The sequence below is a fragment of the Oncorhynchus nerka genome, linkage group LG7, assembly GCF_034236695.1.
Source record: "Oncorhynchus nerka isolate Pitt River linkage group LG7, Oner_Uvic_2.0, whole genome shotgun sequence".
In the NCBI taxonomy this organism is placed as follows: Eukaryota; Metazoa; Chordata; class Actinopteri; order Salmoniformes; family Salmonidae; genus Oncorhynchus; species Oncorhynchus nerka.
In genome coordinates this window covers 74,017,712-74,161,890 of record NC_088402.1, presented here as the reverse complement: position 1 = coordinate 74,161,890, position 144,179 = coordinate 74,017,712, and the positions used below count along the sequence as shown (strand labels likewise).

General features: G+C 42.3%; 4 protein-coding genes across 7 annotated transcripts in view; 2 read left to right on the top strand and 2 right to left on the bottom strand.

Annotated features, from left to right (window-relative positions):
• Positions 1–6,629, top strand: part of LOC115132636 (PAN2-PAN3 deadenylation complex catalytic subunit PAN2-like) — a 19,764-nt gene extending 13,135 nt beyond the window's left edge. Inside the window, 4 exon segments of the mRNA XM_029665365.2 lie at positions 4,810–4,953; positions 5,132–5,311; positions 5,602–5,695; positions 5,839–6,629. Coding sequence (XP_029521225.2) covers positions 4,810–4,953; positions 5,132–5,311; positions 5,602–5,695; positions 5,839–6,050 — 630 coding nt within the window. The 3' untranslated portion in view covers positions 6,051–6,629.
• A 38,786-nt stretch (positions 6,630–45,415) lies between these two features.
• LOC115132385 (spermatogenesis-associated serine-rich protein 2-like) lies at positions 45,416–99,470 on the bottom strand. 3 transcript variants are annotated; one of them, XM_029664982.2, is made up of 14 exons: positions 76,081–76,187; positions 70,935–71,272; positions 69,312–69,404; positions 67,505–67,584; positions 54,911–55,019; positions 54,719–54,768; positions 52,017–52,248; positions 51,686–51,871; positions 51,333–51,468; positions 50,898–50,956; positions 49,375–49,484; positions 48,657–48,759; positions 48,305–48,453; positions 45,416–48,165 (listed from the first exon to the last, which is right to left on the bottom strand). In XM_029664982.2, exons 4-14 carry the CDS (start codon positions 67,571–67,573, stop codon positions 47,863–47,865), a joined length of 1,506 nt encoding a protein of 501 aa, XP_029520842.1. In that variant the 5' UTR covers positions 67,574–67,584; positions 69,312–69,404; positions 70,935–71,272; positions 76,081–76,187; the 3' UTR covers positions 45,416–47,862. The 3 variants fall into 3 exon arrangements, with proteins under 3 accessions (XP_029520842.1, XP_064876882.1, XP_029520841.2); XM_065020810.1 differs by lacking the exons at positions 69,312–69,404; positions 76,081–76,187 and adding an exon at positions 99,387–99,470; XM_029664981.2 differs by lacking the exon at positions 69,312–69,404.
• Positions 98,730–115,231, top strand: LOC115132384 (partner of Y14 and mago A). Of its 2 annotated transcripts, XM_065020811.1 has the most exons (4): positions 98,730–99,228; positions 101,683–101,776; positions 112,591–112,681; positions 112,938–115,231. In XM_065020811.1, exons 2-4 carry the CDS (start codon positions 101,746–101,748, stop codon positions 113,419–113,421), a joined length of 606 nt encoding a protein of 201 aa, XP_064876883.1. In that variant the 5' UTR covers positions 98,730–99,228; positions 101,683–101,745; the 3' UTR covers positions 113,422–115,231. The 2 variants fall into 2 exon arrangements, with proteins under 2 accessions (XP_064876883.1, XP_029520840.1); XM_029664980.2 differs by lacking the exons at positions 98,730–99,228; positions 112,591–112,681 and adding an exon at positions 99,622–99,709.
• A 9,198-nt stretch (positions 115,232–124,429) lies between these two features.
• LOC115132382 (transmembrane protein 198-like) lies at positions 124,430–127,027 on the bottom strand. The gene is made up of 4 exons (XM_029664975.2): positions 126,838–127,027; positions 125,308–125,883; positions 125,023–125,162; positions 124,430–124,835 (listed from the first exon to the last, which is right to left on the bottom strand). The coding sequence occupies exons 1-4, from the start codon at positions 127,025–127,027 to the stop codon at positions 124,677–124,679; spliced, it is 1,065 nt and encodes a 354-aa protein (XP_029520835.1). The 3' UTR covers positions 124,430–124,676.
• Positions 127,028–144,179: the final 17,152 nt, after the last annotated feature.

Genomic DNA, 144,179 nt, shown 5'->3' with positions numbered 1-144,179 from the left:
TTTCCCACATTTAGTTATGTTACAGCCTTATTCTAAAACAGATTAAATAGTTTTTTTTAGGGATGCACGATATATTGGTGAGCATATCGGAATCGGATGATTTTAGCTAAAAATGCCAACATCAAAGCTGATGTGCATATAATAATGTAAGTAGATGACATAACGACGCCACGAAAAATACAGCGCTACACAGAACAAAAGCAGAAAAATACTAAGCGTACACTTCCAACAACTAAACAAGTTCAAGTCCAGCAGTCATTTGAAACAGTAAGACAATTTCAGCGTGACAACTCAAAGGTGAAATCCATTAACTCCAAGATAATGGAATTTATTACCCTTGACAATCAACCATCTTCTGTTGTGGACGATGTTGGCTTTCGCCGACTGGTCGAGCCTCGGTACACACTTTTTTTCAGATGTTGCCCTACCGGAGTTACAGTATTGTTGAAACGTACATCTATGAGCTGCGTGTTATGGGTGTCACTGCTATTAGCTTCACGACTGACATTTGGACCAGCGATGTCAGCCCCATGAGCATGCTGAGTCTGACAGCACAGTGGGTTGATAAGGATTTCCTACTGAGGAAAGCCGTATTGCATGCTCATGAATGTGCTGGTTCTCATACCACTGCTGCCATTTCAATGGCATTTGAGAACATGTTTAAAACTTGGAAACATGAATACACTAGTTAGCGCCATTTGAACAACTGATTCGAGAAATAAGCTCATCAGCTGCGTCTGCAGCAGACGTGATACCCACTGTCATGGCATTGAAACGCCTGCTCAACAAAACTGCCAACACACCGTGGGGTTAAAATTTGAGGCTGTGAACAAGCGATTCGGTGGCATTCTCTCTGAGCCTCTTTACTGTGTTGCCACCATGCCCAATGCTAGGTAAAAGGACTGTTACTTCGTTGCAGACAAGAAACAGGGTTTCCTTGAAAAATTACATACACAGCTGGACAAGATGGAAACGGACACAGTGATAGTGCGTACCGAGGAAGAGGCATCATTTACATTTAAGTCATTTAGCAGACGCTCTTATCCAGAGCGACTTACAAATTGGTGCTTTCACCTTATGACATCCAGTGGAACAGCCACTTTACAATAGTGCATCTAGGTCTTTTAAGGGGGGGTGAGAAGGATTACTTTATCCTATCCTAGGTATTCCTTAAAGAGGTGGGGTTTCAGGTGTCTCCGGAAGGCGGTGATTGACTCCGCTGTCCTGGCGTCGTGAGGGAGTTTGTTCCACCATTGGGGGGCCAGAGCAGCGAACAGTTTTGACTGGGCTGAGCGGGAACTGTACTTCCTCAGTGGTAGGGAGGCGAGCAGGCCAGAGGTGGATGAACGCAGTGCCCTTGTTTGGGTGTAGGGCCTGATCAGAGCCTGGAGGTACTGAGGTGCCGTTCCCCTCACAGCTCCGTAGGCAAGCACCATGGTCTTGCATCACAGACAGACAGAGCTGAAACTTCACTGCTTGACATGTATGATGAAATCCTGGTTGAGAATGAAACAACTGAACAAATGAACAACGAAACAGCACAGCAAGTAAGTGAAAGAAATAGGTTTTGATGATGTTTTACTGGTAATGGGGACATAAGTAAATACCAACAAAATAACTTTTTGACAAAATAACTTTTCAATGTTATTGTGGTGTGTGTAACCTTTTATTTAACAAGGCAAGTCAGTTAAGAACAAATTCTTATTTACAATGACGGCCTACCCAGGCCAAACCCGGACGACGCTGGGCCAATTGTGTCACGGCCGGATGTGATACAGCCTGGATTTGAACCAGAGACTGTGGTGATGCCTTTTGCACTGAGATGCAGTGCCTTAGACCGCTGCGTCCATGTGTGTGTGTTAACTATTTAACTGTACTATAATGCTTAAAAGGATGAAAAAAATGTAAATATCAGTTATCGTTATTGTTTTTTTGGCAAGGAAAATATTAGATGTCAGTATCGGCCAAAAATGTAATATCGGTGCATCCCTCGTTTTTTTCCCCCCTCATCAATCTACACACAATACCCCATAATGACAAATCAAAAAAAGGTTTGTAGAATTTTCTGCAAATGTATTAAAAATAAAAAACTGCAACATCAAATGTACATAAGTATTCAGACCCTTTACTCAGTACTTTGTTGAAGCACCTTTGGCAGTGATTACAGACTCGAGATTTCTTGGGTATGATGCTACAAGCTTGGCACAACTGTAGTTGGGGAGTCTCTCCCATTTTTCTCTGCAGATCCTTTCAAGATCGGTCAGGTTCTGACTGAGCTCAATTGTCATGAAACGCATATACAGTGATGACTTTTTTGTCTCTTTTATACAAACTTTGAGAAATAACAAGGAGCGCCCATAATGTGTTTTGTGTGGGGAAGTGCTTAGTAATGAGTATCTGAAAACGAACAAATTAATAAAACGACACATCCTGACCAAACATCCAGGCAAAACATGACGGTAAACCCAGGGAGTTATTTCAGAACAGGGCAGAATGCTTCAGGACACAGTGCTTCGAAAGTGGAAAAGTAAGTCAACTAACAAGGCATTGTTGTCATTAACGTTAGCCCAAGCAAGCTAACTAGCTACTGATAGTGCATCCCTAAGAAACAGTACAGATGAAGATGGAAAATTTAGGCCTACTGTACATTTTACTGTAGAAATTATTGTTGAAAACAAGTTTAGGTTGGAACTGTTGCTGTTACAAGTAATAATTTTTATTCTGAACTGGAATAAACTGATTGAAGCAAGATGCTTTTTGAGACTAACACAGTTCTGGGTTGCTCATCTTCAGCAGGAAGCGGTCTCCTGCCTGACTGAGAAAGCAGTAGATGTTCAGATCCACTTTGGCACCACATACCTATGCAAGTCAGGGTTCTCAAGTACAGAAACAGTGTCAATGCTGAGCATCACCTCAGTGTTGCACTGTCAAAAACTGATCCCAGATTAGACCTGCTTGTTGAAAACCTTAACCAGCCACACACCTCTCATTAGTAGTGTGTGTGTGTGTGTGTTCTGGTCTACATCTGTGTGATGTGATCAATCAGTTTATTCCAGTTCAAAATAAAAAATATGCATTTTAACAGCAACAGTTCCAACCTAGACTTTCTATCAACAATAATTTATACAGTAAGATGTACAGTGAGATGTACAGTAGGCCTGGTTATTTTTATCTGTACTGTTACTTAGGGATGCACAAGCAAAAAGCCTGTGTGTGTTCTGTTAGACATCTGTGTGATGTGATCAATTTATTGTATTTTAACAGCAACAGTTCCAACCTAGACAGGTATGTAAGAGTGTTTTTAATGGGAAAAATAAATATTAGATTTATGGGTGTTTCATTATTATTTGTTTTTGTCTATATCCCTTTTTTTTAGGCATAAGGGCAATGAAATGTACCGATATTTACGCATAGTTGCATATTTTCCTAAGCTTGGGTCCCAGGAAAACAGAATTTCTCATTTGGGTCCCAGGCTGAAAAAGTTTAAGAACCCCTGCTCAAGGATATTCAGAGACTTGTCCTGGAGCCACTCCTGCATTGTCTTGGCTGTGTGCTTAGAGTTCTTGTCCTGTTGGAATGTGAACCTTCGACCCAGTCTGAGGTCCTAAGTGCTCTGGAGCAGGTTTTCATCAAGCATCTCTCTGTACTTTCCTCCGTTCATCTTTCCCTCGATCCTGACTAGTCTCCCATTCCCTGCAGCTGAAAAACATCCCCACAGCCTGATGCTGCCACCATCATGCTTCAGTGTAGCGATGGTGCCAGGTTTCCTCCAGACGTGACGCTTGGCATTCAGGCCAAAGAGTTCAATCTTGGTTTCATCAGACCAGAGAATCTTGTTTCTCATGGTCCTTTAGATGCCTTTTGGCAAACTCCAAGCGGGCTGTCATGTGCCTTTTACTGAGGAGGGGCTTCCATCTAGACACTCTACCATATAGGCCTGATTGGTGGGAGGGCTGCAGAGATGGTTGTTCTCTCATCTCCACAAAGGAACTCTAGAGCTCTGTCAGAATGACCATCGGGTTCTTGGTCACCTCCCTGACCAAGGCCCTTCTCCACCGATTGCTCAGTTTGGCCAGGCGGACAGCTCTAGGAAGAGTCTTGGTGGTTGCAGACTTCTTCCATTTAAGAAACTTTGAGGCCACTGTGTTCTTGGGGACCTTCAATGCTGCAGAATTTTTTTAGTACCCTTCCCCAGATCTGTGCCTCGAAAACAATCCTGTCTTGGAGCTCTACGAACAATTCCTTTGACCTCATGGCTTGGTTTTTGCTCTGCCATGCACTGTTAACTGTGGGACCTTATATAGACATGTTTTTGCCTTTCCAAATCATGTCGAATCAATTGACTGTACCACAGGTAGCAAAGGTCTGGATAATTATGAAAATAAGGTATTTCTGTAAAAAATATATATATATATTTGCAAAAATGTATAAAACCCTGTTTTCGCTTTGTCATTATGGGGTATTGTCTGTAGATACATTAGGAATTGATTTAATACGTTTTAGAATAAGGTTGTGACGTAACAATGTGGAAAATGTCAAGGGGTCTGAATATTTTCAGAATGCACTGTAAGTCAGAGTATGCTAGGTCAACAATGTATCTGGGTAGAAGGTTCCTTTAGGTACAGATCCGGGATCAGTTTTTCCTGCCCAGATCCTAACCTTAACCATTTAACAGGTGTATAATAGGGGCAGCTTCACCCTAGCAACATAGCAATGAGGATAATAATTAACTGTGATTCATCAAGGAGCTCTGCTTGGAGATCCACTGTTTAAATTCCCCCTTATGGACCGCATACTGTCTATATATAGGAGGAGGCAGAGCTAGGCAGCGACGGCACCAAGTCCACCATTAAGCCAAGTCAGATGTCTGTGGCACGGACCACCTGCGTGCGTGGTCAGGGTCCCAACGAGGGAGTACCGTTCATCGATGACTACATCTCTACTCAGGAGCAGGTAATGCAGCCCCTCTCGCCCTGGCAATAATAATGACTACTTTAACAGGATGGATGGATGTCCAGATAATTATTGCTATGCAGTAAAATCTGATGTGACAGCTTCCTAACAAAGCGACCTAGTTTTAACTAATCTTAGTTTTTAAAGTTTATTCTTCCTCGCTGTTTTGCTGGTGCAGGTGGTGGACTATCTGACCCAGTACTCAGGCATCAAACCAGGGGACCTGGATGCTAAGATTTCCTCTAAGCACTTGACCACTCTGAAGTCAACATACCTGAAGCTGCGCTTCCTCATTGACACCGGAGTATGCTTTGTAGGCCATGGTTTACAGAAGGACTTCCGGGTTATAAATTTGCTGGTAAATTTGTATACTTAATTTACCTGATTTTTAAATTGAACCAATTTTATCTGTGTTTCTATACCCCTGGCCGCAGTTTTAGTAAAGATTATGGGCTGGTTTCCCGGAGACAGATCAAGCCTAGTCCTGGACTAAAAGCATGCTCAATGGGGAATCTGCTGGCTGTTTAGCCTAGGACTAGTCTTTATATGTATCCAGGACACCAGCCCTATAGGTTAGCTAGATTAACAGTAGACAGGGTAATTTCAATGGAGGGAGTGTGGGAGCTCATTTTGATATACCTTGCTCAGGTGCTGAAGGATCAGGTAGTTGATACCGTCTACCTGTTCCATATGCCTCGTAAGAGGATGATCTCTCTGCGCTTCCTCGCCTGGTACTTTCTGGGTAAGAGCTTATACTCCTTCACCACTGTTTTGGTCATATAGAAATTACTACTTTAGTCTGCCATTTTCCAAATTCATCCATGTAACAACCAAATTGTGTGAATGGCAAACTTCTACTTCCTTCTCCGGACCTTAACATCCAAGGTGAGACCCATGACAGTATTGAGGACGCACGGACTGCCCTTGCTCTGTACAGGAAGTACCTGGAACTGAGTTGTGGAGGAGGGAACGACGAAGTCCGCAAAGTTCTGAAGGGACTCTATGAGAAAGGCCACAAGCTAGACTGGAAAGTCCCTGACTGTGACATAGGAGATGGTCAAGGTAGCCCAAAAAGTATGAAACTGGCATTGCATTAGAGGGTGTAATGTTGGTGGGATCTGGATATTATTGGGGGTAACTTTATTTTTATTAGCAGTATACGGGATCTATCAATCTTCGTTGATTGAATGTAGTCCCCTCAGTACAGTCTTCCCCTCAGTGAAGGGTCTGTGAAGAGTGCCTGAAGACATTCCTGCCAAACTGATTTAATCCTGGTGTTTAATCATTTCAATCAGCCTTTTATTTATTGTTAAAACCAGTACTCACAAGGTATTGACTCCCATAAAGTATGAAACTGGACAGGTTATCAACAAGAGCAGAATGCTGAAAGAGGTTGTGTCAGTGTCCCAACTTTCCACATAATCTTGCTTGCCTGTACAGTACTGATCTGATCTGACTCTGCCATTTACATTATTTGAAAAAGGACTGAACAGTTTTGATCTTCTCCAAAACAGAAGTCAAAACCATTTCTACTTTCATTTAGTATTTTTCTTTAGGTTTGTAAAGAGTGTTTGTCATTATGCTGTACATTATGCTGCTTACATGGGCAAATAATGTTAACATTTTGATAAACTTTTTATAGTGATGTTTTTTTTAAATAAAAGCTTAATATAGTACACTGAATTGTATATTCATATTTCTATTTTCTTCCTAATTCACATTTTATGATAAAGTGGGAGATAGACATTTAGCTTAAAAGCTAGAATCCTCAGTTGCTACATACACTTATACATTAATGATATATACGCATTGATTATTGAGGAATATAACTTTATTTATTTATTTCACCTTTATTTAACCAGGTAGGCAAGTTGAGAACAAGTTCTCATTTACAATTGCGACCTGGCCAAGATAAAGCAAAGCAGTTCGACACATACAACAACACAGGGTTACACATGGAGTAAAACAAACATACAGTCAATAATACAGTAGAAAAATAAGTCTATATACAATGTGAGCAAGTGAGGTGAGATAAGGGAGGTAAAGGCAAAAAAAGGCCATGGTGGCAAAGTAAATACAATATAGCAAGTAAAACACTGGAATGGTTGATTTGCAGTGGAAGAATGTGCAAAGTAGAGATAGAAATAATGGGGTGCAAAGGAGCAAAATAAATAAATTATGGATAGATAAGGTAGTTGTTTGGGCTAAATTATAGATGGGCTATGTACAGGTGCAGTAATCTGTGAGCTGCTCTGACAGCTGGTGCTTAAAGCTAGTGAGGGAGATATGTGTTTCCAGTTTCAGAGATTTTTGTACTTCGTTCCAGTCATTGGCAGCAGAGAACTGGAAGGAGAGGCAGCCAAAGGAAGAATTGGTTTTGGGGGTGACCAGAGAGATATACCTGCTGGAGCGCGTGCTACAGGTTGGTGCTGCTATGGTGACCAGCGAGCTGAGATAAGGGGGGACTTAGCAGGGTCTTGTAGATGACCTGGAGCCAGTGGGTTTGGCGACGAGAATGAAGCGAGGGCCAGCCAACGAGAGCGTACAGTTCGCAGTGGTGGGTAGTATATGGGGCTTTGGTGACAAAACAGATGGCACTGTGATAGACTGCATCCAATTTATTGAGTAGGGTATTGGAGGCTATTTTGTGAATGACATCGCCAAAGTCAAGGATTGGGGTATGTTTGGCAGCATGCGTGAAGGATGCTTTGTTGCGAAATAGGAAGCCAATTCTAGATTTAACTTTGGATTGGATATGTTTGATGTGAGTCTGGAAGGAGAGTTTACAGTCTAACCAAACACATAGGTATTTGTAGTTGTCCGCATATTCTAAGTCAGAGCCGTCCAGAGTAGTGATGTTGGACAGGCGGGGAGGTGCAGGCAGCGATCGGTTGAAGAGCATGCATTTAGTTTTACTTGTATTTAAGAGCTATTGGAGGCCACGGAAGGAGAGTTGTATGGCATTGAAGCTCGCCTGAAGGGTTGTTAACACAGTGTCCAAGGAAGGGCCAGAAGTATACAGAATGGTGTCGTCTGCATAGAGGTGGATCAGAGACTCACCAGCAGCAAGAGCGTCATCATTGATGTATACAGAGAAGACAGTCGGTCCAAGAATTGAACCCTGTGGCACCCCCATAGAGACTGCCAGAGGCCCGGACAACAGACCCTCCGATTTGATACACTGAACTCTATCAGAGAAGTAGTTGGTGAACCAGGCGAGGCAATCATTTGAGAAACCATTTTAAATATGCTTCATGAACTTATTTCAACTGTCATACCCCAGCAGAACCAAAAATATAAGGATGTTTTACACCAATGTTTTTAAACAATGTGAAATTTAAACCAACACTATATAGCCTCAAAACATGGTTAAAAAATGATGTTGATATCATTGATCGGCAGACTCAATAGCCTCGGTTTCTCGGATGACTGCCTTGCCTGGTTCACCAATTACTTTGCAGACAGAGTTCAGTGTGTCAAATCGGAGGGCATGCTGTCCGGTCCTCTGGCAGTCTCTATGGGGGTGCCACAGGGTTCAATTCTCGGGCCGACTCTTTTCTCTGTATATATCAATGATGTTGCTCTTGCTGCGGGCGATTCCCTGATCCACCTCTACGCAGACGACACCATTCTATATACTTTCGGCCCGTCATTGGACACTGTGCTATCTAACCTCCAAACGAGCTTCAATGCCATACAGCACTCCTTCCGTGGCCTCCAACTGCTCTTAAACGCGAGTAAAACCAAATGCATGCTTTTCAACCGATCGCTGCCTGCACCCGCATGCCCGACTAGCATCACCACCCTGGATGGTTCCGACCTTGAATATGTGGACATCTATAAGTACCTAGGTGTCTGGCTAGACTGCAAACTCTCCTTCCAGACTCACATCAAACATCTCCAATCGAAAATCAAATCTAGAGTCGGCTTTCTATTCCGCAACAAAGCCTCCTTCACTCACGCCGCCAAGCACCCTAGTAAAACTGACTATCCTACCGATCCTCGATTTCGGCGATGTCATCTACAAAATGGCTTCCAACACTCTACTCAGCAAACTGGATGCAGTCTATCATAGTGCCATCCGTTTTGTCACCAAAGCACCTTATACCACCCACCACTGCGACTTGTATGCTCTGTCGGCTGGCCCTCGCTACATATTCGTCGCCAGACCCACTGGCTCCAGGTCATCTACAAGTCCATGCTAGGTAAAGCTCCGCCTTATCTCAGTTCACTGGTCACGATGGCAACACCCATCCGTAGCACACGCTCCAGCAGGTGTATCTCACTGATCATCCCTAAAGCCAACACCTCATTTGGCCGCCTTTCGTTCCAGTACTCTGCTGCCTGTGACTGGAATGAACTGCAAAAATCGCTGAAGTTGGAGACTTTTATCTCCCTCACCAACTTCAAACATCAGCTATCCGAGCAGCTAACCGATCGCTGCAGCTGTACATAGTCTATTGGTAAATAGCCCACCCATTTTCACCTACCTCATCCCCATACTGTTTTTATACTGTTTTTTTTATTTTATTTATTTATTTACTTTTCTGCTCTTTTGCACACCAATATCTCTACCTGTACATGACCATCTGATCATTTATCACCCCAGTGTTAATCTGCAAAATTGTATTATTCGCCTACCTCCTCATGCCTTTTGCACACATTGTATATAGACTGCCCATTTTTTTTCTACTGTGTTATTGACTTGTTAATTGCTTACTCCATGTGTAACTCTGTGTTGTCTGTTCACACTGCTATGCTTTATCTTGGCCAGGTCGCAGTTGCAAATGAGAACTTGTTCTCAACTAGCCTACCTGGTTAAATAAAGGTGAAATAAAAATAAAATAAAAAAATAAATTGATGAGTCCTTGCATCCACAGCCCTGTCTGAATTTGAGAGGGGTTACATTTCTCCAGGCCTATTGTTTTTTTTACCAAAACAGAGGTGGGGTAACCCATGTTTCACTTTGAGGGCTAATTATCCCATATATTGTAGTGTAGTGCGACATTGTGTGACGGCACGAGTTTATAGCACCCCCTGCTTGACCATACTTGGAAATGATTGCTTCTGTAATTCCAGGTGAGACGGGTGTAATCATTCATCTTGAATAGGTCAACGCAGGCTACTTCCAGTCTGCTTGTCTGACCATAATAAACCATTGAAAAGTTTTCTTCAAACAGAAACTCTTTCTTGGCCTAATTTTACAATGTCCAATACGTTTTTGTTAGCTACCCTACATTTGTGCAGGAACGATGGGAGGTAGGCTATTTACTTTTGCAGCTTTTGAAAATGTTTTTCTGGAGCAAGTAAAAATTTGATTTTTATTGGTTAACGCTTCACAGAGTTGCAATTTAAATGAGTAGACACTGGGTGAACGTATTTATAAATGTTAAATGTTAAATGAATTAGACCTAAAACGTGCTATTTGGGTTATTGGACGGGATCCTGCGATGACGACCACCCAACGTTTCATTAGCCGTGCGCTAACCCGTGCTGTTACGTCATCCGTGTCTCTATTGTGATGTATGAGATTAGGTGGTTTTCAATGTCCGAAAATGGCTAATCACACGGTCATCATTTTCTACAAGACAGGTCATGAGGCAGTCGATCAGCAGAGATCTTACCAGCCAGCCACCCTACTCAGTAGACCCCTAGATCATACAGTAGACCCCGTCTCGACAATTATGATCGGACAGAAGAACAAAGTAAATCCTGTATTTCTCTACCCTAGAATATCCCATAGCCAAATATCCAGTCCATAATAATGCCAATGGACTTTTCGACTGCAATCAATTTAGTCGCCATATGCTTATTAATGTTTTAGGATACGTTTAGCAGATTATGTCCTTATTAAGCCGCATACAGACAGTCCGCGAAAACGCTGCTGCCTCTATTCGTTTTCAAGTGAAAATATATTTCTCAAGCGGCAGAGAAAAATGACCAACACGTGCGGCAGTAGTTGTGCTCGGTAGCTAGCTGCGCCTTCGATGCCGCTGGGTGGGAGGCAAATCTGCCGCTGGCTTTCCATAGAAACCAATTGAGGGGGCTACGTTTTATTTCGTTGTGTGTAGACCATTGCATGCTCAAAAAAGGTGCTAGTTAATATAGCCTACCAAATAAGGGTTATTAATTTGCATCTGTAGGAGAACACTTTGGATAACCTTTTATAAAGGTTCTATGTATAACCATCCACAACTAGATCTAACTTAATTGGAGGGTTCTATGATTCCCATACAGGGACAAATCAAAGAACCATAAGGGGTTGATATTGTTGCTGTGTGGGAACCGTTTTTGGTGCAATGTAGAACCTTTTTTTTTAGACCCATAGAGGGTTCTTTGATTTGTCCCTTTAGGCTAGTGTAGGGGAATGTTTTTTCATGCTATGTAGAACCAATTTTTGAAGAACCATAAAGGTTATTTGGGTTGTCATTGTAGGAGAACCGTTTTGCTGCTATGTAGAACTTATTTGGAACAAATTTAATTAAGGGGACTATTTGATATCTACAAGGAAACCCTTTCTGGTGCTATGTAGTGAGAACCCTCTTATGAAAAACTCTATTCTGGGTTCCAGGTAGAACCAATAACGTGTTCTATCTGGGACTGAACTAGAATTGCATTATCTGAATACTATTTACATTTAGCAGAATGGCGTATCCATAATTACACTTGAGGAGTTTAACCCTTTTGGAACCGTTTTTTCTAAACTGTAGTAGATCATTTATTTCACATATGCAATCCATTCTCTCTTCTCTTCATCTACAGCGTAATAGTCTAAGGCGTAGCAGTCGCCGTGCCATGCAGGTGAGGTTGCTGTATGCTAGCATGCTTTTTCCATGCAGTCTGTTAACATCTGTTGCAACGATGCATCATACCATTAGGCCTATATTCAGCTGAGACCCAACTATACTGATGATTCTACATAGAGGATGCTTTTAAGTCCATGGCAGGATAATCCTTTTTTTGTTATGACAATCCCAAATGGCACTCTATTCCTTATATAGTGCACTACTTTTGACCAGGACCCATAGGGGAATAGGGTGCTATTTGGGACAGTTTATTTAATTTAATAAGGGTACAGGAAATACAATTATGTCCACAGGCCACGTTGACCTACCCTGAGGTGATCGTTCAGAGTGTGGAGATGGCATCGGTCAGTCGGAGAGACATCTCCTCTTCGATCAGCAACAACACCTACAACCGATACTTGCTGGAGAAACAACAGAAGATAGGTTTGAAACACTTAGATGTTGGTAGCCCTTAAAACTCGTACCCATATATGTGTTTGAAAATGGCTGATTTGGGCACTGATAATCGCCTAAATTGGAACGCAGTGGCTATTCAGTAAAATACTATAAATTACGTCAGAGCTCAGGCTCTAAGCTTCACAGCGCAGAATGCGGACGCAACTAAGTGACCCCCATCCCTCCCGGTAATTGTGCAATGTTTGCACCTTTTTCGTTGTCTGAGTGAGGGAAATGCTGTAAATTAAGAGGGCTCAATGTATTTTGAAAGATGAGAAGTTCAGGATTATAATAAATATTGCTTTGATGTCCTATAAGCAAGTCAAACACCCGAGTCCAAATGTGCACTTGACATTTCCATATCATAAAACTGATGTCATATACAGTGTCAACGTTTATGATCACTATGTTTGATGTAGTTACAAGATGACATACCGTGGTACCCTGGGTTGTTCTGAACAGAATGAGCCTATGTTTGTCTATTGTGGAGCCAATTTCCTGTGGAACACGTATCTGAATGCATGCATGACTCCTTTCAATGCGCATCAAAATCATGATTTGTTTCTCTGAATTGCCCTGTGAAAGCCTAACACTGTAAGATTGTATTTTATAACTTAGCTAGTCATGTTGGCAATAGAACAATATTTCAAATGATGCCCACCTGACCCATGGGCTGTTTTTTTTGATTGCGTAAACAACAACAGTAATCGTATGATGGTGGGGATGCAAGGTTGTGTTCAAAACAACTACAAGTGTGTTTGCTCTAGTTCATTTGAGCGATTAAAGTGCATTGAAATTACTTAGGAACTTTGCACTTTTTGGAGAAGTGTGTGTCCACTTGGAGATACCAGTTAGTCCTCTCACTCAAACCCATTGTTTTGTCATGTTGCACCTACTCCACATTTTCCAGGAATATTCTTTCTTATTTTCAGATTTCGTAATCAAGAAACGCAGCGAAAAGTAAAGTAAATATAAAATGCACATGTAAAGTGTTGGTTTGATGAGCTGAAATGTTGCTGAAAAGTTTTCCATATGAACAAAGCTTATTTCTCTCAAATTTTGTGCACAAATTTGTTTACATCCCTGTTAGTGAGCATTTCTCCTTTGCCAAGAGAATCCATCCACCTGACAGGTGTGGTATATCAAGAAGCTGATTAAACAGCATGATAATTACACAGGTGCACCTTATACTGGGGACAATAAAAGACCACTCTAAAATGTGCCGTTTTGTCACATAGCACAATGCCACAGATGTCTCAAGTTTTGAGGAAGCGTGCAATTGGCATGCTGAATGCAGGAATGTCCACCGGAGTTGTTGCCAGAGAATTGAATGTTAATTGCTCTACCATAAGCCACCTCCAACGTTTTAGAGAGTTTGTCAGTACGTCCAACCGGCCTCACAACTGCAGACCAAGTGTAATCACCCCAGTCCAGGACCTCCACAACCTGCTTTTTCACCTGTGGGATCGTCTGAGCCCAGCCACCCAGACTGGTGAAACTGGGTTTGCACAACCAAAGAATTTCTGCACAAACTGTCAGAAACCGTTTCAGGGAAGCTCGTCGTCCTCACCAGGGTCTAGACCTGACTGCAGTTCGGCGTTGTAACCGACTTCAGTTGGCAAATGTTGACCTTCGATGGCCATTGGCAAGGGATCGGTGGCGGCTGGTGACGATGACCGCCGAGCACCACCCGAACAGGCGGGGGAGCCAACTTCGGCGGGAGTCGTAACAGCCTTTGTCAAGTACTTGTTACACTGTAAAGATTAAACATCTAATCAACTTCATTGTTGGGCTTACAGAGTTGGTTTGGTTCCAGAAGACAGGGAAGAAATCAACTCTGACTGTCGGAGCAACCAGTCCAACACCTGCTGTGTTCAATGTCACTAAGGGTCTATCTGACAAGTAAGGTATTTTTTACATATCCTTTGTGGTTCAGGGTTGGTATGATGCCGACGGATCCCCAGCAGTTGTCAATTTATGAAGTGCATATACACATTAGGCCTACAACAGAGCCATAGATTGATATGGCTCTGGCTGTATTGAAGTTGCATTGCACACATGATCAGATCTGACAACGCCTGGTTGTTTTATTGTCTCAGGATGTATCATATTGAAGTGGATCCTTAGACTTTCAAATAAAATCAAATGTTATTTGTCACACACACATGGTTAGCAGATGTTAATGCGAGTGTGGCGAAATGCTTCTGCTTCTAGTTCCAACAGTGCAGTAATATTCAACACTTCTCCAGGCGTTGTGAGATCTGATCATCTGTGCAATGCAAATGCCATATGATCAGAGCTTTATATAGGCTATGTAGAAATCTATGGCTCTGTTGTAGACCTGGAACATAGCCATTTTAATGATTTTTATTGACCAGCGATATGTGAGTAAAGACCTTTAAACAGGTCAACATTCACAAGGCCGCTGGGCCAGACGAATTACCAGTACGTGTACTCCGAGCATGTGCTGATGTAACAGTATATTAGACCGTCCCTTCGCCCATACCCGGGCGCGAACCAGGGACCCTCTGCACACATCAACAACAGTCACCCTCGAAGCATCGTTACCCATCGCTCCACAAAAGCCACGGCCCTTGCAGAGCAAGGGGAACCACTACTTCAAGATCTCAGAGCAAGTGACGTCACCGATTGAAACGCTATTTAGCGCACACCACCGCTAACTAAACTAGCCGTTTAACATCCGTTACACTGACCAACTGTCAAGTGTCTTCACTGACATTCTCAACCTCTCACTGTCTGAGTCTGTAATACCAACATGTTTCAAGCAGACCACCATAGTCCTTGTGCCCAAGAACACTAAGGTAACCTGCCTAAATGACAACCGACCCGTAGCACTCACGTCTGTAGCCATGAAATGCTTTGAAAGGCTGGTCATGGCTCACATCAACACCATTATCCCAGAAACCCTAGACCCACTCCAATTTGCATACCACAGATGATGCAATCTCTATTGCACTCCACACTGCCCTTTCCCACCTGGACAAAAGGAACACCTGTGTGAGAATGCTATTAATTGACTACAGCTCAGCGTTCAACACCATAGTGCCCTCAAGGCTCATCACTGAGCTAAGAACCCTGGGACTGAACACCTCGCTCTGCAACTGGATCCTGGACTTCCTGACGGCCCGCCCCCAGGTGGTAAGGGTAGGTAACAACACATCCGCCACGCTGATCCTCAACACGGGGGCCCCTCAGGGGTGCGTACTCAGTCCCCTCCTGTACTCCCTGTTCACTCATGACTGCACAGCCAGGCATGACTCCAACACCATCATTACATTTGCTGATGACACAACAGTGGTAGGCCTGATCACCGACAACGATGAGACAGCCTATGGGGAGGAGGTCAGAGACCTGACCATGTGGTGCAAGGACAACAACCTCTCCCTCAATGTGATCAAGACAAAGGAGATGATTGTGGACTACAGGAAAAGGAGGACCGAGCACGCCCCCATTCTCATCGACGGGGCTGTAGTGGAGCAGGTTGAGAGCTTCAAGTTCCTTGGCGTCCACATCACCAACAAACTAACATGGTCCAACCACACCAAGACAATCGTGAAGAGGGCTCAACAAAACCTATTCCCCCTCAGGAGACTGAAAAGATTTGGCATGTGTCCTCAGATCCTCAAAAGGTTTTACAGCTGTACCATCGAAAGCATCCTGACGGGTTGCATCATTGCCTGGTGTGGCAACTTCTCAGCCTCCGGACAGCAAGGCACTACAGAGGGTGGTGCATATGGCCCAGTACATCACCGGGACCAAGCTTCCTGCCATCCTGGACCTTAATACCAGGCGGTGTCAGAGAAGGCCCAAAAAATTGTCAAAGACTCCAGCCACCTTAGTCATAGACTGTCCTTTCTGCTACCGCACGGCAAGCGGTACTGGAGTGCCAAGTCTAGGTCCAAGAGGCTTCTAAACAGCTTCTACCCCCATGCCATTAGACTCCCGAACAGCTAATGAAATGGCTAACCAGACTATTTGCATTGCCCCCTCCCTCCACACACACACACTGATGCTACGCTCTGTTATTATCTATGCATAGCCACTTTAATAGCTCTACCTACATGTACATAATTACCTTGACACGGGTGCCCCCCTCATATTGACACATTGACTCTGTACCGGTACTCCTATCTCTTACTTTTTTGGGGGGATTTTCTTAAAACTGCATTGTTGGTTAAGGGCTTGTAAGTAAGCATTTCAGTGTAAGGTGTTGTTATTTTATTTGATTTATGACGTGACCAAAGGCAACCAAAGATATTGCAGAAAGATGGCGAAGCATGAGGCTGCACTCATCAGCACCCAAACACAGATACTATTAAGCATCTGCATATGTGCACAGGAATTAGCTTCTCTCTCTCTCATGCAACATTGTTTCGCACTGTCTTTGTGTCGGCAGTTGTGCCACGGCTCATGTTTACGTCATATTACTCAATCTACATTTACATCAAATTGGAACACATTTTAATTGACATTTGTTTCAGGCAGTGGCAGTCCATACAAGGGGAGATGCCAGGCAATGTAAGATTATTTTATCTTTATTCCACCAGAAGAGGCTGGTGGGAGGAACTATAGGAGGACGGGCTCATTGCAATGGCTAGAATGGAAAGATGGAACGGTATCAAATACATCAAACATATGAAAACCACGTTTGACACCGTTCCATTACTCCATTCCAGCCATTACATTGAGCCCGTCCTGCTATAGCTCCTCCCACCAGACTCCTTGTCATACCGTTTCTGTACCATACAGGGTAAACGGTATTATCACCCAAGCCTACTTCATAGAGCTCCTCCCACCAGCCTCCTGTTCATTCAACATACAGTCGAAGTTGGAAGTTTACATACACCTAGGTCATTAAAACCTGTTTTTCAACCACTCCACAAATTTCTTGTTAACAAACTATAGTTTTGGCAAGTCGGTTAGGACATCTACTTTGTGCATGACACAAGTAATTTTTCCAACAATTGTTCACAGACAGATTATTTCACTTATAATTCACTGTTTCACAATTCCAGTGGGTCAGAAGTTTACATACACTATGTTGACTGACATTGACATAATTTGAGCCAATTGGAGGTGTACCTATGGATGTATTTCAAGGCCTACCTTCAAACTCAGTGCCTCTTTGCTTAACATCATGGGAAAATCAAAAGAAATCAGCCAAGACCTCTGAAAAAAATATTGTAGACCTCCACAAGTCTGGTTCATAATTGGGAGCAATTTCCAAACGCATGAAGGTACCACGTTCATTTGTACAAACAATAGTACACGTATAAACACCATGGGACCATGCAGCCGTCATACCGCTCAGGAAGGAGATGCGTTCTGTCTCCTAGAGATGAAGGTACTTTGGTGCGAAAAGTGCAAATCAATCCCAGAACAACAGCAAAGGACCTTGTAAAGAGGAAACAAGTACAAAAGCATCTATATCCACAGTAAACCGAGTCCTATATCGACATAACCTGAAAGGCCGCTCAGCAAGGAAGAAGCCACTGCTCCAAAACCGCCATAAAAAAGCAAGACGACGGTTTGCAACTGCACATGGGGACAAGGATCATACTTTTTGGAGAAATTTGAAACAAACAGAATCAAATCAAATCAAATGTATTTATATAGCCCTTCGTACATCAGCTGATATCTCAAAGTGCTGTACAGAAACCCAGCCTAAAACCCCAAACAGCAAGCAATGCAGGGGTAGAAGCACGGTGGCTAGGAAAAACTCCCTAGAAAGGCCTAAACCTAGGAAGACACCTAGAGAGGAACCAGGCTATGTGGGGTGGCCAGTCCTCTTCTGGCAGTGCCAGATGGAGATTATAACAGAACATGGCCAAGATGTTCAAATGTTCATAAATGGCCAGCATGGTCAAATAATAATAATCACAGGCAGAACAGTTGAAACCGGAGCAGCAGCACGGCCAGGTGGACTGGGGACAGCAAGAGTCATCGTGTCAGGTAGTCCTGAGGCATGGTCCTAGGGCTCAGGTCCTCCGAGAGAGAGAAAGAAAGAGATAATTAGAGAGAGCATACTTAAATTCACACAGGACACCTGATAGGACAGGAGAAGTACTCCAGATATAACAAACTGACCCTAGCCCCCCGACACATAAACTACTGCAACATAAATACTGGAGGCTGAGACAGGAGGGGCCAGGAGACACTGTGGCCCCATCCGATGACACCCCCGGACAGGGACAAACAGGAAGGATATAACCCCACCCACTTTGCCAAAGCACAGCCCCCACACCACTAGAGGGATATCTTCAACCACCAACTTACCATCCTGAGACAAGGCTGAGTATAGCCCACAAAGACCTCCGCCACGGCACAACCCAAGGGGGGGGCGCCAACCCAACTGTTTGGCCATAATGACCATTGTTATGTTTGGAGGAAAAAAGGGGAGGCTTGCAAGCCGAAGAACACCATCCCAACCGTGAAACACGGGGGAGGCAGCATCATGTTGTGGGGGTGCTTTGCTGCATGAGGGACTGGTGCACTTCACAAAATAGATGGCATCATGAGGTAGGAAAATAATGTGGATATATTGAAGCAACTCAAGACATCCGTCAGGAAGTGAAAGCTTGGTCGCAAATGGGTATTCCAAATGGACAATGACCCCAAGCATACTTCCAAAGTTGTGGCAAAATGGCTTAAGGACTACAAAGTCAAGGTATTGGAGTGGCCATCACAAAGCCCTGACCTCAATCCTATAGAACATTTGTGGGCAGAACTAAAAAAGTGTGTGCAAGCAGGTAGGCCTACAAACCTGACTCAGTTGCACCAGCTCTGTCAGGAGGAATGGGCCAAAATTTACCCAACTTATTGTGGGAAGCTTGTGGAAGGCTACCTGAAACATTTGACCCACGTTAAACAATTTAAAGGCAATGCTCTCAAATGCTAATTGAGTATGTAAACTTCTGACCCACTGGGAATGTGATTAAAGAAATAAAAGCTGAAATAAATAATTCTCTCTACTATTATTTTACATTCTTAAAATAAAGTGGTGATCCTAACTGACCTAAAACAGAACATTTTTAGTAGGATTAAATGTCAGGAATTGTGAAAAACTGAGTTTAAATGTGGCTAAGGTGTGGCTAAGGTGTATGTAAACTTCTGACTTCAACTGTGCCCTTCCTCACCATCAAATCCCTCAATTGTTGTTACTCATATTTGTTACTCATATACTATTACAGTATATTGTAAAAATCTCTTTAAAAATCTCTTTAGTAATGTAGTTTCAGGAGTCATGTCAAAAGACAAAGTGCTAAATATCTTTGGCAGTCACATTACCTCTAATTTAAAAAAATATCTGACTTTTCTTGCCACTCTGTGTAAATAAAGATGACAAGAGAGGACTTTAATGATACCTGCAACACCATCCTATCATGGGTGAAAGAGGCCGTTGGGACTGCTGTGAAGCCTGTCCTGGACCTGACCTGGGAAATCATCACCACTAACGGATCTTCAATATTGTCCACCCCCTCCAGCTGCTCACGAACAGAGGAATGCTCAGTTGTGATCTGTCCCTTTCCATCAAGGTATTTTGAACGTAATAGTACTCTATGGTCAGTGGTAAGAACTTTGACCTGTGTTAATTATCACATGTCATACATTGACTGTACTGCTACTCTGCTGTTCTCTGAATTGTATTTATTATGGATCCCCATTAGCTGATGCCACAGATTGTAAACGGTCATGGTCAAAACATATTGATACAACATTAGCTATGATGGGGAGAAGTCTGTCCATAATAAAGGGCTCTTCTGCCTTCTTAGCAGCATTATCAACAAGGCAGGTCATACAGGCCCTAGGTTTGTCGCACCAGGACTACTGTTCAGTTGTGTGGTCAGGTTCCACAAAGAGGGACTTAGGAAAATTGCAACTGGCTCAGAACAGGGCAGCACGGCTGGCCCTTAGATGTATACAGAGAGCTAACATTAATGTACACCGAGAGCAGCTACTCTTCCTGGGATCCAGCAAAATTAAGGCAGTTATACAATTTTAAAAACAATATCATACATTCACAACAGATTTCACAATACATTAAGTGTGTGCCCTCAGGGTCTTACTCTACTACCACATATCTACAACACAAAATGAATGTGTACGTTTGTGTATTGTGCGTATGTTATCGTGTGTTTGTATGCATGTGTCTGTGCCTATGTTTGTGTTTCTTCACAGTCCCCACTATTCCATATGGTGTATTTTTTTCAAATCTAATTTGACTGCTTGCATGAGTTACTTGATGTGAAATAGAGTTCCATTTACGCATGGCTCTTTGTAGTACTGTGCGCCTCCCATAGTCTGTTCTGGACTTGTGGACTGTGAAGAGACCTCTGGTGGCATGTCTTGTGGGGTATGCATGGGTGCCAGTAGTTCAAACAGACAGCTCAGTGCATTCAACATGTGAATACATCTCACAAATACAAGTAGTGATGAAGTCAATCTCTCCTCCACTTTGTGTGGAAACAAGTCTCTCACCGTTGCCGCTTGCTATAGACCACCCTCTGCCCCCAGCTGTGCCCTGGACACCATATGTGAACTGATCGCCCCCCATCTATCTTCAGAGCTTGTGCTGCTAGATGACCTAAACGGGGACATGCTTAACACCCCGGCCATCCCTACAATCTAAGCTTGATGCCCTTAACCTCTCACAAATGATCAATGAACCTAAATATACCTCTGCTGTTTTCAACCAAGATCTCAGCGATCATTGCCTACATCCGTAACGGGTCTGCGGTCAAACGACCACCGCTCATCACTATCAAACGCTCCCTAAAACACTTCAGGGAGCAGGCCTTCCTAATCGACCTGGCCCGGGTGTCCCGGAAGGATATTGACCTCATCCCATCAGGAGAGGATGACTTGTCATTCTTTAAAGGTGCCTTCCTCACCATCTTAAATAAGATGCCCCTTTCAAAAAATTAGAACCAGGAACAGATATAGCCCTTGGTTCTCTCCAGACCTGACTGCCCTTGACCAGCACAAAAACATTCTGCATTAGCATCGAATAGCCCCCGTGATATGCAACTTTTCAGGGAAGTCAGGAACAAACATACACAGGCAGCTAGGAAAGCTTTTTCAAGCAGAAATTTGCATTCTGTAGCACAAACTCAAAAAAGTTCTGGGACACTGTAAAGTCCATGGAGAATAAGAGCACCTCCTCCCAGCTGCTCACTGCACTGAGGCTAGGAAACACTGTCACCACTGATAAATCCACTAAAATTGAGAATTTCAAGAAGCATTTTTCTACGGCTGGCCATGCTTTCTAGCTGGCTACCCCTACCCCGGTCAACAGCCCTGCACTCCCCACAGCAACTCCCCCAAGCCTCCCCCATTTCTCCTTCACCCAAATCCAGATAGCTGATGTTCTTAAAGAACTGCAAAACCTGGACCCCTACAAATCAGCCGGGCTAGACAATCTGGACCCTCTCTTTTTTAAATTATCTGCCGAAATTGTTGCAACCCCTATTACTAGCCTGTTCAATCTCTCTTTCATATCGTCTGAGATTCCCAAAGATTGGAAAGCTGCCACGGTTATCCCCCTCTTCAAAGGGGGAGACATTCTAGACCCAAATTGCTACAGACCTACAGTGGGGCAAAAAAGTATTTAGTCAGCCACCAATTGTGCAAGTTCTCCCACTTAACTATGACAGACAAAATTAGGGAAAAAAATCCAGAAAATCACATTGTAGGATTTTTAATTAATTAATTTGCAAATTATGGTGGAAAATAAGTATTTGGTCACCTACAAACAAGCAAGATTTCTGGCTCTCACAGACCTGTAACTTCTTCTTTAAGCGGCTCCTCTGTCCTCCACTCGTTACCTGTATTAATGGCACCTGTTTGAACTTGTTATCAGTATAAAAGACACCTGTCCACAATCTCAAACAGTCACACTCCAAACTCCACTATGGCCAAGCCAATTGCAATTTTCCTAAGTCCCTCTTTGTGGCACCTGACCACACGACTGAACAGGTGCGACAAAACTAGGGCTTATAGGACCTGCCTTGTTTATAGTGCTGTTAAGAAAGCAATCCAGGGTTACTCCAAGCAGTTTAGTCACCTCAACTTGCTCAATTCCACGTTATTCATTACGATTTATTTGAGGTTTAGGGTTTAGTGAATGATTTATCCCAAATACAATGCTTTTAGTTTTATAAATATTTCGGACTAACTTATGCCTTGCCACCCATTCTGAAACTAACTGCAGCTCTTTGTTAAGTGTTGCAGTCCTTTCAGTCGCTGTATTAGCTGACATGTACAGTCGTGGTCAAAAGTTTTGAGAATGACACAAATATGAATTTTCACTAAGTCTGCTGCCTCAGTGTCTTTAGATATTTTTGTCAGATGTTACTATGGAATACTGAAGTATATTTACAAGCATTTCATAAGTGTTAAAGGCTTTTATTGACGATTACATGAAGTTGATGCAAAGAGTCAATATTTGCAGTGTTGACCCTTCTTTTTCAAGACCTCTGCAATCTGCCCTGGCATGCTGTCAATTAACTTCTGGACCACATCCTGACTGATGGCAGCCCATTCTTGCATAATCAATGCTTGGAGTTTGTCAGAATCTATAGGTTTTTGTTTGTCCACCCGCCTCTTGAGGATTGTAAACAAGTTCTCAATGGGATTCATGGTCTGGGGAGTTTCCTGGCCATGGACCAAAAATATCGATGTTTTGTTCCCCGAGCCACTTAGTTATCACTTTTGCCTTATGGCAAGGTGCTCCATCATGCTGGAAAAGGCATTGTTCGTCACCAAACTGTTCCTGGATGGTTGGTAGAAGTTGCTCTCGGAGGATGTGTTTGTACCGTTCTTTATTCATGGCTGTGTTCTTGGCAAAATTGTGATTGAGCCCACTCCCTTGGCTGAGAAGCAACCCCACACATGAATGGTCTCAGGATGCTTTACTGTTGGCATGACACAGGACTGATGGTAGCGCTCACTTTCTTCTCCGGACAAGCTTTTTTCCGGATGCCCCAAACAATCGGAAAGGGGATTCATCAGAGAAAATGACTTTACTCCAGTCCTCAGCAGTCCAATCCCTGTACCTTTTGCAGAATATCAGTCTGTCCCTGATGTTTTTCCTGGAGAGAAGTGGCTTCTTTGCTGCCTTTTTTGACACCAGGCCATCCTCCAAATGTCTTTGCCTCACTGTGCGTGCAGATGCACTCACACCTGCCTGCTGCCATTCCTGAGCAAGCTCTGTACTGGTGGTGCCCCGATCCCGCAGTTGAATCAACTTTAGGAGACGGTCCTGGCGCTTGCTGGACTTTCTTGGGCGACCTGAAGCCTTCTTCACAACAATTGAACTGCTCTCCTTGAAGTTCTTGATGATCCGATAAATGGTTGATTTAGGTGCAATCTTACTGGCAGCAATATCCTTGCATGTGAAGCCCTTTTTGTGCAAAGCAATGATGACGGCACTTGTTTCCTTGCAGGTAACCATGGTTGACAGAGGAAGAACAATGATTCCAAGCACCACCCTTCTTTTGAAGTTTCCAGTCTATTATTCAAACTCAATCAGCATGACAGAGTGATTTCCAGCCTTGTCCTCGTCAACACTCACACCTGTATTAACGAGAGAATCACTGACATGATGTCAGCTAGTCCTTTTGTGGCAGGGCTGAAATGCAGTGGAAATGTTTTTGGGTGATTCAGTTCATTTGCATGGCAAAGAGGGACTTTGCAATTAATTGTAATTCATCTGATCACTCTTCATAACATTCTGGAGTATATGCAAATTGCGATCATACAAACTGAGGCAGGAGACTTCTCAAAACTTTTGGCCACGACTGTATAGTGTTGAGTCATCTGCATACATAGACACACTGGTTTTACTCAAAGCCAGTGGCATGTCGTTAATAAAGATTGAAAAAAGTAAGGGGCCTAGACAGCATTCCTGATTATACCTGGATTATGTTGGATAGGCTTCCATTAAAGAACACCCTCTGTGTTCTGTTGGACAGGTAACTCTTTATCCACAACAAAAGTCTTTAAGGCAATGGGTGGCTACTTTGAAGAATCTTCAATATAAAATATATTATGATTTAAAATAGATTTTGATTTGAACCAAACACTTTTTTGGTTACTACATGGTTCCATATGTGTCATTTCATAGTTATGATGTCTTCACTATTATTCTACAATGTAGAAAATAGTAAAAAAAAAATAGAAAAACCCTTGAATGAGTAGGTGTGTCCAAACTTTTGACTGGTACTGTATGTATTCAAAATATATAAAAATTAGAAGAAAAAAAAACAGTTTTGCACTGGGTCTTTAGTAGGATTAGAGTACCAATATAGACAGTATATTCGGAAAGTATTCAGACCCCTTGAATTTTTTTCACATTTTGTTATGTTACAGCCTTATTCTAAAACTGATTAAATAGTTATTTTCCCTCATCATACTACACACAATACCCCATAATGATGAAGCGAAAACAGTTTTTTTAGAAGAAAACCCCCCATGGAAATATCACATTTACATTATTCAGACCCTTTGCTCAGTACTTTGTTGAAGCACGTTTGGCAGCGATTACAGCGTCAAGTCTTCTTGGGTATGATGCTACAGACTTGGTATACCTGTATTTGGGGAGTTTCTCCAATTCTTCTCTGCAGATTCTCTCAAGCTCTGTCAGGTTGGATGGGGAGTGTTGCTGCATGGCTATTTTCAGGTTTCTCCAGAATTGTTAGATCTGGTTCAAGTCCGGGCTCTGCTGGGTCACCAAAGGACATTCAGAGACGTGTCCCGAATCCACTCCTGTGTTGTCTTCGCTGTGTGCTTAGGGTCATTGTCCTGTTGGAAGGTGGACCTTTGCCCCCGTCTGTGTTCCTGAGCACTCTGGAGCAGGTTTTCATCAAGCATCTCTATGTACTTTGCTCCATTAATCTTTTCCTCAATCCTGACTAGTCTCCCTGTCCCTGCTGCTGAAAAACAACCACACAGTATGATGCTGCCACTACCATTCTTCACCGTAGGAATGGTGCCAGGTTTCCTCCAGACGTGACGCTTGGCATTCAGGCCAAAGAGTTCAATCTTGGTTTCTTCAGACCAGAGAATCTTGTTTCTCATGGTCTGAGAGTCCTTTAAGTGCCTTTTGGAAAAATCCAAGCGGGCTGTCTTGCTTTTTACTGAGGAGTGGCTTCCTGTCTCAGAGCTCTACAGATAATTCTTTCAACCTCATGGCTTGGTTTTTGCTCTGACATGCACTGTCAACTGTGGAATCTTATATAGACAGGTGTGTGCTTTTCTAAATCATGTCCAATCAATTGAATTTACCACATGTGGAATCCAATCAAGTTGTAGAAACATGTCAAGGATTATTGGTCACAATAACAACACCCACCCGTAGCACACGTTCCAGCAGGTATATCTCACTGATCATTCCCAAAGCCAACACCTCACTTGGCCGCCTTTCCTTCCAGTTCTCTGCTGCCAGTGACTGGAACGAATTGCAAAAATCGCTGAAGTTGGAGACTTTTACTTCCCTCACCAACTTTAAACATCAACTATCTGAGCAGCTAACCGATCACTGCAGCTGTACATAATAGTCCATCTGTAAATAGCCCACCCAATCTACCTACCTCATCCCCATACTGTTTTTATTTCATTTACTTTTCTGCTCTTTTGCACACCAGTATCTCTACTTGCACATTATCATCTGTAATTTATCACTCCAGTGTTAATCTGCTAAATTGTAATTATTCGCTCCTATGGCCTATTTATTGCCTACCTCCTCATGCCTTTTGCACACACTGTATATAGACTTTCTTTTTTCTACTGTGTCATTGACTTGTTTGTGTTATTGGCTTGTTTACTGTTTACTCCATGTGTAACTCTGTGTTGTTGTCTGTGTCACACTGCTTTGCATTATCTTGGCCAGGTCGCAGTTGCAAATGAGAACTTGTTCTCAATTAGTCTACCTGGTTAAATAAAGGTGAAATAAAAAAATAAAAATAATCAATGGAAACAGGATGCACCTGAGCTCAGTTTCGAGTGTCATAGCATAAGGTCTGAATACTTAATTACATTTGAAAAAATATATATATAATTACAAAAATCTAAAAAGCATTTTTTGCTTTGTCATTTTGAGGTATGGCGTGTAGATTGATGAGGATTTTATTTAATAAATTTTAGAATAAGGCTGTAATGTAACAAAATGTGGAAAAAGGGAAGGGGTCTGAATACTTTCCGAATGCACTGTAGACATCTGTAGCGCAGGCACACAAAAAAATGTCAGTATCTCTGCTTTGGCAAAAAAGGTAGTTGTATAATTAAGCAATAAGGCCAGAGGGTGTGTGGTATATGGCCAATATACCACAACTAAGGGCTGTTCTTATGCACGACACAACACAGAGTGCCTGGACACAGCCCTTAGCCGTGGTATATTGGCCATATATCACAAACCCCCGAGATGCCTTATTGCTATTATAAACTGTTTACCAATGGAATTAGAGCAATAAAAATAAGTGTTTTGTCATACCCGTGGTATACGGTCTGATATACCACAGCTGTCAGGCAATCAGCATTCAGGGCTCAAACCTTTCTCTGGGATTTGTCAACAACAAAACCATGTCCTCAAAAATGTACATCAAAAAGTGCAAAGTTATGGGCAAAGACACATAACATCAAATTAAATATTTTTCTTGATCAAATAACATGGAAATCAACCACTTTGTGTGCAGTATTAATTTACCATCCTTACAAACCACTTGTACATTAGTGTATTGTACACAGGCTGGTCATCTAGGTTTGTACCTGTAGACTTTCCATCAGTATGAAGAAAAACAATGCACAATACAGTAATTGAGTACATTGAGACTTCAAGGAGTTTTTGCTGATGTGATGATGTGGCTCAGTTGGTAGAGCATGGCGCTTGCAATGCTAGGGCTGTGGGTTAAATTGCAACAATTTCAAAGATTTTACTGAGTTACAATTCATATAAGGAAATCAGTCAATTTAAATGAATTCATTAGGCTGTAATCTATGGATTTCACAACTGGGAATAGAGATATGCATCGGTTGGTCACAGATGCCATTTAAAAAAATGGGCCTCACAATGGGCCTCAGGACCTCGTCACGGTATCTCTGTGCATTCAAATTGCATCGATAAAATGCAATTGTGTTCGTTGTCCATCGCTTATGTCTGCCCATATCATAACCTCACTACCACTATGGGGCACTCTGTTCACAATGTTGACATCAGCAAACTGCTCGCCCACATGACACAATACCCGTGGTCTGTGGTTGGGAGGCAGATTGGACATACTGCCAAATTCTCTAAAATGAAGTTGGTAGAGAAATTAACATGAAATTCTCTGGAAACAGCGTTGTTGGACATTCCTGCAGTCAGCATGCCAATTGCACGCTCCCTCAAAACTTGAGACATCTGTGGCATTGTGCACATTTTAGAGTGGCCTTCCTTTTATTGTCCCCAGCACAAAGTGTAAGGATCATGCTGTTTAATCAGCTTCTTGATATGCCACACCTGTCAGGTGGATGGATTATCTTAGCAAAGAAGAAATGCTCACTAACAGATATGTAAACAAATTTGTGCAGAACATTTGAGAGAAATAAGCTTTTTGCGCATATGGAACATTTTGGGGATCATGAAACATGGGACTAACACTTTACATGCCCCCCCCCCCCCAATTTCTGCATGTTCATAAAAAATCTGTCAAAGTCAACTGAAAAGAGAATTTGAACAAAAGAGCTCGAGTTTGAACATGCCAAAGTTTCTTTAGACAACTTCTGCCCTATATGTAGATGAAAGCAAGCAACAATTCTGAACTCACTGCTATGCTAACAGAACAAACAAAGTGAGCAAGGAACATTTGTTTTGGTAAATGATCTTGTGTATGTCATAAATTATAGCATGTTTCAATGTCTATCTTGATATTTCAGTAGCAGATCCAAGAGTGCTTTGTTGGATGAGGTTGACGATGAACACGGTGAGTTGCCCTGTGGATCAAACAGGTCCAGGCCAAGTAGGAATGGAGGTAGACTGTTGGTGGAACCAGTAGTAGTTCTGTTAGGTGGGTCGCAAGAAAACGTCTATCAGTGCATTCAGTCTGAGATTGATGAGTCAGTAAGCAACATAATTCTCTCGTCAGAGATTAGAGATGACAATCTGTTGAAAGCACTGAGTTCATCTAAGACTGTGAGCTCTGATATCTTTGAGGTGGCAATAAGGGACATCAACGCTGGCCTCTCTTATGTCCTCCTGCAAGCAACATGTAGCAGAAGCAGCCAAGTTGCCAGAGAGATGCTTTGCGTTGTCTCTGTGAAGTTGCTGCCGTTGTTCCCTGAGCTGACAGGAAAGGTGTTTCCCAGTGTCCCTGTAGAATTGCAGAGGATACTGGAATCGAAGTTGCCTCATGCCACAGCACAGGTTATTGTTTCTGTCATTGATACCATGATTCATCTCTGTGGAAAGGAATGCACAAGGGATACTACAGAAGGACAGGATTCTGTTAATAGCCAACTAAGTAGATTTCTACATGCTGTGTCTGACAGAATCAAAGACATGATATTGAAGATCAAATCATTTAGCCCCCAGCCTGACAAACAACCCGGAACATCCAAATCCATGGAATCTCTCCAGGACACAATGCCATACTCAAAACCCAAACTTCTATTGTCAACCACCTCATCCATAGACCAGTCTTGCTCAAGCTTGATAAAGCTGTGCTCCTACTGTTATTCCACACCTGACTTTAACAGAGAGTTCAGTGACCTGGAACAGGAGAGACAAGTGGTTCAATCACCTCAGCCGTCAATGTCAAGAAAGGAGGTTGTTGACATTGGAGACATTCCATCTGCAATTTGGGGCCAATCCAAAAATATGGAATTCCATAAAATAGCCTCAATGGCAGTGAGCCAGATCTTGGAAAACACTGTAAATGAGATTACCACACTTTTTGATTCCAAAATCTGCACCATTTACCAAGGGGGATCACCCTCTATAAAACTCCCACACAACACCAGTGAGGCAGCATTTGGTGTGGTAGATATCATCTTGGAGGGTGTGCGGACTGTAATTGATGCCAACAAGGATTTCTTAAATACTCTCACAGACCCTATACTCTTTTGGGAGCAAGTCCAATTGGTTTCTGACATTATCCTTCAAATGGTACAGGCTAAATTGAAGGAAATGTTCACCGTACAACTGCTCCTCAACACTGAAAGTAACATCGGATTTAGTCAACACGGTGTAGTAACCAGTGCAAAAGAGATCCTGAGCCGGATCTTGGTGAACATCAAGAAGGGACTGCCAACATGCGAGTTGAAAGGGTCCAGGGAGGCACTTGCAAAGCAGTTTTTGGACTCCCTAATCCATAACCTCGAGCTACTGATCACCAGGGATGTGGATCAACAGCCAGAACAAGGTGCCTCCAGCTGCTTTGTTGAACAGAGAGTGGCTGACAATAGTACCTCATTTATTGCAGGGACTAGGTGCAGCAGTTCTCTAGAGCTCGAATGTATGGTTGCTGATGTTAGGCCTATAACAACTAATTTGTATCATGCTATTGTGGAGACAGCAAACGTCCTCTCTAAGGATTCGATTGACTTCTTGACTGAGACTGTGCTCATTGAAAAGGCCCAGCAGGTAATGCTAGATTCCAGCAGCACCAATATACTACGCCTGGCAATCAGTAATTCACAGATGGCTTTCAAGAAATCATGCCCTGAGAAGGAGGACCTTCAGAAACAACTTGTTTTGGATTTTGTGAAGACATCGGTAGGGAACCTACTCCAGAAGTGTTTGGGTTTAAATGCTTCCCAAGATGAATCTCAACCCTTTCAACACCCTGCCTCTGGCCCAAGCCAAAAGTCTATTCGCTCCATCCCCGGCTGGGTGATGTCAAAGCTGAAGGGTACTAAGACAAGCGTGGAAACTGTCTCTGCAACAGCCTTGATCACAACAACCATGGTCCAGGAAGTAATGGGCTCCGTCCAACTGACCAGAGATCTGTCAGTGGATGCAAGTGTTTGCCTCAGCAAAGGTAAGGCATTTATTCATTTTATACATTATTTTCTAAACTGAATATTATCTGAAATGTAAGGGAGATTTGAATATAAGATCTTACTTTCGCAACTTTCAATCAATTCAAATATTCATATTTTTTTACAAAATGTCCATTTTATTTTTTAAAGATCCTTCAAATATGTCTTTGCCGCTTGAGGATATTCAATGTTATGAGGAGCTAGTAACAGAATGTGACATAGGAAAAATGGCTGAGAAACCTTTGGACACTGAGGCTGACTGTCCAGAAACAGGACTGAAAACTGTAAATTGGCGCGAGAGAGTCCCCTATTTCATGGGTCTTTGTCAAAAGAAAGCACAGACAATGCCCCGTGTAAGTCTGGCTAAAAGTCTGGCTTCGGACAAAACCAATTCTCAGTTCAGTGCAGAGGTTCCCAGAGTCATTGCTTTGTCTGTGGTACCGGAAATCAGCACTGAGAAAATGCCTGAGCCATCTCTCACCATCACTAAGGCTCAAGGAAAGACAACCAAAAACAGGCGAGATAGATTATATTTCCCGAGTTGTTGTCTACAGAAGGAGCAAAAGAAAGCCAAAGTGAGTTCCGTTTCTACTTTGTCTGACAAAGCTAAGATTGTTGATGACGTGTACCAGGACCTGCTCCAAGAAAAGGGATTTGCCATAAAACTGTGCCAATCAGTTGAGCAATTGCACCTTGCGGTAGAGGAGTGCAGTGCAGGGAGATTACACCATTTATTGGGTTTTAGTAAAAAGAAACCAGAGACAATGTCCTGTGTAAGGCTGACTAAAAGTCTGGCTTCAGATGAAAATTATTCTCAGGAAGATGTACAAGAGTTTCAGGCCACTTCAGGTCAATGCACGGTTGCAAGAACCTCATCCCCAGTGGAATTGATCAGCAATGGGTCTGTGCATAGTGTAATGAATGCCCTTCTCTCGAACGTCGAACATAATTCAATTGAATCAGTGTTGGAATTGCACCAGGCAGCAGGCGGGTTCAGTGCAGAGGTTCCCAGAGCCATTGATTTGTCTGTGGTTCCGGTAATCAGCACTGACAAAATGCCTGAGCCATCTCTCACCATAACTAAGGCTCAAGGAAAGACAACCAAAAACAGGCGAGAGAGATCCTATTTCCCTAGTTGTTGTCCACAGAAGGAGCAAAAGAAAGCCAAAGTGAGTTCCGTTTCTACTTTGTCTGACAAAGCTATGTTTGTTGAGGACGTGTACCAGGACCTGCTCCAAAAAAAAGGATCTGCCATAAAATTGTGCCAATCAGTTGAGCAATTGCACCTTGCAGTAGATGAGTGCAGTGCAGAGAGATTCCCCCATTTATTGGCTCTTAGTCAAAAGAAACCAGAGACAATGTCCCGTGTAAGTTTGGCTAAAAGTCTGGATTCAGACAAAACTAATCCTCAGGAAGATTTTCAAGAATTTCAGGCCACTTCAGGTCTATCCACGGAGGCAAGAACCCCATTCCCAGTGGAATTGATCTCCAATGGGTCTGTACATAGTGTAATGAATGCCCTTCTCTCGAAAGCCAAAGAGAATTCGGTTGAATCAGTGTTGGAATTGCACCAGGCAGTAGAGGAGTTCAGTGCAGAGGTTCCCAGAGCCATTGCTTTGTCTGTGGTTCAGGCAATCAGCACTGACAAAATTCCTGAACCATCTCTCACCATCACTAAGGCTCAAGGAAAGACAACCAAAAACAGGCGAGAGAGATCCTATTTCCCTAGTTGTTGTCCACAGAAGGAGCAAAAGAAAGACAAAGTGAGTTCAGTTTCTACTTTGTCTGACAAAGCTATGTTTGTTGACAACATATGCCAGGACCTGCTCCAAGAAAATGGATCTGCCATAAAATTGTGCCAATCAGTTGAGCAATTGCACCTTGCAGTAGATGAGTGCAGTTCAGAGAGAATTCCCCATTACTTGGGTGTTAGTCAAAAGAAACCAGAGACAATGTCCCTTGTAAGTCTGGATTCAGACAAAACTAATTCTCAGGAAGATGTTCAAGAATTTCAGGCCACTTCAAGTCTATCCACGCAGGCAAGAACCCCATCCCCAGTGGAATTGATCTCCAATGGGTCTGTCCATAGTGTAATGAATGCCCTTCTCTCGAAAGTCAAAGAGAATTCGGTTGAATCAGTGGTGGAATTGCACCAGGCAGTAGAGGAGTTCAGTGCAGAGGTTCCCAGAGCCATTGCTTTGTCTGTGGTTCCGGCAATCAGCACTGTCAAAACGCCTGAGCCATCTCTCACCAGCACTATGGCTCAAGGAAAGACAACCAAAAACAGGCGAGAGAGATCCTATTTCCCTAGTTGTTGTCCACAGAAGGAGCCAAAGAAAGCCAAAGTGAGTTCCGTTTCTACTTTGTCTGACAAAGCTATGTTTGTTGATGACGTGTACCAGGACCTGCTCCAAGAAAAGGGATCTGCCATAAAATTGTGCCAATCAGTTGAGCAATTGCACCTTGCAGTAGATGAGTGCAGTGCAGAGAGATTCCCCCATTTATTGGCTCTTAGTCAAAAGAAACCAGAGACAATGTCCCGTGTAAGTTTGGCTAAAAGTCTGGATTCAGACAAAACTAATTCTCAGGAAGATGTTCAAGAATTTCAGGCCACTTCAAGTCTATCCACGCAGGCAAGAACCCCATCCCCAGTGGAATTGATCTCCAATGGGTCTGTCCATAGTGTAATGAATGCCCTTCTCTCGAAAGTCAAAGAGAATTCGGTTGAATCAGTGGTGGAATTGCACCAGGCAGTAGAGGAGTTCAGTGCAGAGGTTCCCAGAGCCATTGCTTTGTCTGTGGTTCCGGCAATCAGCACTGTCAAAACGCCTGAGCCATCTCTCACCAGCACTAAGGCTCAAGGAAAGACAACCAAAAACAGGCGAGAGAGATCTATTTCCCTAGTTGTTGTCCACAGAAGGAGCAAAGAAAGCCAAAGTGAGTTCCGTTTCTACTTTGTCTGACAAAGCTATGTTTGTTGATGACGTGTACCAGGACCTGCTCCAAAAAATGGATCTGCCATAAAATTGTGCCAATCAGTTGAGCAATTGCACCTTGCAGTAGATGAGTGCAGTGCAGAGAGATTCCCCCATTTATTGGCTCTTAGTCAAAAGAAACCAGAGACAATGTCCCTGTAAGTTTGGCTAAAAGTCTGGATTCAGACAAAACTAATCCTCAGGAAGATTTTCAAGAATTTCAGGCCACTTCAGGTCTATCCACGGAGGCAAGAACCCCATTCCCAGTGGAATTGATCTCCAATGGGTCTGTACATAGTGTAATGAATGCCCTTCTCTCGAAAGCCAAAGAGAATTCGGTTGAATCAGTGTTGGAATTGCACCAGGCAGTAGAGGAGTTCAGTGCAGAGGTTCCCAGAGCCATTGCTTTGTCTGTGGTTCAGGCAATCAGCACTGACAAAATTCCTGAACCATCTCTCACCATCACTAAGGCTCAAGGAAAGACAACCAAAAACAGGCGAGAGAGATCCTATTTCCCTAGTTGTTGTCCACAGAAGGAGCAAAAGAAAGACAAAGTGAGTTCAGTTTCTACTTTGTCTGACAAAGCTATGTTTGTTGACAACATATGCCAGGACCTGCTCCAAGAAAATGGATCTGCCATAAAATTGTGTCAATCAGTTGAGCAATTGCACCTTGCAGTAGATGAGTGCAGTTCAGAGAGAATTTCCCATTACTTGGGTGTTAGTCAAAAGAAACCAGAGACAATGTCCCGTGTAAGTTTGGCTAAAAGTCTGGATTCAGACAAAACTAATTCTCAGGAAGATGTTCAAGAATTTCAGGCCACTTCAAGTCTATCCACGCAGGCAAGAACCCCATCCCCAGTGGAATTGATCTCCAATGGGTCTGTCCATAGTGTAATGAATGCCCTTCTCTCGAAAGTCAAAGAGAATTCGGTTGAATCAGTGGTGGAATTGCACCAGGCAGTAGAGGAGTTCAGTGCAGAGGTTCCCAGAGCCATTGCTTTGTCTGTGGTTCCGGCAATCAGCACTGTCAAAACGCCTGAGCCATCTCTCACCAGCACTAAGGCTCAAGGAAAGACAACCAAAAACAGGCGAGAGAGATCTTATTTCCCTAGTTGTTGTCCACAGAAGGAGCCAAAGAAAGCCAAAGTGAGTTCCGTTTCTACTTTGTCTGACAAAGCTATGTTTGTTGATGACGTGTACCAGGACCTGCTCCAAAAAAAGGGATCTGCCATAAAATTGTGCCAATCAGTTGAGCAATTGCACCTTGCAGTAGATGAGTGCAGTGCAGAGAGATTCCCCCATTTATTGGCTCTTAGTCAAAAGAAACCAGAGACAATGTCCCGTGTAAGTTTGGCTAAAAGTCTGGATTCAGACAAAACTAATCCTCAGGAAGATTTTCAAGAATTTCAGGCCACTTCAGGTCTATCCACGGAGGCAAGAACCCCATTCCCAGTGGAATTGATCTCCAATGGGTCTGTACATAGTGTAATGAATGCCCTTCTCTCGAAAGCCAAAGAGAATTCGGTTGAATCAGTGTTGGAATTGCACCAGGCAGTAGAGGAGTTCAGTGCAGAGGTTCCCAGAGCCATTGCTTTGTCTGTGGTTCAGGCAATCAGCACTGACAAAATTCCTGAACCATCTCTCACCATCACTAAGGCTCAAGGAAAGACAACCAAAAACAGGCGAGAGAGATCCTATTTCCCTAGTTGTTGTCCACAGAAGGAGCAAAAGAAAGACAAAGTGAGTTCAGTTTCTACTTTGTCTGACAAAGCTATGTTTGTTGACAACATATGCCAGGACCTGCTCCAAGAAAATGGATCTGCCATAAAATTGTGTCAATCAGTTGAGCAATTGCACCTTGCAGTAGATGAGTGCAGTTCAGAGAGAATTTCCCATTACTTGGGTGTTAGTCAAAAGAAACCAGAGACAATGTCCCTTGTAAGTCTGGATTCAGACAAAACTAATTCTCAGGAAGATGTTCAAGAATTTCAGGCCACTTCAAGTCTATCCACGCAGGCAAGAACCCCATCCCCAGTGGAATTGATCTCCAATGGGTCTGTCCATAGTGTAATGAATGCCCTTCTCTCGAAAGTCAAAGAGAATTCGGTTGAATCAGTGGTGGAATTGCACCAGGCAGTAGAGGAGTTCAGTGCAGAGGTTCCCAGAGCCATTGCTTTGTCTGTGGTTCCGGCAATCAGCACTGTCAAAACGCCTGAGCCATCTCTCACCAGCACTAAGGCTCAAGGAAAGACAACCAAAAACAGGCGAGAGAGATCTTATTTCCTAGTTGTTGTCCACAGAAGGAGCCAAAGAAAGCCAAAGTGAGTTCCGTTTCTACTTTGTCTGACAAAGCTATGTTTGTTGATGACGTGTACCAGGACCTGCTCCAAAAAAGGGATCTGCCATAAAATTGTGCCAATCAGTTGAGCAATTGCACCTTGCAGTAGATGAGTGCAGTGCAGAGAGATTCCCCATTTATTGGCTCTTAGTCAAAAGAAACCAGAGACAATGTCCCGTGTAAGTTTGGCTAAAAGTCTGGATTCAGACAAAACTAATCCTCAGGAAGATTTTCAAGAATTTCAGGCCACTTCAGGTCTATCCACGGAGGCAAGAACCCCATTCCCAGTGGAATTGATCTCCAATGGGTCTGTACATAGTGTAATGAATGCCCTTCTCTCGAAAGCCAAAGAGAATTCGGTTGAATCAGTGTTGGAATTGCACCAGGCAGTAGAGGAGTTCAGTGCAGAGGTTCCCAGAGCCATTGCTTTGTCTGTGGTTCAGGCAATCAGCACTGACAAAATTCCTGAACCATCTCTCACCATCACTAAGGCTCAAGGAAAGACAACCAAAAACAGGCGAGAGAGATCCTATTTCCTAGTTGTTGTCCACAGAAGGAGCAAAAGAAAGACAAAGTGAGTTCAGTTTCTACTTTGTCTGACAAAGCTATGTTTGTTGACAACATATGCCAGGACCTGCTCCAAGAAAATGGATCTGCCATAAAATTGTGTCAATCAGTTGAGCAATTGCACCTTGCAGTAGATGAGTGCAGTTCAGAGAGAATTTCCCATTACTTGGGTGTTAGTCAAAAGAAACCAGAGACAATGTCCCTTGTAAGTCTGGATTCAGACAAAACTAATTCTCAGGAAGATGTTCAAGAATTTCAGGCCACTTCAAGTCTATCCACGCAGGCAAGAACCCCATCCCCAGTGGAATTGATCTCCAATGGGTCTGTCCATAGTGTAATGAATGCCCTTCTCTCGAAAGTCAAAGAGAATTCGGTTGAATCAGTGGTGGAATTGCACCAGGCAGTAGAGGAGTTCAGTGCAGAGGTTCCCAGAGCCATTGCTTTGTCTGTGGTTCCGGCAATCAGCACTGTCAAAACGCCTGAGCCATCTCTCACCAGCACTAAGGCTCAAGGAAAGACAACCAAAAACAGGCGAGAGAGATCTTATTTCCCTAGTTGTTGTCCACAGAAGGAGCCAAAGAAAGCCAAAGTGAGTTCCGTTTCTACTTTGTCTGACAAAGCTATGTTTGTTGATGACGTGTACCAGGACCTGCTCCAAAAAAAGGGATCTGCCATAAAATTGTGCCAATCAGTTGAGCAATTGCACCTTGCAGTAGATGAGTGCAGTGCAGAGAGATTCCCCATTTATTGGCTCTTAGTCAAAAGAAACCAGAGACAATGTCCCGTGTAAGTTTGGCTAAAAGTCTGGATTCAGACAAAACTAATCCTCAGGAAGATTTTCAAGAATTTCAGGCCACTTCAGGTCTATCCACGGAGGCAAGAACCCCATTCCCAGTGGAATTGATCTCCAATGGGTCTGTACATAGTGTAATGAATGCCCTTCTCTCGAAAGCCAAAGAGAATTCGATTGAATCAGTGTTGGAATTGCACCAGGCAGTAGAGGAGTTCAGTGCAGAGGTTCCCAGAGCCATTGCTTTGTCTGTGGTTCAGGCAATCAGCACTGACAAAATTCCTGAACCATCTCTCACCATCACTAAGGCTCAAGGAAAGACAACCAAAAACAGGCGAGAGAGATCCTATTTCCCTAGTTGTTGTCCACAGAAGGAGCAAAAGAAAGACAAAGTGAGTTCAGTTTCTACTTTGTCTGACAAAGCTATGTTTGTTGACAACATATGCCAGGACCTGCTCCAAGAAAATGGATCTGCCATAAAATTGTGTCAATCAGTTGAGCAATTGCACCTTGCAGTAGATGAGTGCAGTTCAGAGAGAATTCCCATTACTTGGGTGTTAGTCAAAAGAAACCAGAGACAATGTCCCTTGTAAGTCTGGATTCAGACAAAACTAATTCTCAGGAAGATGTTCAAGAATTTCAGGCCACTTCAAGTCTATCCACGCAGGCAAGAACCCCATCCCCAGTGGAATTGATCTCCAATGGGTCTGTCCATAGTGTAATGAATGCCCTTCTCTCGAAAGTCAAAGAGAATTCGGTTGAATCAGTGGTGGAATTGCACCAGGCAGTAGAGGAGTTCAGTGCAGAGGTTCCCAGAGCCATTGCTTTGTCTGTGGTTCCGGCAATCAGCACTGTCAAAACGCCTGAGCCATCTCTCACCAGCACTAAGGCTCAAGGAAAGACAACCAAAAACAGGCGAGAGAGATCTTATTTCCCTAGTTGTTGTCCACAGAAGGAGCCAAAGAAAGCCAAAGTGAGTTCCGTTTCTACTTTGTCTGACAAAGCTATGTTTGTTGATGACGTGTACCAGGACCTGCTCCAAAAAAAGGGATCTGCCATAAAATTGTGCCAATCAGTTGAGCAATTGCACCTTGCAGTAGATGAGTGCAGTGCAGAGAGATTCCCCCATTTATTGGCTCTTAGTCAAAAGAAACCAGAGACAATGTCCCGTGTAAGTTTGGCTAAAAGTCTGGATTCAGACAAAACTAATCCTCAGGAAGATTTTCAAGAATTTCAGGCCACTTCAGGTCTATCCACGGAGGCAAGAACCCCATCCCCAGTGGAATTGATCTCCAATGGGTCTGTGCATAGTGTAATGAATGCCCTTCTCTCGAAAGCCAAAGAGAATTCGATTGAATCAGTGTTGGAATTGCACCAGGCAGTAGAGGAGTTCAGTGCAGAGGTTCCCAGAGCCATTGCTTTGTCTGTGGTTCAGGCAATCAGCACTGACAAAATTCCTGAACCATCTCTCACCATCACTAAGGCTCAAGGAAAGACAACCAAAAACAGGCGAGAGAGATCCTATTTCCCTAGTTGTTGTCCACAGAAGGAGCAAAAGAAAGACAAAGTGAGTTCAGTTTCTACTTTGTCTGACAAAGCTATGTTTGTTGACAACATATGCCAGGACCTGCTCCAAGAAAATGGATCTGCCATAAAATTGTGCCAATCAGTTGAGCAATTGCACCTTGCAGTAGATGAGTGCAGTTCAGAGAGAATTCCCCATTACTTGGGTGTTAGTCAAAAGAAACCAGAGACAATGTCCCTTGTAAGTCTGGATTCAGACAAAACTAATTCTCAGGAAGATGTTCAAGAATTTCAGGCCACTTCAAGTCTATCCACGCAGGCAAGAACCCCATCCCCAGTGGAATTGATCTCCAATGGGTCTGTCCATAGTGTAATGAATGCCCTTCTCTCGAAAGTCAAAGAGAATTCGGTTGAATCAGTGGTGGAATTGCACCAGGCAGTAGAGGAGTTCAGTGCAGAGGTTCCCAGAGCCATTGCTTTGTCTGTGGTTCCGGCAATCAGCACTGTCAAAACGCCTGAGCCATCTCTCACCAGCACTATGGCTCAAGGAAAGACAACCAAAAACAGGCGAGAGAGATCCTATTTCCCTAGTTGTTGTCCACAGAAGGAGCCAAAGAAAGCCAAAGTGAGTTCCGTTTCTACTTTGTCTGACAAAGCTATGTTTGTTGATGACGTGTACCAGGACCTGCTCCAAAAAAGGGATCTGCCATAAAATTGTGCCAATCAGTTGAGCAATTGCACCTTGCAGTAGATGAGTGCAGTGCAGAGAGATTCCCCCATTTATTGGCTCTTAGTCAAAAGAAACCAGAGACAATGTCCCGTGTAAGTTTGGCTAAAAGTCTGGATTCAGACAAAACTAATCCTCAGGAAGATTTTCAAGAATTTCAGGCCACTTCAGGTCTATCCACGGAGGCAAGAACCCCATTCCCAGTGGAATTGATCTCCAATGGGTCTGTACATAGTGTAATGAATGCCCTTCTCTCGAAAGCCAAAGAGAATTCGATTGAATCAGTGTTGGAATTGCACCAGGCAGTAGAGGAGTTCAGTGCAGAGGTTCCCAGAGCCATTGCTTTGTCTGTGGTTCAGGCAATCAGCACTGACAAAATTCCTGAACCATCTCTCACCATCACTAAGGCTCAAGGAAAGACAACCAAAAACAGGCGAGAGAGATCCTATTTCCCTAGTTGTTGTCCACAGAAGGAGCAAAAGAAAGACAAAGTGAGTTCAGTTTCTACTTTGTCTGACAAAGCTATGTTTGTTGACAACATATGCCAGGACCTGCTCCAAGAAAATGGATCTGCCATAAAATTGTGTCAATCAGTTGAGCAATTGCACCTTGCAGTAGATGAGTGCAGTTCAGAGAGAATTCCCCATTACTTGGGTGTTAGTCAAAAGAAACCAGAGACAATGTCCCTTGTAAGTCTGGATTCAGACAAAACTAATTCTCAGGAAGATGTTCAAGAATTTCAGGCCACTTCAAGTCTATCCACACAGGCAAGAACCCCATCCCCAGTGGAATTGATCTCCAATGGGTCTGTCCATAGTGTAATGAATGCCCTTCCCTCGAAAGTCAAAGAGAATTCGGTTGAATCAGTGGTGGAATTGCACCAGGCAGTAGAGGAGTTCAGTGCAGAGGTTCCCAGAGCCATTGCTTTGTCTGTGGTTCCGGCAATCAGCACTGTCAAAACGCCTGAGCCATCTCTCACCAGCACTAAGGCTCAAGGAAAGACAACCAAAAACAGGCGAGAGAGATCTTATTTCCCTAGTTGTTGTCCACAGAAGGAGCCAAAGAAAGCCAAAGTGAGTTCCGTTTCTACTTTGTCTGACAAAGCTATGTTTGTTGATGACGTGTACCAGGACCTGCTCCAAAAAAGGGATCTGCCATAAAATTGTGCCAATCAGTTGAGCAATTGCACCTTGCAGTAGATGAGTGCAGTGCAGAGAGATTCCCCCATTTATTGGCTCTTAGTCAAAAGAAACCAGAGACAATGTCCTGTGTAAGTTTGGCTAAAAGTCTGGATTCAGACAAAACTAATCCTCAGGAAGATTTTCAAGAATTTCAGGCCACTTCAGGTCTATCCACGGAGGCAAGAACCCCATTCCCAGTGGAATTGATCTCCAATGGGTCTGTACATAGTGTAATGAATGCCCTTCTCTCGAAAGCCAAAGAGAATTCGGTTGAATCAGTGTTGGAATTGCACCAGGCAGTAGAGGAGTTCAGTGCAGAGGTTCCCAGAGCCATTGCTTTGTCTGTGGTTCAGGCAATCAGCACTGACAAAATTCCTGAACCATCTCTCACCATCACTAAGGCTCAAGGAAAGACAACCAAAAACAGGCGAGAGAGATCCTATTTCCCTAGTTGTTGTCCACAGAAGGAGCAAAAGAAAGACAAAGTGAGTTCAGTTTCTACTTTGTCTGACAAAGCTATGTTTGTTGACAACATATGCCAGGACCTGCTCCAAGAAAATGGATCTGCCATAAAATTGTGCCAATCAGTTGAGCAATTGCACCTTGCAGTAGATGAGTGCAGTTCAGAGAGAATTCCCCATTACTTGGGTGTTAGTCAAAAGAAACCAGAGACAATGTCCCTTGTAAGTCTGGATTCAGACAAAACTAATTCTCAGGAAGATGTTCAAGAATTTCAGGCCACTTCAAGTCTATCCACGCAGGCAAGAACCCCATCCCCAGTGGAATTGATCTCCAATGGGTCTGTCCATAGTGTAATGAATGCCCTTCTCTCGAAAGTCAAAGAGAATTCGGTTGAATCAGTGGTGGAATTGCACCAGGCAGTAGAGGAGTTCAGTGCAGAGGTTCCCAGAGCCATTGCTTTGTCTGTGGTTCCGGCAATCAGCACTGTCAAAACGCCTGAGCCATCTCTCACCAGCACTAAGGCTCAAGGAAAGACAACCAAAAACAGGCGAGAGAGATCTTATTTCCCTAGTTGTTGTCCACAGAAGGAGCCAAAGAAAGCCAAAGTGAGTTCCGTTTCTACTTTGTCTGACAAAGCTATGTTTGTTGATGACGTGTACCAGGACCTGCTCCAAAAAAAGGGATCTGCCATAAAATTGTGCCAATCAGTTGAGCAATTGCACCTTGCAGTAGATGAGTGCAGTGCAGAGAGATTCCCCCATTTATTGGCTCTTAGTCAAAAGAAACCAGAGACAATGTCCTGTGTAAGTTTGGTTAAAAGTCTGGATTCAGACAAAACTAATCCTCAGGAAGATTTTCAAGAATTTCAGGCCACTTCAGGTCTATCCACGGAGGCAAGAACCCCATCCCCAGTGGAATTGAATTCCAATGGGTCTGTGCATAGTGTAATGAATGCCCTTCTCTCGAAAGCCAAAGAGAATTCGATTGAATCAGTGTTGGAATTGCACCAGGCAGTAGAGGAGTTCAGTGCAGAGGTTCCCAGAGCCATTGCTTTGTCTGTGGTTCAGGCAATCAGCACTGACAAAATTCCTGAACCATCTCTCACCATCACTAAGGCTCAAGGAAAGACAACCAAAAACAGGCGAGAGAGATCCTATTTCCCTAGTTGTTGTCCACAGAAGGAGCAAAAGAAAGACAAAGTGAGTTCAGTTTCTACTTTGTCTGACAAAGCTATGTTTGTTGACAACATATGCCAGGACCTGCTCCAAGAAAATGGATCTGCCATAAAATTGTGCCAATCAGTTGAGCAATTGCACCTTGCAGTAGATGAGTGCAGTTCAGAGAGAATTCCCCATTACTTGGGTGTTAGTCAAAAGAAACCAGAGACAATGTCCCTTGTAAGTCTGGATTCAGACAAAACTAATTCTCAGGAAGATGTTCAAGAATTTCAGGCCACTTCAAGTCTATCCACGCAGGCAAGAACCCCATCCCCAGTGGAATTGATCTCCAATGGGTCTGTCCATAGTGTAATGAATGCCCTTCTCTCGAAAGTCAAAGAGAATTCGGTTGAATCAGTGGTGGAATTGCACCCGGCAGTAGAGGAGTTCAGTGCAGAGGTTCCCAGAGCCATTGCTTTGTCTGTGGTTCCGGCAATCAGCACTGTCAAAACGCCTGAGCCATCTCTCACCAGCACTAAGGCTCAAGGAAAGACAACCAAAAACAGGCGAGAGAGATCTTATTTCCCTAGTTGTTGTCCACAGAAGGAGCCAAAGAAAGCCAAAGTGAGTTCCGTTTCTACTTTGTCTGACAAAGCTATGTTTGTTGATGACGTGTACCAGGACCTGCTCCAAAAAAAGGGATCTGCCATAAAATTGTGCCAATCAGTTGAGCAATTGCACCTTGCAGTAGATGAGTGCAGTGCAGAGAGATTCCCCCATTTATTGGCTCTTAGTCAAAAGAAACCAGAGACAATGTCCTGTGTAAGTTTGGCTAAAAGTCTGGATTCAGACAAAACTAATCCTCAGGAAGATTTTCAAGAATTTCAGGCCACTTCAGGTCTATCCACGGAGGCAAGAACCCCATCCCCAGTGGAATTGATCTCCAATGGGTCTGTGCATAGTGTAATGAATGCCCTTCTCTCGAAAGCCAAAGAGAATTCGATTGAATCAGTGTTGGAATTGCACCAGGCAGTAGAGGAGTTCAGTGCAGAGGTTCCCAGAGCCATTGCTTTGTCTGTGGTTCAGGCAATCAGCACTGACAAAATTCCTGAACCATCTCTCACCATCACTAAGGCTCAAGGAAAGACAACCAAAAACAGGCGAGAGAGATCCTATTTCCCTAGTTGTTGTCCACAGAAGGAGCAAAAGAAAGACAAAGTGAGTTCAGTTTCTACTTTGTCTGACAAAGCTATGTTTGTTGACAACATATGCCAGGACCTGCTCCAAGAAAATGGATCTGCCATAAAATTGTGCCAATCAGTTGAGCAATTGCACCTTGCAGTAGAGGAGTGCAGTACAGAAGTCTCCAAAGCCATTGCTTCGTCTGTGGCTAGAGTGATTAGCGTAGAAAAAATGGCTGAGTCATCTCTTAACACTATTGCTCAAGGAAAGCAAACCAATAACAGGCAAGAGAGATCCTATTTCCCTAGCTTTTGTCTGCAGAAGAAGAAAAAGCTAAACAAAACCGAAAAGAGTTTTTCTACTTTGTCGTACAAAGCTAATTCCTCTGGTCCCCAAGAAGTCCTACCGAAAGTCTGCGGCAGTGCCACCCCAAGTCTATGCAATACAACAGAATCTCAGTCCACAGCTACAGGAACTCAATCTACACCCGTGGTTTCCTTCTCCAGTGGGTCTGTGCATAGCTTGGTATGTGCACTCCTCTTGAAGATCCGGAAGAATGCCGATGGATCTCCTCCTCAGTCAGAGCCAGAGCTGATTGAGAAAGCCCTGTCTGTCAGTGGATCTGTGTTGACACTGTTGGCAGAGGTCAACGGAATGTCCGTTGATGAGGAATCATCTACCCCTAGTCGGGCAGCTCCTGATGAGGTAGTTGAAGCAGTGTACAAGGACCTGCTGCAGGAAAAGGGTTCTGCAATCGAATTGCACCAGGCAGTGGAGCAGTGCAGTGCAGAGGTCCCTAGAGTCATAGCCTGGTCTCTGGTAAAGGAGATAAGCACTGCTCCCCCCAATGAATTCCTTGCTGCCCCAGCTTTCCTCCTCTCCTCTGTCCTGCTTCTCTCCGGACATCCAAGTAAGGCGATCTCATTATCTGGAAATGCCAAATCACTTGCCGCAGCAGCAAGTGATAGACTCCCTAAGGATGAGAGTCAGAAGAGGTTTGGCTTGTTGCCAAAGCTGCCTAAGACACATAAAATGCAGAAGATGCCAAAGTTGAAAGTGAAGGTATGGTTTGAAAGTCTTTGAATTAATAACACTTTATTTAGTTAAGTGTCTCTATTTTGACATTTTATGCTGTGTTTATGAACCATCAGTTTTAATTGCTTGTGAATTACAATGATTGGGAATGATCAGAATTTCTGTTTCTGACAGCTTAGTGACTTATGTTAACACTTTTCTATGACCTTCCAGAACAAAGTGGATCCACTGGCCATCTACCCCTCTTTTGATCTTCTGAGAGAGGATCCACTCGAGGACACTTGTGATCATTCATAAGGAAGCCACCTCTGATGATCATATAAACGGTAAATCGAAAAAATCCCAAACATTTTTTGTTGAATACACATAATCTTGTCCATACCATTTTGAAGTGTTACTGTTGATGGGTCTAGGCCCTGATTTTAGCTCATGCACAGAATTGATTTCTCTCATGTCAGGATATGACACTTGTTAACACCATAGATATGTCAGCAGTCTGTCACCATCTCACTACTCTGTAATATGTTGGGATGCTGAGCATGTGCAAATTAGTTTTTGAACTGTGGTGAAATGTTTTATGACTATGGGATCCTCACTAACTCTCTCTAATTAGACTTACAGTACAGCTGTCCTTTTACATCACCTTCCAACCCATTTGGAGAACTGACATTCTGGCTCTGGCACCAAAAGACAGTCTCTCTTCACTAGCATTGCCAGTGTCATCACCAAGGCCTTGACTAGAGCACTTCACCCAGTCATGACCAGATCTAGGACCATCCGTAATAATAGTTAACTTGACCACCTGATAATTCAAGAGAGGATCCACTGGATCTTGGGACCTTATGATCATCCATCTTTGTTTAGATAAATTGGATTCTGAACTAACAAGTTTATCATTCCATTGTTTTCATTCTTGAGGTTGGTAGCCACACAATTACATTTAGACTTTAGCTAGGTTTAGCTAGCTAGGTTTCCATCCAATTGGTGACAGATTTTCATGCAAATATTATATAAACTGAGATTTAGACTTGTCCCATCAAGCCTCTGCCACAACATCTTAAACCACCTTACTTGCTCCAATATGGCAAATTGAATTACATAATTCTTATATAGTTAACCATACAATGAGAAGTGATATGACCATATCGCCATTTACTTTGCTTACAGTTAAGTTGACATATGAATCTGTAAAATACAGTCACCTTGAACTGTGCCCATGAAAAGCATATGAAGACAAAGGACACCTGCTTATGTATTGCAAAGTTTAATAGTAAATGAAAAGTGTGCCTTTCCGCATATGGGGGGGTGGGGGGTGTATTAGAATGGATGGGGAGGGCAGATGTCTTTGGTCCATACTTCATGGTTGCTGTAAGGAGGGGGGTGTATGAATTGGATGGAGGCAAGAGAAGGCACTTAAGTTTACAGTTTGCACTGGAAGAATTAGACTGAACTAGATTGTTAGTTCAGTCCATATGACTGAACTATTTCAGGGGTAAACCATATGCTCAGCATTTATATAACATACAAAATGCCCCATGTGAGCGCAACAGAATTATAGCTATATATACACACAGTAAAGAATTAAAACGTAAAAGATTTTTTTTTTTACATGCTACTCAATCTAGAATAGATTATCCAATTGGAAAACAATGAAGTTATTTTTTTATAGGCAGAGAAAGAAAAAAGGAAATGTTTTTTTTTCTCTTTGGTGATCACCAGATAGTTGAGAATGTAGACAAAGCTGTGAATGTGAGTTCTTACACTTGGTAAAAGGCATAAATAATTCCCCATAGAGAATAAAATACTACATGTACATGCTTGAAGCTACCACAAGGTAACAACTAGCAATGTGTTGTGGAGAGAAAATGCAGTGCATGCATCTCCGCAATTGAAGAGTAGGCCTACTGTGCATTAGGATTACTGAAAATAGGCCTAAATTTACAGTGCAGATCTGAGATTAGGAAACATTTGCTGAAGGCAGGAAGCTCCTGGAGTTGGCTACCAAGCCTTATGTGCTCAAGCACAGTTGCTGATACATGCCAACTGATCTACCCTGCTGTATACACTTTGCACTTCCCCAGAAGACTTTGTAAACCATTGAACAAACAAGAACTACATAATCTTTATGTTGATGTGCAATATAACAAACATGAAGAAATTTTCCTCATGGTCAAATTATATTATGAAAAGAAGACTTCAGTACCTATGTTTATAACATATCTAAAACACAAAGGTATTCCTATGGATAACTTCCCACCAGTAATATTGGAGGAGATGGAGGGGGTTCTCTCAATTCTTCTACTCATCGGGTATGACCCTTTGGTACACAGAGGTAACAGCTGTATAACCTTATATACACATGCCTTGCAGTTTGACACGACACCGCTTTGCTTTCTGTAAATGGTGAACCAAGCCCCATTTCAAAAGATTATCAGGGGAAAAAAGCAAACTCCGAAAAGCAACATTATGCCTCCAGGCAGTGTACAAGTGGAAACAATCAGATAATTTGTTAAGTTATTGTATACTTTACTAAGAATCTTAAATCAGTCCCAACTCAGTAGTCATAAAACGTATTTGAACTAAGATCGAAACAGCATTCACAAATTTGATCCGATTTTTTTCCCTTCTCTAGGAAATGATCAAGAGGAAAGTTAACATTAAAAAAGGACAAAGCTCCTAAAGCTCGCTTTTTGAGATGTAAAAAAATCACAAGAACGTGCACTGATGTTCGTGATGCAGGCATCTCTGCATTTCGAGAAAGGCAAAGTTACACTGTGATACATGGCAAGCATGTCAAGAGTGTGCCGTTTATAGTCCTGTCTGAGATGCACTGAAAATAAGAGTAGACCAAATAACACCTAAATATATGTACTTCTAACAAAGGGAAGTCCAAATTCAGACTGTAGGTGTAGGGGAGTGGGGGTTCCTTTCTCATACCTGAGACTTGAGAAGTGGAATAATTCATAATTAAATATGTATGTAATAAAGAAATCGAGCCTTCTCCTTGGATTATACAATAACAATATAGAGAAGGACAGGACAACTATCCACTAAACTATTCTCATACATGTGAGGGAGGGAAAAAACAACTGCCATCAGGCAACATCCAAAGTGATTGCCTCTAGTTCTAATTATAAACTGATTCTTTGTCCAGTTCAAGGAGTACATATTATTTACAGACACAACCAGTATTTATGGAAAGCTCTAAATGAATTGGATACAAATAAACTTATGTAGTGTTGATTGTATGCCATTGATGAAAGTCTTCCATACATACTAGCAAGCATGCCATAACATATGGAACTAAAATGGTGATGGACTACAAAACAAAAATGGCAACCAAAATTAATTTGATGCTTAAGAAAAAATCAAATAAAAATGCCTTTTAGCAGTGCACAAAATGCATATAAATCACCGCAGTCTCTGTGCTGAACTCATCATCAGATAACACTGGCCTCTGAAGTAGCAAAATGCTGCTCAATCAACAGGCATGAGAAAATAGGTCTTATTAGCAGATTTTCAAGTTTGGTGGATGAATGGTTTTGCCTATGGGTGGCACTAGAGCTCATTTGACAAAAAGATGTAAACTTGTATTCTATTCTTCATCAAAAAGGAGTTAGTGGGGTAGAAGGGGCAGGGTATCAAGGGTGGAGTGCCAGGGTTAGTAGGGGGTTTTAAGCCAGGTAGTTCCGGTGTCAGGGGCAGTGTGTCCGCGGAGGCCTTTGGGGTAGACCGTTATGAGAAGGGTGGTCTTGACGGTAAGAAGAGGATGGAGTGGAGTTGGAAGGGCCTCTTGTGGAGTTGGAGGATTGTGTTACAGTGCTGGTAGGATGGCTGGGGCCGTCACCTTGGCCTTGGTTGCCCTGGTAGCCTTGGTAACCCTCGGAGCGGTAGCCTCCGCGATTGGTGTTCCTGTCGCGATAGGAGCCACCATTATACCGCTGACCACCGGAGTAGTATCCCGGGCCCGCCGTATACCGCCTGTTGCCTTGGAAAGTCTGAAAGGTGCAGATTAAAATCACACTTAAAACACAAAGCAATCATATCATGTTTAATATTTTTACTCCTAAGGAAACATGACTGAAAACAGTTAGCAACTCCTTTAGTTGCATGTTTATGATTGCTTTGTGAGCTGACCGTTTTGTTCGGATGGGTAGGGTGTCCTTCGAAGCTGGAGCCCTGGTGCTGAGACTGAGGTGGTGCTTCTAGGGACCCTGGGCCTGTGATGGACGAGGAGGTGGAACTACAGCGGGAGCGGCTGGAGTAGCCTGTCTGAGGGTGGTACACTGAAAGGAGAGGGCGTCACGAGGGCAGGCGTTACCATAGAGATACATAGTATTATTATACAAATATGTGTTCTATTTAATTCTGTGGGCGTTACTATCAAGACAATTGATTAATTACCCTCTAAATAGCAATGCAATACTGTATGATCACAGTGAGTTTCTGTAAGAGGAAAGACACCAAAGAGAAGAAAAAAGGAATGTACCTGATCCAAATCCTGTGACGCTTGTCTTCAGTGGTTCTAGCTCGAAAGTGAACTTCACAGCTTTTCCAAGGTCTTCATCATACTTACGTTCACTTACAAAGTGCTGGAAAAAGAGGAGACAAGACCTACAGTATGTGGATACCCCTTCAAATGAGTGGATTCGACTATTTCAGCCCCACTTGTTGCTGACAGGTGTATTAAATAGAGCACACAGCCATGCGATCTCCATAGACAAACATCGGCAGAGTTCACACAGAGTTCCAAACTCTGCCATTGGCCTCTGGAGCACTGGAAACACGTTCTCTGGAGTGATGGGGTTGCGTTCTCAGCCCTCTCCTGTAGTGCCAACTGTAAAGTTTGGTGGAGGAAGAATACTAGTCTAGTGCTATATTTCATGGTTCGGGCTAGGTCCCTTAGTTCCAGTGAAGTGAAATCTTAACCCTACAGTATACAATGACATTCTAGACTATTCTGTGCTTCCAACTTTGTGGCAACCATTTGGGGAATGCCCATTCCTGTTTCAGCATGACAATGCCCCTGTGCACAAAGCGAGGTCCATACAGAAATGATTTGTCGAGACCGGTGGAAGAACTTGACTGGCCTGCACAAAGGCCTGACCTCAACCCCATTGAACACCTTTGGAAAGAATTGGAATGCTGACTGCGAGCCAGGCCTAATCGCCCAACAGCAGATAGTGTTATTGCGGTTGTCAACTAACCTTTATGTCCGCTCGTAGCTCACTCAGTTGGTTCTCAGACATGGATGCTGATTGGTCAGTTAGCCTGCGGAGCTCCTCTGCTCTTTTTTGACGGCCATCCAAAATGGCCACTTAAATACAGATACACAATATCAGGCAACCGCTCGCTCACTAGACACCTTCAGTTGTACGGAGAGAAATCCACACATAAGCAATACCATACTGAAACTTGGGACTCAACATGAGACTCAACATGAGAAGGTAAGACTATTAGTTGACTAGTTTTTCCAAAATAAAATCATACAGAATACAACACTGCATCCCTAAATAACTCCACAGGCTTTTCCTGCTGCTGACCAATATCAGGACTGAGGAGGGAAAAAGAAAAACCACAAAAAACTCCCACAGAGGAACCTTACGGTTTGTTTATCAGTTGCTAAGGAGAATCAAATGACAGAAAATACTTCTCTCCTCATGAGGTTAAAAAGGGGAAGGGAAGAAAGTCTAATCCATTAACAGTAACACACACCTAAAGGAAGGGAAGAGATTAGGGCAGAAACTGGTACATTTGAAGGAATTTTGAGTTTCTGTAATGTCAAAGAACTTCTCTAGAGTTCCCTCGCTTCTTCCCTCAATTCCCCACACACCTAGACACAAAGAAAGCATTTAGTCTCCCTTGAAACCTGACACTATTCACTTTTTCCATGCTCAGGATACACAACACTGTATTTGGAGGCAGTAAAGAATAAAGGGAGAATGGCCTACTTGTGGAAATATGCAGTCTTGCTCTGTCATGTTTCACTACATTGAAGACGGGTATGCCTAAGGCCAAAAATAACCTTAAGGACATACATTCGAAGAATGCTGGTTGGTTACGTGTTAACTTATGAACTGGGAGGGAGTAGGTGACATCTATAGGTAGCCTATATGGAATGTCCTAACTGGGACAAAGGCTTTCAGGAAAATAATAGAAACATAGTAATAATAGAAAAAAAGTCTAATAAACACTGAGTGTACAAAACATTAAGAAGACCTTAATATTGATTGGCACCCCCCCCTGCCCTCAGAACATCCTCAATTCGTTGGGGCAGACTCTGCAAGGTGTCAAAAGCATTCCACAGGAATTCATGTCCCACGTTGACTACAACACTTCCCACAGTTGTGTCAAGTTGGCTGGATGTCCTTTGGGTGTGGACCATTCTTGATACACAAGGGAAACTGTTGAGCGTGAAAAATCCAGCAGCTTTGCAGTTCTTGACACAAACCGGTGCGCCTGTCACTTACTACCATACCCTGTTCAAAGGCACTTAATTCTTTTGTCTTACCAATTCATCCTCTGAATTACACAATCCATGTCTCAATTGTCTCATGGCTCAAAAATCCTTCTTTAACCTGTCTCTGAAGTGGATTTAACAAGTGCCATCAATAAGGGATCATAGCTTTCACCTGGTCAGTTTGTCATGGAAAGAGCAGGTGTTCTTAATTTTTTTGTACACCGAATGTACATTGAAGTCCAAATGCTAATTGAAAGGTGTTGTACTCACTGGCTTCTGCTTTGACTTTGTCCATCTCTGTCAACAGAGTAACCTCTCTGTCCATTAGACTAAGAGAGAGGTTGGGAGAAAGAGATATGAAATGACATGTTCTTTACTACGATAAGTTGACCATGATTATTTACATTTCTAAGATAGTCTGTACTTTGATTTTGGCAATACTCACCATTTGTCAACTATGACAACACTGGTTAGCAATGGCCTACATGTAATGCTGAAAGAGGTACTAGTGGTGGTTGCTGTAGTGCAGATGTGAGAGCAATGAACTGGTTCAGTGATCAAATCTCTTAAATTGCTTAGCTAAACATTCTGCTTAAAAATAATGGAATTTGTGGTAAGTTATATCCCACCATAACAACTTAATATTCCAAATATTAACTACAACTTTACAAACTAATGTAGTGGAGTTAATGTTGGGAGACGTACCAGCTCTGGAGCTCAGCAAACGTCTGCTTCATGGTCTTAATAGAGGAGTCCATTTCATCCTTAACCAACACTCTGTATCGAGTAAGCGACACTGTGCATCTCTGCAGGTCCTTCACAGAGCGGTCAATGTTGGGCGCTGAGTGTCAAAGAACAGGGTCAGAGGTCACTTGTCTTAAACAAAGCATTACTAGAGCTGTTGTCATTAACACTCCAGTGCACACATCCTAGTTTTATAAGATAATACACAGTTTAGGCACCTGGGACTACTAATCTACCATCGGACTGCAGGAAACCCAGGGATTTGACAATATTCTGTATCAACAATAAGGAAATAAAGCACATTTGGCACCAACCAATCTTCCTGGCTCCAGAAAATCCCTGTTGGCTTTCATCAGTGGTGAGCACAGAGGAAGTGGATGATTGCTGGGAGTTGGTTCTGGGACGGAACTTGTTGCCACGGGGAGGCTGGTGATTCTTTCCTCCTTGAGCATGATGAGGGGTGGTGCTTGGGCCACTACAAAAAGAGTCTGCTTCCACACCTTTAAGGAGAAAGACACTGTAGTGTGATATTTTCCGATGGGTAGGCGTTGGCTTCAACTACAGAAGATTATCAAAAGTGTAGTATAGTCTCAACAAACCAAAGTTTGACTGACGGATAAAATAAAGACTGCTCTATAGCAATACCTGTAATGTCTGACGTGGCAGGCTCAGATTCGAGCTCAGCTGCATCCAAGAAGGCAGAATCCAACTGCTCACTCAGAGAGTCTAATGAGTCTCCGTCCAACACAGAGCCATTGGCATGGAACCCATTCACTGCTTCTGTACTCTCAGTCTCCGAAGGCTGTGTGGTTTCGGCTGGAGCAGGCTCCTCTCCCGGAGGCTGTGGCTGGGGCTTGGGCTTCTTTTTCTTCTTGGGCTGGATGTTGTAGAATCAAAGTCAGACTAACCACTACAATAAAACCTTACATATTTTGGAGTTCATATATAACAAGCATATATGCTCTGCAAAAAAGAAACGTACTCTCAGTGTTAACTGTGTTTATTTTCAGTAAACTTATTAACGTGTAAATATTTGTATGAACACAAAATTCAACTGAGACATAAACTGAACATGTTCCACAGACATGTGAATAACAGAAATGTAATAGTGTGTCCCTGAACAAAGAGGGGGTCAAAATCAAAAGTAACAGTAAGTATCTGGTGTGGCCACCAGCTGCATTAGGTACTGCAGTGCATCTCCTCCTCATGGACTGCACCAGATTTGCCAGTTCTTGCTGTGAGATGTTACCCCACTCTTCCACCAAGGCACCTGCAAGTTCCCGGACATTTCTGGGGGGGGAAATGGCCCTAGCCCTAACCCTCCGATCCAACAGGTCCCAGATGTGCTCAATGGGATTGAGATCCGGGCTCTTCGCTGGTCATGGCAGAACACTGACATTCCTGTCTTGCAGGAAATCATGCACAGAACGAGCAGTATGGCTGGCGGCATTGTCATGCTGGAGGGTCATGTCAGGATGAGCCTGCAGGAAGGGTACCACATGAGGGAGGAGCATGTCTTCCCTGTAACGCACACCATTGAGATTGCCTGCAATGACAAGCTCAGTCCGATGCTGCTGTGACACACCCCCCAGACCATGACGGACCCTCCCACTCCAGAGTACAGGCCTCGGTATAACGCTCATTCCTTCGACGATAAACGCAAATCCGACCATCACCTCTGGTGAGAACAAACCGCGACTCGTCAGTGAAGAGCACTTTTTGCCAGTCCTGTCTGGTCCAGCGATGGTGGGTTTATGCCCATAGGCGAAGTTGTTGCCGATGATGTCTGGTGAGGACCTGCCTTACAACAGGCCTACAAGCACTCAGTCCAGCCTCTCTCAGCCTATTGCAGACAGTCTGAGCACTGATGGGGGGATTGTGTGTTCCTGGTGTAACCCAGGCAGTTGTCATCCTGTACCTGTTCCACAGGTGTGATGTTTGAATTTACCGATCCTGTGCAGGTGTTACACGTGGTCTGCTACTGCGAGGATGATCAAATGTCCGTCCTGTCTCCCTGTTGCGCTGTCTCAGGTGTCTCGCAGTACAGACAATGAAATGTATTGCCCTGGCCACATCTGCAGTCCTCATGCCTCCTTGCAGCATGCCTAAGGCACGTTCACGCAGATGAGCAGGGACCCTGGGCATCTTTCTTTTAGTGTTTAGTAGAAATGCCTCTAGTGTGGCCTCCCGGGTGGTGCAGTGGTCTAGGGCACTGCATTGCAGTGCTAGCTGTGCCACCAGATACTCTGGGTCCGGGAGGTCCATGGGGCCACGCACAATTGGCCTAGCGTCGTCCGGGTTAGGCCGGTAGGGATATCCTTGTCTCATCGCGCACCAGCGACTCCTGTGGTGGGCCGGGCGCAGTGGACGCTAACCAGGTCGCCAGGTGCACGGTGTTTCCTCCAACACATTGGTGCGGCTGGCTTCCGGGTTGGATGCGCGCTGTGTTAAGAAGCAGTGCGGCTTGGTTGGGTTGTGTTTCGGAGGACACGTGACTTTTGACCTTCGTCTCTCCCGAGCACGTACGAGCCCATAATGTTGTAGCGATGAGACAAAATGAGACAAGATAGTAACTACTAACAATTACATACCACGAAATTGGGGAGACAATTCAAAAAAGAAAAAGAAATACCTCTAGTGTCCTGTTTTTATAACTGTGTGACCTTAATTACCTACCATCTGTAAGCTGTTAGTGTCTTAACGACCGTTCCACAGGTGCATGTTCATTACTTGTTTATGGTTCATTGAACAAGCATGGGAAACCGTGTTTAAACTTTACAATGAAGATCTGTGAAGTTATTTGGATTTTTACTAATTATCTTTGAAAGACAGGATCCTGAAAAAGGGATTTTTTTGTTGTTGTTGCTTAGTTTAGCTATGGTTGAGCAGAATGTAGGTCCTCATGACAGACAATAGATATGTTCAGCTTGAGCTGCTGACTTCAAAGCAAAATGGGAGATAGGTGACAACAAAACAGATTATCTGGGACTGATGTTGAAAATTTGTGTGAGCTAGAAACTCTATAGTGAAATGCAGCCGATGATTATTTGTTCAATGTATTTTTACTCATCTCTATCCAAATAAACTAAACATACATTTCCTATGACTAGCATTTACAGTTCAAAGTTAAGTGGATTTAAAGTAAGTGTTTTGTTGCTCAAAGTCTGGATTGGTCTGTCACTGGAAGTATATCCTTTGAACTTGTTTTTAAAAAGTGTTGTCTCATAATCCTGTGAGGGCCAGGCCATACTTAAAATGTCATGACACATAATACATTTCATTCATACTCATGTGGCCCTTTCATAGAGAATGCAATACCCTGAAGTAAAGGACAAAGTTAAGGTTACCTTCTTTTTACCAGTTACATTCCACTCCTTCAAGATATCAATGGCACTACCTGAAGGGAAAATGAAGTAATTGTGAGTTAATAAGAATGCTCTCTTTCCATAACAGCCTGTATTGACATGCAGACAATGTTGCAGATTATCAAGTTTTAAATACTCATAAAAAAAAAAAAGATCACTATGGCATTCCCATACCTTCTAGGAAAGCCTGGACGGCCTTATCAACGCAGTTCTCAAAGTGCTGCAACACCAGAACTATCTCATTGTTGCTTTTGTTGGGAACAACGGCCCTGACGGCACTAATCTGTGAAGAGAACGAATAAGAGAGAATGATCTGGCAAATTAAGGAAAATATTTAGCATAGTGATACATATCCCAAGGCCCTGGGGCCTCATTTCTAAATGTTGCGTTTTTACAACATACCATACAACATGTGTGCGCCAGTTTACATAGAAGTTGGCATTTATAAAATCTGAACTTGTCGTGATAATGTGCTTAATTTTGTGCAAACTTTAGACGATACGTACACACTATAACTAGTGGTTGTATTCCAAGTAAAATAATTAGACTTAAGAATGTATTTCCTATTTTATAGGAAGAATAAATTCCTTACCTTTTCTGTCCGTGATGGGTTCATATTTTCGAAGTAGCCATAGGCCTATATCAAATTACCATACACATCTCTTGTTTAATTGGGCCTAGTAAATAGATCTACCCTCATAGATATCCTAACCAACCTGCCCTCCAAATACACCTCTGCTGTCTTCAACCAGGATCTCGGCGATCACTGCCTGCGTCCGTAATGGGTCTGAGGTCAAACGACCACCCCTCATCACTGTCAAACGCTCCTAAAACACTTCAGCGAGCAGGCCTTTCTAATCGACCTGGCCCGGGTATCCTGGAAGGATATTGACCTCATGCAATATGCAACTTTTCAGGGAAGTTAGGAACCAATATACACAGGCAGTTTGGAAAGCAAAGACTAGCTTTTTCAAACAGAAAATTGCATCCTGTAGCACAAACTTCAAAAAGTTCTGGGACTAAAGTCCATTGAGAATAAGAACACCTCCTCCCAGCTGCCAAATGCATTGAGGCTAGGAAACACTGCCACCACCAATAAATCCACAATCATTTAGAACTTCAATAAGCATCTCTACAGCTGGGCCATGCTTTCCACCTGCTACCCCTACCCTGGTCAACAGCCCTGCACTCCCTACAGCAACTTGCGCAAGCCTCCCCATTTCTCTTTCACCCAAATCCAGATAGCTGATGTTCTGAAAGAGCTGCAAAATCTGGACCACTACAAATCAGCCGAGCTAGACAATGTGGACCCTCTTTTTCTTAAATTATCTGCGAAATTGTTGCAACCCCTATTACTAGCCTGTTCAACCTCTCTTTCATATCGTCTGAGATCCCCAAAGATTGGAAAGCTGCCGCGATCATCCCCCTCTTCAAAGGGGGAGACACTTTAGACCCAAACTGCTACAGACCTATGTCTATCCTACCCTGCCTTTCTAAAGTCTTCATAAGCCAGGTTAACAAACAGATCACCGACCATTTCGAATCCCACCGTACCTTCTCCACTATGCAATCTGGTTTCCGAGCTGGTAATGGGTGCACTTCAGCCACGCTCAAGGTCCTAAACGATATCATAACCGCTATCGATAAGGGACAATACTGCGCAGCTGTATTCATCGACCTGGCCAAGGCTTTCAACTCTGTCAATCACCACAATCTTGTCGGCAGACTCAACAGCCTTGATTTCTCAAATGACTGCCTCGCCTGGTTCACCAACTACTTCTCAGATAGAGTTCAGTGTGTCAAATCGGAGGGCCTGTTGTCCGGACTTCTAGCAGTCTCTATAGGGGTGCCACAGGGTTCAATTGTCAGGCCAACTCTTTTCTCTGTATACATCAATTATCTCGCTCTTGCTGCTGGTGATTCTCTGATCCACCTCTATGCAGACGACACCATCCTGTATACTTCTGGCCCTTCTTTGGACACGGAGTTAACTAACCTCCAGACAAGCTTCAATGCCATTACAACTCTCCTTCTGTGGCCTCCAACTGCTCTTAAATGCAAGTAAAACTAAATGCATGCTCTTCAACCGATCGCTGCCCACCCCTGCCTGCCCGGCCAGCATCACTACTCTGGACGGTTCTGACTTAGAATATGTGGACAACTACAAATACCTAGGTGTCTGGTTAAACTGTAAACTCTCCTTCCAGACTCGCATTAAGCATCTACAATCCAAAATGAAATTTATAATCTGCTTCCTATTTCGCAACAAAGCATCCTTCACTCATGCTGCCAAACATACCCTCGTAAAACTGACTATCCTATCGATCCTTGACTTCAGCGATGTCAGCTACAAAATAGCCTCCAACACTCTACTCAGCAAATTGGATACAATCTATCACAGTGCCATCCGTTTTGTCACCAAAGCCCCATATACTACCCACCACTGGGACCTGTATGTTCTCATTGGCTGGCCCTCGCTTCATATTCGTCGCCAAACCCACTGGCTCCAGTTCATCTATAAGTCTTTGCTAGGTAAAGTCCCGCCTTAGCTCACTGGTCACCATAACAGCACCCACCCGTAGGACGCGCTCCAGCAGGTATATTTCACTGGTCACCCCCAAAGCAAATTCCTCCTTTGGCCACCTTTCCTTCCAGTTCTCTGCTGCCAATGACTGGACCGAACTGCAAAAGTCACTGAAGCTGGAGACTCATATCTCCCTCAATAACTTTAAGCACCAGCTGTCAGAGCAGCTTATGGGCTATTTACAGATGGAATATTTACAGATTGGCTATCTGTAAATAGCCCATCCAACTACCCCAGCACCATACTGTATTTATTTTGCTCCTTTGCACCCCTCTACTTGCACACTCATCTTCTGCACATCTCTCACTCCAATGTTTAATTGCTATATTGTAATTATTTTGCCACTATGGCCTATTTTTTTGCCTACCTACCTCATTTGCACACACTGTATATAGACTTTTCTATTGTATTATTGACTGTTTTTCTTTATTCCATGTGTAACTCTGTGTTGTTGTTTGTGTCGCACTGCTTTGCTTTATCTTGGCCAGGTCGCAGTTGTAAATGAGAACTTGTTCTCACCTAGCCTACCTGGTTAAATAAAGGTGAAAAAAAATATTAAAAATAGGCTACATGCATTTAAAAAAATTCTGTATGCGAGCCCATAGGCAGTGTGGTTTATATAGGCTACACTGTCTAATTAAACAGACAGATTATATTTTATATTGAAGTATGTACTGCAATTCACAGGCAATACCACATATTTTAGGTTGGGGGGAAAAGTTGATGCAAAACATGTTCAAACATTCTGCTGACAGGTGGACAACAATTAGTTTCTGAAAGAAAAAAACAATGTCCATCACATTCCTTCGCCAAATAAAGCATAAGTTACTGCAAACAATTACACTGGTAACGTATGTAAAATATTTGACAATATGGGTAGACTATAATATTGCTGTTCGATAGGAGCACAGAGTGCTTAAGTATCTATACCAAGGCAGGAGATTGTGTTTCTATCTATTGATAAAATATTCAACAACAATTCATCTTTTGCATAGATGTGTCCGCTGCAGTCATTTAACTGTGGCACTGCCACAACGGAAATAAAAATATCAAACAATATTTCTGTCGAGACTAACTTTGAAGATGCTATAACAGTCGACATGTACTTTTCCTCTGCAAACAAAACAAGTAATGAATAGAAAAAACAACCCCATAGTAGAACAGTATTTATAGTGAGCTAAAATATAAATGCAACAATTTTACTGAGTTACAGTTCATATAAGGAAATCAGTCAATTGAAATGAATTCATTTAGGCCCTAATCTATGGATTTCACATGACTGAGCAGGGGGTGGGCATAGGCCCAGCCAATCAGAATGAGGTTTCCCCCACAAAAAGGTCTTTATTACAGACAGAAATACTACTCGGTTTCATCAGCTGTCTGGATGGCTGGTCTCAGATCCCACAGGTAAAGAAGCCAGGTGTGGAGGTCCGTACATACTGCCAAATTCTCTAAAACGATGTTGGAAGCGGCTTATGGTAGAGAAATCAACATTCAATTCTCTGGCAACAGCTCTGGTGAACATTCCTGCAGTCAGAGCCGGTCCTGACCTCCCTGGGGCCCTAAGCAAAACCTGTGAGCCATGTAAACCATTTTCCATGCTGTTCCCACATGCTTCAAGAGGGCCACTATTATTGTTCCTGTTCTCAAGAAAGCTAAGGTAACTGAGCTAAATGACTATCGCCCCGTAGCACTCACTTCCGTCATCATGAAGTGCTTTGAGAGACTAGTCAAGGATCATATCACCTCCACCCTACCGGACACCCTAGAACCACTCCAATTTGCTTACCGCCCCAATAGGTCCACAGACAACGCAATCACACCGCCCTAACCCATCTGGACAAGAGGAATACCTATGAAATAATGCTGTTTATCAACTACAGCTCAGCATTTAACACCATAGTACCCTCCAAACTCGTCATTAAGCTCGAGACACTGGGTCTCGACCCCGCCCTGTGCAACTGGGTCCTGGACATTCTTACGGGCCACCCCCAGGTGGTGAGGGCAGAAAACATCTCCACCCTGCTGATCCTCAACACTGGGGCCCCACAAGCGTGCGTTCTCAGCCCTCTCCTGTACTCCCCTGTACTCACCCATGACTGCGTGGCCATGCACACCTCCATCTCATCAAGTTTGCAGATGACACTACAATGGTAGGCTTGATTACCAACAACGACGACGACGTGACGGCCTACAGGGAGGAGGTGAGGGCCCTCGGAGTGTGGTGTCAGGAAAATAACCTCACATTCAACGTCAACAAAACAAAATAGATGAGCGTGGACTTCAGGAAACAGCAGAGGGAGCACCCCCCTATCCACATCGACGGGACAGTAGTAGAGAAGGTGGAAAGTTTTAAGTTCCTCGGCGTACACATCACGGACAAACTGAAATGGTTCACCCACACAGACAGAATGGTAGAAGGCGCAACAGCGCCTCTTCAACCCCAGGAGGCTGAAGAAATTTGGCTTGTCACCAAAAACACTCAAACTTTTAGATGCACAATCGAGAGCATCCTGTTGGGCTGTATCACCGCCTGGTACGGCAACTGTCCCGCTCACAACCGCAAGGCTCTCCAGAGGGTAGTGAAGTCTGCACATTGCATCACCGGGGCAAACTACCTGCCCTCCAGAACACCTACACCACCCGATGTCACAGGAAGGCCAAAAAGATCATCAAGGACAACAACCACCCGAGCCACTGCTTGTTCACCATAATCCAGAAGACGAGGTTAGTACAGGTGCAAAGCTGGGACCGAGAGAATGAAAAGAGCTTCTATCTCAAGGCCATCACTGTTAATGATGGCTGTTTGAGTGGCTGCTGCCAACATACTGACTCAAATCTCTAGCCACTTTAATAATTAAAAATTGGATGTAATAAACATAATGTACATATTCTTATTCATTCCTTTACACTTGTGTGTATAAGATAGTTGTGAAATTGTTAGATTACTTATTAGATATTACTGCTGTTACACACGCCTCTATGAAGAGGGGACGCAACACCCTGCTACTCAACTCTCCGTGAAGTGAAAGGGGTAAGGACTGTAGGTGCGAGTAAGGATGACAAAAGGCAGAGAATTGTACCGTTTACAAGGAATTTATTCCGTCACACAGTAATTTTGGGGAAAAGGGGCTGGACGGCACCAAAGCAAAGAAAGTAAATATTAAAGCCTCCTCTCCTACCATACCTGCCTACCCACTACTTACCTAACAAAACACCACCTGGTGCCCTAACCAAAATACAGGGGGTGGTCCGCCCAGGTCTTACCTAGTGTGCCTAGACAGTGACTATACTACAGGTATGTGCCTAAGCACTCTCTTGGTGCCTACCCCTTCCCCCCTGGGAACAAATTAAACAGAATAACACAAACAATTTCAATAATCAAAACACTACATCCTATTGACACATAGACATAACCAATCAGCTCCCTCAGCAACAACTAACATAGTACATACCAAATCTCTTTCTGAGAAACAACCAAAATATGCTATAACCCTCAGCAATCACTCTCAGCAGTGATCTTTCTCTCAGCAATGACCTCCCAGCAATAATCTCTCTTCTGAACAGAACACTGGCTTTTATATAGCTTCAAAAGGCATTTGTAATAGGAGACAGCTGCGTCCTGACGAGGGGGAGGGGTCAGCTCTCCAATTAGCCATGAAGTCGACCAATCAAATACAATCTTAAAATGTTACTAAGTGTGCAAACATTTGAATTTAAATCTTACCATCAAAATATTCCTCTTCTGCACTGAGGCAAAATCATCAATGTCATCATCATAGGACATGTTTCCCCACGTCATGATGTATGCTCATGATGGCCAGACCACTCAAACATTCCTGTGACATGGAAGACCTCAGGAAGCTTTTCATTTTGAAAATCTCCTCTGCCGATGCTACTGTTACTGGTAGGGCGACTGCAATTCTTAGTGCTATCCAAAAGGTTAGGAAAGAGTTCCTCCAGGTTTTTCTTACAGAGAAAGGAAAGCAGCTCAAAAAGGCAGTCATCTTATCTGATGGCAGATCAGGTCAATTCTGAATCTTGTGTGCCAGATTCATTCCACTGATGTCACAGTCATCTCTGTTTTCAACTTCCATGCAGTGGGCCTTTAAAATACTCCCTGGACATCTGAGAGGCAGTGCAGCACTCCATATTTAATTTTCACCTGGTTGAGTGTTTCAAATCTCTCATCCATTGATATCACAGCAGAGTCGACCACAATGTTAAAGTAGTTGACTTCAAGGTTTTTCAGTGCAGCAGTCACTGGTTCATTAGGACATGCAAAGCTGAAATGCCTCCTGCTGTTTCTCAGTCTTTTCTCTTTCAGATCAGCCTCCACATGGATTTCTTCACAACGCTTTTGGCTGTTGTCAGGGGCTCAGACAATCCAGTTTCCCCGTATGTAGTGAGGGAGGCCTTTGCATTTGAGATTAAATTCACTGCGATATTCAACTGCATTGAGGCGGATTGGAGGAGCTTGTTCACCTTGTTTGTCATTGTCAGTATCTCGCACCATACGACACAGCAAATCAAGAAGCCGTAGTACCCAACTTCCTCTGTAAGTGCTTCTGCCTCCACTTTGGCCACAGGATCGTTGATCGTCTGTCTGGCTTCCAGTAATGCCTCCCGAACCTCAGAAGCCTGATACCTGATTGCATGAACAGTTTGGAGCCTACTCTCCCATCTTGTGTCACTCCATGACCTCACAGTTATGTTCACATGTTTCTTCAAAACAATCCATCTTTGTGTGGCAGCTGAAAAGGTGAAGAGCTTTTGCACATGCCCAAAAAACCCAACTGCATCTTTTAAAGATTTGGCAGCATCTGCAATGACAAGGTTTAGAGTAGGTGCTCCACATGAGACGAACACAGCTCTGGGATTTTTTTTTCAGCAGTCTGGCTTGTACTCCTTGGTGCTTGCCCTTCGTGTTGACCCCATTATCATAAGCTTGTCCTCTGCAATCTTCAAATGGAATCTTGAGCTCATTCAGCTTATCTAAGACGACAGTGGACAGATTGAAGCCGGTTGTAACCTCAACATTCACAAAGCCAAGGAAGTGCTCCTTGATCTCTGGCTTTCCCTTTAAAGCTACACTTCTCAGAATAATGGACATTTGCTCCTGGTGACTAATGTCAGGTGTACAGTCCAAGATAATGGAGAAGTACTTAGAGTCTCTTACTTGATTCACTATTGCTTTCAGAATCTTGTCACTCACAATCTGTATCAGCTCATTCTGTGTGTGCCTCCCAAGGTAATGAGCATGTGTTTCTTCATCTTTAATTTTGCTGAAATGATTTTCCATAGCGGGGTCAAATTTGACCAGTAATTCAACCTCTTTTAGGAAGTTTCCATTATCTGGTTGGAAGAGTTTGTCTGATGAACCCCTGACTGCTAGGTTTCTTTCAGCCAGAGACTGGGTGGTACTTATTAAATGTGTAAGGACATCCCACAATTCCTTTCCTTCAGCCTCAAATGGTAATTGGTATCTGGTCAAGAGTCTGTCCCCGACTTAGGCGCAGATCAAGTTCTCTCCACTTAATCATATTGTTTGTGTTCAGGACTACCCTCATGGTGTTTCAGAATGGTGTTGATATTTGACCAGTCATTCACACCTTCCTTTATTATTTTGTAGAAAAGAGCTTACAGCAAAAACAATACACAGCGTTGTTTTTGATTGAGTATGAAAGCCAGCTCCTGGTAATCTTTTCCCCATTTGACAGCTGTCTCTGTAATATGCCTGAATGGAAACCTCTTCTAGACTTGTCTTTACGGTACAAAAAATCCAGTCCTGGTTGGAATGGACCTCTGCCCACTAACTCAGTCCTCATAAAGTCTGTTAAGATTGGGGCCAATCTGCTGGGTCATTTGGTGGAGCAGCAACTGTTCTATTAGGGTCCGAGTTGCTGTACACCTCTGGTTGTGCTAGTACTGGCTGAGGCTGCCTGTACTTCACCTGGGTCTGTGTTAGTATTTGCTGAAGCCAGCTGTACTGGGTCTGTGTCAGTACTTACTGGGTCTGTGTTAGTATTTGCTGAGGTTGGATGTGGATCAACAGAGTCTGTGCTTGTACTGGCTGATGATCCAGCATCTCCTCTACTGACAAACTTAAGCACCATAGCACCTGTAAATTATCGATAACAATATTATTCATTTTATCAGCTGCATCAAGTCCATTCCAACTGGCTCCCCCAGATTTCCATTTATACATTTTCAAATATACAATACTATGGCTTGGCTGAATAGTTGATGGTTATTATTTACTGAGAGATGTGCATCCATATTGCCCAGTTTGCTCAGCTAATCAACATTTAAAATGCAATATATAAATCAATAGTCAATGTCAATCCATTGCTTTCCATCTTGCATTAGTCCAGAGTTGTAACTAAATCTTGACTGTGAGACTAGATAATCATTGTCTTGTTTTAAAATGACGTGCGCCTATGAGGAGTGCCATCACACTCATATATTGTCTGGACTGGAAAGCGCAAGTTTCATTTCGTGCATGTTCACACGCAACGTGGTTATCTTTTCCGAGCTGCAGTTTATAAACACCATTGTCATTTATCAAATGTAATAAATAGTTGTATTTCACTCACTTTTGTCAGGCACAAATTCACAGAACACAGCCCTGGAAGTGGCTGGAGAGCAAGCAAGACAGACAGACCAAGAGATGCACTGCCCAGTTAGGTTAGCAAGACAGACTAAAGAGATGCACTGCAAGCTAGCACATCAACTTAACGTTACTGTTATTTGCCGACATCAAACTTGGAGAGGAGAAAACAGGTTTACCTGATTGCTGTTCCCGCAATTCACTAATGGTGTTTTTTCTTTCTTTCTCTTTTCGTGACCAGAAGGATAGTTCCGCTTCATCCTCTCATCCAAGTTGTAAACATTGACACCCGCTTTGACACGGGGGGAGGGAGGTGGGGCCCTTGCGTAATTTGCGGGGCCCTATGCAACTTGCGTAGTGAGCGTATAGGGCCGCCTGGCTCTGCCTGCAGTCAGCATGCCAATTGCTTGCTCCCTCAAAACTGAAGACATCTGTGGCATTGTGTTGTGACAAAACAGCACATTTGTGGCATTTTGTCACAAACACAAGGTGCACCTGTGTATTGATCATGCTGTTTAATCAGCTTCTTGATATGCCATACCTGTCAGGTGGATGGATATCTTGCCAAGGAGAAATGCTCACTGACAGGGACGTAAACAAATTTGTGCACAACTTTTTGTTTGCATGGAACATTCCTAGCATCTTATTTCAGCTCATGAAACCAATACTTTACATGTTGCGTTTATATTTTTGTTCAGAATATTTACCTAGTTGGCTTGTTGTTGTGTGCTCTATGCGAGATAGGCATTCCTCAATTATATTCCTAAAATATTCCTTCAATTTAAGAGCACTATAGGAAACATGCATTTTGACAAGCAGTCAATGCACAACAATTCTTGTAATCACTGGGAAACTACAGTTTTAATGGGCTTTGTTACGAGGCAGTGGTGGAAAAAGTTCCCAATTGTCAAACTTGAGTTAAGTTAGGGAAGTGCTTCCCCTGTGGGAATCGAATTTGCGGAAATTTCAAGTGCACCGCGCATAGTTTATGATAAAAATCAAAATTTCATAAAAATTGACATCCAATATACCAAATTAAAGCTACACTCGTTGTGAATCTATCCACCAAGTCAGATTTGTAAAATGCTTTTCGGGGAAAGCATGAGACGCTATTATCTGTACCATGCAGCCTCACATACTGCAACGTCACAAAACGACAGATTTTTCGTTAGCGCTCGCAAACGAAAAGGCTGAAATAAAATATAAAATATTCCTTACCTTTGACGAGCTTCATTCTTGGCACTCCTAGATGTCCCATAAACATCATTTAGGGTCTTTTTTCGATTAAATCGGTCCATATATAGCCTAGATATCGAGCTAGGAATACCTTGGAATTAGAGGAAAAAATTTGCATTTCATAACGTAACGTCATTTTTTAAAATGCCAAAAGTCGACGATAAACTTTCACAAAACACTTCGAAATACTTTTGTAATGCAACTTTAGGTATTAGTACACGTTAATAAGCGATAAAATACCTCAGGAGGCGGTGTGAAATCGTTAGCTTGTCCGTGGAGAAAAAGATGTTTGGAAATGGTCGTCCCAAAATCTGGGCGGTGCCAGTAGGAAAGTAGTTCCCTTGTTTGGGTTAGACCAAGAATCAATTGCGAAACTAATGACGTAACTCTAGACAGCATGGGGAAGCTGTAGCCAATGAGAACTCGGCTCTATTTAATTCCATTCGCTGTTAACAATTGTCTGTAGTCGCGGAAGGATATATGTTTCCATTTTCAGCGAACAGATTTTCATGCACTTTTCGATGGAACGCTAGTTCTGTAAATGCCACAGGCGTGATTTAAACCGTTTTGGAAAGGTCTGAGTGTTTTCTATCCATACACACTAACCACATGCATATGCTATATTCCTGGCATGAATAGCAGGGCGCTGAAATGTTGCGCGATTTTTACAAAAAAGCTGCGAAAAGTAGCGACTTCCTTAACAAGTTTTAAAGTAATACGATACCTTAATAGAAAATGACTCAAGTAAAAGTCACGTCATCCAGTAAAATACTACTGGAGTAAAAGTCTAAAAGTATTTGGTTTTAAATATACTTAAGTATCAAAAGTTATATTAAGCAAACTAGACGGCTCCATTTTCTTGTTTATTTATTAGCCTGGGCACACTACAACACTCAAACATAATTTACAAAAGAAAGCATGTGTTTAGTGAGTCCGCCAGATCAGAGGCAGTAGGGATGACCAGGGATATTCTCTTGATAAGTGTGTGAATTGGACCATTTTCCTGTCCTGCTAAGCATTCAAAATGTAATAAGTACATTTGGGTGTCAGGGAAAAATGTATGGAGTGAAAACTACATTATTTTCTTTAGGAATGTTGTTGTCAAGTATAAATACAAAAGTACAGATACTGCAAAACAATTGCTTAGTATTTTTACACCACTGAAAAGAGAGCGATCTCAGATTTTCTCCTAAATATGCGTGACCTGCACCATTTTAAACCAAGAGTTTTAGCAGTTTCATAATTAAGCAGGTTACCCAATTTTCCCTGAGTGCATAGGGAAGAGTAGGGCTAAATGTAACATGGGTCAATTGTAGGGTAACTTGGGGTAAAAAAAAAAAAATGCCACCCTAGCTCAAAATAATTTTTGGGGAGTGATGGGGCAGATTACATTTTTTGTTGAGCAAGAGAAGTGGCAACCAGGGAAAGTGTTTGGGGGGAGGGGGGATTGTGACAAAGTGGTTTATGTGAGAAGTACAGGCAGAGGCCGTGTAACCCAAGTGACCCTAACAGGTAGACAGACCTACATTCTATTTACTGTGTTTATGCAAGTTTTATAGGACATCAAATTAATAAATAGGATACTAACTAGTTAAAATACTACATTTGGGATCTAGGCAATTTACCCAATTTATTTATTTCTAGCCACTATGCTGCATTAATTGGGCTACAGGTGATAATGCTTATTGCATACCTGATAATATGGATCATACATAGGCTATATGCATGGACCAATATGTTAAAATAACCTTTACATCCTTTCCCCGCCACTGCATTTTTGTTTTCTCCAGAGGAAACACTAGGCTGTAGCATTTACTTTTAAATTGTTTTGAATATATCATTAATCTTGCAGAATGCAAGGACAGTGTATGGCACTCGCTATAGTCAGCATGCACATTTAAATAGAAAAAGTCATGGCAAAATATCAAAACATTCCACCCACACCTACACAGAATTGTGATCAAATTAACCATTGCTTTTTATTTTTAGAAACTTCCATAGACTATTTTTTGTATAATTTGGAACTATTTGAATTAAAGGGTGTTATTGTCACCATAGTGAATGATGCCATTTTTCAGGCGAGGCTATAATCCTAGTTCATACACACCGTTTTAGGAAGGCTTTATAATGGAAAACATGCATGTGTATGGTATGCGCCATGTTTATAAATCTCAATATTTTTTAGACGTACATATTCTTTTTTACTGTGAAATTTACACAACAGATATAAAAAGAGGCCCATCCTAGCAAAACTGGAATTGTATTCAAATCAATGCAATTGGAATGTACTCAAACCTAGAGAGAAATCTTTTGGTGTATGATCCTTTTCAGTCCTTACCTTCTCCTTCATTCTCTCAAAGGTCCCTCCCTGGGACATAACCATTTTCAAGTTAGTGTCGAACACCATACCATAAGTATCTGGGGGGGAAAGAGAGAAAAGATTGCTTGAAAAAATAAATGTGGATTTGGAATCTCAGTTTTTTGCTGGACCTAGGTCTATTTGCAAAACAAATTGTAAATGCATAAGCACATAATTTGTTCAAACAAAGATCTCCTCATACCTAGTCATTCCTGTACATTCAAAGGTATTTGTGTTGAAAGTCAACCATGGCTGAGAACACAGGGATTGTCATAAATCATGTGGAACAGACGACAGGAAGACTTGGACATTTCCTTACTGGGTGAATAATGAGAAGATGCTTGCTTGATGACCTCTTAAGTAAAATATGCACTTGTTTTACAACTTTTTTAATAAGGTGCTTGAGGACTAGGCCTAAAGATTTTACATCACTACTATGGGCTTTATTTAGGATAGAACCAAAAATAACTAACCCTAGAGAAATGAAACTTGTCTTCAGAAATCTTAGCATCTGGACTGGCCCAAAATGATCTGAGATCTGCATTGAATTTGAACCGGTTATAACGGATGTACAGTTCTAGAAACAGAATGAGTCAGCAAAGCAGGGGTTTACGCATCAGACGGATAAGAATACCGCCCTAAACAAAATAAGCTCAATAAGATGAGAAACAGATGGGTTGCTGCAACCCAAAGACATGTGGCATGAGCAAAAAATGCCAGAGGACAGTTTTGCAGTACTCTGCAACAGCCTTAATGGATGGCTTTATTTCAGAAAGTTCATGAAATAGCCTAACTTTATCTTAGAAAAGTTTTAACCTTTAAAAGGGTATATACTATCCAATGTGGACTGCATGAATGTCAGTTCAAATTGCTGTCCATCTCTCTCAACTATTGTGTTTGAAAGGATCCATTCTACACGCAATAAGATGTCTTGGAATGTATCCTTTCCAAAAGCGGTTCTGGCCAAAAGCAGCAGTGGCAACGATGTTTGGTTGGCCAAAAGCAGGGGTGGCAACGATGTTTGGTTGGCCAAAAGCAGCAGTGGCAACGATGTTTGGTTGGCCAAAAGCAGCAGAGGCAACGATGTTTGGTTGGCCAAAAGCAGCAGAGGCAACGATGTTTGGTTGGCCAAAAGCAGCAGAGGCAACGATGTTTGGTTGGCCAAAAGCAGCAGTGGCAAAGATGTTTGGTTGGCCAAAAGCAGCAGTGGCAACGATGTTTGGTTGGCCAAAAGCAGCAGTGGCAACGATGTTTGGTTGGCCAAAAGCAGCAGTGGCAACGATGTTTGGTTGGCCAAAAGCAGCAGTGGCAACGATGTTTGGTTGGCCAAAAGCAGCAGTGGCAACAATGTTTGGTTGGCCAAAAGCAGCAGTGGCAACGATGTTTGGTTGGCCAAAAGCAGCGGTGGCAACGATGTTTGGTTGGCCAAAAGCAGCAGTGGCAACGATGTTTGGTTGGCCAAAAGAAGCAGAGGCAACGATGTTTGGTCTGAGACAGTCAATGTTTTTTTTGTCTACAGTACAATAGCAGAGCAGGAAAATCTGATGGGACTTCCACCATGCAACCTCCAAATATTAAAATAGAAATTTTCCAGGAGTTCATAGCTTTGAGTAGGGACATCAAACGTTCAGCCCCTATGGACGCTCTTCTAGAGCACCTGGTTAAATTGTACAGAAAAAAAAAATCTCTAAATGGTTAAATTTGAAATGTGATTGGGGTATAAAAAAAATGCATTTGCTTTATTTAAAATCAACCCCTGAAACGTATCCAAAATGCTGCAGCCCACCTGGTATTCAACCTTCCATGTCACCCAGCTCTTCTGCACACTTCACTGGCTTCCAGGCAAAGCTCGCATCCACTTCAAGACCAAGGTATTTGCCTTTGGAGCAGTAAGAGGAACTGAGATATGCGTCTTAAAGATGAATGCACTAACTAAGACGCTCTGCAGAACAGTGTCTGCTAAATTACTAAAATGTAAATAAAGATATAATTATTTTGCCATATCTAATTAATGTATAATTACTCTACTTTCCATTGATGTGGACAGTAGGTGTTACTACATTACACAAGCTGATGTTTTGACAACATCAAATTGGGGGGGATTAAACATGCTTTTTACCTCAGATTGGTGATGTTACTACAAAAGTTTATAGTTAACACAATGACAAGAGACCCACTTGAAACAAAATGCAACACTTCAACATGTAGTTAGTAGTCTTCTTTAAAATTGTCCTCTAACCAGTGATGTACACATTGTTCCCAGATTCCTTGTTTTTTTTTTTAGCTGTTAGTTTTAACAGGATGTGGAACCTCATCTCCCACCTCTTGCGAATTTGATTTCAACGGCATAATCGATAGGAGGGATTGAGAAAAAAATTGCATTAGTGTTTCTGTTCTGGTGGCCCCCGTATCAAAATGCAACATTCCAAAAAGTACCTGACTATTCTGCAGGTTGCCCTCCAACCAGTGATGTAAAAATATATCCAGTTCCCATGTGGTTGAGTTGTGGGGTTTTCAACAGCGCATAAACATGAGTCCAAAAACGTGCTGTGAATGATTTATTTTGATGATATAGGCCTACCAGAAATCACCAAAACAGGTTTGCCCTGCCTACTATGAGATGAGTCTATGGCCTAAACAGACCCACTTGATTAAATCGCATGTCAATTTGTTGAGTGCTGCTTATTTAGTCTGATGCCAGCTCTGTGTGCTATCATATCAACTCCTTGTCATGCCAAATATGATGTGCCAATTAATGTTTGGCATGACAAGGAGTTGACATGACCAAACATATCTAGGGCTAGGCTACTGCTTCTTGCAGGGAGATACAGCAACACAAGTTAGAGCAGCAGATGAAACTTCCACCATTTACAAACATTTATTTAGGAGGACACCATCACTAGGTCAAGGGAGGGCCTATAAAAATGTGTCCCGATTGACATAAGTGTCTTTGAGAATCAGCTTCACACATTTAATGGTGCACAATGCAGAAATCTCTCCACCATTTCCTGGTTGCTAAAATTGTAATAGTTTGCCTAATTTCAGTTTGTGACAAAACAAGCAAGTATAGTGTAGAGAATCATTGTACCATGTAAACCGCTGTGAAATATATTTTCCATAACCAAAAATATTGTATTTTCAGCTGGTGTACAAAACTAAAAGACGTAAAGACGAAATTTAACGGGGAGCATAGAAATAGCGAACATAGAACAGATCTACCACTTCTTAGACTTGCTTTCAATGAAAATGAAAGATCTATAACTAAAATGTCTATGTGAATTTGGCCGAGGGTCGCCCAAAAAGTTACAATGCAACATTAAAATGCAGTCTAACACTGGTTATAGCATTTTCAATGCTCGTTTATCTGTTTTTAAAAACAAATAGCAGAGACGAATGACAGCATACATACCCTTCTGGCTGTTTTTCTTCGCCATGTTGTAACTCCACTAATCCAAAAAGTAAGTAGGTCACAGCTGATAAGTGCCCCAGAGTACAGCTCTTCAAGTCAAAAACAAATCAATAAAAACTATTTTCCAGATATTCCGTTTGAACTAGTTTTCTAAATGGAGACTTCAGCTCTTCATGTGTAGAAATGTTCCTCCTTGATTTCCCCTCAGACAGGATGCCAACAAAGGCTCACAAATCTGGCAGTGGGAGGGGTTAAAGGAGGCAGGGGCAGATCAGGCCTCCACCACTTCGGCTTGGATTCAACTTTTCTTCTCCGTTCTCCCCAAAGTTGATCCAATTCTTAAAAAATGAGACAGAAATAAGGTTACTGTCTTGGGTTGATGTCATAAGCAGAGAGGATTAGAAAGAGTTGCATGAGATGACCTAAGTGAACAGACAGAAAAAACATAGTAGTTCATAATTAATATTGCCTAACAAATGTACACAAAATAAAATGGTTGTAACATTTAGCATATTCAGAGAAGAACTATTACATTGGTGCTGTTAAGTCTATAACTAGACTATTCTAGGGAAAATGCCTTGAAATGTAGACGACAATGCATGTGCATTGTCTAGAACTGGAAATACTCATGCACGTTCACAAACTATTCCTTTGCTCAAAAGTCATAAAACGTGATGAAAAACAGATTTAAATAAATTACTCAGTCTGGGACATCCTTCTAGACACTCTGGACTCAATATTGTACATGGCAGCAGCATATTTTCAGTTTCGCTAAAATGCAGTCGAAGAAACCTTTTAATCATGATTTAGTTTAGTTCCTCTGGGTGAGTTAAACCTGACCTAGACATACGGCATGTGATGCAGTTTTAAAATAATTTAACTAAACTAATAACTATTAAACCCTCCAAAACAAATCATATGAAGGCCTACAAATCTTTGAGTACAGTTACATGCACTCAATAATACGTTTGTGGATAGCCAGATTAATAATGGTTAAAAACATTTTCATGCTTTGGAAGATGAACAATTTCTCCAATAATCCTGTCTACATGGACACATCTGAAATCAGGCTACCTGATGGGACTTAAATAAATGTAGAAAATCACCCATCAAAATAAACATTCTACCACAGCTACCATGTTATTTTTGCGAAGCCTATTCGATTCCGAGTTGGACATATAAAGTTTGCATGTGAAAACTATTTCTAAGATGCATACTTAGTTTTTCCCCCAAACTCACTTCACTATGTGCATTCAAATACACTTCTGGAACGCTGAGTAAGGTGTTTACATGTCCTAATAATTAGAAAGATTGCTCAGAAAAACAGGTGTTTCGATTTGAACTTTAAGCTGATTAAGATAAGCAGAGTAAGGCGTTTACGTGACCAACGTCATACTCGGCCATTTGCCATAATCAATTTAATATTGAATTAGTGTGAATGTAAACGTACTCTGAGATCATGTTGAATTTGTATTAGAGTAGGTAGTTAGGATTTTTCAAAAATCAGACATACAGATAGCTTGTCACAATGAAGTTTTAGCAATACATATTGACACTAGCCAATATGCCAAGTTAACTTGCTGACAGACGCTATGTCCATAATCAGTTTGATCATGCCAAGTACTTGAGAACCTTGAACACCACCCTCAGCAAACTGTGGAGTCATTTATGGGCCAGCTGTTTCCCACTTAGGTTTCCATTTGACTCAGCAGTCCTGGAAAGGGAAACTTAAACTATGCAAATCCACACCCTTTTCATTATCCCTTCATGTCACAGTCAGGCACTCATTTCATAGCATGCCACCACACCTTTAAACACGTCGAACCATAAGCACTGTCAACAAGTAAGCCAAGACATGGACACGTTGTGTTTATCAAGAGGGATGGTAGGTTACACACCATGTGTTGATTTAGGCAAAACACTGAATTGGACCAGGCAATACATATTTAATTAATTAGCCTCGATTCTGAAACATGAAGAATTTTAGACTAGCAAATTTATGAAACTGTAATATGATGTCCTTTGGAAGCCTGAGACAAATTTACAAGGGTCATCACACAAGATGTTGGCAACCCACTGTCTTGTGAACAGCATTGTAGTTCAATCAGTGCTGCAGGGTCTTGACTCACAAAACACACAGATAAAGGGCACAATCTGGAAATTTGGGCCTGTGTTGATCAAAGTTGTTAGGACTGCAGAGACTACAAATTATACCACACGAGACTCAATGACGCCAGGCTGTGTGCTTCCTTATGAATAGACCTAATAAATGTAGAAATGATTATGTTTAGAATCTGGGCAGCTTTTTAAGTTTTCTGTGTGTAATCAAAAAGGACACCACACTGTAAGTACGTTTACATGAACACTAATAAATCGATATTCAACTAACTATGGCAGAGTATGGTATCAGTCATGTAAACACCTTACTCTGCTTATCTTAATTGGCTTAAGGTAATAATCGAAGTAAGCATACACCGATTAAATCACTTGGTTTTCTGATCAATCTTTCGAATTATTAGAACATGTAAACAGCTTAATTGGAGTTCCAGTAGTGCAAACCTCCCTCTTATGCAGGAATGAAGTGAAGATTTTTTAGGTATTCATCTTACAGTTTTCACATACAAACCTTATGTCCGAACTCAGAATCAAAAAGTATTCGCAAAAATAACATGGTCACTATGGCATAAAGTTTATTTTGATTAGCAATTTTCTGCATTTATCAAAAGTCCCATCATCAGTAGCCTGATTTCAGAGGTGTCCATGTAAACATGATTATTATTCAAAGTTCTGGGACACTGTAAAGTCCATGGAGAATAAGAGCACCCCCTCCCAGCTGCCCACTGCATCTACGATAATCGAGAATTTCAATAAGCATTTTTCTACAGCTGGTCATGCTCTCCACCTGGCTACCCCGGTAAACAGCTCTGCACCCCACAAAGCAACATGCCCAAGCCTCCCCATTTCTCCTTCACCCAAATCCAGATAGCTGATGTTCTGGAAGCACTGCAAAATGTGGACCCCTACAAATCAGCTGGTCAAGACAATCTGGACCCTCTCTTTCTAAAATTATCCGCCGCAATTGCTGCAACCCCTATTACTAGCCTGTTCAACCTCTTTCATATCGTCTGAGATCCCCAGAGATTGGAAAGCTGCCACGGTCATCCCCCTCTTCAAGGGGGGAGACACTCTAGACCCAAACTGTTACAGGCCTATATCTATCCTACCCCGCCTTACCAAGGTCTTCGAAAGTCAAGTTAAGAAAGAGATCACCGACCATTTCGAATCCCACTCTTACCTTCTCCACTATCCAATCTGGTTTCCGAGCTGGTCATGGGTGCACCTTAGCCACGCTCAAGGTCCTAAACGATATAACCACCATCGATAAAAGACAATACTGTACAGCAGTCTTCATCGACCTGGCCAAATCGGAGGGCCTGTTGTCCGGACCTCTGGCAGTCTCTATGGGGGTGCCACAGGGTTCAATTCTCGGGATGACTTTTCTCTGTATACATCAAACCGCTACGCAGACAACACCATTCTGTATACTTCTGGCCCTTCTTTGGACACTGTTAATTAACCTTCAGACGAGCTTCAATGCCATACAACTTTCCTTCCATGGCCTCCAACTGCTCTTAAATGCATGCACTTCAACCGATCGCTGCCCGCCGGTCCAGCATCACTACTCTGGACGGTTCTGACTTAGAATATGTGGAAAACTACAAATACCTAGGTGTCTGGTTAGACTGTAAACTCTCCTTCCAGACTCACATTAAGCATCTCCAATCAATTTCGCAACAAAGCATCCTTCACTCATGCTGCCAAACATACCCTTGTAAAACTGACCATCCTACCGATCCTTGACTTCGGCGATGTCATTTACAAAATAGCCTCCAACACTCTCCTCAAAAAATTGGATACAGTCTATCACAGTGCCATACGTTTTGTCACCAAAGCCCCATATACTACCCACCACTGCGACCTGTATGCTCCAGGTGGCTGGCCTTCGCTAAACACATAGTCCATCTGTAAATATCCCACCCAACTACCTCATCCTCATATTGTTTTTTTATTTTCGTCTTGTGCTCCTTTGCACCCCAGTAGCTCTATTTGCACATTCATCTTCTGCACATCTATCACTCCAGTAATTAATTGCTAAATTGTAATTATTTCGTGCTCACTGACCCAACCAACCAAACCACTTTAGAGATGAATAGCATGTAATGAGTAAACCATTTGATTTGTTTTTGAATCCCTTCCCAAACCATTGTTACATTCCTTTGTGGGCTTCCACAGCAAGGCACTTAGTTAACACATCTGATATATTAGTCTCTTGCAGACAATACCTCTCAGTAAAGGTAAGGAAACATGTTATTTGGGTAAACTACCCCTTTAAAACACTTTGCATCCCAATTGTAATACGTTCCTCTGTGCCAGCTTCTGGAAAAGACCATCTGAAACGAACGTGACCTAATTCTAGGGAGCAAAAAAGCAAACATTTGACAAATTAGTTAGTCAAGTCCCAAGAGGTAACGTTAGCTAATGTTGCCTAAAAACTCATTTTTACCATCTATGCGACTGCATCTTAGCTACGCCTTTCCTGGCTAGCCTACCCCATTTGCAATGTCTCATTTTATGCATTGCCCACTAATTAGCTACTGTAACTCACTTAGCTAATTATGTACATTACTGGCCATTGTGCATTTATTTAGTTAGCTAACGTTAACTAGCTGACCGGGTACCACCTTACCTACGGAATGTCGCTAGGTAATGCGTTAGATAGTTAGGGCTAGAGACCACCGTTATAACGTTAGTTAGTAGCGAACTAGCTACTATTCTCGCTTTGTTGAAATAACCTTATAAATGTGCAAAATCCTAAATTAACTGTTAGGTAGTTGTTGCGTTACTGGATTAGCAAACTATCTACTGTAAATATTTTCAAAACAACCCGAGACTGCAGTGTAGTCACCGCGTATCACTGCATTCTTCAACTCAGCAGCTTCGTTAGCTCGTTACATTGACAATGCTAGCTCTCCAGTTTGACACACAGCATGCTAGCTAACTGGGTCTGTTTACTAACTCAATAGACAAGATTGTCAGCTAGCTATATAAAATGTAATATTGTATTTTGGAGTGATTAAGCTCCTACCTTGGTGTCTTTTTCTGCAACGTTACGAGTCGTTTGTGTTCTCCACTCCCCAATATTTTCCCGGCCTCTCCAATATGGTGTAATTGCAGACCGCCATTTGGGGGCGTTTCTTGACATGGGCGTTAAAGATAACATTGTTGCAGGTTAGAAAATGATGTTGGTTAGGCTTAGCTACAGTTGTCAACAACTGTTGTCCCCCCAAACGGGAAAGAAACGGCCATGGACCAATGGCGAGCATTAATGGGTGTAACTTGACATCAAGAAACGCCGATATCAGAAAAAAGCCCCTAATTGTGGTCTGCAATTACACAGTTCACGGACTCAGACAAGCACATCAGTGTCATAAATCCAGCCTATTTCTACTATTTATCTTGTTAAAATTGGATTTTTAACCTAACCACACTGCTAACATTTTGCCTAACCACAAAAACCTATTTTACAAAAATATCAATTTGGACTTTGTGGCTGTGATAACTAGTGGAAACCCATCTTCCACATCATCATCACTCCTGAACAGATTGAAATCGGTCATGCACCTCACACATACCAAAATAACATTTGGACAAAGTTAATTCAGGCTTGATTTAAGATGTTTTGTAAATAATTGAAATGATCAACACATGTATTCTTGATCATTTTTAGAAGGAGAGGGAAAATACTATCGTTATGTGTCAATAGTCTTGACTATATTATAACTTTTCAGAGTCATTGATGTTTTGAGCACTGCAAAGACCTATCCCAGGCAGGGTCTGTTTCAGATTGATTGTCACACACATTGTAGAAGATAAGATTATTATGTCACACTGGTTCCTGAGATGTTACAAGGTACATTCCAGATTTCTGGCACATAGGCCTGTGCAGATTATAGGATTGTAAATCCCGATGTAGACAAGAGAGAGAGCTAGTGATGGCTGCTCAATGAAACAAGTCCTGTAAACTCTAGTTTTATCTAATCATAGCTATTGCCCAGTGATATGGTCAAGTGCTGCAAAGGACCTAGAAAAGCTGCAGCTGGCCCAGAACAGAGTTACACCTTACCCTTCAATGTAATCAGTCTCTCTCAGTGCACAGTAGAGGAGAGATTGACTGAATCAATTCTTGTTTTTGTGGCAATATTGTGTTCAAAATTCCAAATTGTTTGTATAATCAATTTACATATATCTCTTGACAGCTAAGCTGACTGACAGTGTCTCCAGGAAGTACAAGCATTTTGCCATTTTTTGACTTATTCCACATTTTGTTGTTACAGTCTGAATTTTTTTGGTGTGTAAATTAAATACAGAAATATCTCATTTACATAACTATTCACACTCCTGAGTCAATACTTTGTCGAAGCACCTTTGGCTGTGTTTACTGCTGTGAGTCTTTCTGGGTAAGTCTCTAAAAGCTTTCCACACCTGGATTGTGCAACATTTGCCCATTATTCTTGTCAAAATTCTTCAAGCTCTGTCAATTTGGTTGTTGATGATTGCTAGACAATCATTTTCAGGTCTTGCAATAGATTTTCAAGTAGATTTAAATCAAGTCTGTAACTCGGCTACTCAGGAACATTCACTGTCTTCTTGGTAAGCAACTCCAGTGTAGATCTGGCCTTCTTTTTTTGTCCTGCTGAAAAGGTGAATTTTCTCGCAGTGTCTGGTGGAAAGCCGACAGAACAAGGTTTTCCTCTAAGATTTTGCCTGTGCTTAGCTCCATTCCATGTTTTATCCTGAAAAACTGCCAGGACTCAATGATTACAAGGATACCCATAACATGATGCCACCATTATGCTTGGAAATATGAAGAGTGGTACTCAGTAATGCGTTGGATTTGCCTCAAACATAACACTTTGTATTCTGGACAAAGTTTATTGCTTTGCAGTTTTTAAATATTTTTTTATTCTGTACATGCTTCCTTCTAGTCACTTTGTTAATTAGGTTAGTATTGTGTAGTGACTGCAATGTTGTTGAGCCATCCTCAAGTTTCTCCTATCACAGCCATTAAACTCTGTAATTGTTTTAATGACCATTCGCCACATTGTGAAATCCCGGAGCGGTTTCCTTCCACTTTTGCAACTGAGTTAGGAAGGGCACCTGGATCTTTGTAGTGAATGGGTGTATTGATACACCATCCAAAAGTATAATTAATAACTCCACCATGTTCAAAGGGATATTCAATGTCTTCTTATTGAAGTTGAATCTGTTTAAAATTCACTGCTCAACTGAGGGACCTTACAGATAATTGTATATGTGGGGTACCGAGATGAGGTAGTCATCCAAAGATCATGTTAAACACAACGTATGTGACTTAAGCACATTTTTACTCCTGAACTTATTTAGCCTTGCCATAACAAAGGGGTTGAATACTTATTGACTCAATACATTTCAGCTTTTCATTTTAGTTGTAAAAAGTTTGAAAAACATATTTCCACTTTGACATGTTGCATTGTGTGTAGGTCAATGACAAAAAACAAACTACATTTAATCAATTTTAAATTCAGGCTGTAACAACAAAATGTGGAAAAGGTCAAGAGCTTTCTGAAGGCACTGTACTTACCTCACCAGAAATTCCACCAGGGGTCTCTTCACAGTCCCCAAATCCAGAACAAATTCAAGTTAACACTAAGTATTATATACACTGCTCAAAAAAAAGGGGAACACTTAAACAACACAATGTAACTCCAAGTCAATCACACTTCTGTGAAATCAAACTGTCCACTTAGGAAGCAACACTGATTGACAATACATTTCACATGCTGTTGTGCAAATGGAATAGACAACAGGTGGAAATTATAGGCAATTAGCAAGACACCCCGGCGGTGCTTTCACTCTAGTGGTAGCATGAGACGGAGTCTACAACCCACACAAGTGGCTCAGGTAGTGCAGCTCATCCAGGATGGCACATCAATGCGAGCTGTGGCAAGAAGGTTTGCTGTGTCTGTCAGCGTAGTGTCCAGAGCATGGAGGCGCTACCAGGAGACAGGCCAGTGCATCAGGAGACGTGGAGAAGGCCGTAGGAGGGCAACAACCCAGCAGCAGGACCGCTCCCTCCGCCTTTGTGCAAGGAGGAGCAGGAGGAGCACTGCCAGAGCCCTGCAAAATGACCTCCAGCAGGCCACAAATGTGCATGTGTCTGCTCAAACGGTCAGAAACAGACTCCATGAGGGTGGTATGAGGGCCCGACGTCCACAGGTGGGGGTTGTGCTTTCAGCCCAACACCGTGCAGGACGTTTGGCATTTGCCAGAGAACACCAAGATTGGCAAATTCGCCACTGGCGCCCTGTGCTCTTCACAGATGAAAGCAGGTTCACACTGAGCACGTGACAGACGTGACAGAGTCTGGAGATGCGGTGGAGAACGTTCTGCTGCCTGCAACATCCTCCAGCATGACCGGTTTGGCGGTGGGTCAGTCATGGTGTGGGGTGGCATTTCTTTGGGGGGCCGCACAGCCCTCCATGTGCTCGCCAGAGGTAGCCTGACTGCCATTAGGTACCGAGATGAGATCCTCAGACCCCTTGTGAGACCATATGCTGGTGCGGTTGGCCCTGGGTTCCTCCTAATGCAAGACAATGCTAGACCTCATGTGGCTGGAGTGTGTCAGCAGTTCCTGCAAGAGGAAGGCATTGATGCTATAGACTGGCCCGCCCGTTCCCCAGACCTGAATCCAATTGAGCACATCTGGAACATCATGTCTCGCTCCATGCACCAATGCCACGTTACACCACAGACTGTCCAGGAGTTGGCGGATGCTTTAGTCCAAGTCTGGGAAGAGATCCCTCAGGAGACCATCCGCCACCTCATCAGGAGCATGCTCAGACGTTGTAGGGAGGTCATACAGGCACGTGGAGGCCACACACACTACTGAGCCTCATTTTGACTTGTTTTAAGGACATTACATCAACGTTGGATCAGCCTGTAGTGTTGTTTTCCACTTTAATTTTGAGTGTGACTCCAAATCCAGACCTCCATGGGTTGATAAATTTGATTTCCATTGATTATTTGTGTGATTTTGTTGTCAGCACATTCAACTATGTAAAGAAAAAAGTATTTAATAAGAATATTTCATATATTCAGATCTAGGATGTGTTATTTTAGTGTTCCCTTAATTTTTTTGAGCAGTGTATATAGAGCCATGATCGTATGCAACTCCCTTCCACGTCAAATTACTAAAGCAAATCGCTAAATTTGCTTTAAAAAGCAAAAAAAAAGACCTCACAGCACTACGCCTCTCCCCTACCGGATCTAAATAACTCTTACGCAAACATATGTACTGGTGTGCAACTGTCATTAGAACCTTTTATTTTGTTATTTTGTGTAGTTCAGACCTTGAGCTGTTCCTGTCTATTGATGTTCTTTCTGTATTATGTAATGTTTTGTGTTGACTTTTCCAACATTTTGTAAAGTTAAAGCATTATTCTAAAATGTATTAAATGTTTTTTTCCTCCTCATCCATCTACACACAATACCCCATAAATGACAAAGCAATTTTTTTGTTGCTGTAAAAGACAAAAACAGAAATATCAAATTTACTTACTATTCAGACCCTTTACTCAGTACTTTGTTGAAGCACCTTTGGCACCCACTACATAATTGCTGTCTACTTGGGTGACGCTACAAGCTTAGCACACCTGTATTTGGGGAGTTTCTCTGATTCTTTTCTGCAAATCCTCTCAAGCTATATTTCGGTTGGATGGGGAGCGTTGCTGCACAGCTATTTTCAGGTTTCTCCAGAGATGTTTTCGATCGGGTTCAAGTCCTGGCTCTGGCTGGGCTACTCAAGGACATTCAGAGACTTGTCCCGAAACCACTCCTGCATTGTCTTGGATGTGTGCTTAGGTTCGTTGTCCTGTTGGAAGGTGAACTTTTGCCCCAGTCTGAGGTCCTGAGTACTCCGGAGTAGGTTTTCATCAAGGATCTCTCTGTACTTTGCTCCGTTCATCTTTCCCTCAATCCTGACTAGTCTCCCAGTCCCTGCCACTGAAAAACATCCCCATACCATGATTCTCCCACCACCATGCTCCACCGCAGGGATGGTGCCAGGTTTCCTCCAAATGTGACGCTTGGCATTCAGGCCAAAGAGTTCAATCTTGGTTTCTACCTGGCCACTCTACCATGAAGGCCTGATTGGTGGAGTGCTGTGGAGATGGTTGTCCTTCTGGAAGGTTCTCCCATCGCCACAGAGGAACTCTAGAGCTCTGTCAGAATGACCATCGGGTTCTTGATCACCTCCCTGACCAAGACCCTTCCCCCCCCGATTGCTCAGTTTGGCTGGGCGGCCAGCTCTAGGAAGAGTCTTGGTGGTTACAAACTTCTTCCATTTAATAATGATGGAGGCCACTGCGTTCTTGGGGACCTTCAATGCTACAGAAATGTTTTGGTACCCTTCCCCAGATCTGTGCCTTGACACAATCCTGTCTCGGAGCTCTACGGACAATTCCGTCGACCTCATTGCTTGGTTTTTGCTCTGACATGCACTGTCAATTGTGGGACCTTATATTGACAGGTGTGTGCCTTTCCAAATCATGTCCAGTCAATTGAATATACCACAGGTGGACTCCAAATCAAGTTGAAGAAACATCAAGGAAGATCAATGGAAACAAGATGCACCTGAGCTCAATTTCATGTCTCATAGCAAAGAGTCTGAATACTTATGTAAATAATGCATTTGTTCTAAAATTGTTATAAATTTACAAACATTTATAAAGACCCGTTTTCGCTTTGTCATTATGGGCTGTTGTATGTAGATTGCTGAGAATTTTTCTTTATATATCAATTTTAGAATAACGTAACAAAATGTGTAAAATTCACATGGTCTGAATACTTTCCGAAGGCACTGTACATTCTATAACACGCACTCTACACACAAACACATTATAGTATTGGAGATTCCAATATTGTACATTTGTAATGATGGAGTAATGTAATGTAATGTATTGTTTTATTTTTGATGTAGGCTGTTTTATTATGATTAAGTGTTTTAATCCTGTTTGGACCCCAGGAAAAGCTGCTGCTGCCTTGGCAGGTCAGGGTTCCATCGTTATTGGGGATCCTAACAATAAATACTTATAAACTGTCGAGAGTAGACCCAAAACTGATCCACATGGAATTAATGGAATGGAACATCACAGGACTTTTGCAACCGTTTACTCAAATGACATTTTCACTGCAGTTTACAGCTTAGAGTAGAATTTTGTACTCAGTAGAAAACAATGACGCAATTATTCATTGCATTGTGGTATTGCAGGCTAGTCTAGGCAGGATAGGATAATTAAGGTAGCACGTTAGGAGAATTAGAGTTAAGTAAAAGGGATAGGGTTAGCCTAAATGGTTTCCTAACCTGCTACGAAAGCCACTTTGGGCGAAGTGCAGTGTCAGGGTAAATGTATTCCAGTGTCAACCACATCATAAAAATTAGTAACTGAGTAGCACTGTCAAAGATGTTTCTACTGTAAACCTTTGATAGACCACATCCTGTGGTTTCCACTTCTGTGAAGTGTGCTTATACAATAACTCATATCGCCCTTGCACTCCTAAACAACACCATTTTTAGACATTTTGACAAAGGGAAAGTCTACAAAACTTAGTCAACATATTCTAGTTTTGGGAACAGAAAACTGTATTGAGATCAAATGTTTCATCAATGAGAAAATGTGCAGAATGTCAGCCAAAATCCCACTGCAGGCCACTGGGCTTACCACCAAATACGGTAATGAGATTAAGTGGAAATGACAACCTGAAGCTTCAGATTTATACATCCGGTAAAACATCTGTCTCAATGTTCTATCTGTGTCACAAAGCTAGTAGCTGCCCGGCGCTTTACAGTGGGAATTTTTTTCTCCCAATCAATCATACTCATGGTATATTATTGAGGGGTCAAATTGACTTGTTTCTAAAATGTGTGCACCTGCACACAACCCTCCCCAAAGCCCCAAAACAGTTAGACATCACTCCCCTATTTTGGACATCCCGCTCCACCCCAGTAAATTTCAAACGGTCCCTTAAGTTTTCCTTTTCTCACTCTTGGTGGGAGAGATCGAAGCATTTGGTTGTTTTCTCTCATCAATTGGTTCTCTTTGCTCAGCAATGGAAGACCATTCCCTTTTGGACAGGAGCCAATGAAGGATTTTCAAATGTCTGCCACAGCTTCCTTTGTCTTTTGTAAGATCTCAATGTCTTGACATAGATAAGTAGCATCCGTTATTTTGTTTAATTCAACTCTTAACGCACACTCTTCAGCTGGGATGTGGTTTTCCCTGACTCTGTCCTGCCCCATGTTTTCCTCCTGCTGTCTGGAGTCTCTGTCCTGCCCCATGTTTTCCTCCTGCTGTCTGGAGTCTCTGTCCTGCCCCATGTTTTCCTCCTGCTGTCTGGAGTCTCTGTCCTGCCCCATGTTTTCCTCCTGCTGTCTGGAGTCTCTGTCCTGCCCCATGTTTTCCTCCTGCTGTCTGGAGTCTCTGTCCTGCCCCATGTTTTCCTCCTGCTGTCTGGAGTCTCTGTCCTGCCCCATGTTTTCCTCCTGCTGTCTGGAGTCTCTGTCCTGCCCCATGTTTTCCTCCTGCTGTCTGGAGTCTCTGTCCTGCCCCATGTTTTCCTCCTGCTGTCTGGAGTCTCTGTCCTGCCCCATGTTTTCTTGTGGATGCATCTTCCTTTTAAAGCAACTTGCTTCATTGACAGTGTGATTTTGGTGTGCTTCAGCGATTGAGAACTTGACATGAATGAATGATGATGTAGCTGGGCTTGTCCGAGTCAATGCCTCCTTCAGCCTTTTCATTGCTTCTTGTTTTTTTGCCCTTGAAGCATCCCATTTGACACTAAATGTGTCATACCTTAAAGAAAACAGTTTAATACATATTTAATCAAAGCTTAGAGAAATTAGAGGCATTGTTGAAGCATCCATTATATTATACTGTGCCAATTAACTCACCTAGTTACAAGCCGAATGAAAAGCTTTGCTGGACAGTCCACTTGTTTGCCCCTCTACACATATAATCTTTTCTTGCTATATACACATGTTCTGAAGGCTGTTCCTATAGACACATTTGTCAATGAATGTTACCAATCAATGAGTGAAGAAATAATGAAGAAGGCACAACTAACAACAGAGTATTACAACCTTTGATTTGGGGTTATGATAGGTTTATTTAACCCATTATGCCTTTAGACTATTCCAATTCTATGGGTATATATGAATTCCTTATAATGACACTAGACAATGTACCTCAGCTGTAGAAGGTCTTTTCGATGCTTTGCCATGCAAGGATAGCTCTTTTTCCAACACAAACGGGGACATCGTCTGCATAATCCTCCACTTGCCAAAGTAGCCTACTTTTGATTTTATCCTTTTTATGTTCAGACCTAGAGGATCACCAGAAGTGATCATGTAGGTAAATCAATACAGAGGGAAAAAGCATATACATATATTTATAAACTACTAAAATGTCTAATCAACAAATCATTTAATTGCATGGACCAAATTGACACATTCAGACCTACCATGTATTGAATGAAGTGTAAGTGGCTCTTTTGTGGTTTTCTAGCAAGAACCCCAATTCTTCCTCAAATTTCAGTGCCAGACATGTAGCCATTGTTCCTACTTATAACTTTGAAAGAGGCAGGAATCCAGGCAAGATCTGTTGAATGCAAAAATGAAAAACATCTTAGATAAACAGAGACAAACCACATTTCCATCCAGTTATTATGCGAGTACGGCTTCCATCCAGTTATTATGAGATTACGGCTTCCATCCAGTTATTATGCGAGTACGGCTTCCATCTAGTTATTATGCGAGTACGGCTTCCATCTAGTTATTATGCGAGTACGGCTTCCATCCAGTTATTATGCGAGTACGGCTTCCATCCAGTTATTATGCGAGTACGGCTTCCATCCAGTTATTATGCGAGTACGGCTTCCATCCAGTTATTATGCGAGTACGGCTTCCATCCAGTTATTATGAGATTACGGCTTCCATCTAGTTATTATGAGATTACGGCTTCCATCTAGTTATTATGAGATTACGGCTTCCATCTAGTTATTATGAGATTACGGCTTCCATCTAGTTATTATGCGATTACGGCTTCCATCTAGTTATTATGCGATTACGGCTTCCATCTAGTTATTATGCGAGTACGGCTTCCATCTAGTTATTATGCGAGTACGGCTTCCATCTAGTTATTATGCGAGTACGGCTTCCATCTAGTTATTATGCGAGTACGGCTTCCATCCAGTTATTATGAGAGTACGGCTTCCATTCAGTTATTATGCGAGTACGGCTTCCATCCAGTTATTATGCGAGTACGGCTTCCATCCAGTTATTATGCGAGTACGGCTTCCATCCAGTTATTATGCGAGTACGGCTTCCATCCAGTTATTATGCGAGTACGGCTTCCATCCAGTTATTATGAGAGTACGGCTTCCATCCAGTTATTATGAGAGTACGGTTTCCATCCTGTTATTATGCGAGTACGGTTTCCATCCAGTTATTATGCGAGTACGGTTTCCATCCAGTTATTATGAGAGTAAGGTTTCCATCCAGTTATTATGCGAGTACGGTTTCCATCCAGTTATTATGCGAGTATGGTTTCCATCCAGTTATTATGCGAGTATGGTTTCCATCCAGTTATTATGTGAGTATGGTTTCCATCCAGTTATTATGTGAGTAAAGTCATACCGTATATATTTTTTTAATGACAGCTGTGATGGAAACAGGACGTTTCAGTACAATTCTATAAATGCATACAGATCATTTGTTTGTTCAGCATGGTGGGATCTTTCTGTCTGTAAAATTAATTATGCGAGAAATGGCAGTGGAAACACCTTCATGCGCAAATATTGATATAATAACCATCATATCGAAATAAACTTTGAGTCACGCGATGATATGGTGTGTGTGGTCCTCCCACAACGACTTGGGAAACCATGCAGTTTATTAGGCTACAGATGAAATAACGTATGATGATCTTCACGGGGTGGTGCACGGTGATCTTGATGCTTGACTGCGTTTTTTTTTACAAATAAAAACATTTTCTTATCCATAATAATGTCATCATGTAGACTAGCCTATGCGCACTGTATCTACGAGCTCTTGGCTAGAGAGCAAGCGCCAAGACCAGAGTAGGCACATTTGCTATTTAACGTAACAGTTTGACAAAATGATCAGTAGAGTCAAAAATGTGATGGAAACACATTCAACTTTTGATTTTTATTCAGTACATGAAAATGTACACAAAAAAAGTACATTGTGTACACAATGTCATCACATACTGTTTTTTTAATCCGCAACAAGTCTGCTTGGAGGAAACACACCACTGGTGGGAAACCATGCTTATTTTCTTTATGCATATTTTTCAATATTCACATGAAAGTCTGTCACCAATTGGAAGGAAACCTAGCTTTAGACAGAGAGATAGATACACTTACACACATATAGCGTGTGTAGCTAGGTCTACTGTAAAGCTCATACCACATGGTTTCCATGTGTTTGATACCATTCCAGCCATTTTTATGAGCCGTCCTACCCTCAGCAGCCTCCTGTGTGTAAAGTATATGTAGATACATCTTATAGACACAGAAACAGAGACACAGAGAGAATGACAGACATAGAGAGAGGGAGAGATGCTCACATACAGCTTATTCAGCTAGGTCTTCTACGGTACAACTCACATGCCTACTATATACATTGGTATGCATGATATGCATGGTTATTGATAATACTGACCTGAAGTATTGGTTTGCATTTTTTGGTAGCTCACATCACAATCACTGAAAAGGGAGGGGAAAGAGGAAAGGTAGGCATAGTTAATCTGATTTTGGTCATCTAAACGCAAATAATTAATCTCAGTGATATTGACAGTATACAGGTATTATTGCATGTTGACTAACCAATCGCAGTGAAATTAGATTAAATCATGATCAGTTTCATACATTCCATTCAGGTAATCTTAGTAGGTTGGCTTGATAGCAGCATTGACGTTGTAGGTAGGCAAGCAAGCAAAACGTGACACATTGTTCATTGTTAGGAAAACTTGGATTTATTCATTACGCCGATTCAGTTGAGAAATGTTTCTTCTGCCGCAAAGAAACGGTTTACTCAAAACTAACCCAACGGCCGTAAAAAGACGCCTGAGCGGAATCCCCACATCAGTTTTTCAGGGGAAACGGAAGTTTGGTTGAAAATACTTGTATCCATGAAAACCGGAAACATTTGCCTTCTTCCGGGGACTCTGTAAAAGTACCTTTAAAAAAAGAAATTATAACTAACCCAAGAGCCCACCTCCTGTCATTTCCAACGGGAGCAAATTAATCATAGTGGGCATAACAAGCAAGGAGGTGTGCAGAGCCAAGCACAAGCTAGCGAGGTCCTATTGGCACGTTATAGCATGTATTTGCATATTGCCATTAGGGAATACCTACTCTGTGAAATAACTCAATTCGTCCTTTGCACCCCTAAGCAACTACATTTTTACTTTGGCAAACGGTAAAGTCGACAAAAAACTTAGTCCACTCTTTTTTTGTATGTTTACCCCTTTTTCTCCCCAATTTTATTATATCCAATTGGTAGTTACAGTCTTGTCTCATCGTCGGACTCGGGAGAGGCGAAGGTCGAGAGTCATGCGTCCCCCGAAACACGACCGGCCCGCCACAGGATCGCTAGAGTGGGCCAATTGTGCGCTGCCCATGATTCTCCCTGTCGCGGCCGGCTGGACTCGAACCAGGATCTCTAGTGGCACAGCTTGAAACTGAGATGCAGTGCCTTAGTCCACTCTGTTCATAACATATTTTAGTTTTGGGAAGAGAAAACTATTGAAATCAAATGTTTAATAAATAAGAAAATGTGAATAATGTTGGCACGACAACGCCTTTTCCCCCTCAGGAGACTGAAAAGATTTGGCATGGGACCCCAGATCCTCAAAAAGTTCTACAGCTGCACCATCGAGAGTAGAGGTCGACCGATTAAATGGATTTGGCCAATTTTTTTTAATTTTTTTTTACACCTTTATTTCATCTTTATTTAACTTGGCAAGTCAGTTATGAACACATTCTTATCTTCAATGACGGCCTAGGAATGGTGGGTTAACTGCCTCGTTCAGAGGCAGAACAACAGACTTTTACCTTGTCAGCTCGGGGGATTCAATCTTGCAACCTTACAGTTAACTAGTCCAAAGCTCTATCCACCTGATTACATTGCACTCCACGAGGAGCCTGCCTGTTACGCAAATGCAGTAGAAGCCAAGGTAAGTTGCTAGCTAGCATTAAACTTATCTTATAAAAACAATCAATCAATCATAATCACTAGTTAACTACACATGGTTGATGATATTACTAGTTTATCTTGCGTGTCCTGCGTTGCATATAATCGATGCGGTGCGTATCGTTGCTCCAATGTGTACCTAACCATAAACATCAATGCCTTTCTTAAAATCAATACACAGAAGTATATATTTTAAAACCTGCATATTTAGCTAAAAGAAATCCAGGTTAGCAGGCAATATTAACAAGGTGATATTGGGTCACTTCTCTTGCGTTCATTGCACGCAGAGTCAGTGTATATGCAACAGTTTGGGGTGCCTATTTTGCCAGAATTTTACGTAATTATGACATAACATTGAAGGTTGTGCAATGCAACAGGAATATTTAGACTTATGGATGCCACCGGAACAGTTCCGTATTTCACTGAAAGAATAAACGTCATGTTTTCGAGATGATAGTTTCCAGATTCAACCATATTAATGACCCAAGGCTCGTATTTCTGTGTGTTATTATGTTATAACTAAGTCTATGATTTGATAGAGCAGTCTGACTGATCGGTGGTAGGCAGCAGCAGGCTCGTAAGCATTCATTCAAACAGCACTTTCGTGTGTTTTGCCAGCAGCTCTTCGCAAGCACAGCGCTGTTTATGACTTCAAGCCTATCAACTCCCAAGATTAGGCTGGTGTAACCGATGTTAGCTAGTTAGCGGGGTGCACGCTAATATGGTTTCAAATGTCACTCGCTCTGAAACTTGGAGTAGTTATTCCCCTTGCTCTGCATGGGTAACGCTGCTTCGAGGGTGGCTGTTGTCAATGTGTTCCTGGTTCGAGCCCAGGTAGGAGCGAGGAGAGGGACGGAAGCTATACTGTATACTGGCAATACTAGTGCCTATAAGAACAAGTGCCTATAAGAACATCCAATAATCAAAGGTTAATGAAATAAAAATGGTATAGAGAGAAATAGTCCTATAATTTCTATAATAACTACAACCTAAAACTTCTTACCTGGGAATATTGAAGACTCATGTTAAAAGGAACCACCAGCTTTCATATGTTCTCATGTTCTGAGCAAGGAACTTCAACGTTAGCTTTCTTACATATTGCACTTTTACTTTCTTCTCCAACACTTTGTTTTTACATAATTTAAACAAAATTGAACATGTTTCATTATTTACTTGAGGCTAGTGATTTTATTGATGTATTATATTAAGTAAAAATAAGTGTTCATTCAGTATTGTTAAATAAAATAAATAGGCCGATTAATCGGTATCAGCTTTTTTTGGGGGTCCTCCAATAATCGGTATCGGCGTTGAAAAATCATAATCGGTCAACCTCTAATCGAGAGCATCCTGACCAGTTGCATCACCACCTAGTATGGCAACTGCTTGGCATCCGACCGTAAGGAGCCACAGAGGGTAGTGCGCACGGCCCAGTACATCACGGAGGCAAAGCTTCCTGTCATCCAGGACTTACAGTTGAAGTCGCAAGGGGTCCGTGAAATAAAAGGTGTTATGAACGTATTCAGTACCACCAGTAACTTTACATATAATATAGAGGGGTTAGGGGTCACTGAGGACCGCTCAAAACCTTGCCTCAAAATATGAAAGGGTTCTAGTACCCAAAAAAGGTTGGGAACCACTGCTATACACACTACTGAACTAATGAACAAAAGAACCGAACATATGTTTGCGGGTTTCGATGGATCCAACAAATTGCTGGCAGATATTTTCCTTCTTGCGACTGTCCAGCCTGTCTTTATGTACATTACAGACAACTAACCAAGTCTTCAACCTGCGGAGTGCACTGAAACTCCTCTCAGCCTCACATGAAGACACTGGCACCACAAACAAAATTCTGATCAGCACCTCAACTTGGTCAAACAACCTCAGGACCTCTGCTGCCTCCCCACTGCTGCTACAGGGGTATTTGTTGCGAAAGAGATGCAACTGCAGCGAAAGAGATGCAACTGCACTGAAAGAGAATCTATGTTCAGCTCAGGATACTGATCTAGATACTCATCCAACTCCCCTGTGAGAAGCGCTCTTTCCAACTTTTGCAGGGTGTTTAGACTGTTCTGGTCAAAACGGTCACCAAACGGAACCTCCACACGATCCAACACTTAAAAACAATTCTGCACTATAGTGATCCACTGCTTTGCCACAAATCGTATGTCTCAATGGAGTCAATCAATGTTGTTGCTTTCTCATACAGTGCAAGGTGGCTTTCATCATTTCTCTTGCCCCTAAGAGAAGACCGCACACAGTCGACTGCAGCCTGCATACCAGAGACAGTCTGAGTTTCTTTCTGCAGTGAAATGTTTATGCATTCAAGCTCTCCAAGAACCGCAGAGGCAAGTGTGAGGCCCAACACAGTCTTGCCTTTGCTGAAGTGCTCAAATAAGCCACTGGCAGTTGAAGCTGTCTTGGATGCAGTTTTTGCCATCTCCTCTAGGCTGCTTTGTACCCGCTCATACTGCCCTAGCATAGCTCTAATAGCAGTATTCGGCACAGTCCACCTTGTTGGACATAAGGGTTTCAGGGTGGTCAGATGTGCATCTTAGGACGGGGCAATTGATTCAAACATGCTCTTAAACTTTCCTGACTGTGACATCAACTGATGTAAAAAAGGACTTTATAAATACATTTGATTGATAGAGGACACCTAACTGATGGACCCAAGAAAGGGAATCCCAGATCAGTGGGGAGGCTGAGGAGCCAGCCTGTGTAATCAGATTTACAGTGTGCTCCACAATGCACATAGAGGGCTAATGGCTGCTGCCTCCTCACAATTGCCTGTGCACCAGTGTATTTTCCTGCCATGTTTGAGGCACCATCATAACTCTGCCCACATAAGCTAGACATGAGCAAGTTGGGCCTCAACACCACATCAGTTGCCACTTTCGCAAATCCCTCGCCTGTTGTCTCCAACAGCCCAATAAACTCATGGTGAGGGACAAGATCATGGTACACATAACGCAGGCAGACACTCTCCTGCTCAGCACCAGAGACATCTTGAGTACCATCAACAATTACTGAAAATTGTACAATTGGCAGAGACCTAATCTCAGCTGTAATGCCTGTGTACATTGTGGTACGCTCTGTTAACTACTGTAAAATGGGATCATCCTCTTCTGCCCTAAGTTTCAAAAGCTGGTATAAATTCCAATTGTCATCCATGTGGCCTCTAAAGGCATGTCCTGGTCTTGCTACATGCCGCACCAAACTAACAATTTTCATCAAGCAATGCCTTGCGCCCTCTGGCTGTTTACCCCACGCACTGGATAACTGGGCACTGATTGGATTTAGCTGGTGTGCTGTTACAGTTACAAAGTGGCGGTGGGTTTGTCCGTTTTTGATGTGCTGCTTTTCTCCAGTTGGCTTTTTCCAATGGCTTTTCTCCAGTTCCGAAATCCTGCACTAATGAAGGCAGCATCCGCTCTTTGGCCAAAAGATGGCTTGCTTGAAAACCCTTGGCTACAGTGAGCCATGTAGCCAGGGGAAATTGCAAAACCAGTTCTCTTGAAACACTGTTGGCAAGAGTTTGCAGTACTATAAATTGTGGGTGTGGCTGATATGGTTTTGTGCCATCACTGAGGTAACTGGACAATGCTGTGCCACTGTCCAATATAGTGGTGCTGCTGGCAACAAGGTTGATACCTGGTCCTGACGTGGCTGTGACACTGTCCTCTGAAGTCTCTCTCCCTGGCTCTTTCCCTTCCACCACCCTCACTTACAGTCTGTCTCCTGGAAAATAAATAAGGTCTTTGCCATACTCCTAACTACCGGTACCCAAAACAACACAATTAATCACAACATTAATACCATTACCTTAAACAAATCTTGGTTCAGTCACCAGTTTAAGTTGAGTGGGGGTATCCATGGCATTGTCCAATTATGTCCCTATTTTACAAGTTTTACAAGAGAGAACCTTTCATAATGTTGCCAAACAAAGACTCAACAAATTTACCTGAGACTCCCTGTCTCAGCCAGTCTGTCCCTCACTCTCTGTTTCCAGCTCTGCTGTCTGTATGCCATCCGTTGCCTGCTCTGCCTAATGACATCATTATGAAACATTACCAAAATTGGGCGTGCAAAATTATTCAGCCCCTTTACTTTCAGTGCAGCAAACTCTCTCCAGAAGTTCAGTAAGGATCTCTGAATGATCCAATGTTGACCTAAATGACTAATGATGATAAATACAATCCACCTGTGTGTAATCAAGTCTCCGTATAAATGCACCTGCACTGTGATAGTCTCAGAGGTCCGTTAAAAGCGCAGAGAGCATCATGAAGAACAAGGAACACACCAAGCAGGTCCGAGATACTGTTGTGAAGAAGTTTAAAGCCGGATTTGGATACAAAAAGATTTCCCAAGCTTTAAACATCCCAAGGAGCACTGTGCAAGCGATAATATTGAAATGGAAGGAGTATCAGACCACTGCAAATCTACCAAGACCTGGCCGTCCCTCTAAACTTTCAGCTCATACAAGGAGAAGACTGATCAGAGATGCAGCCAAGAGGCCCATGATCACTCTGGATGAACAGCAGAGATCTACAGCTGAGGTGGGAGACTCTGTCCATAGGACAACAATCAGTCGTATATTGCACAAATCTGGCCATTATGGAAGAGTGGCAAGAAGAAAGCCATTTCTTAAAGATATCCATAAAAAGTGTTGTTTAAAGTTTGCCACAAGCCACCTGGGAGACACACCAAACATGTGGAAGAAGGTGCTCTGGTCAGATGAAACCAAAATTGAACTTTTTGGCAACAATGCAAAACGTTATGTTTGGCGTAAAAGCAACACAGCTCATCACCCTGAACACACCATCCCCACAGTCAAACATGGTGGTGGCAGCATCATGGTTTGGGCCTGCTTTTCTTCAGCAGGGACAGGGAAGATGGTTAAAATTGATGGGAAGATGGATGGAGCCAAATACAGGACCATTCTGGAAGAAAACCTGATGGAGTCTGCAAAAGACCTGAGACTGGGATGGAGATTTGTCTTCCAACAAGACAATGATCCAAAACATAAAGCAAAATCTACAATGGAATGGTTCAAAAATAAACATATCCAGGTGTTAGAATGGCCAAGTCAAAGTCCAGACCTGAATCCAATTGAGAATCTGTGGAAAGAACTGAAAACTGCTGTTCACAAATGCTCGCCATCCAACCTCACTGAGCTCGAGCTGTTTTGCAAGGAGGAATGGGAAAAAATGTCAGTCTCTCGATGTGCAAAACTGATAGAGACATACCCCAAGCGACTTACAGCTGTAATCGCAGCAAAAGGTGGCGCTACAAAGTATTAACTTAAGGGGGCTGAATAATTTTGCGCGCCCAATTTTTCAGTTTTTGATTTGTTAAAAAAGTTTGAAATATCCAATAAATGTCGTTCCACTTCATGATTGTGTCCCACTTGTTGTTGATTCTTCACAAAAAATACAGTTTTATATCTTTATGTTTGAAGCCTGAAATGTGGCAAAAGGTCACAAAGTTCAAGGGGGCCGAATACTTTCGCAAGGCACTGTATATTTAAGACAATGGTAGAAGAGAGTGTAACGTTAGTTCTGTTTAGTTTGGAGTTCAGTTTATCGCTAACCTTATCACAGGGACTTAGAAGCATTACAGCTGCATGCTGATCTTGGAATAAGCTGACGATAGCAAAGATTCCATTTTTGACGACGCCACATGAATGGAATAGGTGCAAGCTAGCTTACTAGCTAATGTTTGCTTTAGTTTGCTGCATTGGTTTGCTCGTTAACTCCGCAAATCCAGCTATTGTGTGTATAAATCCTGCCAACATAAAACAAAATCGCTATGGTGCGATTGACTGGATTAACCTCACGTGCATTAACTTCTTGCGGCGAGCCATCCGGGATCGTGAATACAGCCTCAAGCTCATTACCATAACGCAACGTTAACTATTCATGAAAATAGCAAATGAAATGAAATCAATATGCTAGCTCTCACGCGTAGCCTTTTGTTAACAACACTGTCATCTCAGATTTTCAAAAATATGCTTCTCAACCATAGCAAAACTAGCATTTGTGTACAGTATTGATAGCTATTGATAGCTAGCATTAGCATTTAGCGTTAGCATCAGCAGGCAACATTTTCACAAAAAACAGAAAAACATTCAAATAAATAATTTACCTTTGAAGAACTTCGGATGTTTTCAATGAGGAGACTCTCAGTTAGATAGCAAATGTTCAGTTTTTCCTGAAAGATTATTTGTGCAGGAGAAATCGGTCCGTTTTCTGCGTCATGTTTGGCTACCAAAAAAAAACGAAAATTCAGTTATAAAAACGCAGAACTTTTTCCAAAATAACTCCATAATATCGACTGGAACATGGCAAACGTTGTTTAGAATCAATCCTCAAGGTGTTTTTCTACATATCTCTACAAAGATATATCGTTCGTGGAAGTGTGCTTTCCCCTCTGTATCCCATGGGAAAATGCCAGCAGCTGAAAATTACGCACCAATTTAGGCAAAGGACACCGGGCGGACCCCTGGCAAATGTAGTCTCTTATGGCCAATCTTCCAATGATATGCCTACAAATACGTCACAATGCTGCAGACATCTTGGACGAACGGCAGAGAGCTTAGGTTCATTCATGGCACATTCACAGCCATATAAGGAGACGATGGGAAACAGAGCCTCAAAACTTCTGCTCATTTCCTGTTTGAGGTTTCATCTTGGTTTCGCCTGTAGCATGAGTTCTGTGGCATTCACAGATAATATCTTTGCAGTTTTGAAAACGTCAGAGTGTTTTCTTTCCAAAGCTGCCAATTATATGCATAGTCGAGCATCTTTTCGTGAAAAAAATATTGTGCTTAAAACGGGCACGTTTTTTTTATCCAATAATGACATAGCGCCCCCATAGGTTGAAGAGGTTAACTACGTGCATTAAGTGCCTTTCAGACGGTAGACACGAAAACTCTTATCACCTTGCCAGCTAAGGAACACGACATTGAATTCGAGTCAGAGAGAAGCTAGCAATGCAAACAGCTGCAAACACTGGTTGATGTTACTGTAGCTAACTAGCAAAAGTCAGCTAATCGCTAGATAACATAAAGAGTTACCTGTAATTCAATGCAAGACTGGTGACGGTTATACACGTGTTTTATTGTATTGCGTGGTAGAAGTAAAGAAATGTCTAACATGTCCTTTGTTTGAACTACTCACTGAAGGTCAGCCACCAAAGACAGACGGTCAGATTCCCACACAAGATCTCAGCGATCACTGCCTGCATCCGTAATGGGTCAGCGGTCAAATGACTTCCACTCATCACTGTCAAACGCTCCCTGAAACACTTAAGCGAGCAGGCCTTTCTAATCGACCTGGCCGGAGTATCCTGGAAGGATATTGATCTCATCCCGTCAGTAGAGGATGCCTGTTTTTATTTTAATATTAAATGCCTTCCTAACCATCTTAAATAAGCATGCCCGCTTCAAGAAATTTAGAACCAGGAACAGATATAGCCCTTGGTTCTCCCCAGACCTGACTGCCCTTAACCGACACAAAAACATCCTATGACGTTCTGCATTAGCATCGAACAGCCCCCGTGATATGCAGCTTTTCAGGGAAGCTAGAAACCAATATACACAGGCAGTTAGAAAAGCCAAGGCTAGCTTTTTCATGCAGAAATTTGCTTCCTGCAACACAAACTAAAAAGTTCTGGGACACTGTAAAGTCCATGGAGAATAAGAACACCTCCTCCCAGCTGCCCACTGCACTGAAGATAGGAAACACTGTCACCACTGATAAATCCACTAAAATTGAGAATTTCAATAAGCATTTTTCTACAGCTGGCCATGCTTTCCACCTGGCTACCCCTACCCCGGTCAACAGCACTGCACCCCCCACAGCAACTCGCTCAAGCCCATTTCTCCTTCTCCCAAATCCAGTCAGCTGATGTTCTGAAAGAGCTGCAAAATCTGGACCCCTACAAATCAGCCGGGCTAGACAATCTGGACCCTTTCTAAAATTATCTGCCAAAATTGTTGCCACCCCTATTACTAGCCTGTTCAACCTCTCTTTCGTGTCGTCTGAGATTACCAAAGATTGGAAAGCAGGTGCGATCATCCCCCTCTTCAAAGGGGGGGACACTCTTGACCCAAACTGCTACAGACCTATATCTATCCTAACCTGCCTTTCTAAGGTCTTCGAAAGCCAAGTCAACAAACAGATTACCGACCATTTCGAATCTCACCATACCCTCTCTGCTATGCAATCTGGTTTCAGAACTGGTCATGGGTGCACCTCAGCCACGCTCAAGGTCCTAAACGATATCTTAACCGCCATCGATAAGAAACATTACTGTGCAGCCATATTCATTGATCTGGCCAAGGCTTTCGAATCTGTCAATCACCACATCCTCATCGGCAGACTCGACAGCTTTGGTTTCTCAAATGATTGCCTCGCCTGGTTCACCAACTACTTCTCTGATAGAGTTCAGTGTGTCAAATCGGAGGGTCTGTTGTTCGGACCTCTGGCAGTCTATGGGGGTGCCACAGGGTTCAATTCTTGGACCGACTCTCTTCTCTGTATACATCAATGATGTCGCTCTTGCTGCTGGTGAGTCTCTGATCCACCTCTACTCAGACGACACCATTCTGTATACTTCTGGCCCTTCTTTGGACACTATGTTAACAACCCTCCAGGCAAGATTCAATGCCATACAACTCTTCTTCCGTGGCCTCCAATTGCTCTTAAATACAAGTAAAACTAAATGCATGCTCTTCAACCAATCGCTGCCTGCACCTGCCCGCCTGCCCAACATCACAACTCTGGACGGCTGACTTAGAATGGACAACTACAAATACCTAGGTGTCTGGTTAGACTGTAAACTCTCCTTCCAGACCCACATCAAACATCTTCAATCCAAAGTTAAATCTAGAATTGGCTTCCTATTTCGCAAACAAAGCATCCTTCACTCATGCTGCCAAACATACCCTTGTAAAACTGACCATCCTACCGATCCTCGACTTCGGCGATGTCATTTACAAAATAGCCTCCAATACCCTACTCAACAAATTGGATGCAGTCTATCACAGTGCCATCCGTTTTGTCACCAAAGCCCCATATACCACCCACCATTGCGACCTGTACACTCTCGTTGGCTGGCCCTCGCTTCATACTCGTTGCCAAACCCACTGACTTCATGACATCTACAAGACCCAGCTAGGTAAAGTCCCTCCTTATCTCAGCTCGCTGGTCACCATAGCATCACCCACCTTTAGCACGCGCTCCAGCAAGTATATCTCTCTGGTCACCCCTAAAGCCAATTATTTCTTTGGCCGCCTCTCCTTCCAGTTCTCTGCTGCCAATGACTGGAACGAATTACAAAAATCTCTGAAACTGGTAACACTTATCTCCCTCACTAGCTTTAAGCACCAGCTGTCAGAGCAGCTCAGATTACTGCACCTGTATATAGCCCATCTATAATTTAGCCCAAACAACTACCTCTTTCCCTACTGTATTTACTTTATTTATTTAGCTCCTTTGCACCCCATTATTTTTATTTCTACTTTGCACATTCTTCCACTGCAAATCTACCATTCCAGTGTTTTACTTGCTATATTGTATTTACTTTGCCACCATGGCCTTTTTTTGCCTTTACCTCCCTTAACTCACCTCATTTGCTCACATTGTATATAGACTTGTTTCTACTGTATTATTGACTGCGTGTTTGTTTTACTCCATGTGTAACTCTGTGTTGTTGTATGTGTCGAACTGCTTTGCTTTATCTTGGCCTGGTCGCAATTGTAAATGAGAACTTGTTCTCAACTTGCCTACCTGGTTAAATAAATGTGGGGGAAAAAACATGCACTGCTCCTGCATCATGTGCCACTTCAGAGGACTGGGGGAGATTCTTTATAGGGGGGGGGTCGTGTCCCCTCTGCCCCCCCTGGGATTTCCGCATATGCCCCTACCTACATGTACAAATTGCCTTGACTAACCTGTAACCTGCACATGACTCGTACCGGTACCCCTGTATAGCCTCATTATTGTTATTTTATGGTGTTACTTTAGTTTATTTAGTAAATCTTTTCTTAACTGCATTGTTGGTTAAGTGAACATTAAGTGAACGTTTCACGGTAAGGTCTATTCGGCGCATGTGACAAATACAATGTGATTTGATATCTGGCTCATTGTTCTATCTGTGCTTATGGTCATGGCTAGAAGGGATCCAGCATGCCAAATTAACGTCAACAGTACATTGTTTTGGATAACCATAACCTAGTTATCCTAACACGATAATTATCCTAACGATGTCAATTTCTCCTAACGTGTTACGAAAAGTAAAATCTGACGTTAATTTGACAAAAGCTGGATCCCGTCTAGCCTTCACCAGTGCTTATGGTTAATGGGGCTGGCCGTGGGTTTCCACTAGTTACCACAGACCAGCCCACAGTCAACATTGGCAAGATAGTAAAAATTCATGAAAACCAATATTTTCTTTTTAGTCTTCATTTAATGTTAGGCATGTTAGCAGTGTGGTTATATTATATATATAAAGCATGTTTAACTGTAATGTTTAAGTAAAAATATATATTTGATTGTGTACACTTAGCCTTATTAAGCTTTATGGCAGCACGCTAAGCTTTTTTTAGGTATAATATTTACCTAACGTTACCTAGCTAGTTTTGCAAACGTTAACTTAGCTAGCGTCTAGTCAGTGTATGCGATAGAAAAATGGCCATAACAACGAAAACTGACGATTACATTTTCTTTTACCGGATAATTACTTTTGATGCAACCGTAGCAAATGTGTTTTTCTAGCTAGCTCATTGTTCTATCTTTGCCCATAATGTACAACAACTGCCATTACTGCAGCAAGCGAAAAACAGGAAACAGTCATTTTCAGAAGGTCCTGCTATTTGACCCAGCGCAAGAGAAGGAAAAGCCCATTGGACAAGTTCAGGTAGGTCCCTCCCCGTTTTGTTCAGTTTGCTACGGTTAAGTTCTTAAACAGTACGTGTGTTCCGTTGCGAGACTTGAATACACCGATGGTTCAGCCACTTGGTAGTTAGTTATCGTTAATCAAATTGAGCAAAATTATGTAGTAAAGTATAAACTTACCATAGTCATGTCGGTGAAGAAGTTTGAATGAGGTCCTAGGCGGTGATTATCGGATGAACGTGTACGCGTATCGGACAGTTCTTCCACTTTGACGTATAGCACGAAATGCAGTGGAAATTGTGGGTTGGATCATTTTTACATGGCCTGGTGCCCCGGTTGAGCGGAGTCTGGTATTTAGACCATTCCATTGGTTCTTAATCTCCTGGGGCACCGGGCCATGCGAAACGAACTATCACTAAGGATGACGCCACTTCCTGTCATTCCTGCCAACGGAAGTAGTTAATTGAGCAAAATGGCAACCCCTTATGTTGAAGATCAATCTGGTAAGGCTGGCTCAAGTCAGACATCCAGTTAAATATTGGTGAAGTTTGAGAATGAAACACACAGTTTAGCATGAATAACCCGTAGCTACCCCAGAAAAGTAACCCCACGACGTTCTTTTTGTGGAGTAAACAAATTGTTCCAGCGCGACGTATTCTGTGCTGGCTAACCAGTTACTAGCTCAAACACAACACACTACACTAGCGCTAGATAGCTAGCGTATTAGCTAATATTTATAGTTAGCTAGTAGCTATCTCTGTGTTAACAAACTAGTTCGATATGATACCTGATTATGTTGGCTAGCCAAGATGGGGGCAAAATGTGTTTGTTAGATAACTAACTAGTAGTACCAGCAGCAGCAAGTGGCTAATTTGAAATGCATTAGCTAGCAAAGACGCTAGGTAGCTAGTTTACGCTTATCAATAATGGGTTTTTCCATGGTAACAGAGTGATGCCGAAACTCTTTTTTTTTAAACTTTAAAATGTATGTCAAACAAAAACAAATGGTTGCTAAGTTAATGAAATCACACAACTATGCACAAGGACTACTTTGAAAATGTTCCCCGTTTTATTTACAAAAACACCTTTTAACGTTACTTGAAGAACCGTGCAGATACTACATTTGTAGGCACAAACAGTACAAACCGTTATTCTGTTATCAAACTTTTGATATGCACTGTTAAAGTAAATGTGTTTTGGTAAAATGTATGGTGGAAATGTTTAAAAGTAATCCTTGTTCATAGAGTTGTATGGTTTGTTTAACTTTGGTTTTTGATAGAAGTAGTCCTTGTGCATAGATCCTCTTAAGGATCGCCCCCTTTTTTCAATTTTCTTCTAAAATGACATACCCAAATCAAACTGCCTGTAGCTCAGGCCCTGAAGAAATGATATGCATATTCTTGGTATCATTTGAAAGGAAACACTTTGACATTTGTGGAAATGTGAAATTAATGTAGGAGAATATAACACATTAGACCTGGTAAAAGATAATACAAAGAAGAAAAAAAACTTGTTTTGTATTTTTTTTTGTACCATCTTTGGAATGCAAGAGAAAGGAAATAATGTATTATTCCAGCCCAGGTGCAATTTAGATTTTGGCCACTAGATGGCAGCAGTGTATGTGCAAAGTTTCAGACTGATTCAATGAACCATTGCATTTCTGTTTTGTATCAAGACTGCCCAAATGTGCCTAGTTTGTTTATTAATAGCTTTAAATGTTCCAAATTTTGTACTCTCCTCTAACAATGGCATGCTATTCTTTCACTAATAGCTACTGTAAATTGGACAGTGCAGTTAGATTAACAAGAGTTTAAGCTTTCTGCCAATATCAGATATGTCTATGTCCTGGGAAATGTTCTTGTTACTTACAACCTCATGCTAATCGCATTAGCCTACTTGAGATCTGTCTCAGCATCACTCTGTTACTGTGGAATTGCCCCCTATTAACATACAGTAGCTAGATGGCTTGACAAATGTACACGGGCTAGCTAGCTAACGTTACCTATTTAATAACGTCTATAAAACATACATTTCTATTAAATTGTTCTCTGTACTGTTCATGCTACTGCTGATGCAAACATGGCAAATCGAGAGCTTTGGACTATAAGGTTCTATCTGCAAAAAAATGATTGATAATTGGCTTCAAAGTTCTGGACCCTCATTGATTTGATGGTTTCAGTTATCAGTGAACTTAACAATGTGAATCGGGGTATTTAGACTACTATATAGGTAGAGAACATTGAACAGAACAGGGCTATGTCATTAACTCAATTTTGACAAATGCAGATTGAACCTTATAGTTCCTAATTCTCAAAATGCACTGTAGTATAGTGAGTAGTGTATTGTTGTAACATACACACAGGGCAATGTTTTAGCAAGCAAGAGTCTACCAGCTGAACAAAACATTGGTTCAAAATAAATGCATTGTTTTCAGTGAATTTATAATATTTGCTCATGTTTGCTCCTCCTGTTATAGGGAAATACATTGCTGCTACACAGCGACCTGATGGAACCTGGAGGAAGCCTCGTAGAGTGAAGGATGGTTATACCCCTCAGGAAGAGGTCCCTGTGTAAGTAATGCTTCCTAACAAAGTTACAGTACCAGTCAAAAGTTTGGACACACCTACTCATTCAAGGTTTCTACTTTATTTTTACTATTTTCTACATTGTAGAATAATAGTGAAGAAAAAACTATGAAATAACACATGGAATCATGTAGTAACCAAAAAAGTGTTATAACAAATACACATTTTAGATTTTTCAATGTAGCCACCCTTTGCCTTGATGACAGCTGTTGTGAAGTGACTTTTCCAACAATTGTTTACAGACAGATTATTTCACTTATAATTCACTGTATCACAACTCCAGTGGGTCAGAAGTTTACATACACTAAGTGGACTGTGCCTTTAAACAGCTTGGAAAATTCCAGAAAATGATGTCATGGCTTTAGAAGCTTCTGATACAGTGGGGCAATAAAGTATTTAGTAAGCCACCAATTGTGCAAGTTCTCCCACTTAAAAAGATGAGAGGCCTGTAATTTTCATCATAGCTACACTTCAACTATGTCAGACAAAATGAGCAAAAAAAATCACATTGTTGGATTTTGAATGAATTTATTTGTAGATTATGGTGGAAAATAAGTATTTGATCAATAACAAAAGTTTATCTCAATACTTTGTTATATACCCTTTGTTGGCAATGACAGAGGTCAAACGTTTTCTGTAAGTCTTCACAAGGTTTTCACACACTGTTGCTGGTATTTTGGCCCATTCCTCCATGCAGATCTCCTCTAGAGCAGTGACGTTTTGGTTCTTTTGCTGGGCAACACGGACTTTCAACTCCCTCCAAAGATTTTCTATGGGGTTGAGATCTGGAGACTGGCTAGGCCACTCCAGGACCTTGAAATGCTTCTTACGAAGCCACTCCTTCGTTGCCCGGGCGGTGTGTTTGGGATCATTGTCATGCTGAAAGACCCAGACATGTTTCATCTTCAATGCCCTTGCTGATGGAAGGTTTTCACTCAAAATCTCACGATACATGGCCCCATTCATTCTTTCCTTTACACGGATCAGTCGTCCTGGTCCCTTTGCAGAAAAACAGCCCCAAAGCATGATGTTTCCACCCCCATGCTTCACAGTAGGTATGGTGTTCTTTGGATGCAACTCATCATTCTTTGTCCTCCAAACACGACGAGTTGAGTTTTTACCAAAAAGTTACATGTTGGTTTCATCTGATCATATGACATTCTCCCAATCTTCTTCTGGATCATCCAAATGCTCTCTAGCAAACTTCAGACGGGCCTAGACATGTACTGACTTAAGCAGGGGGACACGACTGGCACTGCAGGATTTGAGTCCCTGGCAGCATAGTGTGTTACTGATGGTAGGCTTTGTTACTTTGATGCCAGCTCTCTGTCAGGTCATTCACTAGGACCCCCCGTGTGGTTCTGGGATTTTTGCTCACCGTTCTTGTGATAATTTTGACCCCACGGCGTGAGATCTTGCGTGGAGCCCCAGATCAAGGAAGATTATCAGTGGTCTTGTATGTCTTCCATTTCCTAATAATTGCTCCCACAGTTGATTTCTTCAAACCAAGCTGCTTACCTATTGCAGATTCAGTCTTCCCAGCCTGGTTCAGGTCTACAATTTTGTTTCTGGTGTCCTTTCACAGCTCTTTGATCTTGGCCATAGTGGAGTTTGGAGTGTGACTGTTTGAGGTTGTGGACAGGTGTCTTTTATACTGATAACAAGTTCAAACAGGTACCATTTATACAGGTAACGAGTGGAGGACAGAGGAGACTCTTAATCTCAAACCCGGATCCGGGAGCGTAATCATCGCCTCAAACTAATTAGCATAACGCAGCGGACATAAATCTTCCTAGAAAATCTTCCTATTCATGAAAATCACAAATGAAATATATTGAGACCCAGCTTAGCCTTTTGTTAATCACACTGTCATCTCAGATTTTCAAAATATGCTTTACAGCCAACGCTAGACAAGCATTTGTGTAAGTTTATCATGTCATAATGCTATGCTAGGCTCTGTTGGCAGCAGGCAACATTTTCACGAAAATAAGAAAAGCAATCAAATGAAATAATTTACCTTTGAAGAACTTTGGATGTTTTCACTCAAGAGACTCCCAGTTAGATAGCAAATGTTAGTTTTTTCCCAAAATATTATTTTTGTAGGCGAAATAGCTCCCGTTTGTTCTTCACGTTTGGCTGTGAAATCGACTGGAAAATGCGGTCACTACAACGCCAAACTTTTTTCCAAATTAGCTCCATAATATCGACAGAAACATGGTAAACGTTGTTTAGAATCAATCCTCAAGGTGTTTTTCACATATCTATTCGATATTATATCCGTCGGGACAATGGGTTTCTCATAAGAAGCGATTGGAAAAATGGCTACCTCAGTACATTACGCAAGATTTTCTGCAGGAGCCATCATGTGACCACTTGCTCAATGCTATAAAGACGTCACAATGCTGTAGACACCTTGGGGAATATGTAGAAATCGTAAGCTCATTCGTAGCCCATTCACAGCCATATAAGGAGTCATTGGCATGAAGCGGTTTCAAAAAATGCAGCACTTCCTGATTGGATTTTTATCTGGTTTTCGCCTGTAACATCAGTTCTGTTGCACTCACAGACAATATCTTTGCAGTTTTGGAAACGTCAGTGTTTTCTATCCAAAGCTGTCAATTATATGCATAGTCGAGCATCTTGTCGTGACAAAATATCCCGTTTAAAACGGGAACGTTTTTTATCCAAAAATTCAAATACTGCCCCCTAGTCGCAAAAGGTTAAAGAAGAAGTTACAGGTCTGTGAGAGCCAGAAATTTTGCTTGTTTGTAGGTGACCAAATACTTATTTTCCACCATAATTTGCAAATAAATTCATTAAAAATCCTACAATGTGATTTTCTGGATTTATTTTCTCATTTTGTCTGTCATAGTTAGTGTACCTATGATGAAAATTACAGGCCTCTCTCATCTTTTTAAGTGGGAGAACTTGCACAATTGGTGGCTGACTAACTACTTTTTTACCCCACTGTAGGCTAATTGACATCATTTGAGTCAATTGGAGATGTAGATGTATTTCAAGGCCGACCTTCAAACTCAGTGCCTCTTTGCTTGACATCATGGGAAAATCAAAAGAAATCAGCCAAGACCTCAGAAAAAAATTGTAGACCTCCACAAGTCTAGTTCATCCTTGGGAGCAATTTCCAAATGCCTGAAGGTACCACGTTCATCTGTACAAACAATAGTACGCAAGTATAAACACCATGAGACCACACAGCCATCATACTGCTCAGGAAGGAGACGCGTTCTGTCTCCTAGAGATGAATGTACTTTGGTGCGAAAATTGCAAATCAATCCCAGAACAACAACAAAGGACCTTGTGAAGATGCTGGAGGAAACGGGTACGAAAGTATCTATGTCCACAGTAAAACGAGTCCTATATCGACATAACCTGAAAGGCCTCTCAGCAAGGAAGATGCCAATGCTCCAAAACCGCCATAAAATATCCATACTACGGTTTGCAACTGCACATGAGGACAAAGATCATACTTTTTTGGAGAAATGTCCTCTGGTCTGATGAAACAAACAGAACTGTTTGGCCTTAATGACCATTGTTATGTTTGGAGGAACAAGGGTGAAGCTTGCAATCCGAAGAACACCATCCCAACCGTGAAGCACCGGGGTGGCAGCATCATGTTGTGGGGGTGCTTTGCTGCAGGAGGGACTGGTGCACTTCACAAAATAGATGGCATCATGAGGTAGGAAAATGATGTGGATATATTGAAGCAACATCTCAATACATCAGTCAGGAAGATAAAGCTTGGTTGCAAATGGGTCTTCCAAATGGACAATGACCCCATGCATACTTCCAAAGTTGTGGAAAAATGGCTTAAGGACAACAAACATGGTATTGGAGTGGCCATCACAAAGACCTCAATCTTATAGTGAATTTGTGGGCAGAACTGAAAAATAGTGTGCGAGCAAGGAGGCCTTTACAAACCTGACTCAGTTACACCAGCTCTGTCAGGAGGAATGGCCAAAATTCACCCAACTTATTGTGGGAAGCTTGTAGAAGGCTACCCAAAACATTTGACCCAAGTTAAACAATTTAAAGGCAATGCTACAAAATACCAATTGAGTGTATGTAAACTTCTGACTCACTGGGAATGTGGTGAAAGAAATAAAAGCTGAAATAAATCATTCTCTCTACTATTATTCTGACATTTCACATTCTTAAAATAAATTAGTGATCCTAACTGACCTAAAACAGGGAATTTCTACTAGGATTAAATGTCAGGAATTGTGAAAACTGAGTTTAAATAGATTTGGCTAAGGTGTATGTAAACTTCCGACTTCAACTGTAGATAACTCTTACATCAATAACAGTCACTTATTAATCATTATCTCATATCAGTCTCATTCTGAACATCGCAGACCTCTTGAATCCGCAAGAACCCCAGCCTTTTCTGGTTATTCAGTTCTACACACATTTATTTATTTATTTATTTACTAACTAAATAATAACACCGAATACACATACAGACTTACATGAGACAAATGTCCGTAGTGGACTGACAAGATATGACTGCTTGTTACACATATGGAGAGGGAGGGGTAGATGAAGAGAGGGAGAGTCAAACTTATCGTACATTTAGGAACTACCCTCGAAGTAATGATCATGCTTTGCTCACGAACTGCCTCCCAATTGGGTAATAAATGCAATGTAATTAGGTGTCTTTGTTCGTTGTCTCTCTGTTGGAACCAACCAATCCTTCTATGAGGAAGGGGCTGCATGGGTGTAACGCTCTGGTTGTCCACCAGAGGTCACAATCTGCTTAGTAGTTCCGGCTTGTAGTGGTTGTTTCGGATGCACCAATGATTGTCTGAGATGGGGTGTAATCTTTCCTTTCTCAGGTAAATTGTCAAGTTCTAGATCCTTTACATGCACAGCTGCAGACTGTTAAATAATAATAATAACATCACAAAATAATAAACATTGTGACAGGATTATTCTTTAGATCCCCATGGACCATTCTTAACCTGTTGCGACGAGCAATCCCGTATCCGGGAGCGTAATTATAGCCTCAAGCTCATTACCATAACGCAACCTTAACTATTCATGAAAATCGCAAATGAAATTAAATAAATATATTGGCTCACAAGCTTAGCCTTTTGTTAACAACACTGTCATCTCAGATTTTCAAAAAATGCTTTTCAACCATAGCTACACAAGCATTTGTGTAAGAGTATTGATAGCTAGCATAGCATTAAGCCTATCATTCAGCAGGCAACATTTTCACAAAAACAAGAAAAGCATTCAAATAAAATCATTTACCTTTGAAGAACTTTGGATGTTTTCAATGAGGAGACTCTGTTAGATAGCAAATGTTCAGTTTTTCCAAAAATATTATTTGTGTAGGAGAAATCGCTCCGTTTTTTGTTCATCACGTTTGTTTTGTTCATTCAGTCATTAAAACGCGAACTTTTTTCCAAATTAACTCCATAATGTTGACAGAAACATGGCAAACGTTGTTTAGAATCAATCCTCAATGTGTTTTTCACATATCTATTCGATGATAAGTCACTCGTGGCAGTTTGGTTTCTCCTCTGTTCAAAATGGAAACATGCACGCACCTGGAGATTACGCAATAGTTTCGACGGAGGACACAGAGCGGACAGCTGGTAAATGTAGTCTCTTATGGTCAATTTTCCAATGATATGCCTACAAATACGTTACAATGCTGCAAACACCTTGGGGAAACGACAGAAAGTGTAGGTTCTCTCCTTGCGCATTCACAGCCATATAAGGAGACATTGGAACACAGCGCCTCAAAAATCTGGCTCACTTCCTGTATGAAATTTCATCTTGGTTTCGCCTGTAGCATTAGTTATGTGGCACTCACAGACAATATGTTTTCTTTCCAAAGCTGTCAATTATATGCATAGTCGAGCATCTTTTCGTGACAAAATATCTTGTTTAAAACGGGAACGTTTTTCATACAAAAATGAAATACTGCCCCCAGAGGTTCAAGAGGTTAACATTACTATCTAATCTAATAAATATTGTTCCAAAGTTCACTTTTTGGGTGTTATATTTTTGGGCGGCAAAATGTCTCTGTAACAAAGGAATTCCTTTCCCAATACTGAGGAGCAAAGGGAGAGATTCCCCTCCTGCCTAATTTATGACTGAGTGATAAGGTTTCAACCCCCCCACCCCCCTTCTGTGGGTAAGAGGGTCTGGTTGTTGTTCAGCTATTTACCAAGCTGATCTGAGGCCTTTGATCCTCGACCAGGGGAGTCATGACACAGCTTTGCACACTCTTGGCATTCTCTCAACCAGCTTCACATGTAATGCATTTCCAACAGTCTTGAAGGAGTTCCCACATATGCTGAGCACTTGTTGGCTACTTTTCCTTTACTCTGCAGTCCAACTCATCCCAAACCATCTCAATTGTGTTGAGGTCAAATCAAATTTATTTATATAGCCCTTCGTACATCCGCTGATATCTCAAAGTGCTGTACAGAAACCCAGCCTAAAACCCCAAACAGCAAGCAATGCAGGTGTAGAAGCACGGTGGGTAGGAAAAACTCCCTAGAAAGGCCGAAACCTAGGAAGAAACCCAGAGAGGAACCAGGCTATGTGGGGTGGCCAGTCCTCTTCTGGCTGTGCCGGGTGGAGATTATAACAGAACATGGCCAAGATGTTCAAATGTTCATAAATGACCAGCATGGTCGAATAATAATAAGGCAGAACAGTTGAAACTGGAGCAGCAGCACGGTCAGGTGGACTGGGGACAGCAAGGAGTCATCATGTCAGGTAGTCCTGGGGCATGGTCCTAGGGCTCAGGTCCTCCGAGAGAGCGAAAGAAAGAGAGAATTAGAGAGAGCATATGTGGGGTGGCCAGTCCCCTTCTGGCTGTGCCGGGTGGAGATAACAGAACATGGCCAAGATGTTCAAATGTTCATAAATGACCAGCATGGTCGAATAATAATAAGGCAGAACAGTTGAAACTGGAGCAGCAGCACGGCCAGGTGGACTGGGGACAGCAAGGAGTCATCATGTCAGGTAGTCCTGGGGCATGGTCCTAGGGCTCAGGTCCTTCGAGAGAGAGAAAGAAAGAGATAAGGAGAGAATTAGAGAACGCACACTTAGATTCACACAGGACACCGAATAGGACAGGAGAAGTACTCCAGATATAACAAACTGACCCTAGCCCCCCGACACATGAACTACTGCAGCATAAATACTGGAGGCTGAGACAGGAGGGGTCAGGAGACACTGTGGCCCGGTCCGAGGACACCCCCGGACAGGGCCAAACAGGAAGGATATAATGCCACCCACTTTGCCAAAGCACAGCCCCCACACCACTGGAGGGATATCTTCAACCACCAACTTACCATCCTGAGACAAGGCTGAGTATAGCCCACAAAGATCTCCGCCATGGCACAACCCAAGGGGGGGCGCCAACCCAGACAGGATGACCACATCAGTGAATCAACCCACTCGGGTGACGCACCCCTTCCAGGGACGGCATGAGAGAGCCCCAGTAAGCCAGTGACTCAGCCCCTGTAATAGGGTTCGAGGCAGAGAATCCCAGTGGAAAGAGAGAAACCGGCCAGGCAGAGACAGCAAGGGCAGTTTGTTGCTCCAGAGCCTTTCCGTTCACCTTCCCACTCCTGGGCCAGACTACACTCAATCATATGACCCACTGAAGAGATGAGTCTTCAGTAAAGACTTAAAGGTTGAGACCGAGTTTGCGTCTCTGACATGGGTAGGCAGACCGTTCCATAAAAATGGTGCTCTATAGGAGAAAGCCCTGCCTCCATCTGTTTGCTTAGAAATTCTAGGGACAATTAGGAGGCCTGCGTCTTGTGACAGTAGCGTACATGTAGGTATGTACGGCAGGACCAAATCAGAGAGATAGGTAGGAGCAAGCCCATGTAATGCTTTGTAGGTTAGCAGTAAAACCTTGAAATCAGCCCTTGCTTTGACAGGAAGCCAGTGTAGAAAGGCTAGCACTGGAGTAATATGATCAAAATGTTTGGTTCTAGTCAGGATTCTAGCAGCCGTATTTAGCACCAACTGAAGTTTATTTAGTGCTTTATCCGGGTAGCCGGAAAGTAGAGCATTGCAGTAGTCTAACCTAGAAGTGACAAAAGCATGGATTAATTTTTCTGCATCATTTTTGGACAGAAAGTTTCTGATTTTTGCAATGTTTCGTAGATGGAAAAAAGCTGTCCTTGAAATGGTCTTGATATGTTCTTCAAAAGAGAGATCAGGGTCCAGAGTAACGCCGAGGTCCTTCACAGTTTTATTTGAGACGACTGTACAACCATTAAGATTAATTGTCAGATTCAACAGAAGATCTCTTTGTTTCTTGGGACCAAGAACAAGGATCTCTGTTTTGTCCGAGTTTAAAAGTAGAAAGTTTGCAACCATCTACTTCCTTATGTCTGAAACACATGCTTCTAGCAAGGGCAATTTTGGGGCTTCACCATGTTTCATTGAAATGTACAGCTGTGTGTCATCCGCATAGCAGTGAAAGTTAACATTATGTCAGGTGATTGTGGAGGCCAGGTCATCTGATGCAGCAAACCAGATGGGATGGCGTATCGCTGGAGAATGCTGTGGTAGACATGCTGGTTAAGTGTGCCTTGATTTCTAAATAAATCACTGACAGTGTCACCAGCAAAGCATCATCACACCTCCTCCTCACTTCACGGAAGGAAACACACATGCGGAGATCATCCGTTAACCTGCTCTGCGTCTCACAAAGTCACAGCAGTTGGAACCAAACATCTCAAATTAGGTCTCATCAGACCAAAGGACAGATTAACACCAGTCTAATGTCCATTGTTTGTGTTTTCTGGCCCAAGCAAGTCTCTTCTTATTATTGGTGTTCTTTAGTAGTGGTTTCTTTGCAGCAATTCAACCATGAAGGCCTGATTCACACAGTCTCTTCTGAACAGTTTATGTGGAGGTGTCTGTTACTTGAACTTTGTGACGCATTTACTTGGCCTGCAATTTCTGAGGCTAGTAACTGTAGTGCATTTATCCTCTGCAGCAGCAAAGGGAAGCATAGCCGCGAGCTGCCCAGTGACACGAGCCTACCAAACGAGCTAAATCTCTTCTATGCTCGCTTCGAGGCAAGCAACACTGAGGCATGCATGAGAGCATCAGCTCTTCCGTACGACTGTGTGATCATGCTCTCTGTAGTCGACGTGAGTAAGACCTTGTGAATGTTGACCTGTTAAAAAGGCTGCAGGGCCAGACGGATTACCAGAACGTGTGCTCCGTGCATGTGCTGACCAACTGGCAGGTGTCTTCACAGACATTTTCAACATGTCCCTGATTGAGTCTGTAATACCAACATGTTTCAAGCAGACCACCATAGTCCCTGTGCCCAAGAACACGAAGGCAACCTGCCTAAATGACTACAGACCCGTAGCACTCACGTCCGTAGCCATTAAGTGCTTTGAAAGGCTGGTAATGGCTCACATCAACACCATTATCCCAGAAACCCTATACCCACTCCAAGTTGCATAACGCCCAAACAGATCCACAGATGATGCAATCTCTTGTACTCCACACTGCCCTTTCCCACCTGGACAAAAGGAACACCTACGTGAGAATGCTATTTATTGACTACAGCTCAGCGTTCAACACCATAGTATCCTCAAAGCTCATCACTAAGCTAAGGATCCTGGGACTAAACACCTCCCTCTGCAACTGGATCCTGGACTTCCTGACGGGCTGCCCCCAGGTGGTGAGGGTAGGTAGCAACACATCTGCCACGCTGATCCTCAACACTGGAGCGCCACCGGGGTGCGTGCTCAGTCCCCTCCTGTACTCCCTGTTCACCAACGACTGCATGGCCAGACACGACTCCAACACCATCATTAAGTTTGCAGATGACACAACAGCCTGATCACCGATAACGACGAGACAGCCTATAGGGAGGAGGTCAAAGACCTGGCCGGGTGGTCCCAGAATAACAACCTATCCTTCAACGTAACCAAGACTAAGGAGATGATTGTGGACTACAGGAAAAAGAGGACCGAGCACGCCCCCCATTCTCATCGACGGGGCTGTAGTGGAGCAGGTTGAGAGCTTCAAGTTCCTTGGTGTCCACATAAACAACAAACTAGAATTGTCCAAACACACCAAGACAGTCGTGAAGAGGGCACGACAAAGCCTATTCCCCCTCAGGAAACTAAAAAGATTTGGCATGGGTCCTCAGATCCTTTAAAAGGTTCTACAACTGCCTGGTACGGCAATTGCTTGGTCTCTGACCGCAAGGCACTACAGAGGGTAGTGCGTACGGCCCAGTACATCACTGGGGCTAAGCGGCCTGCCATCCAGGACCTCTACACCAGGCGGTGTCAGAGGAAGGCCCTAAAAATGGTTAGACCCCAGCCACCCCAGTCATAGACTGTTCTCTCTACTACCGCATGGCAACCGGTACCAGAGTGCCAAGTCTAGGACAAAAAGCTTCTCAATAGTTTTTATCCCCAAGCCATAAGACTCCTGAACTGGTAATCAAATGGCTACCTGGACTATTTGCATTGTGTTCCCCCCCCAACCCCTCTTTTACACTGCTGCTACTCTGTTTATCATATATGCATAGTCACATTAACCATATGTACATACTACCTCAATCAGCCCGACTAACCAGTGCCTGTACTGTACTTTTTTACTGTTGTTTTTATTTCTTTAGTTACCTATTGTTCACCTAATACCTTTTTTGCACACTTGGTTAGGTAAGTAAGCATTTCACTGTAAAGTCTACACCTGTTGTATTTTAAATGCCACAAATTAACTTTTAACAAGGCACACCTGTTAATTGCAATGCATTCCAGGTGACTACCTCATGAAGCTGGTTGAGAGAATGCCAAGAGTGTGCAAAGCTGTCATCAAGGCAAAGGGTGGCTACTTTGAAGAATCTCAAATGTAAAATATATTTATGATTTGTTTAACACTTATTTGGTTACTACATGATTCCATATGTGTTATTTCATAGCTTTGATGTCTTCACTATTATTCTGCAATGTAGAAAATAGTACAAATAAAGAAAAACCCTTGAACGAGTAGGTGTGTCCAAACTTTTGACTGGTTCTGTACCTCTCTCAAGTCATCATTTTATATGGATTTTGTTAGAAGCCTTTGCTGTAGATTGGTTGTTTCCTCATTTTCTCTTTGCTTTCAGCTACGAGAATAAATTTGTTAAGTTCTTCAAGGGCAAGCCCGATCTGCCACCAGGTATGAGCCCCGACAATGCGGCCCAGGCAAGGCAGCAGCAGGGGATCCCCGGCATTGCAGAGAACGAGACAGCTGGGCTCTCCAAGACAGCCAAGCGAAACATGAAACGGAAGGAAAAGCGCAAGCAGCAAGGCCCGGATAGCAATGTGGAATCACTAACAAATGCTGTTGAGACTATGACGTTTGCCGAGGACGGTGACAGTGTGACGCCTGCATCTAACCCAGCTGGAGCTACTAATGACCCTTCATCTGCAACAGCAGAAAAGTCCAAGAAAATCAAGAACATAAAAAAGAAGCTGAGGCAGGTTGAGGAGCTGCAGCAGAAACTGGACTCTGGGGAAATCAAGCAAGCTACAAAAGAGCAGCAGGAGAAGCTTGGAAGGGCCAAAGCCTTACAGGACGAGTTACTGCAGCTTGAGGAGGATTCATGAGATAGAAAATGTTGTAAAAATGGGCAGCTAACCAGTTGTGGAAGTTGGACTGTTCAAAAATACAAACACCCAGTTCTAAAAGAAATGGACATTTACAGCTGCGTTGATGAGCTTCCCTTGAACAGTTTCTGGATATGTGTTGATATCAGACAGCCAATGAACATGAACTTTGGCTTTTGGAATATCAAGTGTACATAAACCCAACACTTCACGTGTTATGTGTTGACAATAAGTGATCATGCTTTTCCCACACTTTGTCCAAAACCAATTACCGAACAACAATGAGCCAGCCAGGTGTTTTCTCTTCATTTAAAATGTACTTTTAAAACAATTGAACTGATTCCTTATGCTTGGCTATGAACTTATTGGCCATTCAATTATAGTTGTAATAGCATTTATTTGTGTACTTAGTATGTTTGTGCATTTTGTATCTTTTTTAAATTTTTTATCTTTATCTGTCAAGAATAGCAAAAAATATTATATATTAGTTAGTTGCATTAAAGATACAAAAATTCCCTATTGAAAAGAATACCTGTTTGTTGACCCATCTCTGTACTGAAATGATACATATTTTCCAAATGATTGGATTACTTCAAATACAGTTTGAATTTGTGTACATAATGAAGAGGTTCATGGTTTACAACATTGTAAACAACTAATAATGTAAATCCCTGTGATTACAGGGGATAGAGAGGATTGTGCTGTTTTTTGATCTGATTTCGGCAATCAGATATGATTAAATGTTAGAATGTGATTCTGGTCCTCTTTGTAGGAATTCGGATTTGGTTATCCAATCTGACCTTTTAATCACGATTAAATGTCGTTTTTCAAAGGCGATTTGGATAGTTTGATGCTGAAATTCTGGATTATCTTGATCTCACTGGAAGGGTGGTTCTAGAAAGGTGAATGGCACTACAACCAAGACATTTTAATGTAAACTGAACAAAAATATAAATGCAACATGTAAAGTGCCGGTCCCATGTTTCTTGAGCTGAAATAAAACATCTCAGAAGTTTTCCATATGCACAAAAAGCTTATTTCTCTCTAATTTTGTGGACACATTTGTTTACATCCCTGTTAGTTAGCGTTTTATCTTTTGTCAAGATAATCCATCCACCTGACAGGGTGGCATATCAAGAAGCTGATTAAACAGCATGACCATTACACAAGTGCACATTGTAAGGCCACTAAAATGTGCAGTTTTGTCACACAACACAATGCCGGAGATGTCTCAAGTTTTGAGGGAGCGTGCAATTGGCATGGTCCCTGCAAAGAATGTCCACCAGAGCTGTTGCCAGATTTCTCGACCAATGTTGTTTTAGAGAATTTGGCAGTATGTCCAACCAGCCTCACAACCGCAGAACACTTGTAACCATGCCAGCCCAGGACCTCCACATCTGGCTACTTCACCTGCGGAATCATCAGAGGAGGTGCTGAGGACTATTTATGTTTCATTGGCTGGGCCTTGCTCCCCAGTGGGTGGGCCTGGCTCCCAAGATGATGGGCGTATGCCCTCCCAGGCCCACCCATTGATGTGCCCCTGCCCAGTCATGTGAAATCCATAGATTAGGGCCGAATTAAATTATTTAAATTGACTGATTTCCTTATATGAACTGTAACTCAACAAAATATTTGAAATTGTTGCGTTTATATTTTTGTTCAGTATAACTAAGGTGACAAGGTTTAAAAAGCAATTAAGCATCTGAAAACGAAAGGTAATGTTAAATTGGTTGTCTTAAAGTAATGTGGTCAGTTGTTATATTGAGAAGTGTCAAATAAATGCATGTACTTATGTGATATGCAGACCATTTTTAATCTAGGTACCTTTTATTAATATAGTTTACTCAGGTTGGGTTAAATGCAGAAGACACATTTCAGTTGAATGCATTCAGTTGTACAACTGACTAGCTATCCCACTTTCCCTTCACTTACTCATATCTGTTTCATTATGACTGTGTTGAAGTAGTACCATAGCCTGTCCAGTAGATGGCAAGGTGTAGGCCTGAAATGCCGGATTGTGTGATCTTGATATTGTGTTATCTGAATCAGAATGATCCTATCTGGTTATTTGCTGAAAAACCGTCTCAAAAACAGCTAGATCAATCTGATCTTGCATTGCAAAAATGTGACATTGACGTGTTAAATTAATGGATCTTATATATAAGCATACTAATTAACGGTTGTCTCAGAACGGAAATGTGGTTAGTTGTTTTTCTCTCATAGGACAGTTGTAAAACATTACTGGAGGATTCGGTTTTTATCTCAGACTACATATTTATCTAGAGAAATGTAGAAAGAAACACAAATCTTGATTTGAGCAACTTCAGTGAGATATTTAGTAAATCCTTCACTGTCTTTACCTAGTAGTGAATCACTGTTTCATTGTTCATTAATTATGCAATATAAGGTGCATTGAATACACCATCTGTATTGTAACCCTGTCTCAATTTTCATTTAAACTGACCAAGAATAGACCTTTAAAAGTTGTTAGTTATATTGACCTAATTATTTTGTGTTCCTCTGACGTGATCTAGGATATTAGTGGCAATTGAATTAGTTGACGGGATAGCTTTTGGGATAGTTGTAAATTACAGTGTAAGTGGGCTGTGTACTTTATGAGTTGCTGTCGGTGTCTGGAGTATTTATTTGCTCTAAACTAATCCAAGAATGCATTCCTCTAATGTTTTATTATGTGGTTGGAAACAGGTCCCAGTGGGCAGACAATGATATAAAACTATGTGAAACCATAAACTACCAGTTCCATAGAACGTTATGAGACCGGGACCAACAGAATGAAAATGATGAACTAGGCTTAGAAGACTCCTCTAGATGGATTAAAATATACCTGAAATATTTATTGGATTATTTTAATTGTATTTATTATTTTATTGGATTTTATTGGATAGAGTTCTTAGTTTATTTTCATCACACTGTATCTCACTGAAGAAATAAGAAATAGACAAATAGATACAGTACTTGAAAACATCAATATCTTAAAACGGATTATTAGATGGAGTACAGTCGTGGCCAAAAGTTTTGAGAATGACACAAATATTAAATTTCACTAAGTCTGCTGCCTCAGTGTCTTTAGATATTTTTGTCAGATGTTACTATGGAATACTGAAGTATAATTACAAGCATTTCATAAGTGTCAAGGGCTTTTATTGACATGAAGTAGATGCAAAGAGTCAATATTTGCAGTGTTGACCCTTCTTTTTCAAGACCTCTGCAATCCACCCTGGCATGCTGTCAATTAACTTCTGGGCCACATCCTGACTGATGGCAGCCTATTCTTGCATAATTAATGCATTGAGTTTGTCAGAATTTGTGGGGTTTTGTTTGTCCACCTGCCTCTTGAGGATTGACCACAAGTTCTCAATGGGATTAAGGTCTGGGGAGTTTCCTGGCCATGGACCCAAAATATCAATGTTTTGTTCCACGAGCCAATTAGTTATCACTTGCCTTATGGCAAGGTGCTCCATCATACTGGAAAATGCAATGTTCGTCACCAAACTGTTCCTGGATGGTTGGGAGAAGTTGCTCTCTGAGGATGTGTTGGTATCATTCTTTATTCATGGCTGTGTTCTTAGGCAAAATTGTGAGTGAGCCCACTCCCTTGGCTGAAAAGCAACCCCACACATGAATGGTCTCAGGATGCTTCACTGTTGGCATGACACAGGACTGATGGTAGCGCTCACTTTGTCTTCTCCGGACAAGCTTTTTTCCAGATGCCCCAAACAATCGGAAAGGGGATTCATCAGAGAAAATGACTTTACTCCAGTCCTCAGCAGTCCGATCCCTGTACCTTTTGCAGAATATCAGTCTGTCCCTGATGTTTTTCCTGGAGAGAAGTGGCTTCTTTGCTTCCCTTTTTGACACCAGGCCATCCTCCAAAAGTATTTGCCTCACTGTGCGTGCAGATGCACTCACACCTGCCTGCTGCCATTTCTGAGCAAGCTCTGTACTGGTGGTGCCCCTATCCCGCAGCTGAATCAACTTTAGGAGACGGTCCTGGCGCTTGCTGGACTTTCTTGGGTGCCCTGAAGCCTTCTTCAAAACAATTGAACCACTCTCCTTTAAGTTCTTGATGGTCCGATAAATGGTTGATTTAGGTGCAATCTTACTGGCAGCAATATCCTTGCCTGTGAAGCGCTTTTTGAGCAAAGCAATGATGACGGCACGTGTTTCCTTGCAGGTAACCATGGTTGACAGAGGAAGAACAATGATTCCAAGCACCACCCTCCTTTTGAAGCTTCCAGTCTGTTATTCGAATTCAATCAGCATGACAGAGTGATCTCCAGCCTTGTCCTCGTCAACACCCACACCTATGTTAACGAGAGAATCACTGACATGATGTCAGCTGGTCCTCTTGTGGCAGGGCTGAAATGTTTTTGGGGGGATCCAGTTAATTTGCATGGCAAAGAGGGACTTTGCAATTAATTTGGAATTCATCTGATCACTCTTCATAACATTCTGGAGTATATGCAAATTGCCATCATACAAACTGAGGCAGCAGACTTTGTGAAACGTAATATTTGTGTCATTCTCAAAACTTTTGGCCACGACTGTACATGCTGTTTCTTGTCTCGCTGACAAGTGTCATCCATTGCCTTGAACAGGGAGGAACTCATGGAAGCCATGGTAAGAATGTCCCATATAATAGATTATCAATGAGAACTGCTGCAATTCATTATTTACTAAACAGCCTGGTCTGAACTTTAGCCAACTCCTCTTTGTGTTTGTTTGTTGTCATGCCAAACATGTACCTACTAATACTGTTAATGTTAGCATGTCTGCCAGTGCCACATCTCCTTAGGTCTATTTAAGGAACTATGGCTACCTGCACATCCCACTGAATAATAGTATGAGCCAAGTTGATCAGACTTAGGAAATGACAGGGGCACTGAGGTGACCACCAAAAATCACACTACGTAGCATGTTCTCTCTTCTCTTGTGCTTTAGGCTGTCCTTCAGCTTGGCAGTCTTACATACTCAATATTCTACATATGTGTTTAACTATAAGAACCTTTGGAACCTTCCAGAAGGCAACTAACTTAGCCGTCTCAGCAACACTTAATAAGGCCACATTGGCAATGATGAAACAAACTTTGAGATCTCCTTCAATGACAAATCCCTCAAATATCAAGTCATGGGTGGGTCACTTTATTTATTCTCTTCCGGATTCATTGTTAGATAATCTTGACTTGGTGTGAGGCAAAAATATGCCCACACAATCAACTAAGGGTAAAAACAAAGCCTTGCCATAAATGTTTTAGCTTTACAACTATTTTTGACTGCTATATTTAACTAATGCCCATTTCCAGAGGTTCTACTTGGTGTAAGATAATGCTGACCTACTGCATCTATAGCTACACCCCAGATATGGGCCTGGCAAAAACATGTGCGGCCCTGCGGTCTGTGTTTAGGTACTGAAGTAAGATGTCACCCCTGAATTTCTGGGAGGTGTTGTTTCTGTGAAGAGCAGACATCAAAATCGTGTTTCATAACAATGATCTTGTCCAGTGCCATTCGACAGACCAGGTGAGTGTCAGAGTGCGCCATAGGCGTACAACTGTCACTGCAGTTTGGATGTGTGAAAGAAGGCTTTTCAGATCTCAACTGAAATGGCATGACATGAGTCTGATGTAGACGATCTGATGTATATGCATCTGAATGTGATATCATCTGTATTTTCACCTGTCTGTAACAATCCTCTGTCATTAAGGGGAGTCAGGCATTGTCACAATTGTAAATGAGAACTTGTTCTCAACTTGCCTACCTGGTTAAATAAAGGTGAAATAAAAATTGTGCAACTGAGGATTGTAGCAGCCCATGAGATTGGTCACGTCCTTGGCCTGGGTCACTCTCACAAGGCTCTAATGGGCCCCGTTTACCCTGGATACCATGCCAACTTCAAACTAAATCCTGATGTCATCTCTGGAATCCAAGCTCTCTGTGTTTAGGGCTGGATGATTATTTATTTTGTTAATACAGATTATGTGATCAATATCTGATAAAACATCAAAAAATTCTGTAGTAAGACTTTGATTTCCTGTGGATGTTGTATGTACAGTTGAAGTCGGAAGTTTACATACATCTTAGCCAAATACATTTAAACTCAGTTTTTCACAATTCCTGACATTTAATCCTCGTAAAAATTCCCTGTTTTAGGTCATTTAGGATCACCACTTTATTTTAAGAATGTGAAATGTCAGTATAATAGTAGAGAGAATGATTTATTTCAGCTTTTATTTCTTTCATCACATTCCCAGTGGGTCTGAAGTTTGCATACACTCAATTAGTATTTTGTAGCATTGCCTTTAAATTGTTTAATTTGGGTCAAATGTTTTGGGTAGCCTTCCACAAGCTTCCCACAATACGTTGGGTGAATTTTGGCAATTCCTCCTGACAGAGCTGGTGTAACTGAGTCAGGTTTGTAGGCCTCCTTGCTCGCACCCTATGTTTCAGTTCTGCCCACAAATTGTCTATAGGATTGACATCAGGGCTTTGTGATGGCCACTTCAATACCTTGACTTTGTTGTCCTTAAGCCATTTTGCCACAACTTTGGAAGTATGCTTGTTGTCATGACCCATTTGCGACCAAGCTTTCACTTCCTGACTGATGTCTTGAGATGTTGCTTCACTATATCCACATCATTTTCCATCCTTCCATCTATTTTGTGAATTGCACCAGTCCCTCCTGCAGCAAGCACCCCCACAACATGATGCTGCCACCCCGGTGCTTCACTGTTGGGATGGTGTTCTTCGGATTGCAAGCCTCACCCTTGTTCCTCCAAACATAACAATGGTCATTATGGCCAAACAGGTCTATGTTTGTTTCATCAGACCAGAGGACATTTCTCCAAAAAGTACGATCTTTTCCCCATGTGCAGTTGCAAACCATAGTCTGGCTTTTTTATGGCGGATTTGGAGCAGTGGCTTCTTCCTTGCTGAGAGGCCTTTCAGGATATGTCGATATAGGACTCGGTTTACTGTGGATATAGATACATTTGTACCTGTTTCCTCCAGCATCTTCACAAGTTCCTTTTCTGTTGTTCTGGGATTGATTTGCACTTTTTGCACCAAAGTACGTCCATCTCTAGGAGACAGAACACATCTCCTTCCTGAGCCGTATGATGGCTGTGTGGTCTCATGGTGTTGATACTTGTCTACTATTGTTTGTATTGTTTGTACTATTGTGGTCTCATGGTGTTGTTACTTGTGTACTATTGTTTCTATTGTTTGTACTATTGTGGTGCCTTCAGACATTTGGAAATTGCTCCCAAGGATGAACTAGACTTGGAGGTGGAGGTCTACAATTTTCTTCTGAGGTCATGGCTGATTTCTTTTGATTTTCCCATGATGTCAAGTAAAGAGGCACTGAGTTTGAAGGTCGTCCTTGAAATACATCCGCAGGTACACCTCCAATTGACTCAAATGATGTCAATTAGCCTATCAGAAGCTTCTAAAGCCATGACATAATTTTCTGGAATTTTCCAAGCTGTTTAAAGGCACAGTCAACTTAGTGTATGTAATCTTCTGACCCACTGAAATTGTGATACAGTGAGATAATCTGTTTGTAAACAATCTTTGAAAAAATGACTTGTGTCATGCACAAAGTAGATGTCCTAAACGACTAGCCAAAACTATAGTTTGTTAACAAGAAATGTGTGGAGTGGTTGAAAAACAAGTGTTAGTGTAGATGATAAAGACCCGTTCAAGACGCTATGTGTTTGAAACCTTTGCCTTTTCTGTTCTCCTTTAGGGAAGCCAGCCAATCGTCCCACAGTATACAGAAAGCCAAATCATCCAATCCTAGAGGCAGGTCCACCACATTCTTACAAGGGTACCATGGATGCAATTATGTTAGGTAGGTACCGTAAAGATTTTATCCCCATGTCTGGTCATACAAAACACAATGTAAACTATATGTGAAACTGCAAAATAGCACAGCGCTTTCCTTTGGATATACAGTATTTACAAGTGGTTGTTTGTCTGATATTTATCCAACACCCAGGTCCTTTTTGCAAGACACACATCTTCAGCGGTTAGTATGTGTGGACAGTGTCTGACACTACTGGCTACAACACACCCATCCTGATCTCTGTGCTGTGGAAGGATCTACCAGGGAGCCTCAATGCAGCTGTTTACTCTTAGAGGACCAATAAGTCCTACTTCCTAAAAAGTTTACCTTTTTGCCCTGACACACTATTCCTAGCCTGGTCCCAAATCAGTTTGTGCTGTCTTGCCAACTTCGTTGTCATTACCAACATTGTTCTACCTATACATAGGAGTCGTCAGTCAATTCAGCCTTGTACTTTAACTGGAATAACAAAGTGATATTATTCAAGGTAAGGTGCAAATAAACAAACAATGTTTTGGGGATAATATGTGAACATGTAATATACCCTCTAGTCTAAACCATTTCAGAATGAGTGGAATGTAGCGACCAGATAATAGTTACATTTCATTCTATTCCTTAGTGTTCTCAGTATTGGCAGTTGCTGAAGCTGGGGCAATGGACTCCAGCACGCATCCAAAACCCATCTCTTCTCTGGGGCATCCTACAACCCTGCCTTCACATGGACAAACAGCCATCTATAAGTTTTCGAAGGTAACTAGTACTGGCGCATCAACAATAACCAAGTTATGGATAAGGGCTACTCTCTCAGAGAGAGAGTGTTTTATTTGTACAGTAAGACCTCAACCTCCAGAACCAGACACTATATCCTAGCCAGTATATCACCCAACCCTATGAGGTGAAATATAGTAACATTTAAGGATGTGTATTTATTTTGACAACAGAAGAGTGACAAAAATGTTTTATATACTATCTCTTGTGCAAGGAATGTACAATGTACGTAATGTATCCCCCACATTGTATTTCACCCTCTTGTACACTGTGCATAAAACTGTTGGATTCTGGGTAAACTTTGAACATTGCTATACCAGATACATGATAGATCAGAAGTATGGTATCTGAGGGATGGTAGAGAAGGTTTTTTACATCAAAGTTAATGGTTATCTGTAGGAGTTAGATGGCTTTGGGAATGTTTAGGGGAGACAGGTGGAGACCTTAGAACCTAACAATTAACAATGTCACTGAGGGCAAAAAAAGAAACACTCACTGTCAACTGCGTTTATTTTCAGCAAACTTAACATGTAAATATTTGTATGAACATAAGATTCAACAACTGAGACATAAACTGAACAAGTTCCACAGATATGTGACAAATAGAAATGGAGTAATATGTCCCTGAACAAAGGGTGGGTCACAGTAAAAAGTAACAGTCAGTATCTGGTGTGGCCACTAGCTGCATTAAGTACAGCAGTGCACCTCCTCCTAATGGACTGCACTAGATTTGCCAGTTATTGCTGTGAAATGTCAACCCACTCTTCCACCAAGGCACCTGCAAGTTCCCGGACATTTCTGGGGGGAATGGCCCTAGCCCTCACCCTCCGATCCAACAGGTCCCAGACGTGCTTAATGGGATTGAGATCCGGGCTCTTCGCTGGCCATGGCGAAATACTGACATTCCTGTCTTGCAGGAAATCACGCACAGAACGAGCAGTATGGCTGTTGGCAATGTCATGCTGGAGTGTCTTGTCAGGATGAGCCTGCAGGAAGGGTACCACATGAGGGAGGAGGATGTCTCCCCTTTAACGCACAGCGCTGAGATTGCCTGCAATGACAACAAGTTCAGTCCGATGATGCTGTGACACACTTCCCCAGATCATGACGGACCCTCCACCTCCAAATCGATCACGCTCCAGAGGACAGGCCTCGGTATAATGCTCATTCCTTCGATGATAAACGCGAATCCGACCATCACCCCTGATGAGACAAAACCGTGACTTGTCAGTGATGAGCACTTTTTGCCATTCCTGTCTGGTCCTGTGACTGTGGGTTTGTGCCCATAGGCAATGTTGTTGCTGGTGATGTCTGGTGAGGACCTGCCTTACAACAGGCCTACAAGCCCTCAGTCCAGCCTCTCTCAGCCTATTACGGACAGTCTGAGAACTGATGGAGGGATCGTGCGTTCCTGGTGTAACTCAGGCAGTTGTTCTTGCTCTCCTGTACCTGTCCCGCAGGGGTGATGTTCAGATGTACCGATCCTGTGCAGGTGTTGTTACACGTGTTCTGCCACTGCGAGGACAATCAGCTGTCCGTCCTGTCTCCCTGTAGCGCTGTCTTAGGCGTCTCACAGTACGGACATTGCAATTTATTGCCCTGGCCACATTTGCCATCCTCATGCCTCCTTGCAGCATGCCTAAGGCATGTTCACGCAGATGAGCAGGGACCCTGAGCATCTTTCTTTTGGTGTTTTTCAGAGTCAGTAGAAATACCTCGTTAAGTGTCCTAAGTTTTCATAACTGTGACCTAACCCTAACCCTTGCCCACCATCTGTATGCTGTTAGTGTCTTAATGATCGTTCCACAGGTGTATGTTCATTAATTATTTATTGTTCATTGAACAAGCATGGGAAACAGTGTTTAAACCCTTTACAATGACGATCTGTGAAGTTATTTGGATTTTTACGAATTATCTTTGAAAGCCAGGGTCCTGATAAAGGGACGTTTCTTTTTTTTTGCTAAGTTTATAGTGTTTACATTGTGTCAGGATATGTTATTGTTAGGCATCAGGGATACTCTGGGAGGAGAAGAGACACAGTCTGGTATCAATAACCATGACAGCCTTGAGTTGGGGAGGGGTGAGCACTGGGTAGAGGTGAGGTTAGATGAAGTGAGGAAGAACAGATATCACTAAGGTTCTGTCTAGCAACAGAGATGCGTTGGCTGTTCAGTTGTGGAGGAGACTCAGCCTAGGAGACAGGGTTAAATATTAGTACTTGTGTGAAATGTTTTTTTGCCTGAATTACAGCTGTAATGACCCTTTGGGAAGAATTAAACTTGGTTAAGCTTCTCTAGTGTCCGTGGGTTATTTACTCAAAATTGGAACCTAACAACTGTAACAATGGATATCTTCACAAAAATTATATTAGCAAACTGACCAAAATAAAGCAATTTTATTTATTTGAGGAATGATCAATGGTTATATTACGATTGACTGTCAGATACCTTTACAAAGACAGAATAATAAACAAAACAACAAGGTGAATTAGTTGGCTGAATCTCTTGATTCTTGAGACAGTCTGTTTTTCTTTTTACAGCAGTGTATGAATTGTCTGCTGGAGAGAGGTGTTGGGCATCTTAGTGGAACTGGGAGGTGATGCCTACTATTTGGTGTTCGTCCCTCAGACCCTGTAGACTAGGGAGGAGGCATTCAGGGGAACCATGAAGCCTGTCTCAAAGTCGAAGTCTATCGTGGTGTGGTTGACTGTGCTGTTGCTGATGATGCTGCTGCTAGAGGAGCCTGTACCCATCTGGCGGTCACGAAGGCTCTGGATGTAACTCTGGAAGGTAAAGTGGTAAAGAAAAAACATTATTGTTGCATTGATCCTCTGTCTAGGATGATAGAAAAAAATGCAATATTTTAAAACATGACACGCAACTAATTGTCTATTAGCTATGTGCATAACGTTTTTCAAAAAAGTGTCTGAATCAAGCTCATTCATGCCCATTAGGAGTGAAGTAACTCACTGGGGCCAGGATGTCTCCAGCATAACGCTTTAGAATTGGAGGCTTGCGATGGCGGTAAGTGCCCAGCTGGGGTCGTCTCTGGGCATCTCTCTGTCTGATTCGCATCAGTTGGACCTGTCTTTGTCGTCCACTGACAGGTACTGGAGGGCATTCAGAGTAAAATAGCATTAGACAGAAAAACAGAATTATGTTGTAACCGGTCAGTTTAACCTAAGTATCGAATCAAGTAGTAATGACATCGAGGAAGTAAGCGTTCCATATTTTTTATGAAACTGTGCCACTCACCTTCTGTGTGTGACAGTCCTTTGGCAGTGAGCATCAATTGCACCATTACCCCCATCAGACTAAATAGAGGAAACACGCCTGTTATAACCCAGCTGTACCAGCAGAGGGGCCGAGGGGGAACCTGAGACAGGATGTCGTACGCATGGCCAGCCAGCAGAGACGTCTCTACAAAGTAGTCCACGCATGCCATCACCACAGCGGCTCCGACTGCAGCCGTGGCGAGCACAGTGAATAGTTTCTGCCACTGCAGTGTGAGAGTGGCACAAAAGGTGCTCGTGGCTAGGAGGGCACCGAGAGGCACCCATAGTGGGGTAAGACTGTAAAACTGTCTGACAACCAGTAGGTTGGCAAGGGTGAGCAGAAACCCCAGCTCTAGGCCAGTAATGATGAGCCCCACAGTCTGTACCAGCATAGTTACCAGGGCACAGAGTACAGACACTCCCAGGAGGATACCTGCTTTGGTCTCCATAGTCAACTGGGTATCCAGCACAGGCTCCTTAAGGTACAACAGGCAGACTAGCGCAGATCCAAACATGAAGCCTGACAGGAACATGACCATCTTAAAGCAGCGGTATCCTAAAGAAAGAGAGACAAGTGGAGGGATGTTAAGTAACAAGATGGAGAAGGAAACAAAATGTACTAAAGTGAACTAGGTTTATTAATTATTTTTATTTGACCCCTTTTTCTCCCCAATTTCGTGGTATCCAATTGTTTTAGTAGCTACTATCTTGTCTCATCACTACAACTCCCGTACAGGCTCGGGAGAGACGAAGGTTGAAAGTCATGCGTCCTCCGATACACAACCCAACCAAGCCGCACTGCTTCTTAACACAGCGCGCATCCAACCCGGGAAGCCAGCCGCACCAATGTGTCGGAGGAAACATCGTGCACCTGGCAACCTTGGTTAGCACGCACTGCGACCGGCCTGCCACAGGAGTCGCTGGTGCGCGATGAGACAAGGTAAAGTGAACTAGGTTTGACTGAGTAGGGATTGTTTTTTTAATTAAAAATAGATGTCAGAGTTTGGTATACTGTACAGTTTACAGAATATTAGAGAGAAAGTTTACATCACATGATGCGTAGTCTGCTTAAGAAAAACTAAGCGTTTCTTATATCAGACATCAACATTTAATGGATTTGGACCAGGCCAGAAAGCTGCCTGCATCATCCCAGGTGGCTGTTTTCTGACTCTCTCTCAGAGGAATGCAACAGAACCAGGTGACCCATCTACCTCTCTCCTAGCCTGGAGCTTATCCATTATAACCCTGGCTAGTCTAGGTCAAATACCTGGCCCTCCTGTTTTTACTATAAGGCTTAGAGTGAGCTGAGGAAATCACTTCAGTTAGTATGATGAGGTTAAATGTCAGCTGGGAATGAAATGTTGATGTATCTAGTGGAGTATTAGAGTGTTTTGTGGAAATACTGTAATTGATTTGCAGATCATCAGATCTATCATGTCTTTAATGTGTAAGTCTTGAGAGTACACATGTGGAAGTTCCAACTGTCCTCTATTACAGGTCAGGAACTTACCAAAAAAGCAGTAGATTAGGCCTAACAAAAGGCATACTGAGCAGACGATGGATGGGATGAGGTCATACTTCCTTGTGAACCCCAACTCACATGCATCCACTTCAGCCAAGCCAGAGAGGATATATTGATCAACTTCAGCCTGACTCAGCACTGCCCCATCAGTGACCAAGAGTGAGCTGGGGTCTGCCATCTTGGAGCAGCCGTTCAACAGGTCTGGATAATTACTGTGCTTTTATTTAGCAATTAAGGCCATCCGTGTAAGCGTGTTGTTTTCCTGGTTTAATCTCATTTGGGAGCATACGTCAACAGTCAACACCAAGCCAGTATATTGTCAGTATTCCATCGGGACAGGACTTTGCTTCATTAATTCAATGAAAGAATGTGACGAATGCTTCATGTTGTTAGAATGTAAGTGCTGAGGAAACAGGAAGCTCCTGTGAGATGTGTTTGAATCAGACCATTTCCTGCCCTGCACCTGCAACAAGAGGAGAGGAGAATCAAATACAGCCAGAGAAAATTATATGACATCTGTAATAGGCAGACTATAAATGATCAAACTGGACTCTTCATATCTAGACTTCACATTTACATCTAAGGTAGATAATAGATTGCATGAATACGATGTATTTCAAGAAAAATCCCTCTGTACTCCACAACCCTATCCCCAGGAACCAGAAAAGGAAACTGAGATTTTATCTGGGTCACACACTTTTTTTTCTTGACCCTTTGTTAAAATAGAGGATGCAGATGAGGAAACGAGGAGTGGCTTGATGCCGACTGAGTCATTGGGCCTCTTTGTTTTGAACATATGGTAAAGATCTCCAGTCACAGAACAATGCTAAGAAAACAAACACCCCAACAGTAGGACATACCGTTCCAAAACCCCAAAAAGGCATTGTATATTTTTGAATACACAATGTCGCTTGCAGGTGGGCTCAAAAGCTGGGGAAAAATATTGAAAACTATGTAACACAATTAAACAAAACCAAAAATCTGGACAAAAAAGCAATACCTGCAGCATTCAAACCATTACTTTCAATGTGCACATGTACCTTGTTGATCGCATACTTACCTCTGCACACAAGGATAAATTGGGTTGCGTTAATCAACAGAGTATACTCTATGTTATAAGCTTTTAGGCAGATCCCCAGATAATTGAATTAGAGGCCTATTAGTGGAGTCTAGTGAGGCTCATGTCCTTCTGTCCTGACATCTGCTTGTAAGTCACACAGAAAACACTATCACTTTCTATGGCACCAATCAAGTGATTTCCATTATTAGAATCTAATTAAGATGTCAGGATGATAAACTTTGCATTTTTGATAGCGAATTAAAACTGGACACAGCCATTTTCCAAAAAGAGACTCCCTATATATTTATATAGTCAGACGCATGACCTCATTGTCAGTTTATTACTAAATAGTCATATACAACAGGCATTACATGAGTTGTATAGCAACTTCCACTTTGATAATTAATAGATGGGATCACTTATTTTGATCAGACATAACAGACATATGCCCACCAGAGAGTATTTGTTATATGAGTTTACAAATACTGTTTGCATGAATTGTTTTAAGAGTCTGAAAATAAGTAGTCTTACCGGACATGAGGCTTATCCTTGTCAGAATTACAATCTGTGATGAGAAGAAATAAGACTGCTACTGATTTGTCACTTTGTATGGTATTCTAGGTGGAGGAGTTATATCTGTTCCCTCTGTCTTTGTTGTGTTGAGGACATCCTACTCATGCGTGCGTTCCTCTCATCTGTGGACACTGGACGGCTGACAGCATCAGTGCAAGAAGTGACCATCTGTCGCAAGCTTGTGCAGATCAGAGGTGAGGGAATACTGTTGTTGTCCACATGATGTCTCTCTAGTCATACAGATTTGCAACAGAGGAAAATGTAAGATTGGTTGAACCCATTGCCAGACATGTTTCGTCATGAGTCAGGCATGATGTAAGTTAACATGTCAGGGATGGAATATGGAAGTTTACGTTCTAGGAAAAGTGAGTGGTCCAGAAAAGAGGTGAGATTCTGGATGTGATGAGTCAAAAGCTCATCCATTAAATACACATTAAATAAACTCATGTAGTCTCAAAGGAGCCTTGGGATTTATTCTGTAGGTTCAAGATTTTTTTACGGAATATGAATATACAGTCACATCCGAAATGATTGTCAACCTTGAAAAAGATTAGCATAAAAGACTGTATAGAATAAATAATACAAATACAGAGCTAGGTTGTATGCTCAAATAATTATAATATTTTACAGGAATGAACATGCTCAGAGAAAAATATTTTGTTTAAAAATGTATAAATATTGGCACCCCTTTTTTTAGTACTTAGTGCACCCTCCCATTTCGAGGATAACGGCACTTAGCCTTTTTTTCTATACTGTTTAATGAGTTTGAAGAACACATTAGGAAGGATCTCAGACTATTCCTCCATACAGAATCTTTTCAGATCCTTGATATCCTTCAGTCTGTGCTGATGGACTGCCCTCTTCAATTCAAACCACAGGTTTTAAATGGGGTTCAAGTCCGGAGACTGAATGTTGATTTTGTGGTTAATTAACAATTTCTTTGTGGATTTTGGTGTTTTCTTGGGGTCATTGTCTTGCTGGGAGATCCACTTGCGGCCAAGTTTCAACCTCCTGGCAGAGGCAACCAGGTTTTAGGCTAAATTGTCCTGCATGATACTTGGTAGAGTTCATGATGCTGTTGACCTTAACAAGGGCCCCAGGACCAGTGGAAACAAAACAGCTTCATAACATCGAAGATCCGCCTCCATATTTTGCAGTAAGTATGATGTTCTTTTCTGCATATGCATCCTTCTTTCAAGGCCAAACCCATCACCCGTGTCCGTGGCCAAAGAGCTCTATTTTTGTCTCATCTAACCATAGCACCTGGTTCTAATCCAAGAGCCAATGCCGTTTAGCAAACTCCAGGCGTTTACTTTTGTTGGTTGCTCTCAATAAAGTTTTTTTATGGCAACTCTTCCAAATAGCCCATTGGTTTGGTGGCGTCTAATTGTAGATTTGGAGACTTGGTGACCCCAAGATGCGACAAAGTTTTGTAATTCTCCATCTGTGGCTACAATGCCGTTTGTTAAACTGAGATCAACAAAAAAAAGTTGAATGATAATACAATTTATAGCTGGGTGAATGATAATTCAGATTAAAATAATCATTAGGTGTCAAAATGATTGGCACCCCTATCTTTTTGACTAATAATAAACTATTAAATTAAATATTTCTCTCTGAGCATCTGAATGAGTATAAAATAATATATATATTTTTTAAATGTAGCATACAATATAGCTCGGTATTAGTATTATTTATTTTATACAATATTTTTTGCTCATCTTTATCAAAGGTGTCAATAATTTGGATGTGACCGTACCAGTGGCAACCCCTCCCATTTGAAGATAGATAAAACTAAAGTTATGATTCTAGACACTTCTTAAATAGATGGAATCTTGATGCTCCTTAAAGAGAACAAAATAATTTAATTCCAAAATGCTATAAATAGCGTTTTGTAATTAACTGTTGTTGTTTTTTTTTTTAATGGGCAAGACAAAATATTGAAGTGCCTTTGGATGGGGTATGGTAGTAGGTGCCAGGCGCACCGGTTTGAGTGTCAAGAACTGCAACGTTGCTGGGTTTTTCACGCTCAACAGTTTCCCGTGTGTATCAAGAATGGTCCACCACCCAAAGGATATCCAGCCAACTTGATACAATTGGGGGAAGAATTGCAGTTAACATGGGCCAGCATCCCTGTAGAACGCTTTCTACACCTTGTAGAGTCCATGCCCTGACAAATTGAGGCTGATCTGAGGGGAAAAGGGGGGTGCAACTCAATATTAGGAACGTGTTCCAAATGTTTTGTTCAACTCGGTGTATATCTGACTCACTCTCAGATAAATAATTAGTACTGCTAGGTTTTACATAGTCAAATGTAACAAATAACTACATTTTTTATAAAGAAATGTACAAATGATTCATTTGTGACATCAATATTTAAATAAATAATAATAATGCAATACAGTAATATGAGATCTGTATGTAAAACATTCACATTTGACATTTTAGTAATTTAGCAGATGCTCTTATCCAGAGTGACTTATAGTAAGGGCATTCATCTTAAGATAGCTAGGTGAGACAACCACATATCACAGTCAGATATACAGTATACGAACAATCCATTCCAGCTAAACAATGGATATATAGCATTTTGCAAAATATATTAATCAATTTTTTTAGAACAATCATTTTACACACCATAAGCAATAATTTCTGATGGGGAAAAAAAGCAAATATGAAATTGGTAGACATAGCGTTTTGGAAATAAACTCTTTAAATCAAATCAAATCAAATGTATTTATATAGCCCTTCATACATCAGCTGATATCTCAAAGTGCTGTACAGAAACCCAGCCTAAAACCCCAAACAGCAAGCAATGCAGGTGTAGAAGCACGGTGGCTAGGAAAAACTCCCTAGAAAGGCCAAAACCTAGGAAGAAACCTAGAGAGGAACCAGGCTATGTGGGGTGGCCAGTCCTCTTCTGGCTGTGCCGGGTGGAGATTATAACAGAACATGGCCAAGATGTTCAAATGTTCATAAATGGCCAGCATGGTCAAATAATAATAAGGCAGAACAGTTGAAACTGGAGCAGCAGCACGGCCAGGTGGACTGGGGACAGCAAGGAGTCATCATGTCAGGTAGTCCTGAGGCATGGTCCTAGGGCTCAGGTCCTCCGAGAGAGAGAAAGAGAGAATTAGAGAGAGCACACTTAAATTCACAAACTGAACCTAGCCCCCCGACACATAAACTACTGCAGCATAAATACTGGAGGCTGAGACAGGAGGGGTTTAAGGCCACCATGACATTTATAAGACTCATATATATCCCTCAAAAGTAATGCCAGGATAAGAATATTGGGTTTAAAAGACAACAAAGGGAAGTCTCCTCAGAGGGTTGACACTGTAGAGATTAATTTGACTGGATAATTCAAACCTGCTCTCAAAGGGGGAATCTCTGACTGTCCTTTTTGCACCCCTTGATATATAGTGGGTATTTATTTATTCAACTAGGCAAGTCAGTTAAGAACAAATTCTTATTTTCAATGACGTGGGTTAACTGCCTGTTCAGGGGCAGAACGACAGATTTGTACCTTGTCAGCTCGGGGATTTGAACTTGCAACCTTTCGGTTACTAGTCCAACGCTCTAACCACTAGGCTACCCTGCCAGTATGTTTTACTACTCATTACAAATCACATATAGTGAGACCCCAACATGGAGGTATATGAGGGTTGTGGAGTATAAAGAAAACTAAGGCTGACACCACATTCTATTACGTTACAGCCTTCTTCTTAATTGGATTAAATAAATACAAAATCCTCAGCAATCTATACACAATACACAATAATAATGACAAAGCGAAAACAGGTTCTTACATGTTTGCAAATTTATAAAAAACAGAAATACCTTATTTACATAAGTATTCAGACCCTTTGTTATGAGACACGAAATTGAGCTCAGGTGCATCCTGTTTCCATTGATCATCCTTGACAAGTTTCTACAACTTGATTGGAGTCCACCTGTGGTATATTCAATTGATTGGACATGATTTGGAAAGGCACACACCTGTCCCACAGTTCACAGTGCATGTCCGAGAAAAAAACAAGCAATGAGGTCGAAGGAATTGTTCGTGGAGCACCGAGACAGGATTGTGTCGAGGCACAGATCTGGGGAAGGGTACCAAAGCAGCATTGAAGGTCCCTAGGAACACAGTGGCCTCCATCATTCTTAAATGGAAGAAGTTTGAAACCCCCAAGACTCTTCCTAGAGCTGGCCGCCCGGCTAAACTGAGCAATCGGGGGAGAAGGGCTTTGGTCATGGAGGTGAACCAAGAACCCGATGCTCAAATCTCCAAGAGGTTTCTAACTGAATGCAGTTTAATGAAGAGTCACCAGACTCACCCCAGCTGAAGATGTTCATTTAAAAAACAATTGAACTGCCTTAATCCATATTGCACAGGGAAGAGGTGTCATATCCTCAGTAGAGAGTTATGAACAGGTGCCAAATTGCAGGATTGGATTTATGATAAAGATAGATTTGGATACATTATGCACTCTCTTTTATTGCTCAGTATTATAACTGAGTGCACAGTTTCTGCTTGTGTGGAATTACTCAGATAGGAGATCATGCCTATTTAACAAGGTGTAAAAATACTTTTTTTGCATGTTGAGATGACATAGACAGAGCTTATATTCTGCTTCTGCTGTCTCCTGTTGTGATACCATCACCCTCTTGGCCTCTTCAAGCAGCTATACATAAGCAGATGTCCAAAATATTGAAAAGTACATTTAAATAGACATTTGGTATTCTTTGTAACACTGTTGGACTATGGATTTTATTAGTTGTCCCAATTGACTTTTTCTGCCACCTAGCCATGTCAAATATGACCACACCACATGTAGCAAAATATTTTCCTCAACAGAGAAGAATATGCAGAATATATTTTATACCTACGGGCACTGTTGCTCACTGACATATCAAACTGCAAGTTTAATTCTCAAGACCTTTCTACGTGGGATTATTTATGGCACTGCTGATTGGAAAGAAGAGTGTATTGATTGAATGACCATTTCACCTCCATAAATGGAAGGCATTTTTCACTTCAATGGTCTAGTGGTACACCGTCCAGCCGAGGAACGGTGGCATCGACTCTATGAATTTAAAATGGCTGTAGCATGGGCAAAGTCAAAAAAGAATAAATTCAGTCTGATGTTTCAGATGACTCATCTAGCCAAAGTTTGGGAAACTGATATAGAAATAGATTTAGTTGTATACACTCTAGGAGCAGAATTTGTACTATTTTTAAGACGGAACCTGCAGAGTGAAATCCCTAGAAATACAGTACGCAGAAGATTTGAGGTGACAATTTTTATGGACCAAACAGTTTTCATATAATACAGATTCTACAGGTTTCTTGTGAATATACTGTATGTCAAAGAGAGTATCGTAACTTGTTGACTATACTCTACCCATGAGAAAATCCATTGAGTTCCACTTGTTGCATCACTCGCAGTTTCAATAATGGCAAAGAAACAATGGGTGCTTTTCAATCAAGGCATTGTTTTTTTTTCATGAGAATGAATTGAAGACGATAGAATGTTCAGTCCATAGGCCTGATCTAGAAAATAAATCAAATCAAATCTTGTTGGTCACATACATATATTTAGCAGATGTTATTGTGGATGTAACGAAATGCTTGTGTACCTAAATCCAACAGTACAGTAGTATCTAACAATTCACAACAATGCACAAATCTAAAAGTAAAAGAATGGAATTAAGAAACACATAAATATTAGGCCAAGCAATGTCAGAGTGCTATTGACTAAAATACAGTGGAATAGAATACAGTATATACATATGAGATGAGTAAAGCAGAATGTAAACAATATTAAAGTGACTAGTGTCCCATTTATTAAAGTGACCAGTGATTCCATGTTTATGTATATAAGGCAGCAGCCTCTAAGGTGCAGGGTTGAGTAAGCAGGTGATAGCTGGCTAGTGATGGCTATTTAACAGTTTGATGGCCTTGAGATAGAAGCTGTTTTTCAGTCTCTCGGTCCCAGCTTTGATGCACCTGTCGTGACCTTGCCTTCTGGATGATAGCTGGGTGAACAGGCCGTGCCTCGGGTGGTTGATGTCCTTGATGATCTTTTTGGACTTCCTGTGACATCGGGTGCTGTAGGTTTCCTGGAGGGCAGGCAGTGTGCCCCCAGTGATGCGTTGGGCAGACCGCACCACACTGATATCTGGAGAGCCCTGCGGTTGTGGGCAGTGCAGTTGCTGTACCAGACGGTGATACAGCCTGACAGGATGCTCTCAATTGTGCATCTATAAAAGTTTGTGAGGGTCTTTAAAAAAATATATATAAAAAAATATTTCACCTTTATTTAACCAGGTAGGCTAGTTGAGAACAGGTTCTCATTTACAACTGCGACCTGGCCAAGATAAAGCATAGCAGTGTGAACAGACAACACAGAGTTACACATGGAGTAAACAATTAACAAGTCAATAATACAGTAGAAAAAAGGGGAGTCTATATACATTGTGTGCAAAAGGCATGTGGAGGTAGGCGAATAATTACAATTTTGCAGATTAACACTGGAGTGATAAATGATCAGATGGTCATGTACAGGTCATGAGATATTGGTGTGCAAAAGAGCAGAAAAGTAAATAAATAAAAACAGTATGGGGATGAGGTAGGTAAAAATGGGTGGGCTATTTACCGATAGACTAAGTACAGCTGCAGCGATCGGTTAGTTGCTCAGATAGCAGATGTTTGAAGTTGGTGAGGGAGATAAAAGTCTCCAACTTCAGCGATTTTTGCAATTCGTTCCAGTCACAGGCAGCAGAGAACTGGAACGAAAGGCGGCCAAATGAGGTGTTGGCTTTAGGGATGATCAGTGAGATACACCTGCTGGAGCGCGTGCTACGGATGGGTGTTGCCATCGTGACCAGTGAACTGAGATAAGGCGGAGCTTTACCTAGCATGGACTTGTAGATGACCTGGAGCCAGTGGGTCTGGCGACGAATATGTAGCGAGGGCCAGCCGACTAGAGCATACAGGTCGCAGTGGTGGGTGGCATAAGGTGCTTTAGTGACAAAACGGATGGCACTGTGATAAACTGCATCCAGTTTGCTAAGTAGAGTGTTGGAAGCAATTTTGTAGATTACATCGTCGAAGTCGAGGATCGGTAGGATAGTCAGTTTTACTAGGGTAAGTTTGGCGGCGTGAGTGAAGGAGGCTTTATTGCGGAATAGAAAGCCGACTCTAGATTTGATTTTCGATTGGAGATGTTTGACATGAGTCTGGAAGGAGAGTTTACAGTCTAGCCAGACACCTAGGTACTTATAGATGTCCACATATTCAAGGTCGGAACCATCCACGGTGGTGATGCTGGTCAGGCGTGCGGGTGCAGGCAGCGAACGGTTAAAAAGCATGCATTTGGTTTTACTAGCGTTTAAGAGCAGTTGGAGGCCACGGAAGGAGTGTTGTATGGCATTGAAGCTCGTTTGGAGGTTAGATAGCACAGTGTCCAAGGACGGGCCGGAAGTATATAGAATGGTGTCGTCTGCGTAGAGGTGGATCAGGGAATCGCCCGCAGCAAGAGGAACATCATTGATATATACATAGAAAAGAGTCGGCCCGAGGATTGAACCCTGTGGCACCCCCATAGAGACTGCCAGAGGACCGGACAGCATGCCCTCCGATTTGACACACTGAACTCTGTCTGCAAAGTAGTTGGTGAACCAGGCAAGGCAGTCATCCGAAAAACCGAGGCTACTGAGTCTGCCGATAAGAGTATGGTGATTGACACAGTCGAAAGCCTTGGCAAGGTCGATGAAGACTGCTGCACTGTACTGTCTTTTATCGATGGCGGTTATGATATCGTTTAGTACCTTGAGCGTGGCTGAGGTGCACCTGTGACCGGCTCGGAAACCAGATTGCACAGCGGAGAAGGTACGGTGGGATTCGAGATGGTCAGTGACCTGTTTGTTGACTTGGCTGTCGAAGACCTTAGATAGGCAGGGCAGGATGGATATAGGTCTGTAACAGTTTGGGTCCAGGGTGTCTCCCCCTTTGAAGAGGGGGATGACTGCAGCAGCTTTCCAATCCTTGGGGATCTCAGACGAAATGAAAGAGAGGTTGAACAGGCTGGTAATAGGGGTTGCGACAATGGCGGCGGATAGTTTCAGAAATAGAGGGTCCAGATTGTCAAGCCCAGCTGATTTGTACGGGTCCAGGTTTTGCAGCTCTTTCAGAACATCTGCTATCTGGATTTGGGTAAAGGAGAACCTGGAGAGGCTTGGGCAGGTAGCTGCAGGGGGGGGCGGAGCTGTTGGCCGAGGTTGGAGTAGCCAGGCGGAAGGCATGGCCAGCCGTTGAGAAATGCGTGTTGAAGTTTTCGATAATCATGAATTTATCGGTGGTGACCGTGTTACCTAGCCTCAGTGCAGTGGGCAGCTGGGAGGAGGTGCTCTTGTTCTCCATGGACTTCAGTGTCCCAGAACTTTTTGGAGTTGGAGCTACAGGATGCAAATTTCTGCCTGAAGAAGCTGGCCTTAGCTTTCCTGACTGACTGCGTGTATTGGTTCCTGACTTCCCTGAACAGTTGCATATCGCGGGGACTATTCGATGCTATTGCAGTCCGCCACAGGATGTTTTTGTGCTGGTCGAGGGCAGTCAGGTCTGGAGTGAACCAAGGGCTATATCTGTTCTTAGTTCTGCATTTTTTTGAACGGAGCATGCTTATCTAAAATGGTGAGGAAGTTACTTTTAAAGAATGACCAGGCATCCTCAACTGAGGGGACGAGGTCAATGTCCTTCCAGGATACCCGGGCCAGGTCGATTAGAAAGGCCTGCTCACAGAAGTGTTTTAGGGAGCGTTTGACAGTGATGAGGGGTGGTCGTTTGACTGCGGCTCCGTAGCGGATACAGGCAATGAGGCAGTGATCGCTGATATCTTAAGGGCCAAGACAAATGTCTTCAGCCTCCTGAGGTTGAAGAGGTGCTGTTGTGCCTTCTTCACCACACTGACTGTGTGGGTGGACCATTTGAGTGTCCGTGATGTGTATGCCGAGGAACTTGAAGGTTTCTACCTTCTCCAATGCGGTCCTGTCGATGTGGATATGGTTATGCTCCCTCTGCTGTTTCCTGAAGTCCACGATCAGCTCTTTTGTTTTGTTGAGGGAGAGGTTGTTTTCCTGACACCACTCTGCTAGGGCTCTCACCTTCTCCCTGTAGGCTGTCTCGACATTGTTGGTAATCAGGCCTACTATTGTTGTGTCGTCTGCAAACTTGATGATTGAGTTGAAGGTGTGCGTTGCCACGCAGTCATGGGTGAACAGAGAGTGAGCTTGGAGGGTACTATGGTGTTGAATGCTGAGCTATAGTCAATGAAAAGCATTTTTACGTAGGTATTCCTCTAGTCCAGATGGGATAGGGCAGTGTGCAGTGCGATGGCGATTGCATCGTCTGAGGATCCATTGGGGCAGTAAGCAAATTGAAGGGGGTCGAGGGTGTCAGGTAAGGTAGAGGTGATATGATCCTTAACTAGCCTCTCAAAGCACTTCATGCTGACAGAAGTGAGTGCTACGGGGCGATAGTCATTTAGTTCAGTTACCTTTGCTTTCTTGGGTACAGGAACAATGGTGGAAATCTTGAAGCAAGTGGGTACAGCAGACTGGGATAGGGAGAGATTGAATGTCCGTAAACACTCCAGTCAGTCTTGTGACACTGTATATCAAATAGATTTCCATAACATCTACTAGGCCTACACCATACTACAGCCATTAGATGCCTGTGGACCATAAAAGTTATCATATCGCTGAACGGTTTAATGAAGTTTGAGATGTACTGTATATAGTTTGTTATGCAGCAGCAACCCAACAATAACCTTGGGTTCTCTGTAAGCTCCACTTCTATTGAAAAGAAATGGCCACAGAAATTACTAGTAAAATGGAAGTGTACTGATGTATTTCTTATGTGTCCAGCCTTTGCAATCTGATGTAGTGTCCATTTCAGGACATCCTCTGTTTTCTTTTGAAAGTCTTTCATTCCTCCATCTGCCAAATATTTAGTCTATTCACATCTAAAATGTATTGGATGGATTGCAATTTCACGAAGTCTACAAAGTCTGCACTTGTAATTATACTTTGGTGGGAAACCTTGTTGATTCTTGTAGTGAATTACATTTACAGTGCCTTCAGAAAGTATTCACACCCCTCGACTTCATCCACATTTTTCTATGTTACGAAGTGGGATTCAAATGGATTAAATGTTTTTAAATTATCAACGATCTACACAAAATACTCTGTAATTTAAAAAACTGCTTTAAATAATGGAAAATAAAAATGGAATATATTTTGATTAGATACAGTATCTATTCAGCCCACTGAGTCAATACATGATAGAATCACCTTTGGCACCAATTACAGCTGTGAGTCGTTCTGGGTAAGTCTCTAAGAGCTTGGAAAACCACTTTTTTTTTTTGCAGGATTACTTTAGTGCCTTATGCAAAAAGGATGCATGTTTATATTAATATATTTGTATATATTATTCTGTACAAGCTTCCTTCTTTTCATTCTGTCATTTAGGTTACTATTGTGGAGTAACTAAAATGTTGTTGATCCATCCTTAGATTTCTCCTATCACAGCAATTTAACTCTGTAACATGTTTAAAATCACCATTGGCCTCATGGTGAAATCCCAGAGCGGTTTTCTTCCTCTCCGTCAACTAAGCTAGGAAGGACGCCTGTATCTTTGCAGTGACTGGGTGTATTGATACACCATCCAAAGTCTAATTAATGACTTCCGTATGCTCAAAGGGATATTCAATATCTGTTTTTTGTTGTTTTTCCCATCTACCAATAGGTGCCCTTCTTTGCGTGGTATTGGAAAACCTCCCTGGTCTTTGTCATTTACTCTGTGTATGGAATTCACTGCTAGAGTGAGAGACATTACAGATAATTGGATGTGTGGGGTACAGAGATGGGGTAGTCATTTATCATGTTTAACACCATTATTGCACACAGTCAGTCCATGAAACTTATCTGACTTGTTCAGCAAACTTTTACTAAAAGTAACTAAAGTTATTTAGGCTTGCCATAACAAAGGGGTCGAATTTATTGACTCAAGACATTTCAGCTTTTCTAAAAACATAATTCCACCGTTTTAAATTCAGGCTGTAACACAAAAAAAATGTGGGAAAAGCACATTTGTTGCTCGAGGATGCCAGGCAGACAGATCTGTGAGGACAGATGCTGGGAGATGAGAACCAAGTACAGGGAGTGAAGATTTAATGGGTAAATGGGCATGACAAAACAAGAACAGCATCTGGACAGGGGGAACAAAATTGCATTAATGCAGACACAGGGATGAAACTGAGGAAGTGACAGATATAGGGGAGGCAATCAATAAGGTAATAGAGTCCAGGTGAGTCCCATGAAGCGCTGATGCGCGTAACGATGGTGACAGGTGTGAGTAATGATGAGTCGCCTGGCGCCCTCGAGCGCCAGAGAGGGGGAGCGGGAGCAGACGTGACAGGTGTGAAAACTGTATGAAGGCACAATATATTATTTTGCTTCTAATGTCTTGAATATTTTGTAGTCATAAGCCATTCAAACTCTCTGTTAAGTATCCAAGAAAAGGGTAGATGAATGCATCTGTATTTATGAGATCACATTTCACAGTTTACCTATACATCCAGAACATTCATTTGTAGCCAGTGATGTTTTGATAAGACTTTAATGTGGAAAGAATCACAAAATGGAAATCACCAGTCAGACTTTTCTCCCATGTAAATACATATATTTATTGTGTAGCACCGATGTGTGGTCAGGTTACTAATCAGGAAGGGAAAGAAAATACATGACCACTTTGGACAGAAATGCGGGCATGACTAATTTAGCTGTATTGTAAATGACTTTGTTGTACCCACTCACACATTCCTTTGCCTTCAGGCTCTTTGGCTGTAATAAGTGTTAGTGCTAGAATAAAGAATAGTGTAACATTGTATTTAGGACATTTTGTCATAACATATTTATATAGCAGTGTATAACTTTAAATCACCTATACATATCACTGTGGTTGATCACTAACAGTATTTATCGATACAAGGCAATGGGACAATGTGCAATCCATTAAAGTAGTCACCTCAGTCTGAAGACATCTATCTTAATTTTGTCCCTGAGGATTTCAAAATATAAGTGCAGATTCCAGGCATACAGTACAACTTCTAAGGTATTTTTGTAAGCCTTGGCTGACAAGACTTCAGAGCCTCAGAGGAGTGTCTGATTTCCAGAGGTAGAAAGTTAGAAATATCAGTCTGGAAATTGCTTGAAATCCATTGAAATCCACAGAACTGATGGAACTGATGGATTATTTTGTGAAATAGACAGATAGAAGGATAGATCATTATAGGAGATGAATCATAGAAATAGACAGAGCATCTACCGTTCGAAAGAACATGACTAACATCACTAACAACAACACCAAACATGTAACCCTATGGAAAGGTCAGGGTACCTTGTGATGGCCACAAATCGATTGTCAATATTTGCTATAGGTTTATGACTTTGAGTAGAAGCATCAGACAGCCGTTATGGCATTTGCTCTTGTGCAAATAGACGTATTAAAGGATGACTCATGTTTTTATTCCATCTCCACATGGTGACTGACGGTGTCTATAATTGGCTTAACTGGGGTTTACGTAATGGGAATGCTGACAAAGGAAAACATAGTCATCTACCTCTAAAAACAACCATAGCCACGGATTGATTTAACAAATCAATAATTGTGTTATCTCCAAAATGATAATTGTTTATTGTTTTTGCTTCCTCTGACAGGTGTCACACCCCCCCCCCCCCCCCCCAGTCACACTTAAAGGTAACAAAGCATCTACTAGACTGAGCAGACAGGACGTACCATTGACACTTCATAAACTATTGGCTAAGACATCTGCTTAAAACAAGAACTGTGCAGCAAAAGGCTAGTATGTGTACTAGTATGTGTACTGTAGCTTACAAGGCAGTCATATAAAAATAGAAGTCCACAGGAAATGGTTTTTTTGCAGGAGACTTTCTTTGAGGCTCCAATCCCAGATGGTATAGTTCAACAGCACTTCACTGCAATATTCCTGGTGCTGGTGGTCTTTTACAAGACACTTGAAGTTGAATCTGTGAACACATTTAAGTTTGCAGTCCGCAGGCACCAAACATGCCTTGGTTAGTTTACACATTGTATGTTTACTTGTAATAGCTATATTATACATTGTAATAACAAAGGAAAAACATACAAATATCATGCAACAAACTTTACACTAACCCCAACATTTTATGAATTGTTCCTGTTTGATGTGCTGCTATGAAAGATGTTTTAGATGACGTCTTGATCCATTGTTGATTGAGTAGGCCTTCTTTCCTAGAAAAAGGCTTGTCACTTTCTGAGATCAAGAGGAAGTATCTGGATCTGGAAAAGGCATTCCAGCTTGGAGCGTGTTATGCTCCTGAAATATTTTCAACTCCCAAGAGGCTGAGCAGAGCCTGAAGCTTGTGGTCTAGATGAATATGGTCAAACATCCATCCCGACACTGGCAGTGACAAAATGTTGATTGATGCTCAATAAATCTGGGTTGCAATGATAACACAGGATTGAAATATTCATAAGTTGGATGACAACCATTTTCGTCCAGAATTGGTATAAGATTTTCTCTGTCGATTGATAGAAAGAGGCAACCTCTGATCCATATGCTTAGGGAGAAAGGGTGGAACGGTAGGAAGATCACCCAAGCCACACGCACCGTTACTTTACTGGGTAGCGGGATAAAAGAAGAGGCCCAGCACTGTCAATCTCAGGCTGTCTCATAACAACAACTCGTTTTACTCCCACATCAAATAAGCACTGTAATGCTAATAAACCCTAGAAAATAAATGTCCTGGTAATATAAATATATCAACCTTGAGACACTGGAGAAGTAAAACACTGTTTCTAAAGAGCTTAATTATAAATGCTACAGCTTGTTACACTCACACCATTGGCCATGATATCATACCAAAGCATACTATACTGTGTGTCTACCTTTTCAACTTGATTGTGCTTGTTGATGCTTTCAAATAACTCCAGTTGCTGTCGCATGGCAATATGCATATGGAATTTATCGTTAAATGTATCCGGGTTAGGGAGGGCTTGGCCCGTAGGGATATCCTTGACTCATCGCGCACCGGCAACTCCTGTGGAGGGTCGGGCGCAGTGCGTGCTAACCAAGGTTGCCAGGTGCACAGTGTTTCTGCCGTCACATTGATGCAGCTGGCTTCCGGGTTGGATGCGCTGTGTTAAGAAGCAGTGCGGCTTGGTTGGGTTGTGTATCGGAAGACGCCTGACTTTCAACCTTCGTCTCTCCCGAGCCCGTACGGGAGTTGTAGCGATGAGACAAGACAGTAGCTACTAAACCATTGGATACCACGAAAAAGGGGTAAAAAATATATATATATATATATATTTTTTAAGTATCCTATTCATGATCCAATGATTTGTCATTCTGCATCAACTGCTCTGGGCTTGAATAGGTTACCTGTCCTGGTCTCTGAGCCAGCCTTGTCTGAAAACCCATTCTATTATTCAATATAGAACGGTTTGATTTGGCCAACTTGGCCAATATCTATTGACTTAGGCAAGTAATCACTGTTTGTTCATCCTGAATGGCATTGAGGAGTACACCACATCTCTCATTGGCTTCATCAATAAGTGCATCGATGACGTCGTCCCAACCGTACGTACGTCGTCCCAACAAACTTTACGTACATACCCCAACCAGAAGCCATGGAATACAGGTAGCATCCACACTGAGCTAAAGGCTAGAGCTGCCACTTTTAAGGAGCGGGATTCTAACCTGGAAGCTTATAAGAAAACCTGCTATGCCCTCCGACGAACCATCAAACAGGCAAAGCTTCAATAAGGGACTAAGATCGAGTTGTACTACACCGGCTCTGGCGCTCTTCGGATGTGGCAGGGCCTGCAAACCATTACAGCCTACAAAGGGAAGCACAGCCGAGAGCTGCCCAGTGACACAAGCCTACGGGACGAGCTAAACTACTTCTATGCTCGATTCGTTGCAAATAACACTGAAACATGCATGAGAACACCAGCTGTACCGGAAGATTGTGTGATCACGCTCTCCGCAGCCGATATGAGTAAGACCTTTAGACAGGTCAACATTCACAAGGCCGCAGGGCCAGACGGATTCCCAAGATGTGTACTGCGAGCATACGCTTACCAACTAGTGTCTTCACCGACATTTTCAACCTCTCCCTGTCCGAGTCTGTAATTCCAACATGTTTTAAGCAGACCACCATAGTGCCTGTGCCCAAGAACACTAAGGTAGCCATGAAGTGCTTTGAAAGGCTGGTCATGGCTCACATCAACACCAGCTTCCCAGAAACCCTAGAGCCCCTCCAATTTGCATACCGCCCCAACAGATCCACAGAGGATGCAGTCTCTATTGCACTGACCTTTCTCACCTGGACAAAAGGAACACCTACTTGAGAATGCTATTCATTAACTACAGCTCAGCGTTCATCACCATAGTGCCGTCAATGCTAATCAATAAGCTAAGGACCCTGGGACTGAACACCTCACTCTGCACCTGGATCCTGGACTTCCTGACGGGCCACCCCCAGGTGGTAAGGGGAGGTAACAACACATCCACCACACTGATCCTCAATACAGGGGCCCCTCAGGGCTGCGTGCTCAGCCCCCTCCTGTTCT

Excerpts from the sequence above, each read along its gene's own strand:
- LOC115132385 (XM_065020810.1), bottom strand. The coding sequence starts at position 70,959 with ATGGCGAAGAAAAACAGCCAGAAGG. Across the intron at positions 52,249-54,718 it reads ATGTAACTGGTAAAAAGAAG|CCCAAGAAGAAAAAGAAGCC; the intron begins GTAACCTTAACT and ends TACAACATCCAG. Across the intron at positions 49,485-50,897 it reads CAAAGTCAAAGCAGAAGCCA|TGGCCATTTTGGATGGCCGT; the intron begins GTGAGTACAACA and ends TCTGTATTTAAG.
- LOC115132384 (XM_029664980.2), top strand. The coding sequence starts at position 99,679 with ATGGCAACCCCTTATGTTGAAGATCAATCTG. Across the intron at positions 99,710-101,682 it reads TTATGTTGAAGATCAATCTG|GGAAATACATTGCTGCTACA; the intron begins GTAAGGCTGGCT and ends CTCCTGTTATAG. Across the intron at positions 101,777-112,937 it reads CCTCAGGAAGAGGTCCCTGT|CTACGAGAATAAATTTGTTA; the intron begins GTAAGTAATGCT and ends CTTTGCTTTCAG.
- LOC115132382 (XM_029664975.2), bottom strand. The coding sequence starts at position 127,027 with ATGGCAGACCCCAGCTCACTCTTGGTCACTGATGGGGCAGTGCTGAGT. Across the intron at positions 125,884-126,837 it reads CCTAATCTACTGCTTTTTTG|GATACCGCTGCTTTAAGATG; the intron begins GTAAGTTCCTGA and ends CTCTTTCTTTAG. Across the intron at positions 125,163-125,307 it reads AGGACTGTCACACACAGAAG|TACCTGTCAGTGGACGACAA; the intron begins GTGAGTGGCACA and ends AATGCCCTCCAG.